Raw genomic sequence first — 144,179 nt, forward strand, 5'->3', positions numbered from 1 at the left:
CCTCTGGATTCTAGAACAATGGTCTATGAATAAAAAACTATTAGTTCTTCTATTCATATGTCATTTTACTTGTAAGGAAAGAAAGAATTAAGTTTTACTAATATTTACTAATATTTCATATATAAATTAACTGCAAGTTTATAATTTATAAATCGATGTATACTATTTATTTTTATTTATAAAACAGAAAAATAAAATTTTACTATGTAATTCATGATTTAAAAACTTTGGAAAATACTGTTATGGAACACAAGACACTTGAAAATATGTTGTATTTATCTTGAAACATGGATGTTTAGTTAAGTGTTTGACATAGTAGGTCTATAATAAATATCTGTTGAATAAATTAAATTTATTGTGATGTTACTTCAAAAATATAAAGATGGCTGTTCTCAAATAAATTACTTGCTTTCCTCTTTTATTTTGATTACTTTTATTATAAAATAAATATAGAAAACATTAAATGAAATTTTAAAACAAGAAATAAAATCATCCAAACAAAGCCAATCCTTTCATTTTTGTTTTTGCTGCAGTCCTAGTGTATGTACTTTAAACACAGTTGTAATCAAATTGTACATATAATTTAGTGTTCTGCTTAATATCCATTTTCTATACCACAGCAGGTCTCTTTTGTTGTTGTTATTTCCCTACAGTTTATATCAATATAATATAATGCCACAATCTCCCCCTGTGAATTTTTCTGTTCACATCACTTATTGTCAAATATGTCTAATTTTCTAAACTGTAAACAGCTTTGCACCAGTGCCATTTATTTCTATCACATAATTAGACCACTGCAGCCACAATGTATACTATTAAACACATAGTTTTAATGTTGAAAGTTGATCAAACTCTAGCTCTTGGACTATAGTTTTGCAACCAAGTGCCTGACTCTTGTATTCATGAAGAACACTATTCATATTCATCAATGCATTTCTGAGAAATCACAAGTCCAAATGTCCCAGGGTCTGGGGAATAAAATAAATTAGTGAAATATTCAAGCTCGACAAAGACCACTATTCACACCCTATTAATAATCAGCATGTTCAAAAAATATGAGTCTGTGAAAACTGTGGCTCAGAGAGGGCCCTAACTAAATGGTGTATCTGCTGTGCAGCTTCAGTGACTCTTTCCCATATGGTCAGGCTGGCCAGTGCGGCCAGATATTCCGCGTTTTTATATATTATTATTTGTTTTGTTATGCAGTACAGAATTCCAAATTCTATGTGAATTCTCCAAATTGTTAAATGTTGGCAAAGACTTATTAAAGCCCTATATCACAGACCAAATAAAGTGTGTTCAGTTTTTGAGAGCTCTGATATAGGCTAATAGTTTGTTGCAAAGGTACACATGTTGTTAAATAAATTCAAAAAATAAAAATAATAAAATTACACATGTTGTTAATAACATACTGGTTTTAATGCTAAACTTAGTAAAACTGAAAATTCTATTATAGGTAATCTGATCAGTCTCTCTTTTTTTTTTTTTATAGACTTTTACTTTAAGTATTTATTTATTTATTTATGGCTGTGTTGGGTCTTCGTTTCTGTGCTAGGGCTTTCTCTCGTTGCGGCAAGCGGGGGCCACTCTTCATCGCGGTGCGCGGGCCTCTCACTATCGCGGCCTCTCTTGTTGCGGAGCACAGGCTCCAGACGCGCAGGCTCAGTAGTTGTGGCTCACGGGCCCAGCTGCTCCGCGGCATGTGGGATCTTCCCAGACCAGGGCTCGAACCCGTGTCTCCTGCATTGGCAGGCAGACTCTCAACCACTGCGCCACCAGGGAAGCTCCTGCTCAGACTCTTTTATTTTACATATATATATGGAAATCCAAAAATTTTAGCTGATTTACCTCAAGGTGACAGGCCTAGGTAACAACAGCTATCATCAGTACCAAGAACACTTTCTCTCTCTCTCTCTTTCTCTAATTTGGTTAAAATGTTGAACAATTTCAAAGGATTAAAAAAATTTCACTTTGTATTATATTAGTAACTATAGTAAAATGAAATTTAGATTCCATGTAACTTTATTCCAAATCACATGAAATTTCAAATTAACCAATTAACAAGAGAAAATGAAATAAATAATACTAGATTTCATAAAACAACTTTATGACTGTATCAGTAGTTTACTGTAGAGTTGACAGAATCCCTTTCAACACTCACAAATATATGCATCTATTAATGCAGCTAAAACGAATATAATCATGAACTGAGAAAGCTCTAAAGAGGCACAGGAAGTTGGATTTAACCTCTGTATTTCCCTGTTTGACCAAGGACAAATCATTTACCTTGGCTAATCTAAAATTTCTTCATGCATAGGAATGTCCTAAAAACCCAATTTATACTCTTTTTAGAGAAATCAGAAATTCATAGGCTCTTAAGAAAATAAATAATCCAAAGCTATTACTGGCTTCTGATAAATCTAGAAACTCAAAAAATGTCATCAAAATTCAACTGTGCTTCCCCATCTCTCTGCTTGGCTTTCTTTGTTGGTTCTGTGGGTAGATCCCATGCTTCATTATGACCACAAGACTGCTTCCAGGTTTACAATACATAAAACCCAAGAGTAAAATTTTTTTCAAAAATTCTAACAAAAGTCCTAGAATAGCTTTGTTCATGGCTTTAGTTTTGTTCCCACTCTACAAGCAATCTCCATGGGAGTGTGATCTCCCCAGCTGGGTACAGCTGGAAGGTATGGCCATCAGTGAAATGGGATAATGTCAGCAACACCTGAACCAGTGAGCAAAGAGTGTGGACAGAGTAGTTCATAATCAAAGCCCAGCAAATTCTTGAAAAGAGGAAATGGATATGAGACAAGAAAACCAACATACAAACTCTTCAACATTAAACATTGTTTTGAAAATATTACGTAAGTAAAGTTATATATAGTATGAAGAAAATAGTCATTCCTCTTTAAATAGTAAGTAATTCTGAATGTGAGATTACTTCTATATTATCAACAGCAAGAACAGATGTACATGTGTGCATCTATACATAAGTGAAGTAAAAAATGATACAAGGATATATATTCAGCATTTGCTTAATAGCAACTGAAAATGAAAATATTTTTGTCATTTTTTTAAACTAAACTTGATGCTTAAATTGATTTTGATGGGCAGAAAGACATTTATGACAAGAAGCAATTCTTTACAACCAAATTGATGTCAGTGGATAAAAAAGAGAAAAGATATAAATATGTAACATTTCTATCACACATAAAAAAGTGGCCTATCAAATAAATATCTACATGATACATTTCCTCTGTAATGTACCTACTCATTTTGGGTTTCAATTTTAATTTAGGCAATTATAATAGGTATTTATGTTTGACTATTTTGTTATGTAGTTGCTTAAACAAAATTTAGAACTTTAATGAAAACGTCAGTCTTTAATTATTACCTAATAAATCCCTACCATTTCTCCAGATGTACTGGTCTTTGATTAGATATTTTACTCCTGACTTGCTTTTAAATAAGTTGATTGTAAATAAAGAGAAAAATATAATCAGTTATCTGCAAATAATGATCAAAATTAAAAGCGTGGTATATTAATGTAGTATTATTTGTTTGTAAGATGTTAAAATTTATACAATGCTCTAAGCTAAATAATTCATCAGTATTTTAAAGAGAATAAATGAAAGTTAAGTAATCAGATTATTTTGTGCAAAGATCACTTTTAATCAGCATCAACTGCATTCTTTAGCAGTTACATTATATGTATATAAAATCATTGCATTATTATAATATATATATAATTATATATTATATGTAATTCAAATAATGCATGTATTTGGGGTCCAAACTCCTACTCAAGTAAAGTCACATTATTACCATTTTTTGAAAATCAAATTATCTACTTATATAGTATGTGATTTTATAATTATCACAAATTATCTAAATGGAAATGTAATTTGAAAGATGCAAAATTACCTGTGAAATATATTACTTCTTTGATAAATTATTGTGATTAACTGTGATTATTTTCTTAACTCTTCAGCTGCTCTATGTTATCCTAATTCATTATACAGAAATTAACTTATATAAATTTCTTGAAAATTTTCAGTAAAAATCAATATTATTATTATCATCTCTGTACATTTTTCTAGTTTCATAGTTTCTTAAACTAATGGTTAGAATTTAATATACTCCATAAGATATTATTCTAAGTTCCTTAATATTTTTCTTTCTCTATTTCATAACTATTTATTGGAAAATTGCTATATACCACATATAATTCTGCTTTAAAAAAACTTCCCTTTGTGAACTAAAATAAGACCTAGATAAGCACATGTCTAATTGCCATATCCCCTACATTTTCATCTCTCTTGTCCTTGAATTTTTAGGCAGTGATAAATTAGGTGTGTGACTCAGATGGAGTCCATCACATTCAGTTAGTAATAATCTATCACAGAGCTCAAGTAACAAGAAACATGTGGAAATAATTCTGATCATTAATGTCAATTTACAGGGCTTTACTTTGTAAACATGGAAAGATAATTTAATTTCTACCTCTCTCAATGTTATCTGAAAGTTATAGTCTAATCAGTTTGTTGGTCTCTAATGATATATAGACATAGATTTTACGTATTGCTACCATATATATATATATATACACACACAATTTCTAATATATTATGTGTCTTTATATCTTTGTGTATGTGTCTGTTTAATAGGTGGATCTGCAAAATAAAAGTAGACTATTTTATCCTAAATCTATAGGAAGAGATGATTTGCTCCGCCACCAATCAATGAAGAAAAAAGTAAAGAAATATCATAGAACATATTGGAAGAAACTTTGCTTTTTGCTTTTCATGTGTACAGCCATTATTGAAAGTTACTATTTAATATTCACCTTTAAAGTGATATTTTTTAATGGTGTTACAAATTTAATTTTAGTGATACTGCAATATGGGCTGATGTGTGTGTCCCCCTACAATTCATATATTGAAGCCTTAACCCCCAGTGTGCCTGTATTTGGAGATGGGACTCTAATGAAGTAATTAAGGTTAAATGAGGTCTTAAGGGTGGGGTCCTCATCTGATGGATTAGTCTCCTTATAAGATGACATGCCAGAGAGCTTGCCCTCCTCCCTCTCATTCTCTCTCTCTCTCTCTGAACACAGGCACTGAGGAAAGTATATGTGAGGACATAGCCAGAAGTACAAGCCAGGAAGAGAGCCCTCACAAAACACTAAATTGGCTGGATTCTATCCTCCAGAACTGTGAGTAAATAGATTTCTGTTGTTTAAGCTATCCAGTTTGTGATATTTTGTTATGGCATGCTGAGCAGACTAATATATAGTTTTAATGCCATTATGTTTTAGCAATATTTTCTGTTAGTGTAATATTAAATCAATGATACATTGAGATTTTATTATATATAATCTAGCCAAGATGTAATGAGAACCTGTGCTAAAACAGTTCAGTGGAAAGCAGACAAAGGGGCAGATATATTAAGAACATAGATATCTACACAATCTGTTACTGGATTTGGAATGGAAGGCAAAAGATTATAAAATGGTAGAAGATTAGGTTTGTTATTAGAATGCACATTGTTATAAAATCATATACTACCCACCCCCAAAACGAAGAAAAGACAGAGAAGGATTATAAGAAAACATATGTTTATTGTGTAAATGTTCAAGTTTTCTGGATTAACCTTTCTGGATCCTCTTTAAGGCTAACCCCTTCACCATGCACAGGTTTCACTGAAAATTATAAACATAAAAAAGAATAATTAGAAAGAGAAAGGAAGCAAGGAATAAACGAAATTCACAGTGAATAATGTGATTCACTGAATAATTTTAAAATTTACTGAAGTTTCTTGAGAGCAGAATTAGGCCTTGAAGAAAACTTCAGGCACAATAGATTATATGTTGAATAACTTTAAACACTAAAGATCAATAAACTTGAAATCAGAGTAAAAGTGACCATCCAAACTGATGTACAGATTGAAAAAACCTGAAACTGAAAAGGAACAGACCTCCTGTGACCTGTAGGACAAAAATGTTTTGCGTATTAAATTTGTAATTGAAGTCTCAGAAAAAGAAGGAAGGGAGAGTAAGAGGAGTATAAAATAATACTTTGGATATTTGTTTAGGAGTTTCTCCTATGCACTAACCTTATGACTCACTATTACCATTTCTGGTTATTAACCCAAGAGAAATGAAAAGAACACCAGTGGGTTCTTAAATAATGTTCATAACAGCTTTATTAATAGCCCTCAACTAGAAATCACCCAAATTTTCAACAACTGGAAATGAATACTAATTATGGTGTATCCATTAAATGTAACAGCTTTCCTTACTTGGTCTACAGTAACAATCTCGTAATCATTTTCCCTGATTCCAATCTTTCCTTATATTTTCCTTAGGCTCCAATCAGAGTAAAGTGTCCACATGTAAATGAAATATGTCAATTCTCCAGTGAAAGCTTTCCATTTTATTTTTGCTTCTCATCACACTGAAAATACCACTGAAAATCTATAGTCATAATGCAGTGGTTGTAATTGATTTGGCCCTGGGATCACCAATCTGAATGTGTCCCCTACTCATCATTTATTGTTGATCAGGCATTGAAATGGAACCGAAGACATCAAATACATTTTCCTTATAGGTGCTAAAACAATAGTGATTAATCCAAGTTATTACCATTTTCGTGTTCACAAGCTATTATTTATTTACCTTATGATTCATTAGTTTTATTCATTTTGGAAATTTTTTAAAATGTAAATTTTAAAGATATTTTCAAATTCAATTTGCTATTTTAATAGAGCATAACTCTGTTGGTTTTCTATATCTGTTAAAACAAATTAACCAGATTTGATGGGTTCAAACAACAGTAATTTATGCTTCAGAGTTCTTGAGGCCAGAAGTCCAAAATTAGTTTCCCTTGGCCAAAATTAAGGTGTAGGCACTCCCTCCAGAGACTTTTGCAGATAATTTGATTTTTTCCTCTTCCGAATTCTGGCTGCTGGTGGAATTCCTTTGCTTGTGGCTGTATCATCCCAATCTTCAAGGCTGGCACCTTCAACTCTCACTCTACTCTGTCTTCACACAGCCTTCTCCTCTGTGTTTTTCAGATCTTCAACTGTCTCTCTTTCATAAAGATATATATCATTGCATTTAGGGCCCACTCAGATAATCTAGAATAATCTTCCCACCTCAAGATCCTTAACTTAATCATATCTGCAAGACCTTTTTTTTTCCAAATAAGGTGACATTCATGGGTTCCACAGATTAGTCTACAAATATCTTTCGGGGGGGATTTTTTTTAGTTTACCACAATAAATAAGAACTAATTTATCAAATATCTTAGTATTGACATCTGTAAATATATGTGGTGTGTACATTAAAATACCCAGAAGATTGTTTTTTACTACCACAATAAACACAAACACTATTCTACAACTTTCAAATCATTGCCAAAAAGGAGAAATATATTTATTTTTATTGACGTTTAGCATGTATTTTTTATTCTGCTGAGTGGTCCATTAAGTTATTTTTATATCTTTGTTATGCACTGTACTTAGTTACTTAGAACCACATTGTGGCAGGAAACAAATGAACAAAAAAGTACTATAAGAATTTAGAAGATCTTGGGACCAAATAAAACAATTACCGTGAAGACGTGTTATACATAAAGTACTATGCAGATGCTATTTATTATTACATTTACCCCATAATAGCCACCTTGGACTTGTGACTAGATCACTCTAAATATGAGTTTTTACATTACTTTGCTACATAACAAAGCTCTGAAATGTAATGACGTATAACAACATTTTTTCTTCTCACAATTTGGGGTTATCAGTTTGGCCTGGGCCTAGTTGGGTGGTTCTTCAGCGGGTCTCCTGTGGTCACTCACGAAACTACAATCACTAGGAGGCTCAACTTGGGCTGGATGGTAATGATGGCCTTATTATAGTACTGGTGATTTTGCTACTGGCCAAATGTTTTCAGGAGACCAACCCAGGCATCTTCATATGGTGGCCAGATTCAAAAAGCAACAGGAAAAAAGGACATGTCCCACTGTGCAGGCACTTTTCAAGCCACAGCTCACATTATATATTTCAACTCCCAAATGGTGAAATCATATCACATGGTTTCGACCATAGTCAATGTCCGGGCATTGTATCTAGGGATGCAGACATCCTTGGGTATCATTACTGATACAGTTCTCCCAATTCATCCATTACAAAATTTTATGCAGAGTGAGTATAAGTACTTTTTTATTATATATCAGTGATCAAGGAGAATCATTTCTTGTTATTAAGGAAAAGATTTTAAGTCTTTCAAAATACCCAGCATACTAGTGTCTACAACTCCATAACTAAAACTTTATTACTTTGTCTTAAGCTAAACAGGTGCGTTATCGACCTCTTTAAAATTCAAACTGTCACTGAACAAAATAATGTTTTCAATAAAAAATATTTCCACTATGAAAGAGTTTCTCAGACAATCTTCTTGACACACAAGTAAAGAAACACACAACATAGGTGTATAAGACTAAAGAGTTGCAATGCTATCAGCTATCATGCTCTCTTCATAGACTAACCAAACAATTTCTTGTCTGAATATTCTTGTCGAAATGCACTGCTTTGTTTACTTTTCTTCCAACTTATTGAAACTTTGATTTAAGGACAAAGACAAAGGTCAGACAGTTGGCTATTTTATTTATTCTTCTAAAATTTGATTTATTTTTTTATTAGTAGATATAACGCTGAGATTGTAACAGAAAGAACAAACCTGACTCCATATTGGATCTATTCCTTTAGCTCCAACCTTTGTGCTCTGTTGCCTGTGCTTAGTCAAGCTGCCTCTGCACCTTTGTCTCGTCAATCAGTAAATAGCCTGAAATATACAAGATAGCCCTTTCTCAATGTTCTGCCTCTCGGGCTTGACATTTAAAGTATAATACTTTTCCTTAATATAGAGATAGAAAGTTGCAGCACAGAAAATAACTTTTGTCTTGTTGAAGGTTTACAGGAACATTGTGACCAGACATATGTGGACAATTGCAAGAACAAAGGATTATCACATCCTCTCCAGGATCTGGCTGGCATGGAAATGATTGAGACAACCAGTCACACACACACACACACCCCACTAGTATAAAAGAAGCCTGAATTTTAACTCTGGTAGGATGGTTCTTTGGAACATCGGTCCACCATCTTCTCAGTCTGCTGGCTTTCCAAATAAAGTCACCATTCCGTGTCCCAACACCTCCTCTCTCAACTTATTGACCTGTCCTGAGGTGAGCAGTACCAGCTTGGACTCAGTAACAAGACGCTACTATTCATATCATATTCTGAATGGAAGGCTCACAGAAACTATATGTAATAAGGTAAAAAAAAAAAAGGTGCAGAGCTAAAACTTAACTGAAAGTAGAAGCCCATTAATTGTACAACTATATAATTTATAAATAATAATTTTGTTGCATGAGGCTTACAATTTACTTTCTACAGAGTCTAAGGAGATGTACTATGCACAGGGGAAGACATACAATTGATCAATTCATCCTAAGATAAAGCATTGATAGGCATTCTCCCTCTCTGAAGTCTCCAAACTTAGGGAGTACCGGTTTTATATATTTATTTGACATGTATATATATTTGATTATATATTTATAAATTTGATTTAATTTTCCAGAAATCAGGGAATGTGAATGTTTTGATAACCTTTATTTCTCCAGTGTGTAGCATGATGTCTAGCCAGAGTACATAATCCATAAATATTTGCTCTATGAATAAATGAATTCTGAATAATAAGAAAAATAAAGATGTCACCTAATTTGATAAAATGTTGAAAAACTGTAAAAATTGAAAAAAATTATTAAATTGAAACATTATTGCACTGCTATAGATTATTTTTAAATGATTGCTATAGATTACTTTAAATTATAGATTATTTTAAATTACAGATTATTTTAAAATGAACTTGGCATCTGGTTAGATAAGCAAGCTCCTCGTTTTATACAACTACTATGAAAAGCCAATTTGCTGATGCAGACTGTAACAATTTACTATGAATCCCAGAATAAAGTTGTTTTTAAATGTTCTGGTGACATGTATTAAGTAATCAAAAGACCAAACGCTGATATTGGGGAAAAGGAAGAGGATTATATTAAAACATGCTTTAATGCCACATTTTCCCCTTTGTGGTAAGTTAAAGGAAAAGCACTTGGACCTATATTAATTATGATGTTTTTGGGGGAGGTGTGAGTACTTCTAAAACTATAGGCAATATTTTTTCAAAATTCCTTATAATCTATCTGTTCTGTTCATATAAACCCATATGAAAACAAATATAAGCATAAATTTCTCCCACACAGGTTTTTTACTGAATGGTGCAAATTAGATACCCAATTAATAATATTTCTTGAAAGGATAAATGAATGACAGCTAAAGCACCCTATAGAATATAATCAAGTATTATTATTGCTCAGAGTTACTAGAAAATCTTGGCAACTTGATAATAAGCAAAAGAAAACAAAAGATAAATAAATCAGTTTGTATGAAGTAAAAGTATTATAAAAAGTATAGTAACCTGGCACTGTACAATTGACACTACTGAAAATTGCGTAAATACTTCCTAAAAGATAAGAGACAAGGGAAGAAAAGTGGGTGAGAGTCTGTAAAACAAAGATCATTAATAGTAACTTTATAAATAAATAAGCAACAAAGATATATTGTACAGCACAGGGAAATATAGCCATTATTTTGTAATAACTTTAAATGGACTATAATCTGTAAAAATATTGAATCACTATGTTGTAAACCTGAAACCAATGTAATATTGTAAATCAAGTATACTTCAATAAAACAAAATAGTTACACTATAAAATTGGAAACTTGATTTTCTTCTGAGATATGTAGGGGAAAGTGTGGTGTGTGGCAGTGATTGGAAACGAACCTGGCAGATAACTTTAAAACAACTTCCATACGGAATGGAAAACGAAATAGTCTAGAGATAAGCCAAAGATTATTGAGTTTAGGTATGTCAAGGGGAGACAGAGAAATGATATGGAAAGAGCTTAACCATTGAAGTCAGTCTAACAAAATGTCCATATCAGGGTTCTGAAATTATTAGCTTTGAGACAATGGGAAATTATATAACTTCTCAGTGCCTCAGTTTTCACATTTGAAAAAAATTAAAGGTTCAAGTGTTATTACTAGGAAATTGATGAAAATGCATTTTCCTTTTGAGTGAGCTTCAAGGTGAAACATGATGTGTGTGTTGCAATAAGAAAAAGGTTTACTTTTCCAATATTCTGATCTTCTTTAAAATCTTTTACTTTTCTAATATTCTGATTTTCTTTAATATTAGAATTCTTTTGAGAGAATGGTCCATTCAGAAGTCGGCATCTTTGATATTGAAATGAACAGATATAAGAGCATATACATTTCTTTACACTTTTGTAGAAATACTTCTTTGCAAAGTATAAAATTGGATGGTTTTGTAATTATCATTGTTTTTTGTTGCTGCTATTTTTACTTGTTTTTACTTCTCTTCTCAGAACTGTCACTTAAGAGCAAAGTGACTGTAGGTGTGTTATTTAATCAGGTTGAGAATTTGTATTTGCATTGTGAAATGAGGGGTAATAATTTCACAGGGATTCTGCAGATGAAATGAAAGATAGGAAAGCATATAGCTGTGACTGAAACACATTATATTATCACTAAATGTTTATTCAAAGCTTCTTCTAGTATTAAAAATTATAAGCCTATATATCTGAAAAAAAGAATAGGACTAATCTCTAAATATATTTTCTTAATTTAAAAGCTGTACTATTGTTTCTATATAAGGTTTCCCTAACCTTGGTAAATTACTCATATTATTTGAATGTATGCAAGCTATCATTTCTAAGAGAGAAAATGCTCTGCACCAAGATGTAACATCCTTATAATAACAAAAGATTTAAGTATATCTGTAATATGCTTTCTGAACATAATTTTATTTTACCTAGCTAGTTTACAGATGCCACAATAAACCTAGATTTTAAGGGTAATTATTGCACATTTCCCTCCGTTTCTGTGTCTACAGTGGGAACATTCATATGCTCAGCACCTGAAGTATTTTTATCATCTTATTTTGCATATGACCTTTTCACTGTTTCAAGAATTTAAGTGAAGTTATAATAAATGCTTATTATAAACTATAATGAGGAAAGGCTGGAATTTTGCTCTGCTCATTCCTTGTGTCCATCAGTTTAATGACTTGGAAAAAAATGAGTTTTCTCACATGACCTTCCTAAATAGGAACTTGGCACGCCATATTGTAGTTGTAGTTGAATAAATGTGTATATAGCAGTTATAAAACATCAAATTCTACCTTCATTTAATAATGTTGTTGGACCTAAGAAATGATAGATCCAGCATATATAATGTTTTGAGCGATATACATGTATGTAAGTATGCATACATACACGCAAGCAATCATGTTTAAAAATTAATGTGGAAATAACACTCGAATGGAATGTTTAGCGTATTTCTTTTTTTTTTTTAGAGACTCTTCAATTAAATTTTATTCTAGTTTATTTCTATTCAGTGAAAATTTGGCTCCCTATATTAACTACATTTTTATATGAAGAAAATTATGGCATTAATATATAAGTGCATATATTAGCATGGGATGAGGATTTTCTCATGCAGCACATTTTTTAAAACTTTAAAAAATAGATTGGAAAACACTGAAGAGAGTAGAGATAAGGTGATTTTTTTTTTTTAAACACTGTAACTCTGGACAAATACTTCTGAAAGTCACAGACTTGAGACACAGTCTTACTAAAACATTGAGATTTAATCAGAAGATTATAGAGCTTTCCCCCTTTTCAAACCTTCCCACTACACAGAAGGACTCCAGTATAATGTTCTAAAAACACCAATTAAAAGTCAGAAATTATCAGAGAAGATTAAGAACACACACAATGATATTTTGTATATACATGGAAAGAACTTTAAATCATAAAGATGCCGTAAGTCAAAAAGTAAAGGGATAGATAAAAGTATCCATGCTAATAATAATCAAAAGAAAGCAAGAGTACCTATACTAATTTCAGACAAAGCAGACTTCAGAACAGAGCAGAAGCAAGATTATTAGAGATAAAAAAGGGAATTTACCAGGCATAAAGAAGAAATCAACTCTCCAAGAAGACCTATAATCTTAAATAGGTATATAAGGCAAAAACTGATAGAAATTAAAGGAGAGATAGAAAAAGCCATTCTTTTTATAGGATACTTCAACATCTCTTGTCAGTAGCTGGTAGATAAAGGAGGAGAAATATCCGTAAAATATACATCCTCTGAATGGCGTTATCAATCAACATTATCTAATTAACATTTATAGAATACTCCATCAAAAGACAGTAGAATAAACATTCTTGAACAATTACCAAGATGGACCTTATTCTGTGCTATAAAACGCACCTTAATAAAGTTTTAAAAATCACACAGACTGTTCTCAACTCACAATAGAATTAGAGTAGGAATCAGAAAGAGAAATATAACCAAAAAAATCCTTAAATGTTTAGAAGTTAAGCAACACTTTTCTAAATAACACATGGATTTAAGGAGTTTCCAAATAAATTAAAAATATATTTTGGACTAAATGGAAATGAAAATACAGCTCTTTAAATTTTGAGAGATGAAGGGAAACTAGTGTGTACAGGGAAATATAATATATGGCCTTAAGTGGATATATAATATTAGAAAAAACAAAGATCTAAAATAAATAACCTAAGGCTCTATCTTGGAGAACTATGGAAAGAAGAAAAATTTAAGGTTAAAATAATTAAAATAAAATAATTAAAATTAGAACAGAAATCAATAAAATTTGAAATGAGAATTAGAAAAGTCAATAAAAACAAAGCCCGGTTCTTTGAAAAAAAATCAGTGAAATTGACAAAATTCCAACCAGCCTAACCAGGAAAAAAACAGGTGAGAAGACACAAGTGAATAATATAAGAAATGAAAGAAGGGGGGCCATCACTATAGATCTACAGATCTCAAAATGATAATAATATTAACACTGTGAACAAATCTATGCCCACGAAGTTGATAACTTAGTTATAATGGATCAACTCCTTGAAGAAACAAACTCCCAAAACTCACACAAGGAGAAATAAATAACTTGGATAACCCTGTATCCATTAAATAAATTCATAATTAATAAGCTTTCAATAAGAAATGTACCAGGCCCAAATTATATCACTGGGTGATTCTACCAAACAGTTAAGGAAGAAATAATACCAATTGCACATAATATTTTCCAGAATATACAATGAGAAGTAATAATACCACATTCATTTTATGAGGTCAACATTACCTCAATATCAAAACCAGAAATCACTTTAAAATAAGGGAAAATAAAGACTACTATATTTTAAATGTAATTGCATTTGGTATGCTACCATTTATAGAGGATTTTTATGTTTTTCATTTCTTTCAATGACATTTCTGGTTTTGATATTAAGGTGATGTATGTATACCACAAACAAGTATGATTCATTCAAAGTTAAGGCCATTTTACCATTCAAAAATTAATCACTGTAATCCACCATTTCAATAGGCTAACAAAGAAAAATCATTTGATTGTAATATTTAACACAGAAAATAATTGACAAAATTTAACAGCCATTCATAATTTTTAAAATCTCAGCAAATTAGAAATAAGAAGCATTCACACTTGATTTTTAAATATCTAAATATATATATATATATATTTTTTGGCTGTGCCATGTGGCTTGTGGGATCTTAGCTCCCTGACCAAGGATTAAACTCATGCCCATGGCACTGAAAGCACAGAGTCCTAGTCACTGGACCGCCAGGGAATTTCCTAAAACTGTATATATCATATACTGATTAGGAACTCTATAACACCTCTAAATTTGGAAGCATGGCAAGGATGTCTGCTATAACCATTGCTGTTTGACATTATAGTGAAATTCTTAGCTGGTACAATAAGAAAAGAAAAAGAAATAAAAGGAATATATTGACTGGAATGGAAAAAAATTTTTTTAATTCTTTATTTGAATATGATATGAATGTTTATGTATAAAAGTCATATCATCTCCAAAAAAATATCCTGAAATAGTAAGCAAATATAGCAAGATGGCAGAATACAAATTCAATTTAAACAAAAGTCAGTGCTTTCCTATATATCAGCAATAATGATGAGAATTTAAAATTTTAAAAATACCATTTATAATACACACCAAAAAATATCTAGGTATAAATCTAATAAACCAAATGTAAGAGCCATATGCAGAAAACTGCAAAATATTAAGCAAGAAATCAAAGAACATATAAATTAGAGATAGTCTGTATTTATGGATTAGAAGACTCAATATTGTTAGGATATTAATGCTTCCAATTTTATCTATAGATTCTATGCAATTACTATAAAAATTCCAACAAGCTACCTTATAGGTATAAACAAATGGGTTCTAAATTTCATATAGAAAAACAAAAACCTAGAATAGTCAACAAAACATTGAAGAACAAAGATGGAGTACTCACATTCCCAGATTTCAAGACTTACATAAAGTAACAGTAATCAAAACAGCTTGATTTTGAAAAAAGAATAGTCACAAAGATCAATGGAACTGAATAGCAAGTCCATAATAAACCCCAAAAAATATGTTCATCTAATTTATGACAAAGGTCCAAAGACAATTCAACAGAGAATGGATAGTTCTTTTAACAAAGTATGCTGGAAAAACTGAATGTCCATATGCAAAAATAAAATATGCTCAACACACACAATATAGTTTTCATAAAGTAACTCAAAATGGATTATGGATCTAAAATTAAAATGCCGAATTATTAAATTTCTTTGGAAGAAATTGGAGACAATCTAACTGACTTTGGGTTTGGTGATGACTTTGAGATACAATCAAAAAAACATGATCAATGAAATAAATAATATATTAAGTAGACTTTATTAAAATTAAAAATGTCTGCTCTGTAAAAGATACTTAAGAGAATTAAAAGACAAGCTGCAGACTTGGATAAAATATTAGCAAAGCGTATATCTCATAAAAAATTAGCTCCAAAATATAAAAAATCTCTTAAAACCAAACAATAGGAAGATAAAAACAATGAAAAATATAGACATAGAGCTGAACGACACCTTAACAAAGAAGATATACAGATGGCATGACACATAAAGATATAAAAAGATGCTAAACATAATTTGTCACTAGGAAATGTAAATTAAAAAAAAAATCGGTGAGATACCACTTCACACCTATCAAAATAGCTAAAATCTATACTAACAATACCAGAATTGGTGAGAATGAATAACAGTGAAGCTCTCATTCATTGCTGGTGGAAATGCCAAATAGCACAGCCACTTTGGAAGACACTGGTAGTTTCATTCAAAAGAAAACATAGTCTTACCATACAATCCAATAACTGGGCTCTTAGGTATTTACCCAAATGATTTGAAAACTTCTGTTTATATAAAAACCTGTACACAAATATTTATAGCAGCTTTACTCATAATTGCAAAAAAAACTCGAAGCAACTAAAATGTCCCTCAGTATGTGAATAGATAAACAAACTGTGGTACATCCATACAATGGAATGATAGGGATAAAAAGAAATGGGCTATTCCACCACAGAAAGACAGATGTGTCTTAAATTTGTACTGCTAGTGTGAAAAGACTATGTGCTGGATGATTTCATTTCTATGATAATCTGGAAAAGACACAACTATAAATAGAGTACACATATGAGTGGTTACCAGGAATCAGGGAGTATTTGAAACACAAAGAATTTTTTTTAAAGCAGTGAAACTATTTTATACGGGACTGTAATGGTGGATACACAACACCATGAATTTGTTAAAATCTATAGTAATTTACAGCACATATAAAAATTATAAACATATATTTTAAAGAGGTTAGAGGGTCCAAGAATTCAATGAAGAATGTGACAAAATAATCTGATTGTTAAACAAATGAATGAAGCAATTTCACTGAGGTAAAAAGGTTGTGACCTAAGTCTTTGGAAGTGAGTGGGGTCCGTACGACTAAAGGTGATACAACTCAAAGTTGTTTTGAGTGAGAGTATGGATTAACAATTCTGATATACTATGCATATGTCCCAGAATTGAACAATTAAGTAAATAAATAGCAAATGTTGAGACGTAGGATTTTCAGTGTTGTACTGTGAGGTTGCATATAAGTGAGACAGAAGGCGATATATTATGATCCATGTGGTAATGGATTAGAGTCTGAGATATCAGTATGAACTCACTTTTAGTTTAATAAAGATACAGATGGCTACATATAGAGGCATATATATGTACTTATATATATGAGTGTGTGTATGCATGTACTCTAGTTGTTATACACATACATATTCTCTCGTTCTGTCATTTGAGAGGACCCAGAAATACAAACACCTCAGTAGCAAGGAGCACACTTGATATCCAGATCTTTGTAATATTATTTTGCCAATAAAAGAAAGCAAGGCTTTTTGGAGGAATGCCTGATTCGAGAGAACCAGGGCAGGAAATATACAAGAGGAGCATGGAGCTTATAGTGGCATAATGTAAGAAAGTGCTCAAGACATACAAACCAACCAACCAACAAACCAAAACACAAACTAGGCAGTAATGAGGATTTGTTAAGTAGCACAGGCACCAACTGAAATAGCTTTATAAATGTAGTAGTGTTAGATTATGAACCAAAGTATTAAATCTCTATGCATCCCTACTCAAATAAATAAATGATTGAATAAGTAAATGGAGAACAGACAAACTCCTAATATTTTATGAGAACTCCAAATATTTTATGTTGATACTTTGCCCTCAAGAGGTGAGGTATAATGCTGCACTCCTTAATTGTATGCTATACATAGTGACATTCTTCCAAGGAGTACAGTTTGGAATTAGGGAAAAATAAATAATTTACAGTGAAGAAACTGCACAAATGACAGCCAGATGATTGACAGTAATAAGTTATTTCCTTAGGATGTTCCTTTGATATAATATGATGAGCTTGACACTTTACCTCTGTGACCTTCCCCCCAAAACCCAATGTAACCAGTCTAATCATGAGACCAAAAAATCAGACAAATATCAGTTAAGGAATATTCTACAAATTACTTGACAAGTAATTCTCAAGATTGTAAAAGTTTTTTAAAACAAGGAAAGTCTGAGAAACTATCGTAACCATGAAAAACCTAAGAAGACTTGATGACTAAATGTAATGTTCTATCAAGTATGGAATCCTGGAACAGAAAAAGTACATTAGGGAAAAATAAAGAAATCTGAACAAAATGTGGACTTCAGTTAATAAAAAGATGTAAATATTGGTTCATTAATTGTAACAAATGCACCAAACTAATATGATTTTGTATGGTTGGGTGTGGAAAATACAAAAATTTTCTGTAGTGCCTTAGTCACTTTAAAAAATTAGGTTTATTTCAATAGTAAAATAGCAATGTATTTTGAAAGAGTATATGTATATATATATAGAGAGAGAGAGAGAGACAGACAGACAGACAGACAGAAGAATAGAAGGAAAGTTCAGAGCCCAAGTAACAACACAAATACTGAACTCTGAAAGAGAAAGGTATAGACTTGGATCTAATGAATTTGAAGCTAATAGATTGGCCAGGTATATGTGTTCAGAAAGTATAAATATACGCAAGTAAAACTTCCTCAGCTTGCTTAGAGAGAAAATGTATAAATAGCGATTTAACGATTCATTGAATATTATGAAAAATCACGATTATAGCAAGAGATCTCCAAATCTCAATGGTATAAAAAAGAAATGAAAACAGATGGGAAGACTCCGTGGGATTATTTATGTAGACTGTCTGAGGGGTATACGAAGCATTAACAGAAGAAAGAAAAAATCAATGAACCAAGAGGTGGAAGTAGAAATTGAAGGTGAGATATGAAGGTATGCTTAACTCTATAGAAATTGCAGAAAGGTAAAAGGAAGAATCATTGGGGCTTTTCAACTATAAAGTTACTAGTGAACTTCAAAGGAACACAGTAGGAACAGAGACCAGAATTCAGGTTTTTAAATGGTTGGTTATAAGTGAGAGAGGTGAAAGTGCAGTATACTGTATCTCATGGGGTAAGGGCTGGATCGGGCATATGATAATTGTGTTAGGGCCCTGGTTTTGTCACTTGCTAAATATGTCTAAGTAAACAGGTTACTTCAAATGTCTAAGCCTAGTTTACTCATGTATGAAATACAGATAATAATAATAATGTAACTCATCAAATTATTGTTGGCATTAAATGTTTGCAGCATATTTTTTGCAAAGTATATGCTCAGTGATGAGTAGCTTTTTTTTTACTGTTGTCACATTTTAAAAAATGTTGACAGAGCAGAAGAGGAGAACGGGAGAATTGTTTGTCTCAGGTAATTTTTGGTGGCAACATATTGGAAATTTCAATCATGGCAAATACCATATTCAGTGGATGATGGATTGAGAGAGACATAAGATAAGTAAATTGAACTTAGAAATTGGAGATTTAAGTGATAATAAGGGCTAAAGTATATTTGTACCCATGGGAAGTTAAAAAGAAGGGGAAATAGACATAATTGGATTGAAAATTCAGGAGAGTTAAGGTCAGGATAATATATATACATCATTAATGTGAATGTTTAAAAGAAAGTGCAACTGATATAGTTTCAAATTCATTGATTCTTGGTAATATGGAGATCAGTATTTTAAGTTGTATAATCAAGTTTTTATTTGTCTTGTAGGCAACTGCTGTGTCTTAAAATCTTGCTTACTGGGTAAGATACTGATATCAGAATCAATGATGTTTAGATTATTTTCTCTTTTAAGGAAGTACCATATTATGTTGTAGTATGACCCGGAATTCCCAGGAGTTTGCATTAATTACACTCGTTGTTGCAATGTAATATATAACAGTGTAGAAGTTGGAAAAATTATGGGAAGAACCCAGAAAGGAAGTTGAAAAATAAATGTACTCAAACTCTTCACAATTGAAGGGCTTTGCCATCTATTAGTTTATTATTTATTGGTTCTGCACAAGTTGTTTGGACACTCTACCTTCTATTTATTCATCTTAAAGTGGGGGCAATTAAAAAAAATTCCTAATAAAGTTTAACTCCTTTTTGAAAAATTTAGTGACTGACTGATAGTTATGAAAATCCATTACACTAAGAAATATAAGGGACTTGAATAAAAGAATTAAGTGACAATCCAAAACTTGCTGCAAATTGGAATTATCAAACATTTAATTGCATATGTATGTGTGTATATGTGTGTATACTGTTTTGTAACAATGGATGTAAGAGAAGAAATGATCAGATTCTTGGAAAAATAATTCCAAGTGGTAATTGTGTACTTAGCTAAACTATACATCAGATGAGGAGGCAAGAGAAATTTTCAAACATGGAGACATTTACAAAATTATCTCCCTCCCACTCTTCTCTTAGGAAGTAAACTGATGTTTTTGCTGACATTTTATTAATTCTTTTCAGACCTCGCCATATTTTGGGACTCACTTCAAATATAGTAACTGCATATTTACATCTGCTTTTAGGAATTCCTGTTTTAATACAACAGTTACTGAAACTTTTCCAAGGACTTCTAAAATGTCCTCCTCCTAAAGATAAGGAATAACACATCCCTTCTAACGTTTTCTTCATATCACTTGCTTTTCCTCTTTGGCTCAAGATTAGGGCTCTATTTTTAACATTTCTTTCTTTCTCTTCCTATGCACTTCTCTACCATTCCATCTTGATGAAGAATTTTGACAGTTTTTACTTAAGAAGTATTTGTCTGGCTCTCCTGATGTGGAACGTGGTGTGTCAATGTGTAATCAATCACATCCATACTTCAAAGAATTTTGTGATTTATATTTTGTTTTAAAGATCTCTATGATTGTCATAATTTTATGTAATCAATATGTAAATGAAATAATGGACTTCATGTGAATGTAACTAGAACTTAAGAGTCAATAAATTTCAGAGGAAACTTAGATAACAACAAGAGCAACAGATTCATTTTACCAAAGAGAATAGATGACAGGAAGCATATTGACGTTTCCAGTTAGTGATAGAATTTGGTATAAAAGCAATTTTAGATTATTTCTAGTGTATCACACCACTAGTTCACTCTTTTGTGTTGATCTAATACTTCTTTGAACACAAAAGTTACATTTTTAAAAAACATATAACATACATATGTTACATAGAATATGTCCACATATATTTCTGTAAAGGTAAACATGCAATGTAATTAAAAAGTTATGCATGATTATTATTAATAGTCAAAATCCCCCATGTAAATTCTAAGGAATTTTTATATTGCTTAACTCTTGAATGAAGGCCAGTTACTGTGATGTTATAAATAAAAAAGAATCTCAAGTTATTTATAAGTATTGAAATATTAGGCCTACTGCTTTCAGTAGTGTGAAAGATATCCCATAATATTTCCAATATGTGAGCACCAAAAGACCTCTTTTCACCTTGTCACTTTTGTGGTTTCCCGTTGTACATGAAATTATTTCCATTCATGGTTTTTGTTTTGCTTTGTTTTGTTTTTTTCACATTGTTTGTTTGTTTGATGTAAATCAAACACTTTTTTGGTTTTTTTTTTTTTCTGTTAACATCTGTGTGGTTGTTATGGGCTGAATTGTGTCCCCTAAAATTCATATTTTGAAGTCTTGACCATCAGTACCTCAGAATATGACTCTATTTGGAGATAAGGCCTTTAAATAGTTAATTAAGATAAAAAGAGGTCATATGAGTGGACTCAGTATGATTGGTGTCCTTAGAAGAAGAGGAATTAGCCCAGGGGAAAGACCACGTGAAGACATGGAGAAATGAGAGCCATGGACAAGCCAAGGACAGAGGCCCTTGGAAGAAACCAACTCTGCAGACTCTTATCTTAGACTTCTAGATTCCAGAACTGCAAGGAAATAAATTTCTGTTTTTTTAAGCCACCCACTCTGGTGGTGCTTTGTTATGGCAGCCATAACAAACTAATGCAGTGGTGTAACAAACATAAAAGATAGAGGTACTAAAAAAAGATGATTAGTGTGGAGAAAGTAAGATCCACCAATTTCATGTACTTGCTTAGTATCTCAGCTGTGTGGTTTGAAATGACCTGCCCCTCCCAAGTTTTCTTTGTGCCGTCATTGCTTCTGATATGTGAATGCATGCAGAGGCACTCAGATTCTCTAGCAAGGTGCAACATGCAGTAATTCCTGACAAGAATCATTTGGTCAGCTGGAAGTGATTTGCATATTAACCTTCTTCAAAGGGCCTCACATCATGGCATACCCAGTCATATTGCTGGGGAAAACCTAGATGTTGACTTAATTTTTGCTCCAGAGTGGTTATGACATCGCCAGCTTTTTAAAAATTACATAAATATTTCCCAAAGCAAATTATACTGCAAATTATCACACTACATCAAGATTCTATTGAAGTTCCCAGGGATGAGACAAAGGTGAAGTCGAAGTCCTGAGAGGAGGAAAAGGAATTCAACAGTTGTTCTTGGTAAGGATGACAAGGAGAATCTGCAATTATGAGACATAAAAAGAGCGATGGGAAATGCAGATTCAAATGGCCTAATTGCCACAACATAATTATCAGTTATATATTTTGAAGTAAGCATTTAATAATAAATAGGACTGAATATAATTTGCCTATATTATTTATATTTCTGTTTTCCCCATGTGTGAATTTTTGCTTTCACACTTTGCAATACAAATGTAATTATAAATATTTCATAAACACAGGTGGATATTGATGATGCCTGCAGAATGGATCTATAAATAACTTTTATTTTTCCTATATATTGTTTTAATATTTCAGTAGTCACTTGTATATTTATAATATTAAGAAAATATATTATTACCTTATAGTTAGTTACCTGTTTTGTTAAGTGTATTTCTGGATAGTGTAAAGTTCATTTAAAAGTAATGTAATGAGTGCAGCTTACCTGTCTGCTTATAAAATCTAGTATTTCTAGTATTAGAAATCTCATCAAATTAAAAAGTAAAAGTTTTTACAGAGGAGGCTTATGGTATTGTTTATATTAGAATTATTGTAGATGATGCGCAAAGAAGCCACTCTGAGCTCCAATATAATAACGATATTCACAAAGTTGAAATCCATGTTAATAAAATAAATCAACTACCAGATTTTGCATTTGTGTTCACTTTAAGAGTTAGTATTTGGTTTGAATTTTCTGAAGTCCCTGATCTTTCATTTGTTTGGTACTGCTTAATAAATATTTTTAGACATGCTATAAATCCATTCTGTATTATTTGATAAATATTTTATTTTCTTTGTTCATGAAAGAATCACTAGACTGTAAGAAACTCTGAGAAGCTGTATATCAATTTCTCTTCCCCTGTTTAAATCAATGACATTTTTTTTCCCAAAAAAATGTTTCATGAAAACACAACTTAAATTTTATCTATGACTGAAGACTGCAATGATCTGGTGATTTGCTAAAACCAACCTTCCACCCTTCCACACCCTGGCACAATATTAAAACAAAACTAATATTTATTTTAATTTGGAGCTTCAGCCCTGAGGCCTCTCTTTATAAAGAGGATTTTTTAAAATTTTCTTTTTAAAAATTTTATTTCTTTGGAAAACAATGAATATTTTCATGAACACCTTTAATAGGAACCAATATTAAGATCAAACATTGCTTTTAAAATTTGGGACTTACATATTGAATTTGATATTATCGCATTTATTTCACTTTTCTCAGAGGGTAGGAAAAACAAATGTGTTTTGGCATACAGTTTAAAAAAGAAAAAAAAGAGCATTTTAATTATAAGAAGATGGAGTTCAGAAAGTATTCTTCTTTTTTCCTTAAAAGGAATGAGAAGTCTGCGTGTTGCTATTGCTCCTTGACATAAAGACGGTGTCTTTGTTTTATGTCCTCTGTGTCTGAATCCCACAAAGCCATCACAGCAGAGTGTACTCTACACGACATTAAATGATAAGAGTTTCAATAGGCACTTTAGTGGAATTAAGAAAAATCTAACACTCTTCCACCGTGATGCCACATAGCTATCTTCGTTCTAGGTTGTCACGTCAGTAAATTGTATTTAATAGGCCTGAGCTTGTCTCAGTGTGTTTCCAAAATAACAGAACAAAACCAAGCAAGTACACATTTTAGGAATTACCTTGTGTTGGCAGAATAAACCAAAACTGACAATATGATAAATATAGCAACTTGCTAGAAACCAAATAATCAAAGGAATCTTGTCCTAGAAAGCCCGGTATGTGTGTTTGTGTGTGTGGTGTGTGTGTGGTGTGTGTGTAGAAGTGTGATTTCTATTTATGTTCCTTTCTCTTAAATTTCTTTTGTTGGTTGTGTTTTAGCCTTTGCTTCTCCCCTAAGTGACTTTATCAGTGTTATAACTCTCTTCTTCACCAAACATGTCTGCCAAGACTTTAAAGTGCGGTCCCCAGTCTGTTAGATAGGTGTAGTCCTGGTCCGCTTCCATGGTCAGAGACTCTATGGAACTAAGGGAGTCGGCTACTGATCCATCGCCTTCATAGGCATATGTCGCCAATGAATCGTATGGTGGGGCGGTGGGGTCCGCATCATTTTCCTGTAGCCTTTGATTAATGAAATCCCTTATGTCTGCGTTATCTTCCACTGGTGGTCGCTGACGAGGCAAACAGAGAGAGTCTGGTTTTATATCCCTGCGAATTTTGTTATCTTCAATCACTTTTGGGTTTCTCAGAGCACCAATGTCGAAAGCCTGGGTGTCCTCCTCCCCACCTCCTTCATCATCATAATGGATAACATTGTCTCTGATGTCTTCTTTAGAGGTCATCAGGGTGTCTTTCTTCTTCTGCCTTCGCAGAGCTACATACAGCACAACTATGGCTAGAACAAGACAAAAATTGCGATATGAGAATATGTCAGCCCATCTCTCCATAAAAAAGAAAATTGATCAGGGCTGGCTGAGTGTTTTTAATGGTACCCTATTATTTTCAAAGTAAACATACTGTAATCTATAAGAATCATATCTATGTTGACTTTTTTTCATTGTTTAAATTCAACTTCATTTTGAAATTGTAGCTAATATGAAACCATAGCAAAATTATTCACAAAAATCAAACAATTGTAGCCTTATATTTAACATGCATTGTATTTAAATATCTCAGTGTCATGTAAAAAGTGTGCATTACAAAATTTAAAAAGAAAGAAAAGAATGGTTGTTCCAATCATACAGAGAACTGTATAGTATTGAAGTAATAAAACTTGAATATTGTTTGCCCATAGCTAACACTTAGATATTATTCATACCTATATTTCTCAGTTGTTAACATTACTGTATTTATAATGAAATAAACACAAATTACGTGACACTTTTAAATGCAATAAACAAGAAAGAGAGAGAGAGAATATAGAATATAAGGGCCTTAGCTTTTCAAATTATATCAGCTAAGACCACAAATTATTTAAATTTCTGTGTCCTACCATATTGAGATATTTTCCAAACCAAAAGTCTAGTATTCAGGTTACCTTCTTGAAGCAAGATAATATTTTGAAATAGTTAATTTATAGACCCTCATTATTGAATATCTCTTTGTTCCCCATTAACTCACAGCCATCATTACATCAACAGTGTTTATTTTTTTCTGGGAGTAAATAAGCACAGATTCACACCATGAAGTCAGTGCTCAACTTTGCCCGGCATAATACTCCCCCCCTCTCCTCCATAGTGGTGGCAATAGATTGAAAGCCAAAGTGTTTGATTTACCATAACAGAGTCTGGAAGAAAGACTCTTGTCATAGGATTAGAAAGTAGGAGACTGCATGATGATAAAAGCCCATTTATTCCCTCTTCTTCCAAAATTAAGGAGGGAGACAGAGGAGATATAGGTAGAGCTTCTGTACAATGGGCCTTGCAGAGATGTTTAGCACTCTGCACTCCTTCCAGGCTTTAGGCAAATCTCAGAACTAAAAGCACTATTGTTTGTTCACCCAAAGAGTGTGTGAGAGACTGTAAACCTCACAGAGAAACACTGCATATGTATAAAATGGCTTTAGAGTATCTATGGCTGAGAAAGAGACTAGTTAGATGTGCTTTGAGGGTCAAATAGAAGTTCCCAAGCACCACAAGATTCTCATGCTACCTCTCACCCTAAAAAAGACATTAAAATGGCTAAGAATCTACTGGAATATCTAAAGGGGTATGAGATTGGCTAAGGAGATCAAAGAATAGATGGATTTGTAAGCAGACCCCATGGCAAGACTAAGAGTGTCAACATTCGCAGCTGTGTACTAGCAATCCACAACCAGGAGCAGGGTGGACACTTGGTAAATGTTTGGATGAATGAGTGGCAGATGACAGTATGTGATAATGCTAACCTAAGCAACATGAATTGTTACACTGTAAGAGGGCCAAAGAGGACAAAGACCAGCATCCAGAATATGCCAAATCATGCTAGGTGGATACGGAAATACTCTGGGACTCAGACAGCCCCCAAGAGTATGAAAAAGAAACGCTAGTTTCGAAGTTAAACACCTAATTGATCTTGCTCAACTTCAGGTGTGAGAACACTATTTTGCATCTTCCCTTTTAAAGGGGTTTATATCATCAGCACAAACAGATGTCAGATATAATTTATAATTCTAAATTTTAAGGACATAAAGAATACTTTGTTCTACACATCAAGGTTATTTGCGTGGAATTAATATCTGCATCATGCAAATTGGACCAGAACTCTACCCTCCAAACCAAAATGAGCTTCTGACTCAGAGAATGTTCTTCACAAATTAGTATATAATGCCTTGTACCATGCTTTACACCCTAGTAAATTTTTAAAATTCTATTTTCTATCCTAGAGATAAAGGTAGGTATGTGCATTTGTCAGAATATTTTGGTTAAATAATAAACATGAATATATAAGCTGATCCCACAGTGCCCAACTGTACTTCTGTTGCAATTTTAATTTAAAGGAATGCTTAGAAAAATAGAAAATCTGTCTTTGCTTTTGTGAATCTGGCAGCGAATGAATAAATGAAATACAGTCAGCTGAACAGAGCTGATGGAAGAGGGAAGCCCCTAAAGTAGGTTTTCATTCTCACAGAGATGTTACAGAATACATTTACTTCAATCCTTTCCCTTTGCTGCACTTCTTGATATTTCACTGTGTTCTGTTCTGTTCTAGTGGGAATGGTTAGAGTTTCTGATGTGAGGAGATCTGAGAAAAGTGGAATAAGAATTGTGTCTGGCCAGCACTTTAGACAGGAAAAAAAATTTGGAGGTGCTTTTACCTTCTACTTCTTTCCTGTTCTTTCTCTTTTCTTTATTTCTTTATCAAACTGGTACTTGACAGCTACTGTTCATCTAGTATAATTTTAAAGGTTATACAACACTTTATTAGGGAGCAATAATTACTAGGATGTAAAAAATGAATTTAAAACCGTTGCTGCAAATGAGATATTTGTCATAAAAAAGTTCATCGCAGCAAGTGCCACAAACTGTTATTACTTGAAAATTCCCTAGGGCTTGAACATACTTTTATATTTTTGATGATGTTATTGATTTATTTCTATTGGTATATTTCCATGTGGAATAAAATAGAAAATTAACACTTATAATATAATTAACTTTAATAATAATTATATAATCCAGTATAGATAGATAGTCTTCCTTCTATCCAAATGTAGCATCTCAATGAAGAAAAACTGATTTACATGCTAAAATGAGGAGTGAGATACACAAAGAAGGGAGGGGGAGAGAGAGAGGGAGAATATGTGATTAATATTGAAACCAACCTAAGAGTATAACAATGCACAGTAGGATTGCAATCAAAGCCCCGGTGCTAAGTCCTACAGGAAGAAAAATTGCTTCCACGTTACAAGACAGGATGGTACCATCAGAGTCACATCTACAAACTCGAATAGTCATTGTGTTTGTGCTGCTCTGGACAGGATAACTGCTGTCTTCTATTACAACAGGGAGGAAATACAACTCTTGCTGCCTGCGGCTGTATCCATTTCTTCGGGTTTCAATGCCAGCTGTGTTGTCTACAAAACATGACATTTATGATAAGATGGTTACCATGAGCATCACTTCAGATCTTCAAGTTGGTATCTGTTAAACAGTAGGAAGCTCTTCTTGAGTCAGCAAAACACATCCATATTTTAATTCTTTCTTTTATCATTATGAAAGCTGCCCAAATGTAATCAAATGTATTCAAAACAATCCTTAGGAAAAGAAGAAACATTAATCTTGTCTGGTGTACGAATTAAATTTTCTATTCAGAAAGAATAGAAAATTGTTTACAGGACAAGAGTATGTTGTGTTGACAGACTATTTTTTATGACATCAAAATCTCACAGAGAAAAAATACTTCAGCGGATGTTTTCTTACATGATTAGAACAGCCAAGATTACAAAGGATGAGTCAGTATAACATCTTACCTAAGAACCTGTTCTTTAAAATTGACAAATATCAATATAATATTTCAGATAAAGCTTGATTTTTGATTTTTCCCTAATCCATATCTATAATACATATATATGTATATGTGTGAATATATATATATGTTTTTTTCACTTTTGCAAAACATCATAAGAAACATGGAAAGGAAAATAAAATGTGTGAAAAACATTGATTCATTAAAATATTTAAATATCATGAATTATAATAATCATCACTTTAATATAATCACAAAAGTACTTCATTTTAATTTTGATACAATGAATGATACAACATTTACTTGGAATAATCCAAGGCAATAAGAATTTAAGATTTTATATTAGTACAACTAATATTTCTATTGAAAGTGTTATTTTGCATGCACTTGTTCTTTACTTCTTTTATTTCTGTACAGAAAAGTGGAATTTTTGTTTTATTCATAACACTATTTCATTTTTTGAGTCTATTGAAGTCACTCCCAGAAACATTTTGCTGTTTTTTAGAAATGTACTAATATTTAGTCCACTGTAGCCATACATGATACCCACTTTGGAATCAGGTAAAATAATTTTAGAAAGATATAGTACTCATTAAAATACAAGTATGTCAGAAAAATGTTACTATATCAGTAATATTCCATTCATTCTATTTGTAGATTCTAATTTCAACAATGAAAAATTAAGCACCTTCTCTATACCCATTTCAGTAGGAAGCACAAAACTGAGAAAAGTTTATGTGATAAGATAGAATTTGGCAAGGGAATATCAATTTGTCATTACACAGAGGCTATTTTTAAATTGAGAAACAAAATATAAACCTGCCAAATGTCTATTATAATATTCCCACTAAGAGTCAGTGGTGTTAGGCACTTGTGTTGACGGTAGGAATAGAAAAATGGGGACTAGTTGAATCAATATTGAAATCTTCAGCCATTGATGGTTGTATACTTGAGTCTGGGGAAAGGAACAGTCAAGGATTAAAGCCTGAAACCTGGGTGAAAGTGATTAATAGAAATAGGAAGTCAGAGACTCCAGTGTATTTGCACTTAGGGAGCTAAGGGTTTGATATTCTTGAACATGTTATGTCAAAAGGCAGTCTCCCCTTTTTTAAAAGATTTATTTTCAACCCAGTATTATTATTGATATGTGACCATATAGAATTCATTATGCTGTCCATGGTGGGAAGAAAAAAGACATATTAAACTTCATTATCACCCGTAAAATGGTTTCCATCGATTGACAGATAAAGAAAATGCGATATATATTGTATATACACACAGTGGAATATTATTCAGCCATAAGAAAGAAGGAAACCCTGCCATTTGTGACTACATGGATGAAGCTGGAGGGTATTATGCTAGTGAAATAGACCAGACAAAGACAAATACTGCATGGTAACACTTATATGCGGAATGTAAGAAAAAAAAAAAAAGCAGAACTCATAGAAATAGAAAGTAGAAAAATGGTTGCCAGGGCCTGGGGGTGGGAGAAATAGGGAGAGGTTGATAAAAGGGTACAAACTATCAGCTATAAGATGAATAAAGTCTGAGGATCTGACATATAGCATGGTGACTGTAATTGATAACACTGCACAGTATAATTGAAATTTGCTAAAAGAATAGAACTTAAATGTTCTCACAAGAAAAAAAAAAGGTGAAAAAATGTGTCTATCCATTTAAACAAAAAAACTTAAAATTACACTTAAAATATATCAAGATAAAACAGGGGCTATGGTAAATGGCATGAGTGGCAAATACATGTTCAGATCATGACAAAATACTATACTTTGAGGCAAGATGATCTGATTCATATTATTATGATTAATCATATATAGATTCTCCAGCAAAGATAAAATGGTGGAAAATAGTCAATACTTTCGTTCCTGAATGATGTGACCATCTACTTAGTTACCCAAGCCAATGATCTAGAAGTCTTATTAGTCTTCTTCTTCATCATATTTACATACGGAATCTAGGAGATCTAGAATGAAGTTCTATGTATTCTATCTCCAACCACTCACCTCTATCCTCACAGCCATTACCTTAATCCATTGGATTATCCTAATCCAAGATTCTCTCATCCATTTTCTACAATAGTATCAGAAGTAGTCTTGTATCCTTCTACTGTCTTTTCCAAACTGCATCCAGACTGATTTGCTAAAGTGCCAATCTGAATATGTTAAACTCTTGTGTAAACCTTTCAAAGACTTCTCAGGTCATTGGATTTAAGTTATACACTCTTTAAATGACTTGTAGACAGGTTGACCGTATGGTCCAGTTTGACTTGGACAGCCCTATTCTAGGTGTGCTGCTCTAATTAAAATTACAAACACTGTCCACTGCTATTCTCAAACATACTCCAGTTTTCATGATAAAACATGTGGTATCCCTACCTATTAGGCCTTTCATAATTGGGACCTTGTTTCATTCCCAGCCATTCCTCACATTACGTTATTAGATGGCGTAAATCTTATTGAATTTCCTTCTGTGACTCTAATTTCCTTCCCCCAAGTATTTGAAGAAAACTAACTTTAACTTTCTCAAAGCATCCTTTGATTCCTATCAATCATCACCATCATTATATCATCCATCTTATCACTTGTTCATTTGTTCCATAAGCATAGAATCTAGCAAGAATTAGCTTTTTTCTACCCAATATTATGAACTCAGGAGTTTTTATTCCCTATATTATGTCTACAGAAACTTAGAAGAGATAAAATATCCAAAGTCACAGAACAAATAAAGTCAGAGCAACTGATCAGTACTTAGCCTTATTATATCTAATCCAGTGTCCTTTATATTTTTGTAGATTGTAGTAGCAGCAGATGTGATAATATTAGTATTAGTGATAGTAATGGTAGTAGCAGTGGTGGTAGAAATGTAAGTGTAGTTATGATGGCAGAGGTGGTAGCTAAAATTACCTTAAAGGTAATAGGTTTTAGGCATTGTGTTAAAGGATTTGCATACACTATTTTATTTAATAAATAAACCATGAGGTTAATTTATTTTAACTATGAGGTTGAAATTCTTTAGTATAATTTAATATATCGATAATCTGCCATTAGGTAGTAATGCAGTGGGAGTGAAAACCTATATCATTCTCATTACAAAGCCTGTATTCTTGACCTGTGCCATACCATGTGTTATTCAAATAAAACAGTTACTTGTAGGTACAAGCAGTGCATGTGGAACAAATGATATATTTAAAACATGAAAAGTATTCAATTTCCCAGATAGCCTATTGTTTGTTTGACTCATTAAGGGAATGTCCACATTATAAATGGAAGTAATTTGCCTCATTAGATATAGTCTATATAGGTTAACATTTAGCTTACTGCTAGCCATAAAATTTTCTATTTCTTGTATATGGATTTCTATATTTTTATGAGCTTGAGTGCTTTTAGGAAGAGCATGGATTTCTACATTTGTGTCCTTTTACAAAGTTGCATGATAAAAGGTAAATTTTTATGTGGTTAAACTTACTTCTGAAGTCCCGAACTGTAAAATTTGGTTTGATGGTAGCTTCAGGTGATAATTTAAAGGAGAATTGCTGCCCAGCAGGTGAAAGATCTCGGTCTGCAGCGCTGACTATCTGAATTATCTGAAACAAAGTTGAGATGAGACTTGAAATCAGTCATCAGTTTCAAAGGGAACTCTACACACCAGGCTAATAAGTTTTTTTAATGAAACATGCAAGTAAACAGAAATGACATTTTTCGAATTCATATCAGTAGGCCAATTATTTACAAATATTTTTATAAACAAATAGCTAAATATTTACAGTTAATAATGGCAGGTACAAGTATAGGGTATGGGCTACTTCCAAATCGATATCTACATAACTAAAAAGGTTAATGACATTGAAAATTCTCACTAATAAGCAAAATAAAATTAAAATGTACTTGCTTGCATTTTAAATTACATGAAATAAATGCTTTCTAACCTGATTATTTAAAAGTCCTTGCAAAGCAAAATTTTAGTATCTTTATGTTTGTGAGAATGAGTTTTATTTTCATAACTAAGTAAAATGATGAGAAAGAGATACACAGGATGTAGATCTGTTTTTGTTGTTATGTTTCTTTTCCCCCAGTGGATAAGATACAAATTGTGTTTTCATAGAATATTTTTTCTTAAGAAGTAAGTATGACCAATCTTGTTTCAAAATTTTTCCTAAATTTTTCCCATAAGTGTGTAATCTAAGTAGTTAAAATTCTGATACTTCAATGAGATGCCCTGAAGAATTTGGAGGTTAACTTCCAAGAGCCAAACTATGAAACTGATAATTCACTATATACGTAAGCAAATCAGAATGGCTTTGAGGTATTTATTAACATATCCAATGGTTTTGCATCAGGAAGAATTTCAGGAAGTGTGTGCCAAAGAGGATAAAAGCAGTGTGCTGCTCAGGTGACCACACTCTTAGACTAAGTTTGAATGTGCCAGAGGAAGACCTTAGATTTCAAGTATGACATCCTGCTCCCAGTGGGCAAAGCCTGCATCCTGTGCTCTTAGATTGATGCCATTAAACATGTCAGTTATGTATCCCTTTTTGTTTTTATTCCATGGTTGAAACCCAGTCTTATGACTATGATCTACCTTCCCATATAGCTGTGTGTGCTCATAGGCACACACAGAAACACACAGGAACTCACAAACGTATACACTGGGGCTTCTAGTGTCTAGTGCGGTACTAGTACTTTGTATTTTGACAATGGGTCCTCTAATGAGAAATTCAGTTCCCTATTTTAGTGTAAATCAGTCACACAGGATCTATTTAGCCTTTAGAATTGTCATGGATTCAACACCGAAGGCTAAATATGGCAATTTAGTCAAATAATTACCATACAGACCCTGTAAAACTTCAACTTTCCTTCACATGTGCTCAGATTACTATATCTCACCCATAAAATTTCTTTAAATTATGTGGGGATTAATTTGTGAAGTTCTGTTTTGTTTTGCCTTTGCTATCAACTAGCACAATTATTTACTAAATTAACATCAAAACTTATCAAGAACATAACTTTACAATGGAGAAACATCCTTTAAAACAGCATACGGAGATGAAATTTTTGGTATAAACTGGTACTTATCTGTAATTGACACTTGAGAGTTATTGCCCTAAGTAAAACAACTCCCTTACTTCATTGGTTCATCATGTAAATCACTATTGATTTATATAGCATCATCTTTCTTTTCTCTTACTTCTTTTGAATATAGATAGACACATAGATACATAGCTAATAAGGCATACGTACATATATACATGCATGCATATTCAATTATAGTCCAGAAGAGATAGATAGTTCCTATGCATAGTTTCTAGACAAGGGTCAGGATGGCTGGGGTCAAAAGCAGGAAATGCTCATATACTACATTTCAGACATTTCAGGGTTATGTTTTGTATGGAAATGTGGCCCAATAGGACACAGAATACCCCACAGGTATTTATTAGAAAAAAAGAGCTTCCAATGTCCACACAGATTCCTTACCACTTTGTCTAAATATAAGAAAATCAAGTTATCTCTAATAACTTCTACTATTCCCAACTTTTTAAACTCTTTAATTTACTGGAAAAACATAGAAGCATTAAATAGAGTTCTATTTCCAAAAGGCTTTCACTTAGTGCATTACAAAATTCTGATTGCTGTGAAATAATTAATGTTCCTAAATTACCTAAAAATAAAGGATTGGATTTTTGGGGTGGCAGTAGAAGGCTCTGAAAAGTGGAGAATAGCTAAGTTGTAGAATTTTGGTAAACCTCTTATAACTCTGCAAACAACCAATTCAGGTTATTTATTTATGTAGACATTTATGCAGCATCTACTATTTCAGACAATAAATCAGGCACTAGGTTCACCCCATGTAAATTTTGGATGCATTTAAAGTGATAAAGTATTAAAACTTTAAAAAAATTTATTTCTGTGTCTATTCAAAATTAACGATCCAAATTTATCACTTGGGAAAATATGACTAAGTCATACTGTAATAAAGTTAATACTTTCCCCAAATTATCAAAAGCAGTAATAAAGCAGCACGGTCCACTAGAAATTCCTGTACTGATGGAAATACTGTAGATCTAAACTAATAAAAATGGTAGCCACTCGTCTCATACAGCTACTGAGCACTTGAAATGGGGCATGTGTGAATGAGAACATTTACTTTAACTTGTATTTAATATTAATTTAATACCTATAAGGCTAGTGAACATCACAGGATTAGAACTATGGGACAAATATTCTATGAAGCAGTAGAAAACATTCAAATTGAAACAAATACTAGATATTAAAAAAGGACCTTTTTCAATAAAGATACCGTTTTAAATATTGAGATATTTCTTCAAGTAAGAATTAAAACTTCAAATTTACTTAAATGAGTAGTTATGCTATTTAAAGGTAATTGAAATAGACAGCAAAGCAAAGCATACTGATGTATTTTTCTTTTGGAACCTAGGTATACAATTTTGGATTAATTATATTCTTGTTTCATATCACACTCTTACCATTTGCTCATGACTGGTTCCTATTATATTATATTATGTTATATTACATTATATTATATCATATCATATTATATATTCACTCATTCATTTATAATAGTGTAGAAAAAAGCTAGCTACCCACCATGGTCCACATAAACTCTAGGATTTTGACGACAACTTTCATCAACTATATGGTCCTTCCTCATATCCTCTCCCCACCAGAACCTCCCTCCAGAGCAATACGTAATAAGAAAATGTAATTCAGATATCTTGAATAACCCAGATGCTCTACTCAAGGCCACCAGAGAAAGCTTTCCATTTTTCAAGGGCTTAAGAATTGTTATGCACCCTTTCATAAAAGCATGTGAGCAAAGCAAGAAATACTATAGAAGAATGTAGTCTAAAGTTGCTTGCTTCCTGGATTTAGAGTCACAAGTTCTTTAGAAATTCCACAGTATACAAATGGAAAACAGCAGAATCTGCAATCCTAGAACTTTTAGTTATACAAAGAATATTCACTAGGCCATCATCACTTTATCCCCTGTGGTATTAACTCCACATCCAAAACATACCATTAATTCAAAAGAATTTACTATCTTTTATGGTTTCTTTTATGAAGACATAAGATCCATGTGTGTATATTCATGCAAGGTCATATAACCTAAAACACATGCATATAGTGGGTGTTTATACACTCTTAATTAACAATATTGATAAGATACCTGTCCTGGTTTGGCATTTTCACACACAGCTGTCTCATATGGCACAGATATTTCGGGAGGAAATTCATTGACATCTAGGACATTAATTAATATGTTGACTCTGCTGGTTAATAATGGGTTACCTGTTAAAAACATAAAAGGAGAAAAGATGATTACAAAATCTGATCAGTTATTGCTCTTATAGTAAATAGCATTAACATTTTAAAAAATCAGCATTCATATGGAATCCAAAGGACCTTTCCTTTATGGAAAGCTGAGGCATTGTGCCAAATATAAATGATAAAAAGATGGATTTACATGCAGACACTGCTATATTTAAAACAGATAACCAACAAGGACCTACTGTATAGCACAGAGACCTCTGCTCAATATTCTGTAATAATCTAAATGGGAAAAAAATTTGAAAAAGAATAGGTACATGTATATGTATAACTGAATCACTTTGCTGTACACCTGAAACTAACACAACATTGTTAATCAAATATACTCCAGTAAAAAATAATTTTTTTTAATTATAAAAAAAAAGATGAATATTGGCGCTATCAATGTCACGCTGTCAGAGCACCAACAGTGCACTATACCAGTATTTATCCCTGAAAATCAACACCAAAGTTAAGGTCAAACATTTAGCTGGTATTTCATCACAAGTGTAGCCATCATACCAGGGTTAGTTCACAGGATCAATCTTCACTAATAGTGATATTTTTCACTGGATAAAACATATGATTTTCTATGTTTTGTCTATAACTTTATTGGGTAGTATCATCTACATATTTAAATAACTCTCTCAAAATGATTCCTCCAAAAAAGGATGATAAACTCCAAGAATGAAGGAGAGATTGCTTTGCATAGACGAAAATTAAAATAAATTTAAGGAAGTAGAAGTAAGAGATAGACTGTGGAAAACTACGATGCACCCTGAAATTACTTGCTGGTGATAAGAAAGGAAAGAATAAACAGGGTTTAGTTTGAAAAATTATCTCTGCCAAAATTCCATCACAATTTTTAGCCCCAGCCTGTGATAGATTACCGGCCTCTCTGTCATTTGCTGAAGAAAACCAGAAATAATTAGACTAATAAGGCATAACATAATGCACATCTTTCAACTTATTTATTTTACCTAATGAAGTTTTACAGATGGATAAAGTGCCCCAAATTGTCGAAGGATCTTGCCCAAAGTCATACATCTAGAGGGACGGGGAGTTAATATTCAAATCCAGGACTATGGAAATCCAAATATTATATTCATTCCACCAGACCTTTTTAAATGATTGGTTATTGTGTTAGATTCTTCATCTGCAGTGCCTCTGAAGATTCATAATGTTAGTATTCTCATAGATCTCTATCTGGATGCTTGTAAAGAATACATACAAATCGCACCACATGACTGATTCTGACAAGCCAACAATATTCTGCTGTGCTAAAATTTATCTAAAAAAATAAAAAGCACCGTCAGCCGTAGCTTAAGAAATGTTCACATATTCATATATGACACAGTGAAATCCAACATTGTGTACCAGTACAGGCACAGATAACATAAAGGGAAGAGAAATGGTATATTTTGTAATATGGGTTGTGTTTATAGAAGGTGTATTGGTCATCTTGGAGAAGGATGCAAAAAATATCTATTTTTTCAAAAATTAATATTAGTTACATGGCATTATCTTATCTGGTAGAAAAGGTTTGGTTCAGTTTTCACAAGTTATTTAATCTTTCTTCAACTCGTGGTATTAATAGGTGCTAATTCATAAGTTTTTAAGTTTGTTGTATTAAATGAGTGTTCTACAGAATGTTAGATTCGTTTTGGTAAATTATCATTATTCTTATCACCAACTGTAATTTATGGAGATGATCTAGCTCATCTTCTGTTATTGATATTAAGTATTCATATATCATGAAATACAGATAAAATCAACAGTTTGGTTAAATTAGGTTCACTCTCCTAAACGAACTGTAAATTATCAAAAACTACAGCAAAATCAATGCCTAATACTTCATAATACTTATAATGTACCCATATTCTAAGACACATTTCACAAGTAAGCTCATTTAGGTTTCACAGGCAACTCTAATTTAGAGACCATTATTATCGCTTATTGTATATGGAACTCTGAAGAACAGAGGGGGAATGTAACTCTTCCAAAAATTCCAAGTTAAAAGTGGTAAGATGGGTTTTGAAGCCAAGTGTTCTAGTTTCAAGTCCATGCTCTTAAACTCTATTATATATTAACCTATTCAACTTCTGTACAATGTACAAATCAGCCACTACTTCTTATTTTACTTGGTACATAATTTACAAGTCCCAAGGACATATGAAGAAGAAAGTGGTTTTTTTTCCCTCAGGATTATAGTTTTATTTTAAGTTATGTTTATAGTACAGATTTAATTTTATAATGTATAAATAAGTTATTAATTCAAGCTTATTTTTACCCATGAAAAATTCCCTTTTGGTAGTTTTAAATATAAATCTGCAATATAGATTTGAACATCTGTCCCAATGAGTACTATCAAAATATGATCAGTATTGTAACATCTTATTATTAAAAGTGTTTCTCAAAGGTGTGCTTTTGGTATTTTAGCTAAGACAAATATTTTGTTGTGTGAGATTTTCCTGTGCACTGTAGGATTTGTAGAAATACTGAATTTTAAATGTCACTAGTCATCACTGTGGAAATTACAAAATAAATGCCCAAACAAGAATAGAGGAAAAACTATAATAACAACAAAGACAAGCTATTCATACTGTCAAAAATGAGTGATGGGTTTATGGGTTTCATTATGTAATTCTCTCTTCTACTGCATATTTGTAAAACTTTTTATAGTTAAATGTTTAAAAATGTCACCTTATATTTGTAAATCTGTCTGGGTACATAGTAACATTTCTGTTTGAGAACTACTATACTCAAGTAAGAATTGATCTTTTCCCAAAGTAATATATTTATTAAAGTTATATATATATATATATATATGTTTTCATTTATAATTCATTAAATGATGTGAAAAAGGAATGACTTATTTCCTTTCTGACTCATCTAATCTTTGAAACAGCAATGATGAAATTTGTTTAAACTTGATTTGGCATGAGCATTATTATCCGAATCTTTGCCAAATTAGAAACTAGTTATCATTGAATACTTAGAAAGTAAATTCAATTATGAACTTTGTAAATATTAAATAACTAAAATCTTACACAATTAATTGCTGTGTTCTTAGTAGTCAAGCCATTTAAACTCCAATTATCACTGACCCATGTTGCTTATATTGCATAACTAGCTTATTAATAGTTTTGGGCTCAGATAAAATTATCGATAACTAATTCTATTTTTGTCCCTCATGGCTTCAAGAATGTTTTGTTAGATCTTCTTTCTTTATCCTTGGTGATATCTCAATCAAATCCCATAACTTTTTGAGTCAATTTGAGTTAGAACTGCCTTATTAGTAGTATTTTAAAGTATGGCTTAAACTAAGAAAATAAAAAAGATTAAAGCAAAATTATGAAAATCAATAACAAAGGAGCAGTGAAATACCATAAGTGAAATACATATTATAAAATAATATTATAAATTTATGTCAAAATTTTAGTTAACATAGATGAACTGGACAGATTCCTCGGAAGACATAAATTGTCATAACTGACTGCAAAATTAAAGAGAAAATCTTAACAGACCTAAAACAAGTGGAAAAAATTAAGCTGTTATTAAAAATCTCCCCACCAAGAAAAAGTCATGCCCTCATGGCTTCACTGAGAAAGTCTATCAACTACTTATAGACCACATAGTATCAATTCTTTGCAAACCCTTTCAGAAAATAGAGGAGAAAACACCAGCTGATTTGTTGTTTCTTAATACCAAAAGTCAATTTAAAACATCAGAAAAAAACCAAAGCATGGACTAATACCACTCATGAAAATAGGTACAAAAATTCCTTAACAAAATATTAGCAAGTTGATGCCAGAAGCTTATTAGAAAACTACTGTATAATGACCAAATAGCATTTATCCTATGGATGAAAGGTTAGTTTAACATCTAATAATAGTCAATGTGATATATCATATTAACAAAGAAAGAACAAAAAAATCACATAGCCATCTCAATAGACTCAGCATTAGCATTTGACAAAATTTATCCACTCATGATTTTATTAAAAATTCTCAACAAATAATGAATAGAAGGCAACATCTTCAACCTGACATAGTCCATCTATAAGAAAACCATAGCCAGTATCATACTCAATGGTGAAAGACTAAATATTTTCTCTTTAATATTGAGCACATGGCAAGAATGTCTACTCTGACCACATATTGACCATTGCACTTAAGGGTTTATCCAGTGCAAACAAATAAAAATAAAAATTTAAAAAGTATTAAGATGGAAAAGAAAACATATTTTCATCAAAAAATGACAAGACCCTGTAGGTAGGAAACCTTAAAGAATTCATAAAACACTTATAGATCAAATCAAGTATGTTAAGGCTGTGGGATAAGAGAGCAATATAAAAAATGGCCATTTTATACCTAATATACTAGCAAAGAAGAAACTGACATAGAACTGGGAAAAATTCAATTCACAATAGAATCAAAGATAATAAAATATTTAGGAATAAATTTAGCAAAATAAAGGTAGGACTTATACACTGAAATTCACAAATCATAGCTGAGAGAAATAAAATGGATTGCTGATGGAAAGGATCACTGTCAGAAATACAAAGTTGCATAGTCATTTTGGAAAATACATTGGAATTTTCTTTAAACCTTAAACGTGAACTTATAAGCCAACAACTCCACTCCTAGGTCTCTCCCCAAGAGAATGAAGTGAATGTCCACAACAAGCCTGTCTGCATATGTGCATGGAAATATTATGCGTATAGTCCCAAACTGGGAACAATTCAAATGTCTATCTTTTGGTGAATAGATAAACCGTGGCATATCCATACAATAAAATTCTTCAACAATGAAAAGGAACAAAACAGTGATACGTGCTACAACAACATGACTGAACCTCAATTATATTATGCTTCATTGATAAGAAAAGAAGACTGGCATCACTCCTTACTTGGAGTTTAATTAGCTGCAGAAAGCAAAAAGTTTCAGTGCCTTTGGGTTTCTGAAGTACAAGAGCTTTCCGAAGATTCCAGCCCCCAGCTGTCAAGTCTTCCAGACTTCCTGGGGCAGATATTAAGATGAATCCTTTTAGGATTCCTGACCCAGGGCTTCCCTGGTGGCGCAGTAGTTAAGAATCCGCCTGCCAACGCAGGGGACATGGGTTCCAGACTGGGTCCGGGAAGATCTCACATGCTGCGGAGCAACTAAGCCCGTGAGCCGCAACTACTGAGCCTGTGCTCTATAGCCCGCAAGCCACAACTACTGAGCCTGTGTGCCACAACTACTGAAGCCCGCGTGCCCTAGAGCCCGTGCTCCGCAACAAGAGAAGCCACTACAATGAGAAGCCTGTGCACCGCAACGAAGGGTAGCCCCCACTCGCCACAACTAGAGAAAGCCCGCACGCAGCAACAAAGACGCAACGCAGCCAGAAATAAATAAAAATAAAATAAATAAATTTATTAAAAAAGAAAAAAAAGAATTCCTGACCCAAAGAAACTCCATTGTAATTTGTTATGCAGCAATAGATAACTAATCCCTGGTGATAAGAAATATTAAAATATATACTAAAAGGAAAGAAGGATTCCAACCATGGGGCTGCAGCTGCGATGGGCTCCGCGGGGCACATCGCCGTTGTGCCGGGAACAGCATTCATTGCCAGGGGCCACGCAGGAACTTTGCCCCAGGGGCCTGTTGCTGGGGGTGCAGCTCCCACTTGCTTCCAGGTCTGCACTTCCAGCAAGGCTTCTACTTCCAAGAAGACTGATGCAGCTATCAGCTCCCACAGTCCCCAGGCCTCCTGGAATGGCGTCACCGCCCTTTGGAACCACTTGTCACCCTGTCCTGACTCACAGGGCCTCTGAGCCCGCCTACCTGCCCTCTGTGGCTGTGGGTTGGGACTGGGTTGGGGTCTTCTGGGACAGGGAGCCTGGCCTGGGGGGACTGACTAGCAAGTCCAAGGAGGTTGCTGGCAGTTTGTGGAAGTCCCTTTCCCCATCATCGGCAGATGGAGATCACAGCTACTCCCAGGAGTCTCAGCCCAAGTCAGCCCCTGCCTGGGAGCTCCTGACCCCACTTCAAAGCCTGGACCTTGAGAGGGAGCAGGACAGCCGGGGCGTTGCCGGTGGCATCTGCATGGACAAGGTGCGGTCAAGACAGAGGCCGCGTGGGTCTTCGACATCCTGCTCCCCTGCACACAGGCCCACTGCCTGGGGTGCTGGTGCCTTAGCAGAAGGGCTGACAGGTCTTCCCTCTGGACTTCATTAAGCCTGTTCCAGCGTCCAGTCCATTCCAGCTATATCATACACCACGTATACCGGGTGAGCACAGAGGCTGAGAAGAAGCAACTTACCAGGAACTCCAAGGCCCAAATCAGCAGGATGGGATGCTTATCAAGCTACTCACAATTTATTCATTAACTATGTACATATCTATGTGTTCCAGAGAGTATAATAAACCATAGGCATCAAAGAGGTATAAGATAAAGTCCCTGATACTAAGAAGTTCACACCTGAGAGGATCCCTATACAAATAGATGAAATACAATACAGTCCATGATGTCAGTAAAATAACATTTTCAATGTAAAAATATTTCTTCTTTTTGAATTCCAATTTTGATATGTGATACTAAAATTTTCTGTACATATCTAAAATATAATTTTTATCCAAATTTCAACCATTAGGTGAGAAGCTCATCAAGTGGTTTTAATTTCTGGAGAAAAATCAGATATTAATTAAGGAAAAAAAAAAAAAGCCTGACATTGTTTTGTATCTGATTTTGATAGAGCAATTTTACTGGTTTAAACTACTCCTAAATAGTTTGATTATGGTAGTGTTCCCACAAGCAGTTGAAAGTTTAAAATAAAATATAAACTATAACAACAAACTTGGATTCTATTATAGTTACACATCATGTAATAGTGAGAAAAATGGTATCATTTCTAAATTAAGTCCATGACTATAGTGGTGTTAACGATTATTATTTCCATGTATATAACACACTGAAGGCTTTATGAAATGGTTGAATATTTATAAGTGATTCTTTCTTCAAAGTATGTATTACTTTTCTGTATTACAAGTACTAGTAAAATGTTGCCAATACTAGTATAAATCAAAGTTACCTTTCTTTGAGAATACAAAATATTGATAGTTTCATATAGTTACTCAGGGAAAAAAAAGGGACATATTAAATGGTAGATAAACTACCTAGTCTCATACATGCAACGTAATGTATTCATGAAGTGTAAGAGAAAGGCAATTATTTGAGAAAAAATAGGAAAAAATAATGGCTTCAATCCAGAATTGAAACCAATGGTTTTATTTAGTCCTCAGAAGTCAACTACACTCTCTGAGTATGTACATGTCTTCATAGCAACATTAAGCTGTTTTATTTCCACAAATCCATGCTAATATTTAGAGAATTTAGCACACTGGTTCCAACATCAGTATCCATTAGATGACCTAGGTATCTTGTTTAAAATGGAGATTTCTTGGCAATAACCCCAGAAATTCTGATTCAGTTATGTCTTGAATGGGGTCCAGGAATACTGTCCCAGGTGATTCTGATTCAGGTAACAATTAAGAAGTTGAAGAACAGTAGTAAAAAAGAAAGGGTCAACCGGCATGCCTATTCTCAATAAATGTGCATATGACTTACAGTGCCCTTTTGAAAAAAGACTGGCCAAATTAGAAAGAAATGTCTACGGCTCAAACACTGCAGAAAATCCAGACTCACCCTTGTCTCTTGATCCTGATGAGGTTAACCTCGGTCACCCAGATGGATACAATGTAACCCAGCCAGTGCAGGTTTACAGGAATGCAGGTCCCTTGCATAACTACCTTGCAGACTCACCAGATGGGGAAAGTTGGAGAAGTGATATATGTCTCTTTGGACATATGTTGAGCTAGGGACATATAGTAGAAACAGCAGAAATGAGGATGGGCTCAAAAACCCACTTAAAAAACTTTGTAATTTCTCCATGTGGTATTTAAGGTTCTGTTTGATAAGGCCTCAGGCTTCCTTTCTTTTCTTTCTTTCTTAAAAATGGAGATATAATTGACATACAACATTATATTAATTTAGGTGTACAACACAATGATCTGATATTTGTGTCGATCTTGAAATGGTTGCCTGAAGCAGGGGTGCGAGGTGTGCAAAAAGTAAATGTGATCAAAGTGTACAGACTTCCAATTATAAAATAAATAAGTCCTAGGGATGTACTGTACAGTATGGTGACTGTACCTAACAATACTGTATTCTAGATGAGAATAGAGAGGAGATCTCATGCTCCCTTTCTGAATGCATTTTCTTTACCCTTCCCTACACATTCTGGGCACCAATTGTACCACCTTACTTGTAATTTCTCATCTGGACATGAGCTTTAATACCTCTCTGCCTTTGCTTAAGATGTTTCCTCAACCTAGAATACCCTCCTTTCCTCCTTTTCAATATCTTCTTCATCTTTTAAAGACTCAGCTCAAATGATAATTCCTGTGTGACATACTATGCTTATGCCTTCAAAAATAATTATTTTAATTATTTTCTCTCTTACAGCACTTTGTATTTTGGTTGCATACTTATGAATTCAACCAGATTGTTGTCTTTCTCACAAAATTTTCAGGCCTAGTGGTTAAGTAATATGGTCTCTAAACTTTCTTCACTTTTAGAGAGACTCGTCTAGTTGCCAAGAAACACATCAGGTAGGCAACTTTCTGAAATGGCTCCCAAGAACCCCCACTCCCTGATACCCACATGAGTTACCTCCATGTAATTCTTTGCCCTTAAGTGTGGTCTGGGTCTAGTGACTTGCTTCTACTAAACAGAATGGGGGATCGGTGACACCACTGATGTCAGAAATGACATCTTATCACTTTTGCAGGGGAGCAGAACTCTTCTTCAACAAGATAAACCCAGGGAGTCATCTGACTCCTCCAACGCCTTCTTCTTCCTGTCTTTTTTCTCTGCTGATGCCACGGCTGAAGCAGCAGCAGGAGCTGCAGACCTGCCCTCCGGAGGTGGGCGCGCTGGCCAGATCGCTGATACCATGAGCAGTGACTGAGGTCTTCAGGGTTTTTTCCTTTCAGCTCACTGGTGACCTTGCTGAGCCAGGTTGTCACCCACCTCCTTGATGCCCACACGGTCCAGGATCTTCTTTATGTCCTTGGCACTGGCAAAGGCATTGCCACTAAGGGCAGCCAGCAGGGAGGAGGCCATGCAGTGTAGGTAGGCAAGAATCTTTCCATATACAGGGAAGTTATCAAAAAGGATCCTTCACAATAAAATCATTAGGAACTCTTGTAGCTTGAGTCTTATCTAGTAATTAACACTTATTGGATAGAGATAGCAATCTACCTACCTACAACCCTGGCACACACATAATATTGCACACATATTTCCTTATTCTCATACTTTGAGTCTGTATTTTATTTCTAAAATGCAAATCCACTATAGATTTCTAATAGCTAAGCAGTCCAACGAGCTTAAATGTAGGTGGATAGATAGATAGATAGGTAGATAGATGATAGATAGATGCCAAGGCTAACAATAATTTCAGCTTAATTATATGTACAATGCAAATGTACATAAAATTTTTTAATAGTTTAACTATTTATGTATGTAAAAATCACCTTGACTAATTTTACTATTAACTTATTTAAAAATGAAGCATAAGGAGGTGAATATGTGTCCCTGTGAAATTGTGTTTTGGAGTGTGAGTCCTGGGCTCCTGTCTTAGCTTGGTCATCATTTGCTGTGTGACAAATGGAAATAAATCTTAGCCTCTATTTCTTCACTTACAATGTGGACAGTAATAAATTGAGTGAATGTATATAAAGCTACTATAATAGTTTGGTTTACTAATTTATAATATTATCACTTACAATTATTATAGAAACATTAGGTACTTTCTTCTCATTTGGTCTGAGAACACCATTTCATGGCTAACTATTTGGCACACAGGCGGAAGAAACCCTTTAAAAACTTCTACCAAAAAACCTATTTATTTTTGTTTAAATCCTTCATTACTTAATGACCACAGTTTGGTTAGTATAAACCTTTGGCAACTTTCCCTTGGAGGCTATATGAGAGCGCACTTAAGTCTGAAGTCCCTGGAATTCAGCATAATTTGCATAGTTATAACTAACTAAAATAATTTTGGGGGTCAGTTTCTATTCCTAAACTGTCCTTAAGAACAGACTTCAGTCTTAGTTTTAACCCACAACCATTAATACTTTGCATGTATATAATGTTCTATACAATTTATAAAAAATTAGATGAAGTTATGTTGAGCCTAAATTATAGACAATAATCTCAGTTTGATTTTCTGTATATATGAAGATGATACTACTTACATTATGTTGAAGCAAAAAAAGTTAAAGCAAAGTAGCTCTAATGCTAAATAACCTTAAAAATTACTCAACAATTTAATCCCAACTCATAATGGTATACTTAAACATAACATTTTCCCCAAATATAGCACGCAGTAAGTCTATCACTGATTTTTGAACTCTTCCACAATAGAAACAATCTATTGCCATCTGGATAATTAACATGACCAAGAAAAGAAGAATTGTCTTTGGTATTATCCATTTATTTTATAATTATATAAAAGTTCTAAGGCTTTAATGTAGTTATCTTTGCCTAATGATATGTGTTATAATAACACCAAAACAAAAAACAAAAAAAAATTAGAAACATTTGCCCATTGGAAGTTTCTGATAATTTGAATGAAGTGATTTTTGGAAGCTTGCGTTTTTTTAATTCTCAAGATTAGTATAAAAACATCAAAGCAATAATGCATAAAATAATTATTAGTAGTCTAATAAAACTATTTGGACCTTGGACTATAGCAACTTTGATTAATGACTGCTTTTTAATTAATTGGAAGTTGTTCAATCATTGTACCATTTCATTGCATCTGAGAGTTTTTATAGAAGGGTCAGGGCCAAAACATATGCTAGTTCAATCTGCAGTAAGGTACACTTACACAATTTTGTTCCACTTGGCAGGGCAAGTGTGGGCTATTTATTTCTCAGTCATTCACCATAATGAGAGTTTCCTGCTGAGGCTGGCTAATTTGATCATTGAAAGCAGCCTTATGTATTAAAATATAAATAAAGTTTACTTTCAAACTCTGTGAACTCAAACAAAATAAGGCCCACAACAATCTATTCTTATTGCAGAATCTTTAATGACCATGTGATATATACTTAGCCTCTTTCTTTTTCATGCAGGTGTATAGTGTTCATCTCACCAGACTTCCTTGAGGGTTCTAAATTACACACAGTAGTCTTTGAATAGACAGTGGAATGGACGAGAGGTAGATATTTTAGAAATATTAGCTTGGCAGCCCTTTCACATTGTGTGTATGTATGGATTATGAGTCTAAGTCTCAGTTCTGCATATGTCCAAGTGAGAGCCAACATAACTTATGAGAATCCACACAGTGGGGTTTCCTAATTTGGATTTAGGTAAAAACTACATCCAGCAGGTCAGAGAGGAGCCAGCATGTGCCCTAATTCTATTAATAATTAACAAAATACAGTTTTCTAAGTTTGAAAAATCTAAGCTTTTAAGGAACAATGGCACTTGCTTGCACAGTATGGATGTATACTCCTCTTCCATTTTCCAAATGGTTGGAGCTCAGGCTCTGACTGCAGGTACCAGACCTGCTATGATGGGTGCCCTCACACCATGATGATGGTTTTGGTAGCTATAGTAGCCGCTGGGGAGAAAGAGACCTTTTAGAGTTACAGTACAGGTGAGTGAAGAACTAGCTGCAGACTTTCATCTTGAGTTAAGGTACTGGACCTAATACTCCTCCTTCTAAAAATATGCACATGTTTTTCATGTGCATTAATAGAAAGGGTAGGTCGCACAAGATAGTTTTCTAATGAAAAATATTCTACTGTGGAAAATATATTTTTGATAAATTGAAGTTTTTTGAATAGGCTACCTCTGGTCAGTTATCATTTACTATATCCAAGCCATTGAGAGTGACTATAATATAGTCGATAGAGGTCTTATAACCCATAACTTAGACATCTCATTTGTACTCTATTTGTCAAAGATCTTAGAATACTAAAGTTTATTTTCTAACTATATTATAGTTAAGCTTTCCTCAGTGTTATGGATGAAGGAAATCATTCAAAGTTGAAATAACTGAAAGCATGAAAAGAATGATGAATAACGTATGTAACTGTAAGAGGATGTGATATGGGAGAGAAGAAAGATGCCTGGCATGAAAGGAAACTTCAGGAAAACAAGTTAAAGAGAACTGGGAGACTGGCATTTGGTTCTGTTCTCCTGACAGAATGTCTTCTCAGGCAGCTGACTGGATGATCAGCTCTCAGAGCCTAACAGAGCAAGGAGGGCAGATTTGAAAGGAGACAGCATGACAGAGAAAGCATATGGTAGAGGGGCAGGCTGTAATGTACCTGTTCAGCATGACCAGGATGTGTGAATTTCCTCAGGGTCAAGTGGACAAAACGGAAAGCTGGAGTTGAGAAATCATGCTATTAATTCACCCAAGAAAGCCGTCTGTTACACAAGGGGACCTGGAATTAAGAAGCTGTAAGGTCTACAAGAAAGCCGTCTGCTACACAAGGGGACCTGGAATTAAGAAGCTGTAAGGTCTACCACTGGGTGCCCATATCAAGTTCATGGGCAAATGGGATGCTCAGAGACCCCAATACCAAATAACTCAAAAATCACATGAAGAGAGTATTTGGGCAGTCCATTTAGCCAGTCAATTTTAATCCTAGAAGCAGTGGCAACCAGGGGAGCACTCTCTGGGGGGCAGATAAGAGAGATTTATGTGAAATAATGCCATTTGCAGCAACATGGATGGATCTAGAGATTATCAAATCAAGTAAACTAAGTCAGAGAGAGAAAGACAAATATGAGATATCACTTATATGTGGGATCTAAAAAAATTATACAAATGAACTTATTTATAAGACAGAAATAGACTCACAGACATAGAAAACAAACTTATGGTTACCAAAGGGGAAAGAGGGTGAAGGGATAAATTAGGAGTTTAGGATTAAAATATACATGCTACTATATATAAAACAGATAACCAACAAGGACCTACTGTATAGCACAGGGAATTATACTCAACATCTTGTAATAACCTACAATGGAAGAGAATGTAAAAAAAAGAATATATATTTATACATATACATGTAAAATTGAATCATTTTGCTGTACATCTTAAATGATCACAACATTGCAAATCAACTATATTTCCAAAAAAAAAATCTTTAAAAGAGAGATTTATGCATTTTTACTTCTCTCTCTCTCCTTTCTACTCCAGCTGGAGAATCTTTACCCCCACTACCAAGGAATCAAAGTTCCAACTTATGGTGTCATTGAGTTCTTCAGTTATCTATTGTTGTACAACAACAAATGACCACAAAAATATAGTTGCTTGAAATAATTACAATTTTAGTATTTCTCCCAATTTTGTGCATCAGAATCTGGGCAAGATTTGGCTGAGTATATATTCCATTTCACATGGTAATGACGGAGGTTACATTGTGGTATTCAGCTAGCAAGCAGCCTGGCTAGAGGTTGCAAGATGGTTTTACTTACATATCCAGCGCTCTGACAGGTATGGTTAGAAGGCTGAGCTGAGCTGGGATTGTCCACCTGACCACCAACACGTGACCTCTCTAGTATGGCAGCCTCAGAGCAGTCGTCTTCTAACATGACAGAGAAGTAGTCCAACAAACAAGACAGAAGCTGCATGTTCTTTTATGCTAAATTTACCTTTAATAATCAGAATAATGTAAAAGTAACGAAATCAGCTAAAGGCATCATTAAGGCCCGGGAATAGGTGTCTGATTATGCATGTTTGGAAGCAGTTGTTGAAGATTAACAAAACTGTTTCTCATTTACACCCACTGAGTTGAGACTGACCCAAAACCCCTCAACAGAAATGTTCACGGTTAGCTTCTCCCTGCACTGAAAGGTGACATTAGCTGTCAGAGTACTTGTACCAGATGCACGAAAGAAAATAGGAGGAAAACAGAATGAAAGATACTCAGAAGGGATTTCCTCAAATCTTTCAAGAGAACCCAAGCAGAAGGACCGGTACGATGCACTTCTGTTACAGACAAGTATGTTGCTAGCCAAGGTCTCCACTCCCACCCTCATCTGTTACCTTTGGAAGTTGTGATAATATCCTGAATTGTCCAGCCAAACACATAAGATCTATAATCACTCTCAGTCTAAAGGATTCTCTTCTGGACCAAGCAGAAACCAACACAAGGAGTAATTGCTAACGATCCTATAGATTCTGAGTGAAGAATTGCACTTGAAGAATTGCACTTAAAACTCCTGTATATTTCACAATGATGTTCATAACAAAATACATTTTAATGAAAGGAGAGAGAAAGAAGAGGGGTGAATTTAAAAATGCTCTCTTCAATTTCAGAAAATATTTCAGAAAAGATGATTTCATGTGATGGTTATTTCCTCCTGCAGGGTGGAAAAGGATGAGATCTCACCATGAAATGCACTGCTAGATATTCATGCAGTCCTGCAAACAGGGCTCATTGGCAGCTGTCACAATTTTTCTGGACTTAATGCTATGAGCAAAAGGAGCAGGTTTCTGAGTTTCCCCAAGAGACCACTTGGCTGTCAGTCCAAAAATGAAAACACCTCAGCAGGGACTCATTTAAGAGTGTGAAATCCAAAGAATTGCAGTATAACATTGATTCCGTCCATGCCATACTTACTAACTTTACTCGCAATTATGGAGAAATTATACTGCGCGGTGCTTTCTCTGTCTAGTAATTCACTAGTAGCGATGGTTCCTTCAGTTGCATCTATTGTAAAGTAGCTGTCTCCATCACTCTTCCAATCTATGAAGTACCTGTATATAAAAAAGAGTAGATGCAAATGTGCAATGATTACACATTAATCATGATGGCAGTCAGGCTAACTTGACACAGCTCCTTATTTTTCTTCCTGTAGCTATTATCTACCTTGCAATAAAGAAGAGTATAAATGACAGCTTCTTTATTGCAAAGTCAGTATGCTCAAGGGAAAACTGGAAATAATGAAAGATTTAGTACTCCTGCTGTTCGTATTATTTTAGGGCCTTGACACCTTGAAAGCTCAGCAGAGACTAAAATTCTAAAGCTGACCATGGATTTCCTTAACCTGCTGAATATTAAAACTTTTTCAAGCAGTAAAAGATTCCTTAATGGTGACTGTGGGAAGAGCTGGGGGTGGGAGAGGCATCTGGAAATAGCTACAAAGAACTGAGGTCAGAACACAGGTAGAGTCTTCGTTTCCATGGACAGAAAAAAAAAAAAAAAACAAAAAACATGTTAGGGAAACTAAGGGGAAAATTTTTAACTGACAATGGGATAATTGTAGAAATATTTCCCTCAAACACATATAAAAGGGCCATGGTTGTTTTATTACTCTAAATATCAGGACAACTTTCTTAAAAAATAAACCAAAAAACAGTGATCTTGGCTAATAATGTCTCTTTATCTTCTGTATTAGCCAACCTTCTTGATAGTAACAGACGTTGCCTTCTTTATGTGAAGCAGCTGGACTATGAAATGCAAGAAAATGAATAAAAGACATATTGCATTTGTATAAACCTTTATGTAACAGTGGACATATAGAGTGATATATGTAAAATTATTTTCAAACATATTTTCAATCATCATATTAATGGACATTTTGAAATCTTTCCACATGCCAGGTATTGTTCTAAATATTTATATATGTTAACAAATTCCCAGAACAACCTTAAAAAATGAGTATTATTAATCTCCCCATTTTACATATGAGTAACAAAACATATGCTGAAGTTCACAAAGTTAGAAAGTTTTAGAGCTGATATTTGAACTAGGTCATCAATGTTTTCCATAAAATTATCATAAGATAGTCTTACCAATTTTAAATGGATCATTTTTAAGTGGAAAAGGGCTCTGCTAATCAAAAGACTGAATGCACAATATGTTTATCACCATTTTTCTGGCCAGGGAATCAAGGTGAAGTCCTTACAAACAGTGGCTGAAACAGATGACATCATAGTAGTCAGCACATCTAAATCCCCAGGCCGTCATGAAAAGTTAGTTAAGACATGTGTTTCAAAATTGCAAGCTATAATTTTGACAAACTGGTTACCTAAAACTGGAGCAGTTTGCATATCATTTTGGCGCTAGATCAAAGCTAGTTTGCCTTTATAGGTGAGATTTATAACTTGTCAATATTTGTTAGTAACTGATAAGATCAGAGTATGAGCCAAGGTTTTTATCTGCCTCTGATATTTCTGTTGTTGATTTATGATAATGCATGCCTTATGAGTTCGATGTAACATGCTATCTCATAGAAATGCTCTCAAAAATTATAAATGAACTTAAGGCACATTTAAAACCCAAGGAGTACAAGATATAATGAGCTTAATTCGCTCTATTGCCTGATGTCCTTTTCTGAACAAAAAAGCATCTTCTCACAATACCCCTTTTCAGCACCTTTATTCAACTTGAGCACATGCCTAATTTAAGAAGCAAATTGTTACTGAACCTTCTTCGTGACTATAGCATTTCTAAAGAATTGTTGGTGTAGACTAACAATGGTTGGTGTTTAATTGTAGCATTCACTAAATATTTGCGGAGTGTCCACTATGCACTAGACATTGTATTAGGGTTGAAACACATAAAAAGTAGTAAAGTAAGATGCCCACTGATAAAGAGTCTAGTTGGGGGAACGCAGATAAACAGATGATTTTTATGCCTGGTAGAAAGACAGAAAAGACACTACAGGAGTGCAAAGAAAAGATGCCTATGCCTGGTTCAACACCTATTGATTCAGGCAAACCTTCCTGCACACGGTGTTTGGCTGACATTAGAAGGCTATAAAGGAATTATTCACGAGAAGAGAGAGGCAGACAAAGTGAGGAGAGGAGGAAAGGTATTTCAGGAAGCTGCAACAGCAGTAGCAAAACCGTAGAGTTTGTGTGGGAAACTATAAGCTGTTGGGAAATATGGGAAAATATCTGAAAGGCACAATAACATGAAAAAAGATAAGTGATCTAGGTCAAGGAGGGTCTCATAAATTCTATTAAGGAGGTAGGACATGATCTTGTGGGTAATGAACACTTCGAAAGGTGTAATTAGGGTATGGGTTAAGAGTTCATCACTTTTAAGGCACAGGGTAGATGTATTTGAAGGGAACAAGGCTGTAAGCATTTCCTGTAGACCAGAATCTTGCCAAGAGACAAAGATAAGAAGCTGGAAAGATATTTGATTCAATGAGTTGTGAGTAGTTGAAATAATTAAGGCTATGCAGGCTGAAGGAAAGAAGACATAAAACGTGCTAGCCACCTTTAATTTGATCAGGACACTCATGTGAAGCAGGTGTTAGATTTACTTGTTATGTTTCAGTGGGATACAGATAGGACAGGAAAATGGAATCCATAGAAATTAAGATTTTGGATAAGTATATCAAAGACTTTTTGATGTCAGAGCTGCACAGGGTCATAATGGGTTTCCTCAGAAAACCGTTAAGCACCAGGAGTAGTCAAATATTGACGTCGAAATATTTGGTGCAGATGTAGTAGAACAAATTTAAGCGTGATTGGAGAGTCTGAATGTACCTTACAATGCTGAGATTCTATTACTATTTTCCATATAGAATGAAATCTATTTCTCTTACTTTGCATGGAACATAATACTTTTTTTTTTTTAATCAGTCATCAATTTTATACTCATCACTGTATACATGTCAATCCCAATCGCCCAATTCAGCACACCACCATCCCTACCCCACCGCAGTTTTCCCCCATTGGTGTCCATACGTTTCTTCTCTACATCTGTGTCTCAACTTCTGCCCTGCAACCCGGTTCATCTGTACCATTTTTCTAGGTTCCACATACATGCGTTAATATACGATATTTGTATAATACAAATATGTATAATACATAATTCTTTCTAATTTTTGTTTCGTATTAGCACTCTGTTCTAACCTTAACATATCCTACTCTGAGCTCTGCAATAAAGCCTCACTTTTCAAACATACGCTTACTTTTTTCCTAAGCCTTATTTTTAATAATAGCTTAATTCACATACTATACAATTTCCCAATTTAAAATGAACAATTCAATCATTTTCATATATTCAAGTTGTGCAGTAGGTGGTAGGTTTTAAAACATTTTAAACTTATTAGTTCAAAACTTTTTCATTTAATTCATTAATTGGGATAAGCTCCAATTATCTGGAAATTTCACTTCTATAGGATAAAAATTGTGATGGTGCAAGGTTTCTGGATTTCTCCTCTGCTACTTTCTTTCTCATGAAGTGTATATTTTCTAGTGGAATGTTAATTCTTTTAATAATGTTATACCACATTTTTGAGTTATTTTCTTATTATCTGCTCTAGATGTTACCATATGCAGCTTAACTTAGATTCAAATTTATATTAACTTAATTCTAATAAAATATAGAAATGTTACTCCTAGGTAGCCATGTGCTATTATATATCTATACATATATGTAATACATATATTGTTATCTATAGTACACTGATACAGTAAAAAATACAATAAAACATTGTTAATTAGTACTTTTATTATTTTATGTCTCTTAAAACTGAAAAAAATAAAGGAACATATTTTGGGAAGAGCTAAAGTTCTCCAATCCTACGGGCTCTCTTACCCTGGGAAATTCTCTGCGTCCCTGCTGCCGGCGGCGTGATGGTCTTCTCATTTTGACTCTCTGGGAGTGGAACAAGCAACATGAGACAAGTGATTGGGCCCCATATTATCAGCCTGCCTGCGGTAGGGCCTCTGCCCTGTGAGAGGAGTGGAGCGAGTGGAGGAAACAAACTGCCAATCTCAACCACACTCACCAGGCCGCTTCTGAAAACTCAAGAGTTGGAGAAGATGAGAAACGCTGGCATCCTGCCCCTCCTGGTAAGATACTATATCCCATGATTGAGAGCTGAGGAGAGAGGAGCCCTGTTTTCTCAGCCATTCCATGCAGAGTCCAGAGAGAATTCTCTATCAGGCTGAGCTGGGAGATGGGAGTGGAAGGGAAGAAACAGGTCTGGGGTCAAGTGCCACAGTCTCTGGATGTTCTTATCGTGTTTTAATAGATCTTCTTGAATAAATGTTTCTTCATTTGCTATATGCTCTTAGGAAATTTTCCAGAGACCGTATATGATTGTAATTTTTTAAAAATAATTTTCACCATTTATGCTGTTTCACTGGGAGCATGTCTGCAGAGCTTCTCACGCTGCCATTCCTTAAGTAGAACCTCCATCATTTTTTGGAATTCCTTTCTTCTTTTCTCATTTACTCCAATTAAACTGCATGATATTATTTAAAGCTCTTCTGCACGTATTTGCATTGTTGCAAATCTCTGCAATGAATAGGTCCTTTTCTGATGCTCCTAGCACTCAATAGTTTTGCAGATTTTGGCAAACATAAGACAGATTATATACATTTTGTGCCTGTGATTGTCTTCCTTACTCAAGGCCCTTTAAATTATTTGAGGTCACTTTATTCATCTCTGTGTTGCCAGGGACCTGGGATGTTATTTGCACATAGCATCTGCAACTTAAACACTATATTGAATCAATGCACAGATCCTATTCTTACTACCTATATAATAGTTAAATATTTCTACTTCAAACCCTATTTAGGGTTTTAGGAATGTCTTATTTAGGACAACACAATCTTTCTGGTTTGCTGAGGACTTTCTCAGTACTAGTGCTGAATATCCTGGGATCCTAAAAACTCCTTGGTCCCAGAAAAAACTGGGACAATTGATCACTTTACTTCTAGTTAATTCTTACAGCATATTTTACAGTTTAGAAAGCTGAGTCAAACAGAATCTATGTACAATGAACCATTACACACCCACAGTTCATTTTAAATTTAGGTCTATCTGGTAATGTGTTTAAAAATTCAAGAACTTACTTATTGCATACATAAAATAATGTGCCTATCTCTGTTTTATCTTTCTATCTATCTATCAACCAAAATCCAATATCTTAGAAGGTGAGTAAGCAAATTTCATTTATTTAGTCATTTCAGTCTAACACTGACATATAAAGTTTGCATTCCATAAATCAACCACCACTGAGAGGCAAAGAAATAGGTATAGAATTAAGAACATGAACTTTTTGGAGAAACAACTAGGGTGATATACCGGTTCCTTCACTTACCTTGTGCAGTTAGGTTAGGAATCTTTCTCCCTAATGCCTGTTCTCCTTGTCTTCTGTAAAATTTGGGAAAATAATACCTACCTAGCAATATAAAAGTAAATGTGGTATAGACAAAATGAGATAAGATATATGTACCTAGGTATGGAATCATTCATGTGGGGTGTGTACATGTATGTACGTGTGTGTACATATCCTTACCTCCCTCTCTCTTTCCACATTATTATTTTTTGTTATTTTTCAATTTAAAAAAAACCTCTTCCTATCACACAAATGTATGCTTTGTTCTAGAACAAAGTTGTCACATATGTAGCCTTCAAATTTAAAACACCTGAACTACGAAGCCCCCCAACCCCAAACACCTGAAGTACAAACCATGGGCACAATAGCCAGGCCTTATTTCTTACAATGGTGCTTTGGTTCTCATTCACTATTTTCTGGCATCTAGTTTTTATCTCCATCACCTTGTGATATTTGATACCCCTTCCTCTGGATGTTATTCTCTTAGAAAGCTTACTGCCTTCTTAGCTGAACATTTTCTACTCAGTAAAACATCTTCAGCATCTTCCCATAGCCGGTTAGACTCTTAACACTAGGTCCTGGCATTTTCCTACGGTCCTACCTTTGTGTTACTGCCTGATCCCTGTGCCTGACTGAATGATAAACATTGGACAATAGCCATTTTCTACTGTGGTATTTTGCCCGCTATAGCAATTAGGAGACACAGATAAGATGTGGCCATCACTGAACTGGCAATGAAAACACTCCTACATTTCCTGGATATTTTCAGAGAAGACATGACCCGGTTATAAAGTGTCTAGATCAGTTTCAGGAGAATCACCGTCCCAGAGTTAGCCATGACTGGTTTACTTTGGGTTTACTACAGTCCACATTCAATCTAAGGGTAGACTGATATCTTAATTGCAACTAATCACATAACGAAGCACGACCCTATGAGGATTTCCCAAGATAGACTCCCACCCATGTCCTCCAGCTGCCTTTTGTCTGTAGAAACACTTTACTCAAAGAATAAATTTAATTAGAGAAGTGAGAAAATACAGAAAGAAAGGAAAACAGTCAAGCCAGACAAAGTAATAATAATACTTTGGTCATTAAACAAAGTCAAGGATCTTCTGAGCCATGTCCTTTAAGCTGTTTTGCGGAGACTGAAACCCCCAGCAGGTGGAAGAAATTAACTGCATGCTGCCCACAAGCACGTAGACCCCAGACTGGTTGGAACCAGAGGGTTGATGATGCTGACTCCCGATTACGTCACCACCAACCAATCAGAAAAACGTCCAAGAGCTAATCACACACCCCGCAACCCCATTCCCTCACCCTGTCTATAAAAACCCTTCCCCTGAAAGCCTTCCGGGAGTTTGGGTCTTTTAAGCACTGGTTGCCCTGTACTCCTTGCTTGGCTCCCTGCAGTAAAGCTATTCTTTTCTACTTCACCCAAAAATCTGTCTTGGAGATTCAATTTGGTGCTGGTGTACAGAGGCCGGGTTTCAGCAAAAATCACAATATAATATAAACTGTCTAATTTGGCCCAACTCACCAGTTTAAATGAGTAAAACTTTTAGGTACATATTGTGTTTGAGTCATGTTATACTTACTTGGTGAGTAGATGAAATTCAAATTTAAAAAAGATGCTTAGGATAGATATATGATACAAATCTATAGTTTATAGAAGTATGCACAGGGACTGCTGATAAGAAACCTGTTTTAACAATTCAATGGAAATCAAAAATTAATGCATTAACTTAATCTGTGCAGACCACTCGACAGAGAACAATTTTATTATTTTTCTGAAAATGAGTTTTCAGAAATGCCTTAAAGTTTTGTTCTCTTCATTAGGTAAACACTCCCCTTAAAATTGTTTCTTTTAATTTGCCTAATAGCTTTCTCACAGTTAATGGAAAAACTAACTTTGACCCTGAACCAATTCTCAAACACATTTTGTAAAAAAAGTACTTGATGATACAGAGTACTTTAAAAGTATTACATCTCAGGCTTCCCTGGTGGCGCAGTGGTTGAGAATCTGCCTGGGGATGCGGGTTCGAGCCCTGGTCTGGGCGGATCCCACATGCCGCGGAGCAACTGGGCCCGTGAGCCACAGCTGCTGAGCCTGCGCGTCTGGAGCCTGTGCTCCGCAACAAGAGGGGCCGCGATAGTGAGAGGCCCACGCACCGCGATGAAGAGTGGCCCCCGCTTGCCGCAACTAGAGAAAGCCCTCGCACAGAAACGAAGACCCAACACAGCCAAAAATAAATAAATAAATAAAATTTAAAAAGTATTACATCTCACTTTTTAAGCAATAAAGATGTTAAGAGTAATGACTCAGGTCAAGGTAGGAAATATTTTGTCCAGGTACTAATAATAGATCAAAATCTCTTTACTCTTCACTCTTTGCTAACGTTTGTTTTTAAAATTTTTTTTTGGTCTGGTGGCAGATAGCTAAATGAAAATAAATTCAGTTCAATTTATTTCTATAAACACTTTACTAAGAATTTAAGCCACATACAACACTTAGATTGTAATTGCTTCATCAACATTGCAATTAAATTGTTTTCTGAGGAATCCCAATATGTTTCTCTCAAACTTCCTTAAATAGTAGTTGCTAATTTCCTACTAGTTCCTTTTAGGTTTTTGGGGGTTTTTTTCCTAATCCTCCTCCTCATTCTTATTTTCCTGATTGCAGATTACATCTTAGTTTAGATAGCTCCCCTTGTTTGGTTTAAATGTTTGATGAGAAGTTAAACACTAGATCAAATTATTAAATTAATAAAGGCAGAACTGTCATAATAGGCATAATAAAGGCATATTCTGTCCTTAAATTCTATTTGGAAGCACGTGATACGAATAAAATAGCTCTCTAAAGAAAAAGAAATACACTATAATCTACATAGTATTAAAATCATAGCTGTTATACTTTTCCTCAATGTTGCTTACGCTTTCCTCATTCTGGGAGTCTTTTTTTAGTTATTTTTTAATAGTCATATGTGGTCTGCTGACTGTGTACGATCCTCGTCTGCCCCCAAAGCTTTACACCTGGCCTTTGGTTTATTTTTCAGAGACCTCAAAGCAGCTTCCTCTAATGGAAAGAAAATAAAGTTTAGGCAAATATTGATTAAATATGGGCTCTGCACAGGGAGATCAGCTCGGTGCTTTGTGACCACCTAGAGGGGTGGGGTAGGGAGGGTGGGAGGGAGGGAGATGCAAGAGGGAAGAGATATGGGGACATATGTATATGTATAACTGATTCACTTTGTTATAAAGCAGAAAATGACACACCATTGTAAAGCAATTATACTCTAATAACAATGTTAAAAATATATATACATATATTTTAAAAAATGGGCTCTGCACTTAAGAGCTTAGATAGCAAGCATGTCATGGCAGTTTTCTCATTATTAAAAATATGGACAATAATACCTGGGTAAATAAGTAAAGAATGTGATTATGCCTTTGCTCAAGGTCTTCCCATGAAGCCTTGCCAAATTCTTCTAGGAAGCATTTATTTCTTCCTTATTACAAAATTCTATATTCTTACTTCTTTCATCTTATTTACCTATTTTGATTTGTATTAACAGTCTTTCTCAAATGAGAAGAGCAAAATAATTGTATTTTGTTTTCATGATTATACAGAAAGTTTCTTTAGAGTAGGATTAAATTTATTGTTCTATCCATTTCTTGTACTTGCATGTATGCATTTAATTATTTTATAAGGACATCTGACTTTTCCTCTTAATAATGACCTGATCACATTCACACATGGAAATATTTGTTTTATATATTTTGAGTATTTAGACATATTTATTCTGAAGTCTTTTTATATAGCTTTATCACAACTGTTCCCTTGAACTGAATCAAATGCCTGTCGTTCCTAATCAAGTTGGATTTATTTACTGTCACTGGATGCCATGGCCAAATGTCTCTGAAGAAAGATGCCATCTTAACCAGAGTCATTTACCATTTGATACCCAAATATGGACACCATATTTGAAAGAAAGCTTTTATTTACTGTTTTGTTTTGGTTTTTTTTTTTCTGGTAACTGATCTTTCATTTCCTCCTGTGATTATCTACTCTTTAGCTCATTTCTCTCTGAAAATTACTCACATTCTCTTATTAAATAATCTGGGGCAGCTTATAAACTGGATCCTGATTATTACAATATTTTCCATGGAGAAGGATTTATATCTATTTATGATATATTTAAAGTAACTAATCTTTAAAAAATCAAAATAATTAAAACATTTCAAACAACTGTGAGAAAAGGGCTATTCTCTAAGAGCATGTATATAAATTATAGAGAGAAGGGAAAGAGCTATGAAATTTGCACTTACATAGAGCACTCAGCACTTTGAGAGAAAGCAAAGAAACTGAACCTCTAGCAGGTAAAATGTAAACCCAAAACATTTAAGTCAGTAATAAAGATCACAGACTTGGACATTCCTTCATTCTTAGGAGTTATGTGAAGCATAACAAGATAGCCTCAAAAACAGTTCACCATCCTAATATCTGGACATGCAGCCACTGTATCATTAGAATACTATAAAATGTCTTAAAACAAAAGCAAATTCGTCATTGGCTACCAAGATCCAATCCTCATAAAAATTAGAGCTGTAGATCTGTATCACAAATCCACTGAATTTTGTCAATAAATTCTTAGTTATGTCTAAATCTTATAATGACTTTGTAGTTGTCTAGAAAAATAAAAAGTAATAAGTAATAAGATTTTTTTTCATATGTACAAAAAATGCCAACAAAAGAACTGTACATTTTGTTTCTACATTTCCAGCCTGAACAAGGTCAATTTTCTCATAGTTGAATTAAACATTTTTCAGATTTAGTTAAAGTTATTGTAAGGTTTAAACCAGGGAAACCTATGTAAGTGTATAGAATTCTTGCAGGTATATAATAAGGCTCATAGTTATCACATCTTAAAGAATCAAATATTGTACATTTTTTACTGACTTGTTTTGAATTTCTGTCTATTTTGTATAAGAAGCTACTAAAAACTATGAAATTTATTTGTATTTTCAACAATCCTAGAATTACAAAGCAACTCAAAAACCTAGATAAATATTTAGATCAACCTTTAGCAGTAGAGCAATTAGTAGTTTGACCTTTAGAATCTGGCTGCTTATGTTCAAATTATTTTCCCATCTTTACTGAAGACATGATTGGGTCTTCCTGGGCCTCAGTTTATACTGCTGTAAAATAATAGCTGTGATGTTTAAAGAACTGTGACCAAAGGGCTCAGCCCAAAGACACATACAAATAAGTTATTACAATGTCACTATATGTTGTTAGTTAATTGCCACTGAAGCAAACAAGAGTAAACTTGTTCATCTTGGTACATGTTCTTTGCAACAGCTCCTCTTATGTTGATCATCAATGAATACATCATTTGAAGGGTAAAACAAGTTTATTCACAAAGGAATTTCTCATTCTCCACAATTAAGTTAAATTCTCCATCAACAACTTCTCAAATGAGTTACTCTTAAACATTCAGTTGGTATAAATGTACAGAGAATGCTCTTTTCTCCAGTGCAAACAAAATAAGCAGAGTATACTAGTAAAGGTACTTCCTTTCTTTAATATTGTCAACTGCAAATACAATCCCATCGTAAGAAGGAGATTCTGATGGATGAATAATTTGATAAGCACCTGTAGGAAGCTTACATATAGTCAATTGTTTCACTGGAGGTGGCTTCTGCTGAGTTTCTGGGCAATGGTTAAGCAGGAAGATTAAGGAGAGATTACAGATATGCAAATCAAGTCACTGATAAATTAAACAACTCAGAACTAGCATTAAAAAAAATCTGAAAATGAGGTTTACCAAATCTCAACTTTTTCTTTACCTTTGTGCAACAATTCTATTCCCTCCAATTAAAATAGTTTCTCACCCTCTATTTCATCTCCTTCATCTTAGAGTTTTAAGAATGTATATTTTGGAGAAAAGTCCTTTACCAGATGTGTCTCTTGCAAATATGTTAATATTCACAATGTGAATGTTAACTGAAAGAGATAAGGTAAGCAGTACTCAAAAAGGATTAACAATTTTATCTTAATACTTATATAACCTTATGGGTAAAATGTTTTTTCCCAATTGCTATCAGAACTTTCAGTATGTTTTAAGAGAACAGGCCATAAAAATAAATTATTTTGCTCTCTGTTAAATAATAGAAACTAGAATATGAAAGAATAATTAGAGTTATACCAAACAAGTAACTGGACTCTACATAAGAAAGCATTTTTAAAGCTCACCTTACAAAAAGCGTGTTAGTCTCTTTATCAGAAACTTTCATGAATTACTTAATTAATTCTAAGTGAGGATAACAACTGGCATTTAACAACAGCTAGGACTAAATACCACTGAAAGAAATATTGTAAATTTTTAGATCATTTGAAAGTGTATAGAGAACGTAAGTGGATAAAAAATGCAAAAATGTAAAATAAAAAGAATAGAGATATTGTGTACAAATGGTAGACATGGAAAGAAAAAGCAGATAGAAACTTATATTATAAAATATTTCAAAGAAACTACAGGAAAAAAATAAAAAGGAGTGTGGAATTTAGACATTGCAGTAGTAGCTAAACATGTTAACATGTGGGGAGTTTGCCCTATTTGACTTTTTCACAACTGTGCTACACTTAGTGTTTAGGACTCGAGAGAGAGAGAGAATTATTTTTTGAAGTTGAATTTTGTATAATGTCTACTTGCAAATGCACTGATAGCATTTAGCTTCCATTAATTCTATTTATAGAAGCTAAGGAAACAAAAAGCCATTTTACCAAAAAAAAAGAAAAAAGAAAAAGTATATTCTTGACTACATTGTGATAAAATAGCAGAAATTAAGACCTATAAAGATTATATCCAAACACCCTGGTCTACAGACCCTTACAAAATAAAAAGACCTATTATATTTATATATCTAGGTCTAGATCTAGATCTGCTTATAATCAATTAAAAATTATAAATGCACACATATACATACATAAACATTCTACATTTCATTAACTGGTTGCTTTATATATTAGGATAAATACATCAAGAAAATTTTAAAATTAAATTAATTTTGCATATAGTATTTGAAAGAACAAGGAAATATTCTTAACTCTCCAGCGCCCTTTCATTTTCTGCGTTTTGAAGATGGTGGTTAAAAAAGTAAATATATATTTATGCAATAAGCTAAAAATGACAAATACCATGGTAGAGTTATATAGTGTCTTTAGTGAATATGAAAGATGTGTAAAAGACAACAATGATAAGAAGAAAGAGAAGTGAGTTAGAATAGCAGTGAGGATGCACATGGTTTTGCCACCTAAAATGGCAGAAGTCTAGGATGAAGGCCATGAAATAGAGGGCAAGATACTGTTTTAATTGGACGGAATTTAGTTGTGTGAACAAAGGTAAAGAGAAAAGTGGAGTTTTGATGACCCTCATTTTCAGATTTCTTAATTCTTGTCCTGAGTTTTATAATATTTCAGGTTTGCATATCTGTAATCTCTCCTTGTCATCCACAGGTAGCCATTGCCCAGAAACTCAGCGCAAGTTAGACTCAGTGAGACAACTGAGTATGTATAAGCTTCATACATGCTCTTAACAAGTAATGCATCCATCATAATCTCTCTTTTACAATGAGATTGTATCTGTGGTTGAGAATATTAAAGAAAGGCAAACCTTTTGTTGCTTATTTTTGTATGCACTGGAAAAAAATAACATTCTTAAAACTGAGCAATATGAAAACAAACAACCCAATTAAAAATGTGTCGAAGACCTTAACAAACATCTTACCAAAGAAGAGATATTGATCCAAATGGCAAATAAGCACATGAAAAGATGCTCCACATCATATGTTACCCGGGAAATGCAAATTGAAACAACGATAAGGTACCACTACACACTTAATAGAAAGGCCAAAATCCAGAACACCAGCAACACCAAATGCTGGCAAGGATGTGGAGCAACAGGCCCTCTCATTCATTGATGGTGGGAGTGCAAAATGACACAGCCACCTTGGAAGACAGTTTGGTGGTCTCTTACAAATCTCAACATACTCTTGCCATCTGATCCAGTAATTGCACTCCTTGGTATTGACACACAGGAGCTGACAATTTATGTCCATGTTAAAAACCTGTAGATGGATATTTATACAGCTTTATTAGTAATTCCTAGGACTTAAAGGACACTCAAGATGTTCAGTAGGTGAGTGGATAAATAAACTGTGGTACATGCTGACAACAGAATACTTTTTAGCACTAAAAAGAAATGAGCTATCAAACTATGACAAGATATGGAGAAAGCTTTATGTAAATAGTAAGAGAAAGATGCCAATCTGAAAAGGCTACATACTGTATGACTCCAACTATATGACATTCTGGAAAGGCTAAACTATGGAGACAGTGAAAAGGTCAGGGATTGGTGTGGGGATGGATAAACAGAGCTCAGAGGATTTTTAGGGAAGTGAAAATACTCTATGATATTACAATGATGGGTACATGTCATAATAAATATATTCAAACACACAGACTGTACAACACCACGAGTGAATCCTAAAGTTAACTATAGACTTTGAATGATTATGATGTCAATGTAGGTTCATCACTGCAATAAATGTATCCCTCCAGTGGGGGATGCTGATAAAGGGGGAGGCTATGTATGTGTGGTGGCAACGGGCATATGAGAAATCTCTGTATCTTCTCTCAATTTTGCTGTGAACCTAATCTTATCTTAAAAATATACAATCTATAAAAAATTTTAAAAATAAAACATTATATACCGATACCTCATTTAATTCTTAAAAAAATCTTGTTAAATAGGAGAAAAATAGAGAGCGAGCAAGTTTTCAAGTTTTTAATTTTTACCATTTCATTAATTAATATTTAAAGTAAATGATGTATGTTGCTCTAGGATTTCACTTGATAAGTGGGGCCTCTGTTTCTTCTCATTCTCTAAGCTTGTTTTGTATTTGAGCTTAGGTTTTTGCCCACAACACAAGATTTCTGGTGTATTGGAAAGGGCCCTCAAATGAAAATCGCCTACTCTGATAGCCTCCTAATCCACGATGAAAAAATCAATTTCAAGTGATACAAAAATGTTTCCAAAAGTGCATTGAACAGACCAGATACGGAATATAAGATAATTTTAAGTGGAACTCATTTAGACATTTATGTTTTAACAACCAGTTATTAATTATTTTATGTATTACTTTTTACTTATGATACTTGATAATGATTTTCTATTTATTAAACAATTTCACTACTTGATTTTACGTGATGGGTTTTTGTTGGACATATCATCAAGCAAAAGGAGGTAACTTGAAAAATAAACCATTCAATTGTTCTACTAAATACTATAATAATTTACACATGGACGTTTATATACATAAAATAGATTTTAGTTTACATTATCAGTATCTTATCCAACCCATCTTACAAGGAGTGGGTTTAGAATGGAATTGTCCATTTTCTCATTTTATACAGAAAAATACTTTGATTAAATTTTATTTTGAAATTCATTCATAGGATAACTAAGATTTTTAAATGTTTGGAACAAAAGAAAAATAACACATACTGAGCAGAATCATCCACTGAAATCTCTCTGTAACTTAAATCACTTATATCCAAAACAAATATTAATTTCCGATGTAACTGCATAGTCACCTGTTTTAAATTTCATTTCTTAAGAGACTGTCCCCACCTCACTAATAGTAGGTACACTCATTACACTCCTATTGGACTCACTAGAAATCATTCCCATGAACTATATAATAAGAGTGTCAAAGGATATAGAATATTAGAGACAGGAAATCAGTTCATCTAAAGGCAAAGGCTAGAAGAGCAAAGGAAACAATAACTAGAAATTAAGCTCAGGACAAGAGGGGACAGGATATGGTATATTTGGGGGCATTACACCTAACTGAACCTTTCTTCTAAGGTTTTGCAATCCCTGGTTAATGTCATTGCTTTGTGACTCTTTGCTGTGCTCAGTGATGATGAAGTAATAATATTTATAAAATACCCAGTGGTGTGGAATAACCTAATCTTAAATTAATACCTTCCACAATAACCCTATGAAAAGGGTAATGCAAAGCAGTAAATGCAGTAAAGCAAAGGAAAACAAACAGAGCATACCTACACATGCCAAGTAATTTGTCATTTTGATGCTTATTTTTTATAACATATTTTTACTATCATTCTTAAGTGAGCAAACATGTTTTCAGACCAAGAAGAGGTGATCCATACCCCACATTCCTCACCTGACATGATTCAAGTTTATTGTTTACTCCAAGAACATGAAAGTCAGACAACTTTCATGTTGATTCAAAAGCTCCTCTGTCTTTTGACAACCCCTCACGGGGATCAATTAAATCCATCTCTGTCTACAGCTTCAGTGAGTCAGGCTGCTGCCCATTAGAAAAAAGACTGGGGATACTATTTCATGTCACATAAAGTAGCACCTGTCAGACACTAGTTTCTGTGACATCAAAAACAAACAAACAAACAGATAAAGAAAATAGGCTTGTAGCTGGAGAATTTCTCTAAAATGTAGGCTTCCTTTATTCTTCACACCAGGGTCTTGATCTAGTCATTTTCTTATATTTAGAAGTTTGTAATTCTCACCTTACCTTTACCAGGTGGTATTTTTTTACTTGTCAACTCTCCAATTTTTTGGTTTTAAAGTATTTCATTAAAATAATATTTTTTTCATATCTCGACCTCATCATGTTATTATCAGTATTCAAAATAGAACATATGGACTTCCCTGGTGGTTAAGAATCTGCCTGAGTTCAGGGGACACAGGTTTGAGCCCTGGTCCAAGAAAATCCCACACGCAGCTGAGCAACTAAGCCCGTCTGCCACAACTACTGAGCCTGCACTCTAGAACCCATGAGTCACAACTACTGAGCCCTCATGCCACAACTACTGAGCTTGCGCCCTAGAGCCCACAAGCCACAATTACTGCAGCCCGCATGCCTAGAGCCCGGGCTTTGCAACAAGAGAAGCCACTGCAATGAGAAGCCCGCGCACTGCAATGAAGAGTAGCCCCTGCTCGCCACAACTAGGGAAAGCCCACGCGCAGCAACGAAGACCCAATGCAGTCAAAAAAATAAAATGAAATAAAAATAAAGTAAAATAAAAAAATAGTACATATAGTAAATTAAACAACTTAGCATGTTCCCTAAGATATTGTGTCCCACTAGGTCCCACAATTCTCATCTATTGAACAGTAGAGAATTTCAATCCATGTTTATTTACCTTTTTATTACTTTTTTACAACCTTCAATATTTCTTCCATTCTGTTTACATTCTTGAAATTACCTGTGAATCCACTCAGCAGGCATTTTCCACTTTCACAATGACCAGCAGCACACTCAGGGTGTTCAGGAACAAGATTGATGGATGATGACAGATTAATGTATAACAACTACTAACGTAGCAGATTCTTGAGCATGCCCCTGTGAACACTGGTAATAAATAGACTTCTCTGGAGTTTAACTGACAGTGAATCATGCCGTAATATGAGCATGTAGAACAACTTGAACCCAATGAGGAAATGAGCCAGCATTCAACCTGACGTGTAGGGGCACTCAATAATTGCTCTTTTTCTTCCCTTTCCCAAGACAAATGTGCTTTTTTAGTTCTCTCTTGATCACAGACATGCTTCAAGAAGGAAAGTGTTCAGGCGACTTTGGGGGGTGGATGCAGACAAATACAAAGAGCAGAGCTTTCATGCTCGCAGCCATATCCTGAAATTTTTCTCTATGCTATGAATGTGTTGAGGCTACCGCTGAAAGGATGATGCTTTTTTTTTTTTTTTATCATTAATTACCGCATGGCTTAAAATCTTGTGCGATATATGTCTATGTATTTTTCCTATGTCGACAGAGTGGTGTTTTGCTTTAAAAGCCTACTTAATGTGTTCTTTGGTGTGGATTTTGCATACTATAAGCTTCAACCCTTTGGAGTTAGAAGATTCGGAACAGATCACACGTTTCTCTCTCTCTCCTTTTAGTTTGCACCTGCTAATCCCAGATCCCAGTCCTCCCCTCCCCCACCCCTCCCCATCAGCAATCGCAACGTCTGTCTGTTCCTGTTTCGTACATATGTTCATTTCTTCCTTTTTTTTCTTTCCCCCCCCCCCCCCCCCCCCAGTTCTTGTAGGCACGTGGGCACCTGGCAGGGATTAAGCACACAGAGGAAGCAAAGTTGAATCAGAACAAGTCTCAAAATACGTTGTAGGATCGATTTATAAGGGAGGAAAAGGGAATCCCACCACGTTTCAGCAATGCAAGTGGCATTTATGGGGGGGGGGTGTATTTTCTTACTCTTTCTTGTTCCATCGATTGCTTTGTTGACTCACTACCAAGCAGCCTTATGCCAGTAAGGAACTCCTTGCCAAGTCTGGGCTTTGAGCAACTCCACAATGCCTCTTACCTTAAGACTGACTCTAATTGTGCTTCCATCAGCATATACAACTGCCACAGTGAAAAAATGAGCTGCAAATTTAAAATGGTAAAACAATCTTTTTCAAGCAGTAACTTTGGGTAAGAGACAGAGATTTTAGAATAATTGAAAAATGTATTATATATCTATGATATTTCAGGCACCGTGAAAGTATCTTAATATCGTTATTCATGAGAATCATCCTCTTAGGCTTACTATTAAATCCCTTTCGTGGATAAAAAAATTGAGGTTGACCAGCATGAGGGACAAGCCCAACATCAGGCCACTACTAAACCCTGTTACAGGGATTGATATCAGATGTTTTTGTTCAAATGCTATGTTTTTTCTTCTGTTCTTATACTTACTATGTACAGTGATTCCATTTTCAAGCACTGTATTCTCTAAATAATTCATGCAAGCCTGGTCAGAGTCAGAGTGTTGTTTTATTTTCTTTCTCTTTCTGACACAGAAAAGAAAACGTTTCTTTTTCTTACCTTACGGCACTGCTGCCGACATCGAGGTCTTGGGCAGTGACGGCGCCAATGATGGTCCCAACTGGAGTGTCTTCGTAAACCTCCATGGTGTAGAGGGGCTTGCTGAAAACCGGCGGCTCGTCCACATCCAGCACGCTGATCTTCACTGTGGCAGTGTCCTTAAAAGGGCCCGCAGAGTGAAACCGGTGGTCAAGGTGCAGGTTGGAGGCCTCTACTTTAAAAGTATAAGCCTTCTTTGTCTCAAAATCCAATGGCTGTAGCGAGGACAAATCAAAAGTGAGGAGATACATTCATACAGCATGTGGCAACCATGGTGGACAGAGTAATTTGCAAGTTAATATCAAATGGTCATTTTCCTTTAATAATTAGTCGGTAAGGGAAGTACGAGTTAAACATTTTAAGAAAAGAGTCGACCAGTTGTAGAAGTGTCTGGGTAACTTGTAAATGTCATCAGCTGCATACATTAAAATGACATATGCACACATATGTGCTAGATAGGGCTTATTCCTTTCACGTGAGTGGTTACAACTGCAGGAGATCAAGTACCTATTAAGGATGCTCTTATCCAGTACTGACATCTAATGGAATCAAGCAGTAATTAAAAATACAACAAAATTGAAATGATACTTTTAGATTCCAGCTAAAAATTTGGTGTAGCAAACTATGTTTTTTTCTTGGACAATTTTTATTATTTTGACAATAGTATCCTTTTCTATTGAATACTTTTGAATGTCTAGGTATTTTTGCTGCCAAGGACTATATCCAGAGTTTTGGTCCTTTGTGTTGTCAGCATTACACATAGAATTAGTAGGCACGGTGATGCATGATCAGGATATATGACCAAGAATTAAGGCTTTGAACATATAGGATTAAAGAACAACATGAGACAAAATATTTGGATGTAATTTGTCAATGGAGTCACTGATCCTTGATTTTTCACTTTACACTGCTTATATTTACCTTTTTCTGAATATTAGTTTTATGTTCCCAATAACTGGAAATATTATATTATAGAAATATGATGTTGCTGTAGTGCTTTATTAAAACGAAAACTTTAAGGTCACTGGCTGTGACTTCTAATCACCTATGACAAACTAAGACATAAAATTAACATTAACATAGTTAATTAACATAGTGATTTTCTGGGACCTTTAGAAGTTTCTGTTTTCTAAATTAATCCCCTCTGGTATGACTCCCATGATGTGCTAATTGCTGTGTCAACACATCTCTTTTTTGCCTCAGTACACCTGGGGGAAATAAAGTGGGTATATTTCTCTCTTTTAAGGACAAGATTGCTGTTTTATGCTTTTCCTGTGAAGAAGGGAAAAGAAAAGAAAGAAAATCACCGTGAAATCCTTAAAAACTCACAAATATATAAGTTTATTATAGCAAACAGTAACACTTCTTGGACTTGACATTAAGTCTCTTTCACAGTAATTTTCACTCAGGGGGATCTATGTTTATCTTCCCTGTAATCATTCCCCTTATTTTGTTTAATTCGTCCAAGTTTTATTCATGTATTTCTTTGCCTTGGACTCAATGCTTTCTTTTAGTTTTTATATTTTTATTTATTCAGCTCATACCTGTTTACATATAATACTGATTTTCTTCAATTTTTGTCTTCTTGCTAAGACTTTTCATTTGTCTTAAAGCAATATAAGTTATTGGCTAATATGCCAGGGTTGATATTGGGGCTGTTGATTACACAGATAGAAACATAATATCTGGAAAAAGAGATTATGATGCTACGGTTTTGATCAGCCCACAGTTTGACTACAGGGTTTTGTTAAAGGATCAGGCTCAAGAAAAGACAACCAATTGCCAGAATAGGGTAACAAAATATTATTCAAACCCAACATACAAAACTGTTACAATTACTAGGAATGTTTATCCTGGAATGAAGAAGACAAGAGACAAAAAAGGATACACCTTTTCAAATATTGAATATCAGTTAGGGTTATTCTATAAGTCTCTCAATAGGGAATTAACAATAATTTAAATTATTAAACATGGCAACTTTAAGCTAAAAAAAGAAGAAATCTCTAACAAACAAAACCATTCAAAACTAAACTAATTTTAAAAAGTGTTGATTGCCTACATGGTGGTAAGACCTGGGATACATTCCAGGAGGACAGAAAGAGGCAAAGATAAATAAGGTTTGCCATCTTGTTTAATGACTGAGTTGTTTGAAGAAGTAGTAAGTCTCCCATCATTTGATGTATTCAAGAGAAATCGTATGCCATAAGAGATACCTGAGTGATGTATAATTTATAAGCTGTACAAGCTAGTTTAAGTTAAAGAACATATAGAAATATACTTCGTGTTTTGTAAACTCTAAGTGCTCGATGAATGTTAAACAATATAATTTTTTATCAGAGTTACCCCTAACTTCTAGTGTAAGACGATTTTGACTTTATCACCTCGGGTCCTTTTGCCTAGAAGGCTATTTGAGCTGCTCTGGCTAATACTTACTCCCTTCTTTGGCCCAGAATTAACTTCTCTTAAAATGTAGAAATTAGTACCAATTGTTCTTCCTTTCCCTCTCTACTTCTCCTAGACATCGGAATGCTTCTGATTGTCTGTAGGATTAGGCAAATTCTTTCTAGACAAGATCTCAATTTTATTTACCTAGTTAATTAACATGTCACTGCTATCTGATCGACTTGACTCTCCACTTTGGAGTCCATTTCAAACCCAGGAATGAAGGGAGAATCCGAAACCTTTTCTACATTTTGTTTTAGGAGATTAGACATAATCTATGCCTTTTAAGAACTCCTGACCTGTCACAGCAGACAAATATTTAGTGGGCAGGGTGATAAAGAGTGAGATGAAAGAAACTTTCTGTACATACAGATATTCTTTTATGACTGAAAACTTATCTCCTGCAGTGATCAAACAACTGAAGACAATTGTAGGAGAAATGCCACAATAATAACCTAGAGGGCCTTACCTCTTCGTGACCCTGGCCCTTAGGCAATGCCATTGTATACAACTGGATAGCTCAGAAAGAGCAAAAAAAAAACTCAATACCAATCTCTCTCTAGTTGACTTTATCCAACTCATCTGACAGACTACCCTCCACCCCTTGTGGAGGGGGTGGGGTGAGATGGTGCTGAGGAATGAAATTAATCTAACTTTGCAATCAACAAAAATCCTATTATTTGAAACAAGTATAGAAAAAACAGGATTTTTTATTATTGTTAGGAAATGAATCATATTCCATAACAGAAATCCATTATTATGAAGTGGAACTAATTTAGCTCTCGCACAATAAATAGAAAACTTTGTGGTACTGCTTGGGGCGCATTCAATTTTATGAACCTTTCTAGAAAAGTAAGAAAATGATTGATTAAATAGAATTTAGTTGAGTAGTTCCTTTCTCCTCAGGATGTTTCAATAAAGGAAGGTTAGTGAAACCAGAATTTTCAGGAAACAATTCATATCGTAGGGAGTTGTACGGTAAGAAACCTAAACTGTGAAGAAATGGAGGGACTTCCCTGGTGGCGCAGTGATTAAGACTCCGTGCTCCCAGTGCAGGGGGTCCAGGTTCAATCCCTGGTCAGGGAACTAGACCACATGCATACTGCCACTAAGAGTTCACATGCTGCCACTAAGAGTTCGCATGCTGCAACTAAGGAGCCCACCTGCTGCAACTAAGGAGCTGGTGAGCCTCAACTAAGACCTGGCGCAACCAAATAAATAAAAATAAATGAATAAATTAAAAAAAGAAATGGAGTAGGATATATTTAATTGTTCATTAGAATATAAAAGAAAAAATTGGGCAAGATATAATCTTTTTGATTCTTTGTTTTTAGCCACTTTCTCTGCTTTTACTTTGCTGAGGTCCAGGTCATGAAAAACTACATAAAATATTAAAGTACCAAAAGATTTTCTCATTTCAAAGAGGGATGAGCAATTTTTGGCATAAAATACAAAAGAATAATTCCCTGGGCTCTTCCAGGCCTCATCACGTTTCCAGATAATGTTGAGTGAAAATGGATAGCTAGAGTTATATTTTGAGGAATTTGAAAAGCAGCTTTGATAGACAGAATTCCCAAGGTGTCCCCAAGATTCTTACCCCCAAGGACAAGATAATATCTTCTATAATCTCTTGTAAAATTTGCTGCCCTTGAGTGTGTGACGGGCCTCTGAACTGAATGGGGTATCATCCCATGAATTTGTTAAGTTTTATGGAAAAATAAATTATTGAAATATAATCAAGGTCTTTAATCACTTATCATTCAGTTAATTACAAGGGAGATTTTGCTTGAAGGGTCTGATGTAATCACGTGAGTGTTAGTAGAAGGAGGTGCTACAGATGATCTCCTCCTGGCCTTGAAGAAGTAAATTTGTGATGTAGAAGCCCACCTGACAAGTGCCTGGGGTGCCTCTGGGAACTGAGACTGGATCTTGACCAACAGCCAGCAAAAAAGTAGGGTCTGCAGTCATAAAGCCATAAAGAAATGAGTTCTGCCAAAAGAAGTAATCTTGGAAAAAAACTCTATGCCTCAGATCAGTCGCAGCAGTGGCCTACACCTTGATTTCAGCCTGGAAGACCCTGAGCAGAAAACTCACTTATACTATACTCTGACCCACAATTGCTTGTGCTTTCATCGCTCTTTACTTTCTGCTCTCTCTACTGGTTCATTTTTTATGATGAACATGTACCATTTTCACCATCACAGTAGAGTCCTCACTCTTAACAAAATGTATCCTTTAGAAATGACTCTACTCTCTCAGTCATATCATAGGTCTTAACAGTCAATGGAAAGGAAAATTGTCAATGAACCCAAATAACTGAAGGCTGTAAATGTATCTGAAAGAGAAGATGCTTTTCAAGACAAGCAACAAGAAAGCAGATTTATACCAGGCTGAACAAAGATAAAAAGACACTAGGAACAAGCTCTTGTAAGGGAGGTTTATGATACGAGGCTGAACTATAAAGATAAGACTTTCAGATCAAGCATCATTTTAAAGGAAAATCAAGTTCCTCAAACTTAATTTTTTTAACAATACAGGAGTCAATTCATTTATTCCTTGTTAGACTTTCCTATTAGCTAATAAATTAGTCTAAAACTCTACCACTACTCAAGTCTCATATTAAATCATCCATAGATGATGTCTGTACCTACTTCTTTAATTGATTTATTCAAGTTAATTTAAATCTGCATAAATTGAATCAAATATTTGATTAGATTTTATTTTGTCACAGTAGGAATTGAGGATATCTTGGTTCATGAGTTAAATTAAGTCCATTTTTTGTAATAGAGAGGGAGAGCCAGAACGAATAATAAGTAAATAATACTTTTCAGTTAGTGGTAAGATTTATGATGAAAATAGTGTAATGGGACAGAAAAACAGTGGTGGAGACATTCCATAGAGCAGATAAGATGTGCTTCTCTGAGGATGTAATACTGGAAATGAGATGCAAAGAAACAGGCGTGGGGAAATCAGAGGGAAATAAGCCTGAGGGAAGAAAGTAAGCACAAAATTCCTGAGGCATTTTATTCCTATTTTTAACAAATATTTCTTAAATATCCTACTGTGTGCTAGACATCATTATAGATGTCAGAACTGGACAAAGCAGACAAAAATCCCCCATGGAGCTTGCTCTCTTCTAGGGTTTGATGGACAACAATAAGATAAATAAGCAAATGGTAGCATCCCAAGTGGTAATAAGCGCTATGGAAAAATCCAAAACTTGGAAGACAGATGTATTGTGTGTGTCAGGGGGTAGATGGGGAAGAATGCGTGCGTGTTTATGTGAGAGGGAGCTATGGGAGGGTCTGGTATATCCCGTCATCACTGAGGAAGAAATTCAACTCAGTTTCACACATACAAAAAATGTCAAGCAGTTATTTGATGGATAAAAGTTGTCACATTATCAGATGAGAATGCCCCTATCATAAAGGGGAAACAGTGAAATGTGGCCATTTTTAAAACGTAGATTTTAGTTTTGACAAATTTTAACAGTATTTCAGTTCTAAAATTTTTAAAAGCTTAAAAGAACAATAGAATTACCAGACAAAAAGTGTCTGTCAAGTAAAAATATTAAAATGAAGAAACATATAATTAATATACCTTATCTCAAAATATTTTTACAGAACTATTTACTAGAAATGAATTTAATTTTTCTGTGGGCAAGTTATCAACTCTAGGTTTTTGTGCAGAACTGCAAATTTTTGATAATTTTAATGAATTAACTTAAGAATCATGGCATCGTTTCTAAGCCATATTTCAGTGACAATTTTTGGAACAAATTCAGTAACTAAGATAAAACAAAATAAAAAAGAATTGGAAGAACATCTAGTGCTTTTATTTGAGGGCTTGTGGTGATATTTTCCCTAAGAAAGAAATGATTTCATCAACTGTTACAAATGCCTAAGCAAGATATCTGTTTTATAGGCACATGCAGTATAAGTCATGACCATCGGGGGAGGGGGAATTCTTTTTAACTTGTTGAATGTCCACTCTCACATTTTACCTTTAATATATACAGTTCTTCACAATAGTTGAAAGTATATGCTTTTCAAATATGTTCTATAATTTACTGCAAGTTGTGTAGTCCTGAAAATTTTACTTTCGTCCAATGAGCTTCATATTTCTCATTTATGTAATCAGTAAAGCAATATTTTTCTAAATACTTTAAAAAACATGTTGAACTCTGCATGGTTTGTGAATACTAAGAAAAGTATTGCATCTGAAATTAAAACAATAAACCAACATGAGATTTTTTTTTAAAAGAAATTTAAACACCCTGTATATTTTAAGCATTTCCTTTATCATGGCGACAGAGATATAGATATGACAAAGTGTCTTTAGGGGCTTAAACTATAGTAGAAAAATCAGATGCATTTAGAATTTGAGCACCTTTAAGTCTCATAGGTGCTTGGACAGAAATGGTAACATTTGGTGAAGAAAGTAAGGAGGGATCAACTTTGCCTGAGGGACTCAAGGAATTCTTTGGTGAGGGACATGAGTGACAGCCATATTAAAGAACAGGAAAAAATTAACAGAAATGCTCATGTAGGGCAGTACCTTCTATGCAGAAGGAAGAATAACACAGCATCTTCAGTAGAAATTGCAATGAGTTTGGTGTGGTTGGAATGTAGCAGGTGAATGTGTGTGTGCGTATGGGTGTGTGTGTGTGTGTGTGTGTGTGTGTGTGTATGAAGGAGATGATAATAGAAGATATACCATTTGCTCTTTATCTTACTAGTGATAGGAGTCAGAAACAGATTAGGAGTGAGAGTAAAATAAACAGATTTAGGTTTCAACCAGTCACTCATAAAGTAAATGGATGAACATAAGGTGTGTGGCTCAGAAAAATAGCCATTGCAGTGGTGGAAAAGAGTAACAAGGATGGTTGTAAGTCAACCCATGAAGAGGAGAAAGAGGGAAATTTTAATCCAAGTTCAGAAGGAATCAGTGATCAAGCTTCCCGTCCTATTCAGAAAGGGGAGTTCATAGTAATGGAAGCAGCATAAGAATAAGCCTAGATTTCTGCTTTAAGGAACTGGAGAGGAAGTAGGGCCTTATCCAGGAAGGAGAAAATGTGAGCAGGCACGCTTTGGTTGGGAGAAGACAAGGAATTCAGCTTTGGACGTTTTGAGTGTGAAAAGACTAACACACACAAGTTAGAAATGTCTACAAGGCAGTAAACAATGTTCATTGGTTATGTCAACTTGGGGGCTAGTTGAGAGTTGATGAGACTAGGGAAGTGAGATGTTTAAAAAGAAGATGAAGATAAATATTTACAAAAACAGGAGCATGATATTTACAGAAACAAACACCACTTATTTTTCTTTGAAATTTTCATGTTTGTATGGCAAAAACAGGAATATTTTAAACAATAAATTGAGGTGTATGCTTGGTTATATAAAACAAGGTATTGCTAATTTTATTTTTATTTTTTCTAAGAGTTATTCAAAAATTAACCACATGATGGTGTTATGCTATCAAATCATTTGATGTGAATTCACTCCCCTGCCATTTGAGATGTCAAAAAGAAAGTGAGTTTTAGTGACTAATGGGGCATAAATAAAATTGTCCAATGAGACCAGTTGAGAGTTTAGCCTATTTATTTAAAATTCTGGTGAAGAATAATATATTTTATCTCTTCTGTTTTTAAGGAAAAAGAAAATAATTCACCTTGGATTCACTGTGATCACAGGTATGGTTATTTGAAATGAAATAATATTGCCAAGTAACAGCAAAATAGTAAGGATTTTTTTAATTCCAAAAAAGTTTTACTTATTTTAAAATAAATAGGAAATCACTTTACCATTCTTTATTTTAAATAGATGTTATCATTACTTGTTAGTTCCAGATAGATATTTTGTAGAAAGAGTACAGAACTGGCTTAGAAATTATTCAAGACATTAAAATTGTTCTTTTGTACAATTTAAGTATTCATCCCACTATTTAATTGCCTAAATTTCTTAATCAGTAACAAGAAAACCACAGCGTGCCTGTAAATAAACATGTATTTTCCGTTCTTGAATGTTTTTAACTCATGTAACTTTATATTTATATCCAATAAGTATATATTTATTCTCATCTATCCAGTAGGAAATAAAAACTACTGATAAAATGTATTTCATTTAGCTTGTCACGTAAGAATGAAATTGCTGAATTTAAAATATCTTATTCTCTTATTTTAAATGTAACCTATCGCCTAATTTTTAGATGTGACAAAAATTGTTTTTAAGTTATAATACCCTGATTTTGTTATTGTTTCTATTGCTATAATACTTAACAACATATAGGGCACTTTTTATTTGTTCATTCTTTCCTCAGTGCAATAGGACGTAAGTATAAAGTAAGAATAGTTTCTTTTTTTAAAAAAAAACAATATCTTGTGCCTTGTAGAGATATATAAAGTTGCATAATGTTATTCTGAATTCAAAGTGACACAGTGAAATGGCATTCTGTCACAGTGCTCGTAAACTGAATCCAAGTTGAGGTTTAAAAGAAATAAAATAAAAATGCCTTTTTTTCATTCTTCTCAGCTCGTACAAACATGACCATCATTTTTATCCATGTACACCCTCCCTCCATGGAGAAAGAAGGGGGGGGGGGGGAAATGGTAAAGGGAAAGTAAATAAAAATTTTGGAAATAAAACTATAATGAGAATATGTGCTTCAGAGAATATTAAGCATTTTCATTTATTTTTTAAGTGAGCTTAAAAAAGAAAAACGCTCCGAAAACAAAGAATATCATTATATTCAAAAACAGACACATATTCAAATGTAGAGTATATATTTTTAGACTTTCTAGATGCATGTAATATACTTAAAAACATAATTTCTTTATTAATTTGATTTTACATCAAAATTCTTCATTGCAATTCTATGCTGAGATATTGCAGGGAGAAGTTTCCAAAGAGTAATTTTAAGATCATTATGGAACCGAAATACTGCTGTTGATATTTACATACATATTTATGATTTTACATCTACTTCTTCTGGGACTCTGAATAAGTTCAAGATAAAGTCTTCTGAGAACTCTCTGAACATACGCATAAATAGCCCTATAATACAGTGTTTGTTCAAAAAAAATCTAAAGAACTGTAGGCCATCAGGTACATGAAAGATGCTCAACATCACTAATCATCAGAGAAATGTTAATTAAAACTACAATGAGACATCACCTCATATATGCTACATTGGCTATTATCAAAAAGACAAAAAATGAGTGTTGGAGAGGATGTGAGGAAAAAGGAATCTTTGTGCACTGTTGGCGGAAGTTTAAATTGGTGTAGCTATTATGAAAAACAGTATGGAGTTTCCTCAGAAAGTTAAAAATATAACTGCTGTATGATCCAGCAATTTCATTTCTGGATATTTATCCAAAGAAAACAAAAAAACACTAACTTAAAAAGACATATGCAACCCCATGTTCGTTGCAGCATTATTTACAATAGCCAAGATATGGAAGCAGGGCTTCCCTGGTGGCGCAGTGGTTGAGAATCTGCCTGCCAATGCAGGGGACACGGGTTCGAGCCCTGGTCTGGGAAGATCCCACATGCCACGGAGCAACTGGGCCCGTGAGCCACAACTACTGAGCCTGCGCGTCTGGAGCCTGTGCTCCGCAACAAGAGAGGCCGCGGCAGTGAAAGGCCCACGCACCGCGATGAAGAGTGACCCCGCTTGCCGCAACTAGAGAAAGCCCTCGCATAGAAACGAAGACCCAACACAGCCAAAAATAAATAAATTAATTTAAAAAATTAAAAAAAAAAAAGATATGGAAGCAACCCAAATGTCCGTTGAGAGATGAATGGATAAAGAAAATGTGGTATATACAGTCATCCTTTGGTATCTAGGGGAGATTGGTTCCAGGACCCCTGCAGATACCAAAATCCAAGCATGCTCAAATTCCTTATATAAAATGAAGTGGTATTTGCATATAACCTATGCACAGCCTTCTATATATTTTAAATATTCTCTAGATTACTTGTAATACCTAATACAAGTAAATGCTATGTAAATAGTTGCCAGTGTGCAGCAACTTCAAGTTTTGCCTTTTGGAACTTTCTGAAAATTTTTTTCCCCTATATTTTCCATCCACTGTTGATTGAATCCTTGGATGTGGAACCTGGAGATATAGAGATACAGAATAAAATCTTGCCACTTATGACAACATGGATTGACCTTGAAGGCATTATGCTAAGTGAAATAAGTCAGACAGGGAAAGACAAATATCATATGATTTCATTTATACACGAAATCTAAAACAAAAGACAAAAAAATAAAAAAAGAAATAACAAGAAAAAAACAGGCTCATAGATTACAGAGAATAGATTGGTGGTTGCCAGAAGTGGGGGTTGGGTGGTGGGTGAAATGAGTGAAGAGAGTCAACAGGTACAAACTTACAGTTATAAAGTAAATAAGTCACGGGGATGTAAGATACTATATGGGGACTACAAGTTAATAATACTGTATTGCATATCTGAATGTTGCAAAAAGAGTAAATCTTAGAAATTCTCATCACAAGAAAAAATTTGTAACTATGTGTGGTGATGGATGTTAACTAGACCTATTGTGGTGATCTTTTGCAATATATAAAATTTTGAATTATTATGTTGCACCTGAAACTAATATAATTTTGTGTGTCAATTATACCTCAATAAAAAATACAGAATTTACATTATTTAAATTAATTTTGAGTTTTTCATGGGCTTTATTGAACAGAATATTTCCTCATTGTTTTATTTTTAGAAAAACATACTGTCATATTTATTCAAGTCATATATCTATATATGTATGTGAGCACGTGCACACACACACACACACACACACACACACACATTTACTCAAAATAATATATACACCAGATATGTAGATAGGTAGGTAGGTAGATAGATAAATAGATAATTTCAAAATTTTGTTACAAAAATGTTCCCCTGAGTTACTTTTTAAAGATTTATAAATGTAGTCTGTAGGTTGCAATTTTCTTTTCCAGCAGAATAAGAGGTCAGCTGGTATGGATTTCCTCTGGTGTCTCCTTATTTAGAGAGTAAAACAAATTAGAATGCTAAAAACAAATCTATTCAAATGTTTGATGTAACTTACCCGATGTTAAGAATATTTGTAAAAATATGCTTGGGCCGTTCCTTTAAAATCTAGCCAGAATCTCACCATTTCTCACAATTTTCATTGCTATAAAGATCAGGGACCATATCTCCATCATTGGCTTCCTGGATTAATTCTATAGTCTCTTAACTGGTCTATTTCTGTCCTTACTCCCTAGTCATTATTTGCCTCAGAAAAGTCAGCGTATCCTGGCTTTACCAAGGGTAATGGTAATTTAGGTAGAAATTTACCACGGTCTTCTCGTAACATGATTTAATTCAAGTCCTTTGCCTGATCTGCAAGGATCTCCATGATGGGACATTCGTCGGCATATTTGACCTCATCTCCAGCTATGGGCCCCTCCATTCACTGTACTCAGTCCCACTGGCCTCCTTGCCCGGTACACTCCCATTTCAGGGATTTTGCAATTGCTGCTCAATCTTTCTGGAACACACATCACTCAGATACCATATGGCTCATCTTTTGCGTCCTTCAGGTCTCTGCTGAAATTTCATCCTAACAGAGAAGTTTTTTCTGACTGCCTCACTGTAGGATAGCCACCACACTCTAAATTGCTTATTTTTACCCTGCTTTGTGTTTTTCAAACTTAAATTTAACACTGACAGTGCTTTTAAATTTACTTATTGCCTAACTTCCCCAGTTGAACAGTAGCTGCTTGAGCAGAGTGAATGTGTCTGTTTCCTTCACTGTCCCCCAGAGTCCAGAATGGGTTAGGATTTAGTGGTTGTCACATCAATGTTTGGTGAATGAAGGAGTGAATTTTAGTTATGGACCCTGAGCTTTATTTAGATAACAAATTTTATGCCAGCAAAATGGGCAACGGTTATTTATCCACTGCAGGAGGAAAAATATATGTATTTATAAACATACATACATATATATATATATATATATATTTACTTCCAGATATACTTTCCAGACTAGTTTATACATTATGTAAATCCATTTTAATAAAGGTATGCTATAATTTCACAAATCTCACTTTTAATCTAGTTAAAAACTAGAAAATTTTCAAAAAATAAACAAAATGAATACAAAATAAATAAGACTCTTTCACTCTTTATGACATCTCCATACACTAAAAAGGCAGAAGATATATTCTTCTTGCTTTAATGATTATGCATAATAAGTATTTACAAAAAGTTGATTTATATAACTAAGTCATTACTTTCAATGATTAATCCACTTTGACATAGTAATATAAAGGTCTATAGTTAGCACACAACTCCCTTTTCAATTGTGGTAAAAAGTAAAAAAGAATGTCATACATTTTCCCAGATTGACACTTAAACATTGATTATTTATTGGCATAGATGGTAAATAAGTGTAAATAAATACAAAATATAAAATCCTATGTGTAGGACTTCCCTGGTGGCACAGTGGTTAAGAATCCGCCTGCCAATGCAGGGGACACGGGTTCGAGCCCTAGTCCAGGAAGATCCCACATGCCGCGGAGCAATTAAGCCCGTGTGCCACAACTACTGAGCCTGCGCTCTAGAGCCCGCAAGCCACAACTACTGAAGCCTGGGCACCTAGAGCTCGTGCTCCGCAACAAGAGAAGCCACTGCAATGAAAAGCCCGCACACTACAACGAAGAGTAGCCCCACTCGCCACAACTAGAGAAAGCCTGCGTGCAGCAATGAAGACCCAACACAGCCAAAAAATATATATATAATTAATTAATTAAAAAAAAATCCTATGTGTAAATATAAATTAATATAAATATATATATTATACACAATGTAGCTCTTTTGTGCCTCAATTTCACTTTGTAAATATATTTAATTTCAAACTTGTTTTATGAATCATTGATATAAAATATTTTCTATTATTTCTCATATTACTAAGAGAATTTATATTTAATATGAATTAATATCTTTACACCTTTTAAGCATTGATATATACTGAGATCATTTAAAAAATAATTGTGACAAGATTTTAAGGGATTTGTTACTGAATAGAAAATAGAAAAACAAGCAAAACCACAACAAAATAATAATGGAATAAAAATTTGACACAAATTTTTTTTCTAGCTATACTCTGAAAATTTAGCATAAATGAAAAATTTTGCTGAATGGGACCATGTGATTAAATTAATTTCTAGACAAAGCACAATTTTCTTGCAATAGTAGGAATTAAAAGACGATAAATCATCTATGTGAAAACTGTTTCTTTTCAGGATTATTTTTATTACCACATATGTTGTTTCTTTGATAAAATTCAGAGTTCCTGAACAAATATGGAAACAGCAGCATGATTAATGGGACTGAATGTAAAAATACTTCTTGCAGGTTAAAATAATCACAAGTATCAAAATTAAATGTGTATGGTATACCGCCTTTTGGGATAAATAGAGTGCACTTTGCTATAATAGGGAGAGGGGGAAACTGTACTCAATTAAATGAAGTTCACTTTTTTGCCTGTGCTGTATTATTGGAAATTCCTATAATTTACCTAATTGTTATAGAAATAATCTACACACCCCAAATACAGTCATGATTTTTCTCTTTCTCACATTTACATTCTCCTTCTTCATGCCCCTACCTGACAAAAAACAAACTACATACACTGAGATAGGGATTCATTTCCAATATTTTGAATTTTGCTCTTCATCCTCTTTTATATAAAACAATTTAACATTACTCAAGGGCTTCCCACCGCATTCCACCTTTTTGTCCTCTCCCTCCTTCTCGTTAAATTTTCTGTTCACTTCCCTTGTCATAGCCCCTCAGATCCAGCGCTACCCATTCTCATTTCGTCCGCTTGCCAGTAGCAGCTCTCGCCCATATCAGAATTCCTCCAGTCTGAGGTCCAGGCTCACAAACAATGTGTGAATTAGATATTTATATTCTCAGAAAAGTAATAAAAGGGGCAAGAACAAGCCTGGTGTGCATAGAGTTTACTTCTAGATCTCATTTTTAAATTAACCTTTTCGTCTGAGTTGATAACATTAAAAAATTAAATTAAAATTTGACTCTGGTAAGAATTTTTTAAGGATTTAAGCAAATTAATAGGCCTAATTGTTTCAACATAAAATATATACCTGGTGAATCACAGAATAAAAGTGTCTCTGGGAGTGAATACTTCATAGTCACCTGGTCTTTTTTTAATTTAAAATATTGCTCATTGAAGGAAAATTAAAATTTCTGTCATTTTCAAGTTTTAATCTTTCTGTTCATTAATTTTTATTGGGTAATCTACTTCGAAAAACGTGTCTATGGGGCTTCCCTGGTGGCGCAGTGGTTGAGAGTCTGCCTGCCGATGCAGGGCACGCGGGTTCGAGCCCTGGTCTGGGAGGATCCCACGTGCCGCGGAGCAGCTGGGCCCATGAGCCACAATTACTGAACCTGCGGGTCTGGAGCCTGTGCTCCGCAACAAGAGAGGCCGCGATGGTAAGAGGCCCGCGCACCGCAATGAAGAGTGGCCCCCGCTTGCCGCAACTAGAGAAAGCCCTCGCACAGAAACGAAGACACAACACAGCCATAAATAAATAAATTAATTAAAAAAAAAAAACAAAAACGTGTCTATGTACCTTTTTCAATTTGAGGACTCCTTCTTGTGTATTCTCATCTGTGACGATGTCAAACAAATTTCCGCCATCTCCTGGAACAACACTGTATTCAATTTCCGCATTTTGTCCAAAATCAGGGTCCACAGCTCTTATTCTTCCAATAGCTGAGCCAATAGGGGAAGACTCAGGAACTTTCAGGTGGAAAATGCCTGATAAGATATATATAATTTTTGTATACAGTTGAGTTAGTAAAGTACATAATAAGATTACCAGCCTTGAAAATATAGTCTACAGAAAATAAATCAACTCTAAAACATAATAGTGCAAAATTGAAAGGCAATTTGCTGTCCAGTTAAAGATTATAATTAGGAGTAATAATTTCACTTTTCACTTCAATAGATTCTGTTGTAGAATTTCAAGTGGTCATTATAAATAGTAGAAAGGGTTAAATTAAAATTACTGTGAAGAAATAGTTTACATACTAGCACCATCTAAGTGTAACCAGTATCAAATGTGAAGGTGGGAATACTCATGAAATAAACGGATAGTAATGCAAAAGAATCCAGGATACAAGACATAGATTAAAAAGATACATAGATAGATGATAGATAGATAGATAGAAGACAGATATTTAGATATTTATAGAAAAATAAGGCTATGTGTCCTAACATACATAAATATAAAACATATATGTAAATGAATATAATAATAGATGAACTATTTCCTCAATAAGTATAAATCATTAAACTAAAAATTACTTGTAAAATAATAAGTGTATATATATATTTATATCTATGTATTAAATATATGTACATATATTTAATCTATAATTGATTTAAGTATAGTATACTACAGACTAATATTCAACTTATACTTAGTAAATTTTTAGTAGATTCCCTTCCAGGTACTTTTACACACTTTTAAGTCAGGACATAAAATTCTATCTCCCAATTTTTTAACGTTAAGGAAAAGAGAAAAGTAAAATGCTTATTGTTTACCACCAGGTGGAGCACCAACATTACTATAAATTTGACAGAGTCAGAAAAGCCTATAAAAATCTCTATCTATATAAAATATAATAGAATCAAGAAAAATTATGGTATCCCACAAAAATGAAAATATATACATTGTTTAAAAGAGTTTACAAAATCTTGTAAGGTATAACGTGAAGAAAAAAATATGGGCTATTTTACTGATATCTCACCAATATAAATATTAATAGGTTAAACAACAATCTGTTTAAATCAAAAAAAAGGAAAGAAAGAAAATAGGAGGAAATGAAAATGCTAAAGCAAAACTAAACACAAAAATATAAAGTTTAAATTAATATTGACACCAGTTTAAGCTTCTGTTAGTAGATTTTGGATTCTACTTTCCCATGAGTAAAGCAACCAGGGTAATTAATTTGATTTGAAATTCTACTTACATTTATAGCAATTAAATTAGGAAGGTTTTAATATGTTTTTTGGATGTTGAAGTTCATTCAACAAGCTACATTACAGTATTACAATTGTTTCCTTTGAGATATGAGAAAAAATAATCATTCACATTTTATGGAGTTTCTGCCAAATAGCCTATTCTTTATTCCCAGTTATTTTTAGAGGTCTATTGTTGTTTCACAACCGGTTACAAAATTTTCCAATTTCATTAGCCCAGGAAGCACTTAAATCTTGCCATCTGCTTTTCTAACCCCCGCCCCCAAAAAGGATATCTACTTTTTGCTCCTATAATGTTAAAATCAGCCTTATTTATGTCCATCCAATGGACATTACCTCAACGGGACATATAATATATTTAGTCTTGAGAGAGCTAAGTATTTACCTAAAATTGTTTGTTTCCATGTAATAGACAGAAAGGACATTTTACAGTGGTATAAAATACTTGCTTAATTAGTTAACTTAATAGTTAATTAACATTATAGCTGCCTTCAAACAAGATATGAGAAATCTCTCTAAAAGAGAAAATGTAAATGTTAAATAAATAAATAGATACCAAATAAAAATACTTCAAGTGGCAACAACGGAGTGTTATGTAGACATTATAGAATAATTTTGGTTGAAGAATTCATATTTATCTATCAAACTAGCAACTTTTCGTAGACTGTAATTATGCTTCATTAGGCTTTATTCCCTAAACACTTAAGAGAGTGGCTATCCTATAGAGTTGTCCAAGGTTTGTGAACTTAAAGCAGGGTTTGAATTTGAGACAACACGAGCAAAGAAAAAGAATAAAATTATGGGTTACATTGTATACTCATTGCCTCCAAAAAGGGTAAAGACAGATATCCAAGGGGAATTTGTCTGAGTTCAAATAGCCATGATTAGTAAGCAGGACATAATGTGGCTTTTGCAACCTAGTTTCTATAGAGCATGTGTTTCACAATAGCCATATTAAACCCTGATCCTATTGAAGCACTCCTGAGATATTAGCAAACAGAAGGATGCCTGAATTCCTGTTTAGTGTGGCAAGAAAGCATGTGACACAGTTATATAAAGTTGTACTAAATTTCTCAGTAACAAATTCCAAAGAAAAAGGACAAGGCATAGAACATGTGAAGTAGTTTTTATTTCCTTTTTTCTTCCTTTCTTAGCACCTATGTTTTACCGGAAATGTGTCTACAACCTTTGTGTCTCATTGTGTGATTGTGATATTGAAATGAAGAAGCACCAAAAGCCTTGAATCTATAGTGTGATCTGTCATGGTCTAATCTAACAGTACATCAGTAAGTGTTAGGAAAGTTCTTGAATTTTTCCAAATAGAGCATTGGAGGTCTATGTTGGAAAATAAATGCTCCTCTAACAGGATACTTAGTTAGGAAACATGACTAAAAATTACTGAAGACATAGCTGGCAGAGATTTGAGAGAGATAGGGAGCTGTCAAGTGTAGTGGATTTCAAGTTAAAAACATGGCCAAGCAGTGCATGATGGTGATGGTGTTGCATCACTGGGGAAAGGGGAGGGTTGAATGGAATCTTTAGGAAAATATGGGCATCTAACTTAAAAGCTTGGAAAATTTCTGCTTACTTTATCCAAGCTATTCAGGGGGAGCAACTTTAGGTTACATGTTAGGTTTATGAGTTTGCTTTTCATTTGAACATTTAAAAGTAAAAATAATAGAATCAAAAAATCAAGGGAAATAATCTAGTCTGGTGACATCACTTAGGCTTATGGTTAGTGAAGGTGAAGAGTTTAGCCAGAATTGAGACCTTTCAATGTCAGAAAAACATTTAAACTCTGAGAGGCTAGCTAAAGGACATCAGATAATACAGAGTATAGATGAAAGACTATATGCCTTTTCAAGACTATAGGCTGAGATATGACTTTTATGTTTTATAAAAGAACACTTTATGAGGCTAATAACAATAAATGTGAAGACAGCCATACTTTGCAATCCTCTATCAATATAAGTTAAATAGCAGTTTTAGAAAAAGTTGTCAGCATATAGTTTGCCTGCAAAATTCATAACTATCTAACAGCATTGGAAAACTTGTCATTAAATTGAAATATTAGTCTTGTCCTAAAAAGATGGACTTAATAGCATTCCACTAACATGCCCTACTAAAATTAAGATATAATAGAAGTAAAACAGTGTTTTCCACTTACATCTGTTTTCTACATTGAAGTTTTAGTGTACATAAAACAAACACATACAGAGCACTGAATTTTCTGTTCTTTGCATAACAGATATACATTGTAGTAAGGTGGAAGATGCATTCATTAAGACAAGCATTTCTCAGTAGAATATTGTAGTTGGTAATAAAGTCTACAGAACATGGAACAAGTCAGAGAAACTATGCATTAGTCTTGTCAGATTGTTTAGGTTCTGTCATTTTATTTCCAATGGCTTGACATTTTATCATTTCTAGAAACTCAACAGCAATAAAGCTAGGGTCATTAAGATTAATTCAAAACTGAAGTAAATCTTCACCTGTGCCAAAGTTGGATCGCTTATGATGTACTATGTAATTACACTGCCATCATTTTCTGGGCATCCTACTTTTGACACATATGAAACATCTTAATGGCACTACCTCTACAACACACATTAAGATAGAAGACAGGTGACAAGAAATTATTCACAGAGTCAATAAGAATATATACTTACATAGTTATCAAATATGCATGCTAGGCTTAACAAAAAATAACCATGTTCCCATAGAAAAGGAGAAAGCTGCATGTAGTGAACTAAGGTAGAATTATAGTGATCAAATTCTCTAGCTTCTTACAGATAATGTGCCCCGTTAATTCCAAAGGTAAAAGTATCTGTTACTTAATTATAGGCTAAGTGGGCATCCTCTAAGTGACTAATGCTACTCAAAAAATTATACTTTGATTATTAGAACTTGCACTGCGTGTGTGTGTGTGCATGTGTGCACATTCATTAATACCTAGGGACAAAGGATATATATTTCCCTTCCTTTTTCTTTGAGAAAATTTCCAAGTATTGATGAAAACACCAAAAGATATATATTTACTTAACAAAATACAAATTAATATGTTACAGTTTAATCAGAAATAAAGATTATAGGACCTGAATAAATACATTAAATGAATGAATGAATTATACAGTACTGTGACAACATACAGCCATAAGAATAGAAAATAAAAAGAAGGTGGAATAATCCATTACAAATTCTCTTTTGAAATACATTTTATTTTATGCTTATAGTAATAACTTATCTAAAGTTACTAAAAAACAATACATAAGAAATCAATGTTCAGCTGCACATAAAACGTATCTATATGTAATAAATAACTAAGTTGGAGGTAATTAGGCCTAAGTAGAAATTATTTCAAATTGATAAGAATGTTAAACATTTTTAAGAACTTGAAAGCATATACTTGAGACCACTTAAGGAGATGATTACTTGAAATATTACATTTACATTTCAACTTTAGAAAATAGAGAGGAGAATCAAGATGGCAGAGTAGAAAGGACTTAAACTCATCTCATCGTTTGGGCACACCAAAAATACAACTACTTACAGAGCAACTATCTATGAGAACAACCTAAAGTCTTACAGAAAAGATTTTCTGCAACTAAAGATATAAAGAAGGGACCACGACAAGATGGGTAGAAGGGGAGGAGATGGGTTATACTCAAGACCTACACCCCCAGGATGATAACTGGCAAACAGGAGGGAAATTACAACCACAGAGTTTGAAAATGGAAACACAGCATTCCAAAACCTATGTGAAACAGCAGAAGCAGTTCTAAGTGGGAAGATTATAATGATATAGGCCTACCTCAGAAAACAAGAAAAATCTCAAATAACCAATGTAACTTTACACCTAAAGGAATGAGAAAAAGAAGAATAAGCAAAACTTAAAGTTACTAGAAGGAAGAAAATATCACAGAGCCAAGAAGAAATAAAGGAAATAGAGGCTAAAAAAAAAAAAAAAATAGAAAAGATCAATGAAACTAAGATTTAGTTCTTTGAAAAGATAAATAAAATTGATAAACCTCTAGCCAGACACATCAAGAAAAAAAGAAATTAAAATGAATAAAAACAAAAATGAAACAGGAGAAATTACAACTGACACCACAGAAATACAAAGGATCATAAGAGATAATGACAAAAAATTATATGCCAAAAAATTGGACAACCTAGAAGAAATGAATACATTCCTAGAAGCACTGCATTCTTCCGAGACTGAATCAGAAAAAAATAGAAAATCTGAACAGACCAATTACTAGTAATGAAGTTTAATCAGTAAACAAAAAACTCCCAATAAACAGAAGTCCAGGACCAGGCAGCTTCACAAGTGGATTTTAGCAAACATTTAAAGAAGTTAACACCTATTTGTCTCAAACTATTCCAAAAAATTGAAGAGGAAGGGGCGCTTCCAAACTCATTCTGTGAGGCCAGCATCAATTTACAGGACTGTATCCCTGATTAACATAGATGCAAAAGTCCTCAACAAAACATTAGCAAGCCAAATTAAACAATACATTAAAAGGTTCATACACCATGACCAAGTGGAATTTATACCAGGAATGCAAGTATGGTTCTAAATCCACAAATCAATCAATGTGATGCATCACATTATCCAATGTGATGCATCACATTATCATAGGATAAAAATCATATGGTCATCTCAATACATGCAGAAAAAGCTTTTGACAAAATTCAACATTCACTTATGATAAAAACTATTAACAAAGTGGGTGTAAAGGAAGCATATCTCAACATAACAAAAGCTATATATGGCAAACCCACAGCCAACATCATAGTCAATGGTAAAAAGGTGAAAGCATTTCCTCTAACATCAGATACAAGACCAGGATGCCCACTCTCACCACTTTTATTCAACATAGTATTGGAAGTCCTAGCCACAGCAATCTGACAAGAAAAATAAGTAAAAGAAACCCAAATTAGAAAGGAAGACATAAAACTGTTATTCTTTTCAGACGACATAATCTTATACATAGAAAATCCTGAAGACTCCACCAGAAAAAAAAATAAACTGTTAGAACTAATAAATTAATCCAGTAAAGATGTAGGATCCCAAATTAATTTACATAAACTTGTTGCATTTCTACATACTAATAATAACTGTTGGAAGAAAAATTAAGAAAACAATCCTCTGTACAATTCAATCAAAAAGAATAAAATACCTAGAAATAAGTATAACCAAGGAGGTGAAAACCTGTACTCTGAAAACTAAAAGACATTGATAAAAGAAATTGAAAACTTATAAACAAATGGAAAGATATACCATGCTCATGGATTAGAGGAATTAATATTGTTAAATATTCTACCCAAGGCAATCTACAGATTTAATGTAATGTTATTAAAATACAAATAGCATTTTTCACAGAACTGGAACAAATAATCCTAAAATTTGTATGGAACCACAAAAGACCACTAATAGCAAAATAAATCTTGAGAAAGAAGAACAAAGCTGGAAGTATCATGCTCATGGATTTCAAACTTTACTACAAAGCTACAGTAATGAAAACAGTATGGTACTGTTAGGTCAATGGTATTGTTAGATCAGTAGATCAATGGAACAGAATAGAGACTCCCCAGAAATAAACCCATGCACTTATGGTAAATTAATCTACAACAAAGGAGACAAGAATATCCAGTGGGGGGAAGATCACCTCTTCAATAAATGGTGCTGGGAAAACTAGACAGGTACATGAAAAATAATGAAACTGGACCACTTTCTCACATGATATACAAAAATAGATTCAAAATGGATTAAAGACTTAAATTTAAGACCTGAAACCACAAAATTACTAGAGGAAAACATAGGTGGTGTGCTCTTTGAAATCTATCTTAGCAATATTTCTTTGGATTTGTCTCCTCCAGCAAGGGAAACAAAAACAAAAATAAGCAGATGGGACTATTAAAAAATTTAAAAAAAAACACTTCTGAATTGAAGATATTTCCAAATGATATATCCAGTAAAGGGTTAATACCCAAAATACCTGAAGAACTCATAAACTCAAAAAAAAAAAATTTAATAATAGGCATAGGACCTGAAAAGACATTTTTCCAAAGAAGTACAGATAACCAACAGGCACGTGAAAAGATGCTCAACAACTCTAATCATTAGGGAAATAAATATCAAAACCATGAGATATTGTCCCACACCTGTCTGAATGGTTATCATCAAAAAGCCAAAAAATAAGTGTTGATGATCCAGCAATTTCAATTCTGGATATATACCCAAAGAAAACAAAAACACTAATTCAAAAAGATATATGCACCCATATGTTAATTGCAACATTAGTTACAATAGCCAAGAAATTAAAGCAACCTAAATGAACATCAAGAGATGAATGGATAAAGAAGATGTGGTACATATATACAATGAAATATCACTCAGCCATAAAAAGAATGAAATCCTGCCATTTGCTACAACATGGATGGATCTAGAGGGTATTATACTAAGTAAAATTAGCCAGACAGAAAAAGACAAATATCATATGATCCCGCTTATATTTGGTATTTAAAAAACAAAATAGAAAAAACAAAACAAAAACAGACTCATAGATACAGAGAACAAACAATGGGTGGTTTCCAGAGGGGAAGAAGGTGGCGGGGATGGGCAAAATAGGTGAAGGGAATTCAGAGGTGTATACTTCCAGTTATAAAATAAATAATCACAGTGTCATATTGCACAGAGTAGGGAATATCATCAATGGTAGTGTCATGGCTTTGTATGAGGATAGATGGTCAATAGATTTACTGTAGTGATCTTTTAGTGATGAATTTAAATGTCAAATCACTATGCTGTAGACCTGAAACTAACATAATATTGTATGTCAAATATATGTCAATTTATAAAAGTGAACTATTTTTTGATACATGCTACAAAATGGATTAACCTTTAAAGATACTGTGCTAAGTTAAACAAGCTAGTTATAAAAGATTACATATTGTATTACTCCATTTTATGGAGTGTACAGATAGGCAAATCTACAGAGACAGAAAGTAGATAAAATTATGCATGGGAGTGGAGGATGCAATTGAGAGGAACTGGGGAATAACTGCTCATGGGTATGTGGTTTCCTTTTGGAGTGATAAAAATATTCTAGAATTAGATAGTAGAGATGGTTGCACAACTTTTTGTCTATAGTAAAAAACACCGAATTGTACACTTTTAAAAAACAAAAAAAAGTAAAAAAAACTTCATAAACAAAAACAAATAAATAAATAAAATTTAGAAAATAAATGCATATTACTATAAAACTGTTGATTCAGTGATTGAAGTCAGACATTAAATTGTTCAAATAGTGATCTTGTGTATATGTGTGTGTGTGTGTGATTTACCATCTAATTACAGAGAAGTAAAATGTTGCTTTATAAATATTTTAGTGTTTTAATTACTTAAGCAAGTATAATAGCACACAAAATGATCTTGCCTTATCTATAGGAGATAAAAAGGTAATAAAAGCAAAAACCATATCTCATATGACCTTGTCTCATACTTCACAGAAAAAAATAATATCATCGAGGGGATAACTCAGCTTCCTGAACTTTTAGACTCTACCACATCATGTTACCATTAGTCTAAAAATGTACAACATGCAAGATGTAATAAAACCCTTTTTTTCCCCTTTGTCTCCCACTGTTCCTTTAGACTTTCTTCATTGCCAGTATGCTTTGCCTTCTCTGCTCATCTTCAAATAGTAGTCTTATGTTGACTTTAATTACCAAAATCTAGATCTGGAAATCAGAAATTTCCAGTATATCATATTAATTAGTGTTTTGATCCATATGCAAAATTAAGACTTCTCCTGTCTGTCAGTCCACCCCCAAGCCAAACTGGGCCAGTGCAGATGCGGCTTCAGTTTGGAAATGGACAGCTTGACAGGCTTTCCCTGTCTCGTCATTCACTTGCCAGTATTGAAAATTCCAACCAAACCAATTCCAAACGAACTATGAAACAAAAACCCATTTATATTACTTAATGATTGTCAGAATAAAAAGTGTTCCTGATTCTCAAAAATATGTATTTTTAATATATGTGATTTATATAACCACTACTTCCATTACATAGTAAACATGATGTAGATCTTGGCAAGAGTGCACAACGTTTCAAGTGCATCAATAACCTTCCGTTGTACATTCATTTTATGGAGTACATTGAATATTCCCTTAAAACCTCCATTAATCATGTAAACCTTTCTTTTGTCCTTGTCTATGTAATTTCTGACCCACGTAACAAAATATAGTAGATGGATAATTCTCATTGATATTGCCCAATAATTTCACAAAAATGGGCCACATCTGAGGTTTTATTATAAATTATAAATATATTCAACATCTTACAAACTAGGCCTGAAAAATGTTTGAAATTCAAATTCACCTGGGAATACTTATTTAACCAAAAGTTTGATTTTTCACAGATTTTTTTGAAACATTGTGAGACTAGTCTAGAAAATAAACTTAACCAAAATTAATTTTTTCAATAGCACCAAGTTCATTGATCTACAAATTTTATTTCTAAATATTCATATGTTAATGCATTAAAACAATGGTTTAAATTTTCATTAATTGACTATTTTATAGTTGAATACTACATATCTCTTCCCTATCTTGTTGCTTATGCCTAAAATGTTTCATTTTCCCACTGCTCCTCATCCCCCTTTACATAAATTCTATTCTTCATTCTTTCAAGGACAACTTCAAGTCATTTTTTGATGAAATTTTTTCTTGTTTTTGCACTTCCATTTTTTCATGATTCGTTAAATAATACATTATGTTTTTTCAATGGTCTAAAATATTTTGGTACACATTTGCTGTTCCACTGGCTAACTCTTCTTAGAGGTTTCAGAAATCAATATTGATATTAATTCCTTCTACATCCTCTCAGATCTGCTCTGTAATGATTTGGTGCCCATCTTACACATTTGTATATCATTGTGTGCATAAGTCTATCATTCATTTTACTTCAAATAGTATAATTGTCCATTATACACAGAGCTGCTTGAGGGAAGAGTTTAATTTTTTTATCCCCTTTATACATACAAAAAATGATATAGCCATTTTTGCATTTACTTTTCTATAAAACTAGCAATCCATGAAACATAATTCATTAAAGGATATAATTTATTGTGTCCCATATTTGTTAATAAGATAGACATGTGCAAAATATTTTGTTTCCATGGTTTTAGTATTATTTATATCATGTTTAACTCTCATAAATACTGTATAAGTCTAATTTCTTTGCCTATATAAATGCTAAGACCAATAATAAGGCAAATATGAAATAGATTTAAACCATGTGACATAAATGAGAATTTAGGATACCTTCACAACTGTGGTTAAAAATATACACCATTGTCAGAAATATATGTATTAAAGGTTTGAGGTGGTGATTTTTAAGGTTCTCCTTATACCTTTGTTCATTCACCCTCCTGGATTTTCTTACATTCAAAATTAAAGAATTATGCCCTCTTTAATCTGATTAATTCCATCCATGCCTCAAGTTTCATTTGTCACTTCTATCATTAAATGTCTCTTGGAAATGTTTTTTTGACTCTGACTTCTCTTTGAGGCTCCCTATATTTTCAGCCATCATTTGTTCATTTCCACTCAAATTTCAGCATATCAACAGAAAAACCATCTCCTACTTAAATAATTTCTTCACATGCTCTTTATCTTACTTATCTCTGAATCCAATAGGTCACAAAGTCCTTTGCATTCTGCTGCTGTGTATTTCTCAATTCTGGCTCTGTTTGTTTATTCCAAACAACTGCCCTGGGTTTGTGCCACATCTTCTCTCTACTTCAGTGTTTACCAACTTAACAAAGTTATTTTTTAAACATATCGATTTATGATATTGCCTCTCTACAAAAAAGCACACACATACATACATAAATACATGTGTATAATTCAGGATTACGGCACTCTGCAACCAACCTTCTCTCTTTCAGTCTGTTAAATTCTTACTATACGTTTCTTCTTAAATGCTATAGCCTTCATATTTCCTAATAATCCCAGCTAGATCTAATAACTGTATCCTATTTATGCCAATAATTATTCTGATCATATTCCTATTATGGAATTTTACTGTGGTTGTAATATATTTATACATACAGATATTTGTCTTATAGAGTGCACTGTTGACTGAGAAAAGTAAAGATAGTATTATTCAATTCATATCTCTTAAGAATCAAGAACAAGTATGAATAAATACATATATTTGATTGTGTAAATGTGGCAGGAATTTTTTTTTAACATCTTTATTGGAGTATAATTGCTTTACAATGGTGTGTTAGTTTCTGCTTTATAACAAAGTGAATCAGTTATACATATACATATATCCCCATATCTCTTTCATCTTGCGTCTCCCTCCCTCCCACCCTCCCTATCCTACCCCTCTAGGTGGTCAAAAAGTACCAAACTGATCTCCCTGTGCTATGCGGCTGCTTCCCACTAGCTAGCTATTTTACACATGGTAGAGTATATATGTCCATGCCACTCTCTCACTTTTTCCCAGCTTACCCTTCCCCCTCCCCATATCCTCAAGTCCATTCTCTAGTAGGTCTGTGTCTTTATTCCCATCTTGCCCCTAGGCTCTTCACGACCTTTTTTTTTTTTTTTTTCTTAGATTCCATATATATGTGTTAGCATACAGTATTTGTTTTTCTCTTCCTGACTTACTTCACTCTGTATGACAGTCTCTAGATCCATCCACCTCACTACAAATAACTCAATTTCGTTTCTTTTTATGGCTGAGTAATATTCCATTGTATATATGTGCCACATCTTCTTTATCCATTCATCCGATGATGGACACTTAGGTTGCTTCCATGTCTTGGCTATTGTAAATAGAGCTGCAATGAACATTGTGGTTCATGACTCTTTTTGAATTATGGTTTTCTCAGGGTATATGCCCAGTAGTGGGATTGCTGGGTCGTATGGTAGTTCTATTTTTAGTTTTTTAAGGAACCTCCATACTGTTCTCCATAGTGGCTGTATCAATTTACATTCCCACCAACAGTGCAAGAGGGTTCCCTTTTCTCCACACCCTCTCCAGCATTTATCGTTTGTAGATTTTTTGATGATGGCCATTCTGACCGGTGTGAGATGATAGCTCATTGTAGTTTTGATTTGCATTTCTCTAATGATTAATGATGTTGAGCATTCTTTCATGTGTTTGTTGGCAATCTGTATATCTTCTTTGGAGAAATATCTATTTAGGTCTTCTGCGCATTTTTGGATTGGGTTGTTTGTTTTTTTGATATTGAGCTGTATGAGCTTCTTGTATATTTTGGAGATTAATCCTTTGTCAGTTGCTTCATTTGCCAATATTTTCTCCCATTCTGAGGGTCGTCTTTTCGTCTTGTTTATGGTTTCCTTTGCTGTGCAAAAGCTTTTAAGTTTCATTAGGTCCCATTTGTGTGGCAGGAATTTTTAAGTGACTATAATGTGATTTTCAAAGACTGAAATAATAATGAAATAAACTTAAGCATTTTAAGAAAACTGGGGAAATGATATTAACAATCATAGCATATATCCTTTACTCTGGGTAAAATTGTTTAAAATAGTATTATGATTATAATTGCCACCTCAAGAAGGTCGCTAGCCATCCAACTCATAAGCATAATTCTTCTGAGAGTCTGCTAATGGGGCAATGGGGCAACCAGGCTATAATCTTTTATACTTTCCCACATGGGAAACAGAACTAAATAAGTAATCAAAAAGTGTCAGCACTATTTTAAAAGGACTCATATACTCATTAGCAAAGCACAATATGATGTGAATAATGATAATTATAGCAATGAAAAATTATTTAAACATTCTGTTTCTGTTATTTTTTATTTGCTTACATCTGCCCACATAGAGTCTAGTGAAACTCACTAATCCCTTCTCATTGGAGAACTGGGAGTGCAAAGTTTTTCCCTGAGCTTGCCTTCAAATTGTATTCACTTTGATCCAGTTTGAGTTCAGCCTTAAAGCATCAGTATCTGACATCCGTAAACTCTTTGGAAAACTTCTAAACAAGACGTACAACTGTATATGAGTGCTTAATATGTTAAAAAAAATAAACTTTCAAAATACTTAGTTTAAAATGACTACATTTTAATACTCAGTCTCCACCCAAATAGGTGGAATTTTGCATGAATCAAAAAATTCTCATGAGGTACGAAATAATTAACTCATTACCTCTAGTTAATGAATAATGAAAAAGCCTTCTCACAGAATCAACACTTGCCCCTTCATCACAGATTTTCAAATTGTGCCCTGCAGAGTATCTATATCACAATCTACTGAACACTTATCTACAATTCAGATTTCTGGGTCTAAGCTACATCAATTGATGCAGAACTTCCATCACTGGGACATAAGATCCCAAGGAATTCCTAAGGCAAATACAATTTGAGAACCACTGGGAGAGCCACTGTGAATAAGTCCCAGATTATCATTGCATGCCTTATCTTCAGGAAATAGTTATTTCTTATTTATTTTTATTGAAGTAGACAAAGGCCCATTTGGGAATTAAACTTGAAGTGTTTATTCCACTTAGTAAAAAGCTAGTTTTATAATGTGTCTTGGCTTATTTTTCAAGAATAGAAATAAGAGTCATCAAATATGACTCATGCCCACATTCTATGTGAGAACTGGAAGATACCTGAATATAAACACTTTGTATAATTTTTTAACCCCTAAAATTTATGATTTTTAATGCTTTTTAAACATTTCCTCCCAAATGAGGAGCATATCTAATTGTCATATATCATACATACATAAATATCAAAGATCAACTTATCTAATTTTTTGTCATATTCATATCTTTGGGACGTACTGACCTAAAAGCCACAGAATTTGTCAGAGAATGCTAGAAAAGTGTTATGTGTTTGAAATTACTTAAATACAATTTAATTATGGGAATTAAACTGTGTATTAAAGTTGATGCAAATTGGCACCAGTACTAAGTTTGAGAAACATAAACAAATATGAATTTATATCATTAACACCCTCATATATTAATTTTTTGTTACTATTTAAAACCGACACCCAGTTCCAATTAAGGAAAGCCTTAACTTACATTTGATCTATACACTTAACTTTGCAGACCAGTTGGTCCACGCCACCCTTCCAACCTCAAATATTTGAGTGAAGCTGAAGTACTCATTCTCATTTAAATAGAAGTGGAGCTCACATAAGACCCATTATTTTAGTCATGCCTCTTTTGGTATTCTTTCAGAGTAATTGCCATCATCTTCTCTTTCTCATTCTTTCACCTAAAATAGCATATTGGAGGCAGTGATAAGAACAGAAATTCCACCTTTGCCTCAGAGACATCGTTTAGAAACATGCTGAGGGTGTCAACAGTTATTTGTACTTGATCTGCAGGTAGGAAGCAGGCCCTTGGCCAGAGTCTCCAGATAAGTTGGGAGGAGACATCTGTACATAATTCACTTCCTAACAGTCACAGAAAGAGATTGTGAAAAGAACCGAAGTGATTCTCAGCATACACACATTTACATACTCAGGCATATCTTGGGCACTCAAAATCCAGGAAAAATTTTCTCCTATGATATTATTTAAATAAATAGATAAATCTATATAAAGTTTTGAATTCTCAAATTATATATATATATAAATAAATATTAAAATATAAATATGTACAAATAGTATATCTAAAAATAAACTTAACACATGAACTTGTATCTTTAGTAGTCAATCTCAGTCATCCCCATGACAATCAAACTTCGGACACCTGGCAGAACGTGATGGTACATTTTCTAAGGCTGGATCTGAGTAGCTGTCAAAATTCAATTACTCTTTAATTCTGTATTCGGAATGACTTATTACATGGTTTTACCAAGTAAATTTCAGTATCAAAGCTTATCGTTTTCCAGGTATAAAGACGGTAAATGGTAAACAAAGAGAAATAGACTTTGTGGGCCCATCTGGGTATAATTGGGTTCATGGTTCTAGGTATAATATTGGATACAATTATATGTTTTAGAAAATAACTATTGTACAAATAATATTTTAGTGACTTATAACTGAATCAATTGTCCTATAACTAGAAACAGTCAATATAAACATGTTTGGTAGGCATTTGATGAAAACAGACTTACTTTATTTTGTTTATTTATTTATTAATTTATTTATTTAGGCCTCGCTCCACAGTTGGTTTGCTGGATCTTCTTAGTTCCCCAACCAAGGATTGAACCTGGACCACAGCAGTGAAAGCTTGAAGTCCTAACCACTGGAGCGCCAAGGAATTCCCAAAAAACAGACTTACTTTAAAATACTGTTTTATTTATGACTAAGAAATTGTCTTAAAATAAATATTAATGTCTTATTTTCTGCATTCGAATCCATTTACCATACAAACAGTTCTCTTAAATGCTTATTATATTGAAAAAGAAAGGAAAAAGAAGCAAACACTTCTCTATGTTTCCTACAAATTATCCCTTTTTATGTAAACTATGAAGGGCTTTATTTCACCTACGTTGTTTTCTTATTCATTACAAAACTATTACACAGAAGAGACAAGTGAGAGAAGTATTTTGCCTAATGTGAATTAACCACATCACTTAATTGATTTGATCTCATAATGTATAATTTAGATCAGCTTGTTAGATGGTTTTGTCATTTAAAATTCAAGTAATGGAAACCATCAGCATTTTGCTGTAGCTTATTTTGACAGATGGAGATCCTCTACGGATGTCCTTGATTATCGTAGATGGAAGCTATATGACTATATGTAAAAGATTTTACAAAGAAAATATTTTGTTTTTATATGACTGCAGGTAGAACTCTTTTAACAGGCCTGGCATTATTTCTATTTCTGAAACAGTATTCCCTCCTTTGTTTGTGAATAGTTCTCTCTGTAGGACTTTTGGGGCAAAACACAGGCATTAAAGGCAAATTGCATTTTAAGACGGAAAGTGATAAAAAGTTCTGAAGTCCCTTCATAAGATTAGGTCTTGTGTTCTCCTACCTAGGAGCTGTGTGATCTTGGACAAGCTACTTAACTTTTATTAATAATATACTCTTGTTCTTTTATTTCTAAAATTGAGACAATACTATACAGTCATTGTAAAGCTAAATGGGAATATATATGCAAATCAGTTTGCATAATGCATGACACATGGTAACTTATTAGTAAATATCACTGTCACCATCATCAAATGAAATTGGCAGGAAATTCTGATGCCTCAGGGACCATCTATTTTGCAACAGTAAAACAGCAAACTATTTACACTTGCATCCTACAAATGGCCATGACATTTAATTTTATTTTCATTTCTAACAGATTTATAGAAGGAAATGGATGGAAACGGGTGCTTAACAATGTCACACATGCATATGTACACACACAAAGCCAAAACGAATTATGATTAGTAAATTTTAAGAAATTATCTTGTGCATATTTAAGCAATGAAAAAAATGTAGCTCCATGAAGTTCATCTGAAGGAAGATTTTTTTTCAGCATAATTGCTTAACAGACATGAACAAATATAGCTAGCTGTGGGAAATTCTCTTGTTAAGTTATATTATGTATGAAATATATGTTTTCTTGACTTTTACATTCAAAAGTTATTATTTCAGTTTGTCATTTCATGTCATATTTTCAGTTTAATTGATCCATGTGAGAAATATTCCTGCAGAAAGAGCACTGGCTTCTAAAGAGGTGGCTTTTCTGTTTATAAATGTATTCTGTCTTTTTCCTCTGAAGGATATAATTCAAAATGACAGTACAGTAAAAAGGGCTTGACACAAAGGCATGTAAGATTTCAAGGGGATTAATTTTTTATTCATGAAAATGTGAAAACCCTCTTCTTTCTCATGATTCAAAAATATCTCTCACCTATTATACTTTCAGGCTATAGTTCGAATATGCATGTAACACAAGAAGAAAATAATTACATCACAGTGATCTATTTGGTATATTCCCTCTACCCTCTCATTTCTGTTTATGATGACAATTCAGCATATGTCATGTGACTCTTTTGCAGACGTGTCTAAAAAATATGGTTTCAGAGTGGCAGGTAAAAGAAAAGAATATCTTTTCATTTTCATATGTTAAACTAGAAGAAATTTGAACTTTAGAATTAAAAAAAAAAGCCTTTGCCAGTTTTGTTGATCTTGGGCAGGTTAATCTAAGTCTCAGTTTTCTTAACAGTAAGATGTGGAAAATAAAGATCTCAGAGTGTTTCTGAGGAAAGGAAATATGAAAATGATAAAGTTCCTGACACAGCATGAAAATGCTCTAAAAGTTCAAATGCCCTTAACCCCATAATCTTTCCTAGTGGGTCTCATCTAATTACTCTTAGATCTACAGATTCAACTTCGAATAAATTCCAAACAAGCCTGCTGCTTTGTACAGATTCTTTTCACTAGATAAGATCTGGAATTGATCTTCCTGTCTCCCTGGGACCTGAGCATGCCATCTTGGTTCCCTAACCATACTGTAGTTTCTCTCCCATTAAGGTATTTTCATTTCCTTGTTGCACTCCAGCCTATTTGTCTGGATGGCTGTTCAAACTTTTGCAAATTACCCTTCATCCATACCCAGAAGTTGTTTCCTTCCACCGGTTGAGTTTTATACTCTTCATCTGAAAAACCTCACTATCATCCTTGTGAATAAGAATACTGACACTGGGCTTCCCTGGTGGTGCAGTGGTTAAGAATCTGCCTGCCAATGCAGGGGACACGGGTTCGAGCCCTGGTCTGGGAAGATCCCACATGCCGCGGGGCAACTAAGCCCGTGAGCCACAACTACTGAGCCTGCGCTCCGCAACAAGAGAGGCCCGCGCACCGCGATGAAGAGTGGCCCCCACTCGCTGCAACTAGAGAAAGCCCTCGCACAGAAACGAAGACCCAACATAGCCAAAAATAAATTAAAAAAAAAAAAGAATACTGACACTACCTAGGAAGATCTCTGCTATTTCTTATACTCTAAACTGAACATATTTTTTATGCACAAATCCAAAACAGAATTCAAATGTACAATGTCACCTTTTATGTAAAAGTAGAACAATCTTTCAAACTAGTCTCCTCAATTAGCTATTACAGATTGCCACAAATAAGCAGTAAAATTGTTAAAAATCAGTATTTTTGAGGTGGGAACATGTTCTTTATTAATGCCACATTCTAGAGAATCAAATGCATTATTTCTTTCTCCTTTGAAATATTTATTTATATTTTTTCAGTTTCCCTGAATAGAAAGCAAGGAAAGTGTTGCTCTAGGACTCTGTGTTATTAGTCATAACCTATTATTTACTAGCCATTTGCCATATACATCCCAGTTGCTAAAGTATGATGATTTCTAATTGCCACTTTTATAACATTTGTTCAGTACACTGACCTTCTGATCACTAAGGGTATTTCCATAAGAAAATATAGGTTGATAATTTTAAGAAAAAAAATGACAAAGTAGTAAATTATGTAAAACCACACAGCTAAAGGAATAAAATATCCATTTAGTTAAATATTCTCATTGTTATATACTTTAGTAGATAAACTCTCCTGGATTTAGAAGAGGAAAATGATTTGCTTTGTTTTGTTTTTTAAAACTGTTCATGCAAATGAGTGTCTAGTGACTTCATCAAATTACTTATATAAGCAATGGAAGAAACAATTTCTGTATTCTAAGTCCTAGGAACACTGAACTATAATCTTTGAAAATGTACCAGAAATCGAACAGGTACTTATTGGTGTTAAATGTAATACTGCAAAAGAAAACTGGATGTAACACAAGTGAGAAGTATTCATTTTCAATAAGAAATACAGAGTTACAGAGAAGATATAGGTGTGAATTATTCTATTATCATAGAAAGTGTAGCAATTTTCACCTACTGCAAAACTAAAATAAAATACAACTAAAGTAGAGAAATAGCATCACTGCAATGTCATCTGATATCTCCAGGGAAGTATACAGAAATGATTCAACACATATAATTGATAAAGTGAAGGCAGAAAATTTTATGCTAATTATATGATATAACAAATAGTACAGTGGCATATATGTCATAAATCTTAAATTACATTGTACTTTTCATATTTATATTACTTTTTCAACTAGTAAGAAATTAGACAAGATCGCAACCTATTGTGAATATTTTACTTTTATAAGAATTGATAACATGATTCGTACAATTGTTGACTCATTTATATTTTTTTCTATTAAAATCACACTATGCATGATTCTAACAGAAAAATGTAATTCTGAGGACATTTAATTTTTAGCTTCTGCTTCCTAAAGACAAGAAGTGTCTGGAAAATTACTGCAATTCCTGTAACATTCAATGAAATGTAAGACATTTTTAAAAAAGCTGCACTGATTTCGACTGAACAGGAAAGAACATACTTTTTGGGAATCGAGGTGGATTGTCATTGACATCTGTTAGGGTGATGTTGACTATTGTTGTTCCAGCTAACCCTCCCAGTTGTCCGCCCATATCCTTGGCTTGGATGAGGACTTGGTATTGTTCTTTGACTTCCCTGTCCATGTTTGGCAAAGCTGTTCTAATAACACCTTAAGGGGGGAAAAAAATAAAAGATAAATATCACAAACGGTGAGTTTTCCAAAATAAAATAGTCCACAACAAGAAAATGATTCTATCTAGATTCATTAGCAAAAAAACATGCTAACAAAAATTCTGTGTATTAAAAAGTGAAACACCCAAAACATCCAATGGTTAGGATATAATTAAATATATTGTGGTAATAGCCATATAGTGAAATGCTGTGCAGCATTGTGGAATATGGTTAAGGAACAATGTATTGGCTCTAAAAGATGGTCATCATTCACTGAGTCAACCAAGTTAGACATAATTTATACAGAACGATCCTACCTTTAAAAAATAATTAAATTGTTAGACAATATATATTTTAGATATATAGTAAAAAAATTAAGTGGTTACACTGGAGGTGAGATTTCTAAAGAATGACATCTTCATTCTTATCTATTTTTGGGGATACATATATATTACTTTGCTTCTTTGAACACTTGAATATCTCCTTTGTGTATTTTATTTTGTCTTTCAGGATTCCTCTTACTTATATTAGCCACAGATTTTTTTACTTAGATCTTATTAAGCTTTGCCATTGCAGGGATTTTGTCTCTCTTGTCACCAAGTTACTATACTACAATCTCTAATGGAGTGCTTGTCATTTAGAAAAAACTCAATAAGAATGTGTTGACCGTCTGGCTAGTGGAATGACTGGCTAAATGAAGGAAGGAATCTATAAATTATTTATTTATTTATTTATTCATTTATTTTTGATGTGGGCCATTTTTAAAGTCTTTATTGAATTTGTTACAATATTGCTTCTGTTTTATGTTTTGGTGTTTTGGCCACGAGGCATGTGGTATCTTAGCTCCCCAACCAGGGATTTAACCCGCACCCCCTGCATTGGAAGGCAAAGTCTTAACCACTGGACCACCAGGGAAGTCCCTATAAATAATTTATAATCATGAATCATGATATATATGCATATTTACATAGCTTACTCATTTTCTGTTCTTGTGTTTGAGTGTAGAACTAATTTATATTTATATTTATGTCTGTATTTATATTTATATTTATTCATAGTGTAACAACTAAAACCTTCTGGATTTATTGCAGGTAAATTGTGAATACATTTTATAACAAATTCCAATTTATACCTAATGATTTTAGGGAGAGATTGCAGAAAATTTGTCTTAAACCCATGTGTCTTTGATATTATTTCTTAAATAATAAGGCATATATGAATAACAAATTTAATATCAATTGTCAACACAAAATATAGAATCCTAAGCACAAACTGAATATACATCCTTATTTTATCTGTACTTACCTAATGCTGTTCTTTTGCTAATTCAGACTTAACTACAATCTGAAATTTCTTTTGGCCCTTGGCAGAAAATTGTTGCAAAAAAGGCAAGTTCCATTTTTTCTCCTGCTGTTTTATTCATGCACTGCTACTGACACCCTTTTACTTCAATCTGTTTGTCTTTTCTTCAGCTTGGATTTCTGATGTTTCATTTCCAAGTGTCTTAACTAAGATTCTTCATCTCTGTATCTCAGTGGCCTGGTCCTACATGCCTTAAGCTACATGACTTCTGCCTGCCTTATAATATTTATATTTTCTAGATAAATGCCTGGGTTTAATTCATACTCATACTGTATTTTCCTGTTGTTGACCAGATTTATCTTTACTCAGTTCATTTCCAGTAAGTATATATGTATATTTCACTTAATTTCTGGTATGAAAATTTTCAATATAATTTACAAATATAAGTTTGATATATAAATTTTATGATATATGTATACATATGTAAAACATTGATTCTATGAAAAAGAGAGCAAATAAGCATTATCAGACTTATTTAAGACTAGAGTTTTTTTTCTGATGATTTGATATAATTGTCATCAATACCCCTAACTGCCCTGCACTGCTCCTCCATTTTGTGTCTGATAGGTGATCTAGCCGCCGCTTCCAGCCATCCTTTTAGCGTAATGCTGCCTTTGGGAGACTGTGTGTTAGAATTTAGAGAGGAAAGGTTTGTGTATGTAGTTTCAAAGGAAATCTCCTCTGATGACCATGATGTGCTTCCCCTTCCCACCACCATTTTCATTAGGAACCACTGTCCCAGAGAAATAAAATATGGCATTTCTAGAATTTTTTTAGAGCTGAATCTGGGGAATCAGGCAGACAACAAAATTCACTGTGAGTAGAGAATCCTTAAATACTGTGGTCTATTGAAAAAACCTGGGGCGGGGGGGGCAGCGGGGAATCTCCTATTCAAAAAGTTACTCTTCTTATGGCCACTGGTTGTTTCTAAACTTCCTAACATTTAAAACCAAACAAATGAAAATGGATTGCCTGCTCTTGAGCAAGGAGGAAACTTGAAAAGGACTGGACTAAAGTGCTTCCATAGCAAAATGTAACCAGCCGAAGGAATTGCTACATTCTGTCATTTCAGATCTTAGATTTAGGTTCAAGTATCCATCTCTATTTTTCAGCATTTGTATATAAAGATACAGCAACAAACTTGTATGATAATAGTTTAAGATTAAAAAGAAAAAACATGCATTTTATAAAACAGTATAAATACTCCACAGATACTCCACAGTAGTGATACCACAAACTTTAATTAATTTGAAATAATTATGAAATAAATCCTATTTTTTGGAAAGAAGAGAGTAGATAAGCAAGTTTACATTGAATACTCGTATGGTCTTGTACCTGATGAACTTTCCAACATATGCAAGATAATTAGAGCAAAATTAAGAATGAGAAAAATAGATTTTATTTCTGCCAATATGAATGGAAATATATGGTTGAGAGAGTTATAACCTTAAATTAAGGTTATAAAACCTTATAGTACCAAAGTATACTAATCTGTCAGGGAATATATTCTCCCTTTTCAATCACCTTGGTGTTATAGGCAAGTCCCTTAGTTTTGGTGGATCTCAGCTTATTTCGTAAAAATGGGTTAGATATGCTGATGAAAACTTTTTGAGATGAAAATAATGCAATACTATACATGAAAAATCATGAAATATTACATGTGATAATCGAGGATTTGGTTTTATCTGAGTTTTTTCTTGAATTGAGTGCTTAACTGCAGGATTGAAACATGGGACAATAGATTCAGTCAACACTTGTACTAAAATATGTTTCATTCAGGCACTGTTCTTAGGTTTAAGGGTATAATGGCGAAGACGCTTCCATCTGCCCCTCCAATTCCACTATATATACTTTTCTATACTTCTCTCTGCTCTCTGGTTTCTGGTTGCCCTGGGCCAATTGACAGGAGATTAGATGGTAGAAGGAGAATGAGGTTGGGTTTTTCTTTCCATGGATCCCCCATATTCCACACTTTCTCCTGCCATGGTCTCTGCCTGCGTCTCTAGAACACCCTCATTCCTTCATCCCCACTGTGGTAACTGCATCCACTTCTTATTTCTTCTCCAGATTCGGCCTTATCCCTTATGGTTTCCCTACAATCTGCTTGCACTTTAATAAAGAGTCCTTTTATTAAACTAATCTCAAATTGCCCAACTGGATATCATCTGTCTTCATCTGGGAAAATAATTGATAGAGTCTCTGTATAAGGTTCCTTCATGGAATGTACATTTAACGGGTATGTGTTCCTGTAAAGTGGTGAGGAGGTCATAAAGAAGCTCTTAAATGATTAAGCTAATTTCAGATGGTGATTGGTGTTATGAGGAAAATGAAAGAAAGTCCTCTTGAAGGTAGTATCAGAAATGTCCTCTCTGAGGAAAGACTGCAATCCCAGAGAAGTGGAAGAGGCCGACTTAGAAAGAACCCAGGGAGGAGTATCCCAGGGATGAAAAGGAGGAGAGCACTACTTCAAAGCATACAAGAATAGAACTTGGAGGTCAATGTGGCTGCAGCATACCACTGTTGGGAGGGATGGTATAAAATAAGACCACAGAGTGGGAGAGAAGTGAGCTGGTGGTTTTCAAAGATAAATAAACTCTCTGGGAAGGCATCTTGAAAATCAACAAGTAAGACTACATCAAACTAAAAAGCTTCTGCATAGCAAAAGGAATAATAGATAAAAATGAAAAGGCAACCTATGGAGTGGGATAAACTATTTGCAGATCAGATATCTGATAAGGAGTTAATATCCATAACATAAAAGAACTCATGCAACTCAATAACAAACAAAAAAAATCTTACTTAAAAATGGGCAGAGAAACTGAATAGAAATTTTTCCAGAGAAGTCATACAAATGGCCAATAGTTACATGAAAAGGTGCTTGACATCAATAATTGTCAGGGAAATGTACATACATCAAAATTACAATGAGATACATATCACCTTATGATTTTTAGTATGGCTGTTATCAATAAGTCAAGAGCAAGAGATAAAAAGTATTGGCAAGGATGTGGAGCAAAGAGAACCCTTGTGCACTGTTGGTAGGGATGTAAATTGGTATAGCCACTATGGAAAATAGTATGGAGGTTCCTTAAAAAAAAGTAAAAAATAGAGCTACCATATGATCCAGCAATTCCACTTCTGAGCATGTATCAAGAGAAAGTGAAAACAAGATCTTGAAGAGATACCTGTGCTCCATGTTCATTGCAGCATTATTCACAGTAGCCAAGATATGAACACAACAGAAGTGTCCATCAACAGATGATTGGATAAAGAAGGTGTGATATAATGGAATATAATTCAATAATTCAGACATGAGAATGAAAAAAAAAAATCCTGCCATTTGCAACAACATAGATGAAACTTGAGGACATTCTGTTAAATGAAATAAGTCAGACAGAGAAAGACAAAAAGTCTATGATATAATTTATATGTAGACTCTAAAACAGCTGAACTTATAGAAACAGAGAGTAGGTTGGTGGCTACCAGGGGCTGTGGGGTGGGGGAAATGGGGAGATTCTGGTCAAAAGGCACAACTTACAATTATAAGGTGGATAGGTTATAAGGATAGAATGTATATCATGGTGATTACAGTTAATATTACTATATTATATACTGGAAAGTTGCTAAGAGAGTAGTTCTTAAAAGTTCTTATCATGTAAAGGAAATGGTAAGTATGTGACCTCATGGAGGTGTGGCTAGCACTATGGTGGTGATCATTTTGCAATGTATAAGTGTATCAAATCAACACGTTGTATACCACTTACTTACACAGTGCTATATGCCAATTATATCTCAATAAACCTGGAAAAATGCTAATTATTAATTTGAGACTATTCATATAGATTAGGTGGATGGATGGATGGATAGATAGATATAGATAGGTAGAGATAGATACAGGAAGGTAGAATGAACAATGGATGAATGGCTGCATTCTCCATTCACTGAGGATTAGAGTCCAGAGGAGACCTAGACCACTAGTCTGTTCTCAAAAGAGCAGTCACAGTGGTTAGGTCTGAGCATGAAGCAGTCACAGAGCCCCTCCAATCAGAAATCCTCAGAGATTATCCAGGTCACTCAGATTAAAGACCTCACATAATCTCCATCTTCCCACTCCCTGATCTTAACTCTCTGATCTTATCTTCCACAACTCCCTCCTTTGTTCACTAGAGCTTTGTACCCTCTCTTCCCTCTGCTGGAAATGTTCTTTCCAAAATGTAACCATAAACAGCTGCTCTACTTCCTTCATATCTGTCATCAAAGTCATCTTCATAGGACTGTATTGGTCATTCTAACTGAAATTCTATACTGAATTAGTTTCCTATTGCTTCTGTAATAGATTTTTTTAAAAGCTAGTACATTCCTAAGCTTTATTAAAAATACGGTGTTCATGACTACACAGATAAAGTGTATACTTTTTTAAAAACTGTTGCCAATAATGTATTTTGATGACAGGAAGAGTTACCAGGTTATCTTGGGTAAAAGGAAAATTTAAAGATAGTATGGCCCGACTTTGCACCTATAACATGCCTTAACTATTCTTTAAGATTTCGAAGTCACTTCCCCAAAAGTTCTTTTCTCGGGAGTTTCCCCACTCTCATGAGTCTTTATCTAGTGCCTAGTAGTCACACTATGTATCATAGAGCGGTATCCTAGAAAACCCAAATGTAACCTTCTGAGGACCTGATTTCCTCCCCCAAGTAGGTGGGGATCTATTTGAGGATCGGCTTGATGCATCTCAGCATCCTGGTAGCACAGGACCTGCCAGGTCATTGGTTATAAGTAAATGTGCATCAATTTACCCAAATCCAGGAAATCCATACCCAAATCCAGCACCACTGGCTTATCACTCATTACTTGCTTTAACTCTTCCAGTAATATGAAGCTCACAATCTCATGAGGTGCCTGCCCCTCTTATTTATGGACAATTATTAACATCTTTTTTCCTTAATGAAATCAAAATTCTTTCTTCCTGTAATTCATGCCATTGATAGCCCTCTGGAGCAGCAGAGAATACAACTAGCTCCTCTTCTACATGACAGCTCTACAACTTCCGAAAGGCATGTACCACATCCCCCTGGAGTATTTTCCTTTCAAGACCAAATAGTCTTAGTTCTATCTGCAGATGTGTGCGTTCCATGGTTTCTAAAATAAGGCAAGTGGAGTTCACACAGAGTTCTCGTGAAGTGTGACAAGGCAGAATACAAGGAAACCATTGTCTGCAGTACATTTTTAGTCATGTAATTTTACTGCATATATGTAAAATATTACAAAAGTGGTAACGGCACGTGTTGTTTAATCTTAATAATTGTCTATTTCCTATTTCACTCTTGAAGAAAAAAAGAGCTTCTGTCTTTATCTCACCAGCACTGACTGAAGTGTCTAAATCCTGTAAGACTTTTCTCTGAATTAAAGTCAAAGGCATGCTCAGGCCATAAAACATTGTAAATATGCACGTAGTAGTTTATATAAAGAATTAGCTCAAAATATAAAGTCTGACCCATGCTTTAGTTTTACTATGGGGCTTTAAAACACTAACACATTTTTTTTTTTTAAAAACTGAAAAGAATAAATATCAGTCAGGGTGGATGAGGTTTTATTTGGGAAGTAAGCTTGAAGATAATAATCTCTAATCAAAAGGTGATAATTGAACTAAAAATCTTGAGAAAGTGTCAGTTCTCTCAGCACTTCATCAGATTTCCCAGACAGAAGCTAGGACAGAATCATAGAGCATGAAATATCAGGATAGTGGATAAAAGAAAAAAAGAAAGTAACTCAGGCATGCAATCCCATTCTCATTCAATTGTTTTCATATGAATCCTAAAAATGCACATGTGAATACATAACATAAAGACATAAATATGCACTTCTGACAGTGCACATAAACAAAAAGGCATTGATGAAAAAGTTCTGGAGATGGATGGTAGTGATGGCTACACAATGTGAACGTACATAATGTCCCTGAATAGTACACTTAAAATGGTTAAAATAGCAAAATTTCTGTTATATATATATTTTACCATGACAGAACAATTTAAAGTTTATAGATTTTTTAAAATGTTGAGATAAAATAGTATTATCAATATAATGCTTCTCAGGTAGAGCTCAGATTATTTAGAAAAATCAACATATCATCACCACATGATACACCAAATAGCAATATCTAGTTATCCAACTCAGACTAGATTTTGAAACCGTTTAGGGAAAAATTCAAATACTTTAAAAGAATTTTAAATGTAAATTAAGTCATGAGATCAATCGTTTATAATAATGTTTGTTTTCCTAAATGAAATAATTCTATTATCAATGCTCTGGAAATATTTAGCCTCTCAATTTCATGCATCAAATAAAATATTGCAATGCCTCTTGTTTAACATTTTATAGATTATAAGTGTTTTTCTAATGTATCATAAATATTAAGTGTAAAATATATATAATAACATAATATGTCAATATGACAAATATTTTAGTGTTTTATAAACATTAAGTATAATAAGGATCAATGTTATTTAATGTTTTATAAATGTATCTACATTTCTGTTTTTTTAAAATATTTAATAATCATTTGAGGCATATACATGAATGCATGCAAATTTTAAGTTACAGTAGACATTCTCTTAGGTAAGCCAAATAATTGCCAAATTAGCCAATTTTAAAGTCAATTAGGGGCTTATTTCAAAGAATGCATCAATTTATATTATTTATAAATAAACCTGCCATATTTATACCTTGGATAGAGATGCTAGGAATGTTTGTCAAACAGCAGTGTCAACGAAAACCTTTAAAAATATGTTCTCATTCCAAGTGAATACTAAATAGTTATATTTATCTCTTCATAAATACTTAGGCACCAGAAGTTTTGATGAGACTCTTCCTTTAGAAATTATTTTAAACTGGTTTCTACACTCAAATGTGGAAAATTTTAGATAATATTAGTTTTTCATGCATTTTATTTAATAACAGCAAAAGGAATCATAAAAGGAAACTATATGGCTGGAACAAATGGGGGCTATTTCTGAGAAATGGCAATTATCCTTGAGTTTTGATTTATTCTTATCTACCACAAGGTGATAAATTTGACAAAATGTCTTCCTAATGGTTTCTGTGCATGAAGAACTAGTTATCATTCTATTAATGAAGTGCCTCACCATCCACTCTTTTCCTGTCTAGTGGTCTGGGGCATTGTTAGTATCAAGACTTCTGTCTCCAGTAAAAATCAATGCTTCAAAAAATCTATTCCATAGTTCATGCCAGAATTGTTTCACCTTCAGTTCTAAATAATAAGCATGATATAAAAATATAAATACACAATTAGAAAAGACATATTATGAATATACATACTCTTCTGTAAAATGATACTTTCTGAAGGCATTAGAATTTATCTAAGTTGATATTGAACAAGTAAAATCAAGGGGAGGGCAAGTAAACCCTTCATATAATTGTTGTCTGTCCAGTATTAATTTGACCAAAGCAATTATATTCTGCACCCACGCTTTATGCTTCGATTCACCTTTGTATGATTTTTATCTTGCTTTTTTAGCTAGGTACAGTCTCCGTCTATAGTTATTTTTCCAATATTAAATCTTTGATCCTTCTTCTGCCACATTTATTCTGAGTATATAAACTCATCTACTCTATGGAATTAATCACTGCAACTCAGTAAGCAAAGCCTAATACTAAAAACCTCCCTCCTCACCAATCTCTAGACACCTTCCTTTCTTTTTCTCCCATCCTTTCTGTCTGTGAGAAGTGCTTCTCGGAGGCTGAAGTGATCTAGGAGACAGATATTGTCCTTACTTCTATTTCTGTCAGATTACCAGTTATGGTAAATTTGGAAAATGTAACTGTATAAGAAAAAATAACCCATAATGTTCCCATTTGATAAAAGGATGTATAGTATCTTAGATAATCTCATTATTTGTCTATACATTTGGCCTATTGCACAAACCTTCTTAATTCCTCTGGAGCTTTGTACAATCATAAACTTCATTGAAAACTTCCCCAAACTTTTTTTATCAACAATTTTCCCTTTTTTCCACAAATATATGATTTTCCCAAAGGTAAACAACAATAGCCACCACAAAACTTCCTCAATACCTATATTGCCAAACATTTTCTTCTCCTGTCTTCACTGCCTACTTTTGGAAAATAACTTACATTTTAGGTGTAATCTCCCCATTACACACTCACTCTTAACATCTGACCCCCTGGCTTTTGATCTCTGATCCTACTTCCAAACCAAAAGAGCTTCTTTGTCCTGAACCTTTCTGTATTTTCTTCATCACTGATGTTCCCTTCATAAAGGACCAATGTCGTCCTTACTACAATCTATTCCTCTTTAAGTTTACAAAAGGGAGCAGCTCCCAGCCTTATTCCCTTCATTTTTGACGGCTTCTGGCCCCCTGTTGGCTTGATGAAAAGGGTGAGAAGTGAGGACAGACAGAATGGCAGGTTTAGTTGACAGAAAATTTGCTGGTTCTTTATTTTCACTTAATTGACCTTGTGTTTCCAAGCAACATCCATCCATGGTTAATTATTAATTAACCTATATCTAATTGGTATTCCAGTTTCCGCACACTTCTGAGGAAGTATAAATTTTGAAATGTTTAACCCATTTGCATGTATAGTGTCGGAAACGAATACCTTTCAAATCAATGTAGGTCTTTAAAGATCTGTTTACAAATTTTAAAAGTAACTTATTAGTCCAGTATGTTAACAGTTTATTCCATTACTTTAAACTGATGTGATAAACAGTACTGAATTTAATATGCAACATGTTATAATGTATTATATAAGAGGTGATAAAACAACTGTCATTATGGAGTTTCTGCTTTAACTGTGACACTGAACACCTGCTTTGATCACTGGTCAGCTTGACTGGAGCTCCTTAAAAACTATCTTCACTCAAAAACAGATTCTCTAGAAACAGGGGGGACTCGTTTCATTTTAAGGGGAATACAAAATCATCCTGCATGTTTTCCTGCCCTTTCTGTACTTTCCATAGATTCTTATATTGGGCTTTGAAAACTGGAATTTCAATGGTTTGACTTAAAAACGAGAGTGGCTTCAAAAACATAGACCAGAAGAATTAGTGATCTTGGGGTTTCAAGTTTGCCAGTCCTCTTCTTTCCCCTACTAGAAGCATACGTCTATATTTTTCCAAAGTCACCATCCATAACCCTTGATAGAGATAGCAATAGAAACTCCATAATCTTGGGTTGATTAGGCCCCAAACTGAATATAATTGAACCCAACCAAGAAAAACTGAAATAAAAGGCTATTTTAGCTAGAAGAAACAAAAAAAAATTCCTCGACTTTGGAAAATTTAAAGTAAATCATACAAAGAATTCCTAACTAACAAATCTGGACTTGGCATATATGTGTAAAAAGGTTTATGTTTATACCAAGTTCAATCTGAAAGAAATAGTTCTGCAGCAGCAAGGTAAGATCCTATCTTCCTTTGCTAGATGGGGAGCGCATTGAATCTTTATTGCAGTGTTAGAATGGGAAAGGGAGGTGATAATGTTGTCTCTAATAAAAACTTTACCTGTCTTGGGATCAATAGAGAAATAAGGCTGTCCCTGAAGAATGCTGTAAACGACTCTGGCACTGTTTCCATAGGTTGGGTCATCTGCATCCGTGGCCTTGACCTGGAGCACATAAGCACCTGGAAAATAAGACCATATGATTCTAGCATCTTTGTTTTATAGAGCTCAAGGTCATGTCTTTTATCTTCTGGACTCCATTTTCCTTTGGAATATGGCATTCCTTAATTCCGTGAGTATATGAAGTCACTGAGAATAACTTAACTATTATAACCAAAATGTTGAGCAACAATATTAGCTGTTAGTGCAAATGACACCTATGTTAAATATCTATTTTTAAAGCTGTGTCCATTTCCAGTAGCTAGGTCATTGACCTGAAAGTCATCACAATAGCTTTATTGATTTGTACACCGAAGAAAACATGACACCGCTTGCGTTAGCTCATCTGCTTACTGTAGATGATTTAATTGCATGATTAGGATATCAATAGAAGAGCTAAAAGGTTTAAAGGCTTACTGAACTTTAGAGGGTATAAGTAATTTGCAACTGCAGTTTAAAAATCAACAATTACATACTCGTTTAGGAAGCCTTTAATTAGGACAGAATATTTGAGAAAATGAGGAACAGAAAATAATTGCAATTCTAGCTAGAGAAGCACCTTTATGCCTCAAGACTGAATTATTCTAAGTGTTCACTGACATAGGAAAACTTTAAAGACAATCCAAATTATCTGTAGCTTTTCTCATCTCTTGACACTTGGCCATATTATTTATGTACTAAGAGAAGCTGACAGGAGATTTTTTCAGCAGTTTTGTCTTACATATTCATAGTCATAGTTAAGTCTTCCTCTAAGAACTTTTTAAGTGAGTATCTCTTCTTAATGTCCATTCAGTGTTACTATTCTGAATTGAGAAAAAAGTAGAATCAAAATTATCAAACTCAGTATAAATAAAATAATATGCTGCTGATGAAGGAAGGAAATGCCTACTGAGCATAAAGGGAGTGAAATGTGCATCCAAAGTTACACAGTGGACAGAATACTCTTCACCTCTTGGAGGCATTCAATGTAACTGTCAGTTTGGGGAATGCAAGATTGCTCCATTTACTCACTCAGGCTTTTTTCTTAAGACAGTGCCAACCAGGAACAAACTCAATCTTAAAGGTTTGCTCTAAAAGCTAAGAGAATGAACCATCTCTTCACCTCTACTTTTTTGTTACATGATGTGTTAGAATGCTGAAAAAGTAAGAAATCATAACTTCCAGTAGACATTCAATGCCAAATGCTTTACCTTAGAGGTTTTGGTGAATCCGAGTTATATCGACAGATAAAGCATATGTTTTATTACAACAGAATTTCCCAGAAGAAGACACTACTAGAAGGAAAGTAGGGAAACTTTTTTTTTCTTTTTTGGCCTCATGGCTTGCGGGATCTTAGTTTCCGGACCAAGGATTGAACCTGTGTCCCCTGCAGTGGAAACTCAGAGCCCTAACCACTGGACTGCCAGGGAATTCCCAAAAGTAGGCAAACATTTCTAAGCTGTCAAGAATGATAACTGATATTATTCAACATCATCCATCATCATCATTTTCATCATCATCAGTAACAATATTTGCAGCATCTTTAATAATTATTGGACAAATAAGCATTGGTAGGCATTGGGGACCTATATTAAGGATTCATCAAAAGTATGTCCTCCTTAATGATGTAAGAATGAACAGTTGCAAGAGTCAATTCCCCTCTTCCCTCCCCTCTTCTAGGTAATGATTTTTTCCCCAGAAAAATCACTTACCTAGATCTTCATTATCACTTCATCACACATGTGTTATACAGGTAAAGTCTACAAATATTGAATAATGCCCAATTCTAGGTATAAATATTGCAGTTGAAAAGCAGTGGGTTGTTTTACTCTGAGGATATATTTGAAGAAAAAAGTATTATATCTTCTAGAAAGTACGTAGTAACAGATTTAATAAACTTTTATCTAATGGTCACCATATGCTCAATGCAGAATACATTTTTGCTAAGTACACAGAAAAATATTTTCCAAATATATATTAAATTCTTTATGTTAATAATTTTTAAGCTCAAATATTAAAGGAGTGAATTAAGAAGTAGTCCCATAAGTTATAGAAAGAGCAAACATGCATCATTCAATTCCACTTTTGTCCAACTCAAAAGGATCACAGGATAGCAAGAATAATGACACTTGTTTCATCCATAGTAACATCCATGATATTAAAAAAATACTTACACTCAGTTACAGTAGCGATTAACTCTGGTTTAGTGAAAAAGCAGTTTCTGATGTAAGTTATTTAAGAGTTTTTGAGCTACCCCTATATGAGTTTATAAGAACACAATTAAACAGCGTTATATCAAGCTTGTTTTGTTGACTGGTCCACTGCTTTCACCAAACTAATGCAATAGAGAGACTTCATACTCCCTTCATTAAGAAGATGCAACTAATTGTCTGGAGCACATACATCTCCAAAGACTACCTTGGTCAGTGCTTGTATAGCACACCAGTTCCTGGCACTATTAAACACTAAATACCCAAGAGGTAGGAGTGGGAGGTTGTGGCTGGGGCATGTTTGATGTGAAACAAGGAAATAATACAGTCAGTGACATCCACAGAAACTGGAGTAGTCTTCTTGTCAGTAGCCATCATCCTGGAGTTTATCCTATCACTCAAACCCAGGATGAGAATGTAACCACTCTAAATGTTGAAGTTCAGAGAGTTTTAATTATCTCTCCTCCCTAAGTTCTATTCCATGCGCATGATGTGGGTTCTGGAGCCTAGAGAAAGTAAGCCAGCTTTCTTTCTTAATGCAACCACACATGGCCTACTTCTGTTTGCTCATGCAAAATGTGATATACTTTATTTGATTTCATTAAGATTAATATTCTCAATGGGGATGACTTTTAGAAATAATGACACAATGTCTGCATTTCACAATGAAAGAATTGAAGCCCAATGATGTTAAAATCATTCTTATGGATACTGAAAGTCATTCTCATACAAAACGGTAGACAGGTGGTAGTAGAACTGAGCCCGACTATCTCATGATTTCAGCTGAAGTAGGCATTGATCTGTTGATTCATTCATTTCTTCTTTCAGTCAAGAAATGTTCAGTGGTCCACACCATGCACCACGTACTATTCTCAACATACAATAAAAAATAATATGCTGCATAATTCTTTTCTGTCAAACACCACTTCCAGCATGACAGGTTTATATTCTATGTTTTTTTTTGCATTTAGGGTATTAAATAAACAAATTTACTAGAAATACATTGAAAACATAATTGGATTCTGTTGAATTTATGACCTCTTTATTTTTTAAAATTTCTCAGATGTATAAGGACATTCTGTAAATTGAATATGTTCTTTGCTTTTTGTCTTTGCCCTGCCACTGTCTCAACTGGTTTGAATCTTCACTGTCACAATTGCAAGGCTCCAGAGCATTCTAATTGCTTCCTCTTCCAGCTCCTTTTACACAGGAACATCAGAGTCATTTTCCTATAACATGAGATTGATTAAGTTACTCTCATTCATTTAAAAAAAAGTTAGAATTAAAAAAGAAAAAAAAAACTTTAAATGGATTTTTATTCCTAATGAAAAAATTTTATCTAAACTCACTGACATGCTATGACTAGCATGACGTGAATGGGTTTCGATATCCCTCCCAGATTAATCTCCAACTGTGCTACCAGGGACCCCGTGAAGTCACCGTACATACTTATTTACTGTTTATTTGAGGCTCTTTCACGCCTCTGTGCTCTTGCCCAGGTGATCCTGCTGCCTGAAGGACGTTGGCTTCCACCATCTGGAGAAATCTACTCACTCTTGATGTCCCAGCTCTACTGTCACCTCTGTGGGTCCTTGTTTTTCTGCTCCCAAGCAGAGATAATTTGTCCACTCCTGTGTACTCCCAATAGCCTTAGTACATTTTGATTTTTTAAAACTCTACGCATCATTTGTTGTTCTCATGGAATACAGAGGCTTTTACGTCAGAAGCCCTTCCATATTCATTCTTTGTACATCTAATGTCATGAATTACATCCCAAATAAATGTTTATTGGTGAATCCTTGTAATACTCCTAAATACACACAAAAGACACAAACGCAATACACAATACTTGAAATGGGCAACCTGGAAGCTAGTTATGGCCTTTAGAGTTTTTTTAACACTAAACTGAGAGCTTAACTTGTCTTGAATTTCAAATGCACATCACTGTTCTCATTTAAGAAAGCAGAACCCAAAATGAGTGACATTACATTTAAAAATTCACATAAACAAGATTTAGCCACAAGCTGGAACACAAATCTGATGGAAGTCAATATACATTTATTTGCTGAATAATGTTAACCCTTCTCAGGACTGATGCATAAACAGGAAAAGAAATAAAAGTATAATGCAACATATCATTTTCTCTTTGCTTTTGCCTTATGTATACACTGCATTATAATCAAGAAATAATACAGAGTTAAAAAGGTATAGAATGATAAATATAATACACTTTCTTTCCAAATAAGATTGGAAAATAAGTGTACATTTTATCCCGTAAAGAAGACATTAAGCAGCAGAGAAGTGTAAAGCAGAGAGGGTTTCAGAAATGAGTCAGATAGAGGGAAGCAAATGAGGGCCTGTGCACACATATGACATACTTTACAGGCCTAGGATACTATAAGACATTGAAACTATAATTATAGCAGACTTTAACTATACAGTAAAGTTAAACATACATGCACAGCAGGTGAGCTTACTCTTTAAGGGAAGTGGGTCTTTATCAGTTTTACATTAGATTTCACTGCACTGCTTATGAACACTCGTCTCTTAGCTTCCTTCTGTTGATTCTCTTTCTATATTTGTAAAGTTGTAAATGGCTCCTCTGTCCTCTTTATCTTCAACCAGGGCTGCATATAAGACATTTACAAGGATTATTAAGAATACGAATTCCTGGGCCCTCATCAGAAAGTCTAATTTAATTATTCTTGGGTGGGCCAGGTACCAGAAACACTTAAAAATCTCTGCAGATAAGTCTGATGAGTAGCCATCATTGAGAAGTCCACTCCTACACACTTTCCCTAGGACATTTCTTCAATTAGGAGAGGCTGCATTGCTTGCCATTGTGCTTACCATCTTTGCCTCTGGAACCTTAATACCTAGGTTTGAATCCTAGATCAACCACTAGCAAACTGTGTGACCTCAAGCAAATTACTTAACCTCTCTGTTTTAGTTTCCTCATACCAAAAAAAAAGAAAAAAGAAAAAAAGAGTACTCATTTTATAGAAGTATTAAATCAGCTAATATTTATAAAGAAACTATAATAGTTTCCCACACAATATGTGCTATTTGAGTATATGTAAAATAAAATAAATACATATATACTCACTTTTTGTTCTCCTGCATCACACAGAGGGTGACAACTCTCAAACATATACACTAGTATGATTCCTGTCTTCAAGTCCCATACCTTAATATTTGAATATTATTTGAATATTGAATACTAATCTGGATTTTATCTCCTGTTTGTTAGAAAAATGTGATTTTGAGATGTATGTTTAAAATATACTAAAATGTAAACAAGGGAACTATGACGATATTGGGCTACTTTATTAGAGACACAAGAATGAAGAGTTTGCATACTTATTAAACCTGCCTGAAGTAATCAGAACTTTTAAGGGTCAGAAAAGACATATGCCAAAAAAATCCTCCAGAACAGAAGTTATGCTCCCTTGAACTGTACTTCTAGGATCAGAGCAGGCAATTTGTTTTTCTCTGCCACCAGCTCTGACTCTGCTCAGCCTGGCCTCAGAGTATCCCCTGGCACATGTAATGCTGTGACATCAACTTGTGATTTGTTATTCAGTCCAATGATCCAGAAGCACTCTAAGGTTATAAAACTTTCTTCCCAAAAATGTCCTAAATATTTTAGACTATACATATTTACACCTTGTGATTCAAATGTACTTTGATGGATAAGTGAATCCATCTTAATGAGCGCTTTATCTCTCTGTTGTGTGCCAAGAATTCTATGCCATGAACAGCAATACAAATCCTAATGTCTGCTCCCAGCAACACATAACTGAACTCTGACTTCTAGTGATGGTACAATGTTGTCTCCTTTGTACTTAATGTAATTTAGAAATTATTTTCAGAGAAGTTGTCATTGGGAAATTCCATAGAAATCATGATAAAATATATGAGCTTGGAATTCATTCACTCAGTGGCTCTCAGCTATAATTCAGTAAGGTTTGTATTTTTGCTGTGTAGCTTTATATTCTTAAAGGATAAAGAAATTACTTCTGATTCAAATGCATTTAGCCAAGGTACTAAGGACCAGTTAGAGTTTATTTAAAACACACCCAACACACCTGAAATTATTTGTTTTTATTTGATTGGATGATTCTGCCATGTTAAGGGTAAGAGAGATCTATGCATATATGCATATATGTATGTATGTATGTATCTACTCTATTATCTATATCTATCTTCCTAACCATTTATCACTTTATCTAGTTTTAGTAAAAGGAAAAATGCAACCTGTGTATGTATGTGTGTATATGTATATATGTCAGAAGTCAGAAGTATTGAAACCTAGAACCAGTTCTGCAATTAGATAAATGATCTTTTGCAAATTATTTCACTTCTGTAAGGATAATACTGTAATTGTAGTGGATAATGTAGTAATCCCCCCCAAAAAATTAATCCCACCTAATTGTAGGAACTGTTCATATACATATTTATATATCACTGTCTCCCTCACACTTCAGTATACGTTACAAGGAACTTCACTCCCATGGATGCATTTGGCTCAAGTCTAAACTAACAAACATGAACCTTTTTTTCTGGCTAATAATGATTGGTTCAGGAATGTAAATATAACCCATTTCAAGCCAATAAAACCAGAGGAGACATTTGATGGGACCTTCTAGGAAATGCTTTCTTTTTCTTTTTCTCTGCGCTCTGGTGCACAAACGTCTGGCTGTAGTTATTTCAACATCTTGGGGGAAACATGACTGAAGACAGACACACACAAGAGGCCACACACACTTGGAAATTCCAGGAAAGGTGATGGGGAGTCTTGATCCAACCTGCCTGAAGCTCAGCCTATAAGCATTTTGATGATTTGAGATCATACATCCCTTTTTGTATGAGATTGTATACTTGGCGATGGATTGGGGTTTTCTATTACTTCCAAATTAACAAAGTTTTGGCAAGTCACTTAAACACTCTAAGCCTCTGTTGTTTCAAATAAAAAATGGGAGTACAAGTAGTAGGGTCCTCGTGGAACTTGTTCATGAGTTAATGCATGTAAATTGCTTTGCATAATATATGACACATAGGGCGCCCACATCAAAATGGTTGTTAAAATTCTTCAACTTTATGATGATGGGCTAAGATTTCCTTGTTTCCTTCTAATTCCAGTAACTCGTTCTGCAAATTGAAACAGAATCCAATCTTACCTCTTTTTTAAAATAACTTTTCCATTACTGAAGATTAGTCTTTTGGTTACAGGGTTTTGAACGTATCACGGCTCTGTCCAAATCCTTCGGTGGTATGTTATGAATCACTACACCCAGTCTGCACTCTTTCAAAACCGTTCATAGCCTGATATCCATCTGCTTTTTTCATTCTAAACCTCAACTCCTCAGTTTCTCCAAGTCTCCCCTCCAGGAAATATGTTTTATCCACTGTTCAACAAAAATTAGAGCTCTGTCAATTCATTTTTGGGTAAGAACTCTGAGCCTCTCAACCAAGAATTGGAAACATATTTGAATTCCATAAAGAGTTTGCAACGTATACATTAAACAATATATGTAAATCACCCCCTTCTGGTTTCTTCCACTATTGCCTGCTTCCCAGCCACTTCTCATAATCCAGTCTACCACTGGGTGTACTACAGACAAACTCATTCATTGTTTCACTTCCACAGAATACTTCCATTGGCTCCTTCCCTTAGTTGAAATCTTGCTTTCTTCTGAGCCTAGTACTGCCTATTAGCACATTTTAAGCCCACAACTGCCTTCCTTCAGCTTTTCAGTACTGCTTCTGATTAACTGACCTTTTCTACCACCAGTGAAAGAGTCTCCTCATGTTTACTTGTCTTCTTTGGGGGCATTTAAATTGGTTGATGCAAATCTCTTTCTTCAGGTTGCTTCCAACTGTGGTTGGCTTCCTCAGCATCATTTATTCTTGGCTCTCTCTTTCCTTCCTTGATCACCATTTCTTAATCTTCTTTACACACCCTTTTCCTCTCCCTGCCCTTTAAAGGTTCATGCACCCCAAGTTTTGTCTCTCATCCTATATGCCTAACTCTACAGTATCACTCACATTTGCCTCTAGGTGCTAGTGACTGCACCATCATTTATATTTTCCAGTTGCTTAAATAACAAAACTACCAGTTAACTTGACCAAGATACATCCAATTTCTTGGTTACATTCTAAACTTCTTTTTAAATCACTTACTGTTTACATCCATTCCAGTCCCCTTTATTGACTAAACATTGCTAAAATATGTTTGTACTCTTCATTCTGCCACTACTTTTCATCAAAATTTTACTGCTTCTTACCTGGATTATGACTTTAAGATATTAATGATCTCCCCGTTACCTCTCATAACCACCTACCGTTCACCCTGTGTAATTAAAGCCACATTCATCTTTCAGAAATGCAAATTTGATTTTGACCTCAGCACTGTCTCTAATGCTCTTTGTGAATCTGCCTCTACCTACATTTCCAGGTTTATCTCTTATGAAACCTTCTGTCTACTTTATGCCGCCTCAGTACAATATTATTTCCCTAAGACATAGTGCTACTTCATATCCTGCTCTTTAGAGATTAGGTTGTGGATATCAGAAAGGTCTCATTTCACCCAGGAGAACTTCAGCCCAAATTAAAAATTGGCCTCAATAACTCTTCTTCCACAAACTCATTTCCATATGCTCACAGAGCGTCATGCTACGTCTCTCATGCTTCCACTAGGCAGCAAGCACGCCATACAGAGTGAAGACTGCGTACAATTCTTTTTTAATTCCAGTACCTACTATGGAGCTTGGTGTCTAATAGGTACTTAATAAATTTCTCTTGAATGAGCTAATAAAAAATAAATGAGTTTGGCTTAGAACATATTTTTGATCAGCCCATGTTAGAAGTTTCCGTGAAGCCTTTATTACATCTCTTGACTTGGGTCAAAAATTCAATGTCCCCTCGTCTCAACCTTTATGGCAGTGATGCTGTTTTGCTGTCTGTTACAGAAATCAGAGGAGCAGCTTCAAATCAAAAGTGACTTTAGAACACAATGAAAGTGGCAACAAAAATACAAGAAATCAATTACTAGCATGTCAGTGATCTCGACATATCAAGCCCTGCTAAATCTATCGATGAGTGTATGATTCTACTCCCAGTTTTAAGGAAGAGAATAAACTTTTGTAAAAGCAAGGACTGTACTGAGTTCATATCTATGGAAAATTCATTACAATAAAGTCCAGAACTAGTTCTATCAGTTCCCATTACCTGGAATCCAGTGATCTTGATTATTGATTATTTCACAAACTCAAAAGATAGGACGATGCCACATGACTGCAATATTTAAAAGTGCTCACAGATAAACATGTATACTGATAGGAAGCATGTTCAGCTATAAAGTAGCAGTAATTTTAGCCATTATTGATTAAATAATCTTAGCTAATGGAGAAAGATGTGTTATTTGTGTATAAGTACTGTGATTTAATATTTAGATTTTGTTCCTTTTGTGTTGCTGTGGTTAAATGTTGCAGTGATTTAGGCTGAGGTTTAGTTTTAGCAATTTTTAAAGAAATAAAAGACTTAAACACTTACAATACAGTACAGTTGACCCTTGAACAACACAACTTTGAACTGCTTGGGTCTACTTACATGCAAATTTTTTCAATGGTGAATATTACGCTACTATATGATCCATGGTTGGTTGAAACCAGGGAGGTAGAACTGTGGATAAGGAGGAACCATGGATACGAAGAGCCAACTATAAATTAGACCCGGATTTTCAACTGCATGTAGGGTAGAAGCCCTTAGCCCCTGTGTTGTTCAATTGTCATCTGTACTTGTTCATTGTAATCCAACTCATCAGGGTAGAAATGTACTGCAGCTAAAAAAATTCAAACTTTACTAGATTTCATATGACTTCTAATCCAAATTCTCTCAATTGATGAGCAAATGACAATGGAAAAGACAAATAATCTGGTCTCAGTTTATTCATCTATAAAATGGGAGATTTGGAATAGATGTCTTTAGATTCCAGGATATAAACACATGTTGTAATTCTAGACAAAAGACCCTGATTAAATTGATAGTTAATAAGATTAAACTTTGATGGATTTATCAACTTTATTTCACTTCACCTAAGTTTTCATTAAATTGTCACTTCATATAAGTTCCTCTCCTGAGAATGGAACCTATGATTTGAATTTGAAAAAGTTATAGTTATCTTTCTCATGGTAATGTATGTTTTCATTTAGAAAAAACTTTAAAAGTTGGATGTGAATTTTAAAACTCATCAAAAAAGAAAAATAACATATGTATTATCACTATTTTTTGGACAGTGATCTGTTTATTAACCCCTTTGAACTTTTCAGAGTAACACATAAAAAGAAAGGTAAAAAACATTATATCACTAAACTATAATTTTAGTGCATACTGTATGGAACATTGAACTTATTACCTGCACAATATATGCTAACTTGGAGGCATTCCTGTTACTTAAATTGGTAAAATTTGATGCTACTTTAAAATACATGATTGATGACAAAAATATGTCATAAATTAACTATGCCATTATTTCCAAATAAAAGCTATATCTCAATTCATTTATAATTCTATTATTTACCATGAGGTTTTTTCCATCATGCTAAAATTATTCCTTTCCAATATTTTGGTGAATATATTACTATATGGAGTTTTCATATACAGTATTTTTTAAAAAGCTTTCAAGTTGTAAGCCAGCCATAAAATATAGTGCAGATTACAAAACAAAAAGGGATTAAAAGCCTAAGAGAAAGTGAGTTATAGCTAGATGGGATTACTCATGAATTTATTTTATGACCCAGTTGAGGAGACAGAAAAGAGACCAGATGAAAAGTGGGCAGACAACGGGAGATGATGCTCCAGGAGCACAAGAATATTCAGAATATTACAGTCATGAATTCCACTCATTTGATTTAAAAGGTAGATTGAAAACTTGGTGAAGGGCAATTTTGCTGGGTACAATTACGAATTATGGGTTTGTGGTATTAAAAAAGAAGCTGTGAGAAGATAAATTTCAGGAAAGGGTTTGATGTCCTTGCTTGTAAACATTTAGCAGCTGGACGGAAGTCCACCTGCAAACCAGAGTCCTTAGTGCATGCTGGGGCTGAGATTCAGTTCCAAGTTCTCCTTTTCTTTAGAGAACTGAACCTAGGGCCACATTCAGCAGAAGGTTTCATGTCTTTGAAGTTCTGGATAGCAGTTAGGTCCATTCTCTAAATCTACCCTACTGAGGAGTTACGAGTCAAAGAAAATTATATGTTCTGCTGCTGTGGTCTCCCTTGTTGTCTTGCCTGTAGATTCTCCCAGTTTCCTTCCACTGGAAAGGCCCAGGAGCGTGGCTTTCTTTTAGTCTGTGACTTTAGGGCACAAAGCTAGGGCTTGTCTCTTGATTAGGATCATTCTCCAGTTGGGTTGCTCTACATATATTGCTTTTTGTCTTATTTTTTCTCTTTTGTCCTGATATTTTCTGATCCACAGGCATCCACTTCCTGTGAGTCCAAGTATTAGAATTCAGGGTGCTACTAGACCCCATTTTTTAGGATTTTCCATCTGAAAGAGAAAGCTTCAGCATCTCATGGCTTCCATCTCTTAGTTCTGAAGGGTGAGATGTTGCAGTGAGGTGAAGCCTTGAGTCTTCCATAATGTCCAGAGTACAGGAACCCAAGAACCCCAACCCAATAATATAGTGATTAAGGCTAAATACCAGGGCATCTCTTCAGATATGCTCTGGGGAGAAATTTCATTAGCTTTTCATTTATAGGGCCATCAATTAAGTGATCATTGTTGTGGCAGCTAATACTACACTAGACACTGAGAATATAAGAATAAAAAAAAAGCAAAACCAAAAGAAAACTCTGATCTTAAAAGATAGTATTCAAAGAACTTAAGTTTATTTTATGAGTTCTTTTGTGGGACTCAGAAAATTATACTCATCTGTAGCTCCCTATTCTTTCCTAAAAAAAGTTAGAGTACAACAACTAATATATATTGAACTACCACAATGTATCAAATATTGACCAAAATATTTTATATGCATTATTCCATTTAATGCTTGAAACGATCCTATCTCCTATAATCAGCTCCATTTTTACAAATGCTGAATTACTCTTGGTAAACTGTGAGTCTGGGAAAACTCTGGCAGTTGACAACAAAGACTTTGCCTTTAGCCACTCCCCTGAATCACTTCCAGGGAACACAGGAGCTCTTTGTAAAGTGACTGAGCTGTTCCATTTTGTTTGGCTATACTTGGTAGAACTTTTTTCTTTTTTAATTTGGAATTGAGCTTTTAGCAGTACACTACTTGTTTTAATGTTTATACTTTTCTAAGATATTTTGAAATCAGGAAGTGTGATGACTCCAGCTTTGCTCTTCTTTCTCAAGAATATTTTGACTATTCTGATTTTTTTGTAGATCTATATGAATTTTAGAATTGTTTTTTCTATTTCTGTGAAAAAATGCTATTGGGATTTTGATAAAGATTACAATGAATCTGTAGACACTTTGGGTAGTGTGGCCATTTGAACAATAGTAAGTCTTACAATCCATGAACATGAGATGTCTTTCCAATTATTGGTGTCTTCTTTAATTTCTTTCATCAATGTTTTATAGTTTTCAAGATACAAGTCTTTCACCTCCCTTGTTAAGTTTATTACTAAGTATTTTACTCTTGTTGATGATATTGTAAATGAGGTTATTTTCTTAATTTCTTTTTTGGATAGTTTGTTGTTAGTGATAGAAATGAAACTCATCTTATATTTTTGTATTCTGCAATTTTACTGAATTCATTCATAATTGTAATAGTTTTGGGGAGCATCTTTAGGGTTTTCTACGTATAAAATTATGCCATATGCAAACAGAAATAATTTTTACTTTTTCCTTTCAGTGTTAGATGCCCTTCCTTTCCTCCTTTCTTTCTTTCTTTCTTTCTTCCTTCCTTCCTTCCTTCCTTCTTTCTTTCTTTCTTTCTCTCTTTCTTTCTTTCTCTCTTTCTTTCTTTCTTTCTCTCTCTCTCTCTTTCCTTCCTTCTTTCTTTCTTTCTTTCTTTCTTTCTTTCTTTCTTTCTTTCTTTCTTTCTTTCTTTCTTTCTTTCTTTCTTTCTCTCTCTTTCTTTCTTCTCTCTCTCTCTTTTTTGACTATTTGCTCAGCCTAGGACTTCCAGTACTATGTTGAATAGAAGTTCTCAAAAGCAGGCATCCTTGGCTTCTTCCTGATCTTAAAAAGCTTTCAGTTTTTCACCATTGAGTAGGATGTTAGTTATGACCTTTTCAAATATGGTCTTTTTTATATTAAGGTAAATTTCTTCTATATAGTTTGTTGAGTTTTCATCATTAAAGGGTGTTGAATTTTGTCCAATTTTTTTTTCCATCTATTGAGATGATTATACAATTTTTATCCTTCATTCTGTTAATGTGGTGTATCACATTAATTAATTTATGTATGTTAAACCATTCTTTCATCCCAAGGTAAAAATATAGGCCACGGAAAATGTATAGAAAGCTCAGAAATAAATCCATGCTTATAAGGTCAGCTGGTCTTTGACAAGGGATCAAAGAATACACAATGGGAAAGGATAATCTCTTCAACAAATGGTATTGGGAAAACCAGATATCCACATGGCAAAAAGTAAAATCAGACCCTTGTCTTATTCCATACACAAAAATCAACTCAAAATGGATTAAACACTTAAGTGTAAGAACCGAAACTGTAGTGAAAACATAAGGGAAAATCTTCATGACATTGGTTTAGGCAGAGGTTTTTTGGTTATGACCCCACAAGCACAAGCAATGAAAGGAAAAGTAGACAAATAAGACTATATCAAACAAAAAAGCTTCTGTACAGCAAACAGTCAACAGAGTAAAAAGGCAACCTATAGAATAGGAAAAAAGTTGCAAATCATATATCTGGTAAGAGGTTAATCTCCAAGATATATAAGGAATCCCTACAAATTGATAGGAAGAAAACCCACAGGCAATTTGATTTTAAAATGGGCAAAGGACTTATAGACATTTCTCCAAAGAATACATACAAATGTCCAACAGTTATATGAAAAGATGTTCAATACCATTTATCAACTTGGAAATGAAAATCAGAACTACAATGAGATATCACCTCACACCTATCATGATGGCTATTATTTTTTTTTAAAGTGCATGTAGGTTAGGATGTGGAGAAATTGGAATTCCTGTCCCTTGTTCATTGTTGATGGGGATGTACAATGATGGGAATGTAAAATGATGCTCTGGAAAACAGTACGGAAATTTCTCAAAAAATTAAAAATAGAACTACCATATGATAGAGCAATGCCACTTCTGGGTATACATCCAAAAGAATTGAAATCAGGTTCTCAAAGTGATATCTACACTTCCATGTTCACTGTAGCATTATTCACAGTAGATAAGATATAGAAACAACCTAAATGTCCATTGACAGATTAATGGATGAAAAACATGTGGTATATAGGTACAATGGAATATTATTCAGACTTAAAAAAGAAGAAAACCTTTCCATATGCAGCATTACAGATGAACCTGGAGGACATTATGCTAAGTGAAATAAGCCAGTCGTAGGACAAATACTGCATGATTCCACTTACACAAAGTATTAAAATAGTTAAACTATAAAAACAGAGAGTAGAATGTTGGTTGCCAGGGGCTGGGGGAGCGGAGAAAGGGGTACTGCTGTTCAATGATTACAAAGTTTCAGTTCTACAAGATGAACAAGTTCTAGAGATCTGTTATACAGCATTCTGCCTGTAGTTAATAATACTATGTTGTCCACTTAAAATTTTCTGAAGAGGACAGATTTCATGTATGTGGTATTCTCACCACAATAAAAGAAAAAGGGTTATATTACACTGTTTTGTTAATTCAAGTGGTCAATATTCTGTTTTGTTAAACTTAGTATTACTTTTAAGTTTTTGTCTGATATTACATGATTACTAATAGACCTGAAAATATATATAAAATAAAACTTTCAAACGAACCGAATACTTAGAAAGTATACAGGAGATTGTCAAAGTAGCTATACACATCTAAGAATAAATAGGAGAAATGTACATTGAGGCCTGGATCTTTTTCTTTAATCTTACTATTTATAAGTCTAGCACCATTGAAGCCCATATGTTCACTTTCAGAAAAAGTGGAAATTAATCTTGTATATAAGCCCTGATTTTACAGGCATTTTGACACTTCATGATTTTTTGATTTGAAAATTGAAGATAAATAATAGGTGTCTTAAGCCGGAAATAGATTACAAAGGAACTTTCTAAAGATTAGAGCAAACAATATTGCCAATATTTAATTAAGAAGCAATGCCTAGGTTTCAGCATTACATTTTTAGCACCAGACAGTTATTTTCAATGGATTTTTTTGTTTGTGATAAATTAATAAATTAGACATCGATGCCTCATGCTGATTCTCCCATTATGGGAAATCATACTTTGTCTGAATTTACTCTTATGTCAAGATGTTTGTGATATCTATTTAATTTGCTTTATTGCTGCACATTCACACAGATACATACAAAGATCATGTGGAACAATTGTGGAAATTATCAAAAAGATGTATTATCATTATTATTTTATCAGTGTTTTCAATTAAATTTTTAATCAGGAAAACCCAAGTCATTTGAACCAGAAACAGACTGGCTGTACTGCTTTCGCATTCTGGCAGGTATCTATATCTTTTCATTTATGTTGCAACTACTATACTGAATTGCTAAACTTTTTATAGTGCTATATTAGGCAATATTCTGTTTTCATTATTTAAATATAGTATTCACCTAATTTTTGCAACTACCCTATCAGGCAATAACTTATTATAATAGGCTCTGTTCTAAGCACTTCCTTTATATAAGTGCATTTAATCCTCACAACAATACTGTGAGAAAGAAACTATCATCTACTTTTTACAGGTGATGAAACTAAGGCAACAAAGCTTACATCATTTGCCCGAGTTTGAACAACTTCAGAACTAGCTTATGATTCAGTTGGTCTGATTCCTCAGCCACTGCTCTGAATCACCGGTTAGGTCACAGCAAAATGGTTATGTGCAGGTTGAATTGGGTTGGGTAGCTAGAAGCATAAATTTTAGCTTCAAAATGGTTCACTCTTTTTTTTTTTTTTTTAAAGGTTTGCATTTTTTTTTAAATTTATTTTTTATTTATGGCTGTGTTGGGTCTTCGTTTCTGCGCGAGGGCTTTCTCTAGTTGCGGCAAGCGGGGGCCACTCTTCATCGCGGTGCGTGGGCCTCTCACTACCGTGGCCTCTCTTGTTGCGGAGCACAAGTTCCAGACGCGCAAGCTCAGTAGTTGTGGCTCACGGGCCCAGTTGCTCCGCGGCATGTGGGATCCTCCCAGACCAGGGCTCGAACCCGTGTCCCCTGCATTGGCAGGCAGACCCCCAACCACTGCGCCACCAGGGAAGCCCCTGGTTCACTCTTTTAAGAAAAGATTCGTGCAAGCTCCCCAATATATGTTCAAACACAATTGTTAATAGCAAACTTGAACGCATGGCCTGGATATATCCATAGATTATATGCCTCTTATACTATTTCTTTCATAATTGTCTAAGCTTCTCTCAGTCTTCTCTTTCTAGAGCTATTATTCTTAGATGCTCTTGGCTGATGATTTTCCTTATTCCTTTCTCACATTTAAAAATATTAGACACTGTTCTATTTCCTTGGAAAATGTCTCATTTTTTTCTTAAATGTGTCTCCAAATAATTCATATAGGCAAGATCTTTTTTTCTCTTTTAAATGATTCATGTTGTAGTTTTCCTAAAATGTATGATGATCTTTGATTTTGGCTCATCTTTCAAGATGGAACAATAAAATCCTTTTGACAGCTCTGTGTGTATGGTCAGAATATGTTTCTCTAGGGCAGAGCCAAATCAATGTACCATGGCCTAATGGTGTGCTGAGAAGGTGTTATAAGTTTGACACAGACTTGCCTCTGCCCATGAAGTAGCGAGCCAGTACTTTTGGTCACCACTGTTATGGAGCCAATAGTTTCCTCCAGTGTTCAATGGAAATGTTCTTATTATCTACATGTGTTTTGATATGACAATAGCAGTATTTTATTAATATCACTATTTATGTAATCAAATGTGATAAGGAAAGGGATAGAAAGTTCTTATTAGGATTTTCAGACTTGTGCATTTATTTGAATTGATTACATTTATTCTTTTCTTTTTCTAAATTTGACAATATCTGAGAAGACTTTTGATTATGTTTCCATTGTTCTTTACCTCCCTACTTTAGAATTATTCCCTGATGATGATTCTTTGAATCTCCTTCACTTACTCATTTGTTGACCCCTTACTTGAGTGCTATTTTTAGACTCTATATGGTATGGTGGATAAAATATTTAAATAAGATGTTTATGATTATTTGGTAGAGATGGAAGAAATAAATAACCATAATGTAAAAATATAGTAAATTTAGTATTATGAAAATGTAGCTGAAGGAGAAAGGAATTCCATTATGATAGACCAGATAAGGTTTCTCCACTCTAAACTGTGTCTCTTATTTAGAGCTTAAGCAATGAATATTAATACTACTGAAATAACATTTAGGTTTGCATAATTAATGGTGTAAAGTAATTGATGAAATCAAGAATGTTTCATGTCCGTATATGTATATTGTTCACATGCATAGGTTTTTAAAGAAATCTATTTATCTATCTATAATTTAGCAAATGTCTTAGCATCTCTAAGCTCTGTTTTCTTGTCTGCAAAATATTAATAATTAAAAATACATATCTCAAGAAGTTATCTTCAAATGGAAATCTAAGGAAGAGAGAGGCTAAGATACTTTTCAGTGCTCATATATCAAATAACTGGTAAGCTGTGACAAGTTTGCAGATCTGGTTGACTTTGAAGCCCACACTCAAGTTATAGACATGGCTTACCATTTCTAAGCACCATGTAGCCCAACAGCCCCCATCTATATATAAGAAGATTGTAGAATCTTCTCCCACCTATGTGTAGAAGGATCTTAGGCCCTTCTCCTTATCAAATGCCTCTTACCCCCATAACTATTCCTATAGCCCTGGTTCCTTTAAGTAAAGCAACCGCAACTACAAATCTGAACAGTCTACACAAAGGGTAATGACTTTAGATCAGTGTTTTAAACTTACTTTACCAGATAAGATATGCATTTTATGTTACAATTTAGAATGTACTTAAACAGGTTCAGTAAGATACAAATCCCTCCAAGCAGACATTTTGTCTGTTTTGTTCACAGTGGTATGTATCTCTTGTACCTAGAACAGTGCCTGGAATACAGTGATCAATGAGTTTTTGTTGAAAATTATATACATATATATGCATATATATATGTGTGTGTGTATATATATGTGTGTGCATATATATATTCCTTAAGTTATAAAATAAGAAATCAATTACAGGATGCCATTCCAAGTACTCTAAAACCAATGATATGAAGGTGCTTGGTTAGATCTATTTTCAACAAGCACTCATTATGATTCTCATCTTGAAGACATTTTGAGAAACGTCATAAAGTTTCACTCCTCAGTGAGGTAGGATGTTGCTGGGCCCCTTCCAGAGGTGTGCAATGCTGCTAAGGGCTAACTCTCCAGCCCTCTTTTACACTTTTTCTTCCGAGACTTTGGAGATACTTCTCTAATGCCCAGATTCCCACACAGCCTTGTTTGAATATTGCATTTTTTTTGTCTTCTAGTCCCATCACCAGGAGGGTCAAAACTTCTCACCACCAATCAAGTTTTCTTTGCATTCCCTACTCTCACCAAAAGTCCCTATTTTATCCATGTGGCTAACCTCAGTGGTTCATGCATGTGTGTGGAGGTGGATGCTTACGTACATATGGCTGTGTGAATGTGGGGATGGGGTGACTGTGGAGGGCATGAAAAGAGAAAGTGATGCCATCTTATCTGAATTATTTCCCAAATTTGACAGATCATTACTATCACCTGAGTAGTTTGTTTACTTATGTTTTAAATACAGATTTTGTTTTACTCCATCACTGGAAATTCTAAGAATCCATATTTTTATATCTCCCTATTAAATTTTTGATGATTTAGGAACTTGTACCAAAAAAATAAGCAAAATGTGTACCCCATTTTATCCATGCTATATTCTCTGACTTTAAGAAGTTTGCAATCGAATTGTAAGATACACAAAACAATTAGAACAATGGACCAGACAGAACATAAGTTTATGACAATCAAATGAAAAATGGTTTGATGAGATTGATCTACATGTTTAGAGTAGTTGGGAAAGGTTTGTGGTGCACAGGCGACTGAACTTTGAATTTGAATAATGGGTTTGGAGGAAAGGAGTGTTGCAAGAAAACTGTCCAAGTGATGAAAGTAATATAAGTGAATACCAGAAAGTAGAAATGAACATGTTCCTCCAAACACACAAGGGAATTGCTCAGGAATGATCAATGATTAATGAAGAAAAAATGAAAATAAAAATGAATGGGTTGGGCTTCCCTGGTGGCGCAGTGGTTGAGAATCTGCCTGCCAATGCAGGGGACACGGGTTCGAGCCCTGGTCTGGGAAGATCCCACATGCCACGGAGCAACTAAGCCCGTGAGCCACAACTACTGAGCCTGCGCGTCTGGAGACTGTGCTCCGCAACAGGAGAGGCCGCAATGGTGAGAGGCCCGCGCACCGCGATGAAGAGTGGCCCCCGCTTGCCGCAACTAGAGAAAGCCCTCGCACAGAAACGAAGACCCAACACAGCCATAAATAAATAAATAAATAAAAATTAGAAAAAAAATGTTCATAATAATGTTCATTTGCTGGTACAAAAAAAAAAAAAAAAGAATGGGTTCAGAATCTGGGTTATTATCTCCCCAAGGTCCTTAATCTACACAGTTAACAAAAGTTTCTTGAGAGTATACCATGACCCTCAATCAAACTGTTCATGTTATTTTGATCAACAGACAAAATAGCTTTCACTATTTGGAGAAGACAATGTTAAAAGAGTTTCTTCTATCACAATACAAAATATTTAGCTATCAACAATGAAATCGTTTATCTAGAATATTATTACCACAAAATTAACTATTCTTTTATCTCTCTAATTTTTTAATCTCCAATTCACTGGCTCCACCTCACCAGCACTTAAGACAGTAAATGGCAGATTAATAAAAAGATGGCAGGCAGACAGTGTGCTGATATTAATAGATGGCTGACAAACCATTACTCTTTCTCTGCATGATCATCAGTGATAACAGGAGACACTTCTGATGGTTAGAAAGGTCTTCCTCACACATTAAAAAACTGGCCTCCTGTGATTTTTACCACGTTGTCCCCATTTTGCTCTCTGGAGACACTGAGCATCTATAGCTCACATGATGACCTTCAAATATTGGAAGTCAGCTGTCATGTTCCTCTTTCTTCTTTCCTTCCAGCTGAACACTCCATACTCTTCAACTATTTCTTGTATAACATGGCTTTTCACCATGGCCTTCTTGTTCTGCTTCCCCTGGTCCCTCCGGTACTGCTAAATGTCACTCCTGGCTTCAGAAATGAATTCTTGTGCTGTAGAAAAATCAGTACCAGGTTGTGTGAGACTGCCCTTTATATTAATTCGATCAGAACCGGCATTAACTCCATTAGGTAATGGAATAAAGCTACCCTTGGCCCCGTGCTGGGAGTCGATGGCATAAGCGGGAACTGCCACAAATCCAGTCTTTCTTCTCTCAGCCCCAGGTTATCTTTCCGTTTTTTTCCATAAGCACTAATTAATGAGACAATTAATTGAGCGCTCAGTCTACACAAAAAGCCTGAGGGTGTAAGATAAACAGATACATTCAGGAGAGTCTTCGAAGAGAGCTAATTAGCCAGTTTGGGGCTGTAATACACAGGCAAAGACTTGGTTACAATCTATGCAAAGGTTAACTTCTAAATTGATGTTAACTCTAGTTGTGCAGAGGACCTGAGAAAGAGAGGACATATGCTTTCCTTTCTTTTTTCTCCCAGAATTTTGTTTAATATAAATTCGGATTATTAAATGTTTTTTTCTTTAAAGGAAACATGGAGATTTCTTAGTTTTCAAGTTTTAAGGAGATAATTATTAGTTAATTGCAAACACCTCACGTGTTAGCTCATCGATAACATACTTCACTAACACCAGAAGATAGAGAGCACTTCAGTCTAGAAAATAATGTACAATGTTTTACCTAAATACAGAAGCAATACATCTTTATAGAAATTAAATTCAGTCATAATCCCAATATCTAGGACTGTTTCTGATAATACTTCTAAGTTTTACTGTCATTTGTCCACAGATTTAAGTAAATTGATACATACTACTCATAATACATTAAAACCTACTTTTTAAAATTTAATAATAGTGAGAACCATTCAGTTTTTAAATATTATTGATGACATGCTTTTAATAAATACACAGTATTTCATCAAATGAGTTATCTCACTATTTTAAAAAACTAATCCATCATTAATGTCATCTAGTTTATTTCTTGCTTTCACCATTATAGATAATGGCACAATGCATATCCTTGCATATACAAATGGGCACATATTAGAGAATTTATTTATTCTTAAATAGGTACTAAGTATTTAAAATAGAAAAGAATATCTGATTATATCTATATCTATGTATCTCATCTATATCTGGTCTGATGGGAAAAGGAGTATATTTAAAATGCTACTCATATTTTTAACTAGGAAAATAGAAGATCAACATGCCTCATTGTACATAACATTTTTTATATTTTATCTCAGTTTTCAATAAAACAAAGAAAAATGACACCAGTTTAAAAAAAATAGTATTAGATAATAAAAGTACTTAATTTTAAAAAGGTCTTAATTTCTGAGCCCCAAAATGTGTAAGGGATATTTTTTTTAATAGTAATGTAATTGAGCATAACAGAGTGGGTGAGGGATGTCTGGTTTCCCACTCTTTGCAATTCAGATCTGGAGGCCCCCCAGGCTCCAAGCACATTCCCTCCCTGTCAGAGGTGGTTTTAGCAAAGCTGTAATTGCTGTGCCTGTAACCACACAGGCCAACATCGCCTTTCTGGGGTTTATCTTTAGAAAGAAACATATTACCAGTAATATACTGTGAAGCTAGACTCTTGAAGCTGCTCTTACAGAAGTCACGTGAAACAAAGAATTTTACCCAAAGAAGCCTTTTTCTCGTCCAGGTATTCACATGTGTGCAGCCTTGATAACACATGTCATCACTGTCTTGAATGTTGAACGAAATGAGGAAGGCATATTTTTCCGCTCTTTGGCATTCTAGACATCACTAAATATACATGTTTTTTTTTCCTGTTTTCTTTTTCTCTCTGCTGTAAGAAGTTACCATATCCATAAAAGTAATACTACTATTTCTCTATATAGATGATGAAGAACAACTGCCTTTACCTAAAACCATTTTTGTGCTTGCAGCAGAGGCTGGAGCTGCTTTTCTCAGCATATCAGTTACCAACTGGCAAGGTTTGACTTTTACTGCTTATGGAATGCGGTGAAGTATCAGGTATAGTCTAAGGCACTTCCTCTTATGATACAAGCCATATCTGATCAACAAAATATAAATCTCAAAGCTTCGTTCTATGTTTCAGGAAATATAGGAAGGGCTAATAAATGATTGATGCTTAAATTAATCAATTCCAGACATAACGTCCTACTTATAGCTTTGCCAAATTATAGCAAGCACTCACACTTTGTGTGTGTTTGGGGTGCAGGGGAGGTGTCTTATGTGTATTTCTTTTTATTTAGAAGATAAGCAACTACTGCACTTTAACGGTTGAGATTTACTTCCCTCACTAATCTCCCCATTTCAGGCACATGACCCAGCACAGCATCCACGACGAATGTTGGGTTGGCCAAGAAGTTCTTTCGGGTTTGTCTGTAATACGGAAAAAACCCGAACGAACTTTTTGGCCAACCAATATTTAATTAATGGCTACTTAAATGAGAATAACTTTTCATGAATGAAACTTGAATAAATGTGTAAAGTCAATACAATTATTTCAATGATTCGGTATAATAGTTAATGGCAAATAAGAAGAGTAAAAATACCTGCGTTCTTACTTTCAGATAATTATTTGGTTAAGAAAGGATTTCAACTGGTGTATTTCTCATGTGCTCTCACTCTTCTAATGTACACTGTACTTCAAACTCAGTGGAGAATGATAAAAGATTGTTATGAGTTTTATGTTTATTTATTTGAATTTGCATGTTTCCACCCCCATTAAAGCACAATTACAGAGACAGAGTTACTCAAGATATGTAGATTTTGCACTAGTGATGTACATAAAGTACAAGACTCTTTGTGATCTCCTGTGTATTTGAAAAGTAGAGTAGCTGAATCAAGCTTATTTTAGAAGACTGTATCAAAAATACAAGGACATTGTCAGGTATAGCTTATAAAGTAAAAGTAAATAGCATTATTTAGGAAAAAGAAAAAGGAAAAATAGAAAATTTAAAGTAAAAAAAATAATATAGTTTTATATTAAAGAAACATACCAAAATAAAAAAAAAGTTGAAAGAGAGAAAAAAATCTAACTTTTACAATTGTCATATCTGTTGTCAGTGTTACCCAAATTAGACAAATATTATGTCTTCATAGAATGTAGACTAGAATTCCAATCAGTGATGACATTTAGTCCAAAAGTTAATATGTCAATGTACCCAAAAAACACCTTCCCAAAAGAATGACCCACCATATGGTATATGTAAGTAACTTACATATATCATAATTGAAATGCATATTTCTAAATATCATAATCGCATGCATATATCATAATTGCAATGTATAGTTCTATATTAAGAATAGGATCTCATAGATTTTAGTGGGTTAGTATAACATTTGAGATACAGAATTAGGAAAAGACTAAGTGTTCCAAAAAATACATCCTCAGGTGTTTGACACTATGTTCCAATCCCTTTTACGTCTGAAACAAAATCAATTTACAAATATGGAGTTTTCAGGCCCAACTCTACTTTTGGAAAATTCAACAAGAAGTATTAACATTGCATCCATCACAGACTCAGAATTCTTGAGCTAAGTCATCTATGTTTGGATGAGGCCAAAGTAGCTGAGTGTATCTCTGTGTGGGACTGTAAAAGTTTTCTTCGAGTAAATCAATAGGATCTGGTGCAGTTTCTAGTTGTACTGAATTCTTCTTGCTAAGTGTACCTTATTAATTATTTCAAAACAAGGCAAGAGTGTGTGGCTGGATCAAATCAAAACTTCAAAGGAAGGGAGGAAGGAAGGACTGAAGAGAAAAAGAGAAAACTAGGAAAAACTCTAAATTTATTCTTAATTGATGGCTATTAATTTGAGTTCTTTTGGACTTGTTCCCACTCTGTGCTGGGAAATTTAGCTGCCCCTGACTATGATGACAAGCTGAAGTCAAATTGCTTTGACTTCAGACTAATAAAATCATATTTAAATTCTTACCATTATATCAAAAAGTAAGAAGGATTATAGAACTGAACTCTAGTTTGAGAATAAAAAATGCATAACGTTTTGAAATGACTCCTGTGGTAATTTTAGTAATTCTGTTTGTTTTTATTTAATAATAAAAAAAACTAATGATTGATAAATAGCTTCTGGGTTTAGTCATACAGATATTTGGCAAGGCTCAGGGTGATTATCAGTCATGGTGATGAGCTCTCTTGTTGGTTTAACATGATTTTTCCTGGAATGCAACAAAATCCCCTTAGAGAATCCTACAGCTGTAGAGTGGATGGTGATTTTAGGATGGCAGTAGAATAAGTGGCGTATTTCATTGTTGTCGCTTTTCTCAGGTTTCCCAATCATATGCAGACAGTTACTTAGATCCAGAGATTAATTTGGATTGAGAAAGAAAGAAACTTTCCTCTTCTAGTCTAATTTTATTCATCAGAGTATTGAAAGCCATACATTCTTCCTGTGGCAGAAACTCATGTCATATATTAGAAATGTTTATTCTGATGTAAATACAGGAACATAAATAAATATGTTTATAAAAATGTTTGTACCAAAGTAAATTTGTCTACGGTGGGAAATCTTTTGGAAACTCTAGTAGGAAATGGTCCTCAGGGATCTGATCTATGGGTCTTCCGATCCTCAAAGAAACCGTGATGCTGCCTGAAGTGGTATTAGGAAAAGCAAAAGCATATTCTTTTCTGTTTTCTTCCTTACAAAAGCTGATGAATCCAATAAATGTACTTAAATAACAACATAGTTAATAAAATAATTATATCCCCCAATTTATTAATATGATGTAGAGTAATGCTCAGAAAGCATAACCAAACAATCAGCAATGCTTCACATAGAATTGATCTTGCTCTGGATGCAAGGATTGAGTAGATCAAGGTTGCCTTTGATGGCTGTACCCCCACTATCTACCACTTACCAGCCACTTAACAACATTCTCCTGCATCTCCTCTTATCCCTATCTTTTGAACATCCATATCTACTAGCAGGCATCTCATTTGCACTGCACTTTAAATGACTTAGAAGAGTTTTGATCATTACCTTGCAAGTAATTGTGAAATTGCAAGCATGGATGGATGGTCCAAATGGATTTTTGCAGGAACTATTTAGTCTAAGCTGTGGTTGAGGGCAGAAGACAGGATTCAGGAATTACACTAATAGCATCTGAAAAAACAAATGGCCACAATAAAAGGAAAATTCAACAGGGTGGGAGAAGAGAACAAAATTGGGTCCGGAAATGCACAAAGAATTTATATAGAAATGGGCACATAAAAGAAGGGGCAAGTTCAGACACATCTCTTTATGAGCACAGACACAACTAGAGAAATATTGGGCTATTCTTCTTGCTAAATAGTGCTGCTTACATTTTATAGCTGTCTCTAACTGTCAGCAGCTGTATCTAACGATGTCTTTGAATGTGTGCAGTACTACAAAATTAGGTTTTTTTGAGCTATTCAACGTTTCAAAAAATTCCAAATATTTTTGAAATTTTGATCCATATTTACTGTAAAATGTACAAGTGTAGAGTCACACTAAGATTGTTTTTAACAAGTGCTGTATATTTTCACATTTACTACAATATAAAAACAAAAACAAATGTAACATTTAGAATTAATTACATAACCCTTCCCCACTACTGGTGTTGAAACCTAGAAGCATTATAGATAAACTGAAATATTTCCTTAAGCAAATAGTTAACTTACATAAGATTTTTCTCTGTGTCATTAGCCAGAATCGAGGAATAAAGGTTTTACTTCTTAGAAGCAGGATTCAAGAGTTTTGTACTTTAATTAATTATTCACTCAAGAAACCATTTATTTAATACTTGTGAATGGGGCTGTTGTAGGTGCTGGTACATTGAAATAATTAAGGGAAATAGATCTAAAACGAAGTATAATTGGTGTTTAGTAAGTGTAGAAATATACTTAAACACGCACATATAATACACACAACAAAATAAAATGCAATGGGTGTTTAATCAGTAGAAATACAGTAAAACACACACGCACACCCCAAAATAAACATACAATTTGAAAAAAAAGGTAACCTGATTTTTTTTACTCTGGTAAATCTGTTCATAATTTTTATCCAAATCATACAAGAGCATTGCTGCTTTTTTGAATTTAAAATGCATTTGAAACTTCCAAAAGGTTTTTCTGACCAAGCTTTGAAACCGAGATAGAGTTGTTTGATTTATTATCTTTATCTCTGTAGAACATATAAAGAAATCTAATATTATCTGCGTAAGTCTCTCTTTCTGGATGACTTTGACTGTTTCTAATCCCTCCAAAAGCTCCCATACATAAGAACGACTGCATAGAGCATAGGTGGTTGATAATATTTGCTCAAGTTAATTAAAATGTGAGGTAAGTTGAATCTGTATATTAAATAAACTGAAAAAGGACTGGTTTTCAGACAACTACTACTTTTTAACCTGCTATTCTATTACAAGTTAGTTGACTTTTAAAGCCATTTAGCTTTATTTGTTCTAAAAGGGGAGGCTGGAAGACAGTTTAGGCAAGAGATCAGAGCAAACGAGAAGAGATAAATTTGTATGAAGCTTCCAAGGACTTTCTGAGAGACATGGCATATACCTCCCTCCACCATCCACCCTCCATGCCCTGCCCCTCACACATCCCTTCTGCAAGGATACTAATGGGGTTAACGTTTGTGGTCCAAATGAAAAATGTAGCAAGGAGGGGCATTACGGTTCCACGAGGGAAGAAAAAAAGAAGTCAGAAATGAGTAGGCTTGTGCTAGCGCTGAGTAGAGAGCAGAACTTATGGCTCTGAATCCATGTATTTTATTAATGCATGGAGACTTTTTAGCAGAGCGCACACAGAGGGCTTATCCTTCCATTAAAAAACCTACTGTTCCAGAAACAAACTTCAGTCTCATGGGAAACCGCATCACTCTTTTAGCCATGCTGCTGCTCTTTCTTTCTTCAGGGGCCAGCTGAGCTGCTGACAACAGACCGCCTCTTGCCATTTGAAGTGTGTCAGAGCCCAGGGGGGTCTCTGCTCTCCACCTGCAGCCACTGAGGAAAGGGAGCCCAATCCTACCATCCAGAAAGGCTCAAGTCCTGCCAAGTGGGCAGGTACTACAAGTACCCATCATTTCCTTCAACAGATTGTGCATGATGGTAAAGATATTAAGACCACCCCATGCACCGGAGCAAACAGAGCGTAGGTGCGCCCACTACAGCACTGGACAGGGTCCCTCGAACCTCACGTCCTTCAGCAGTGTGTGCCTCTTGGCTGCACCCCAGGTTCCAGGAAAAGAATGAACTAGACTAAACAACCCCCTTCCCTTGGGAGCTACCGGCTACCTTTAGGGAAGTCAGATGGGCTTTCATGGCTCCACTTAGGTTCAGGTTTAAAGATGAACTCTGGTCATAAATGAGGCATGCTCTCTGCCCTGTCAGCTGGAATGATAGACAGCCAATCATATGCACTTAAGTGGATAAAGGTTAGAGAGTCACCAAAGGACTGTAAGAATATATGTGTGTGTGTGTGTGTGTGTGTGTGATCTTGAAAAATTATAATACATGAATCCTTCCTATAAACAACCAATATGTTTAATACCAACTCTTTTCCAAATATAGATTGTTATCTTCACAGCTTGGGCAATTAAAATGTGGCAAGCAACATGTTTTCCCCAGCTCAAATATCTAAGAGATGGCACACTCTTTTCCATACACATAGACAATTTCAGAAGCTGTCGCATGAATATGATGCAATACAGGTTATAACAATTCTCAGCAGACTATGGGAACTCCACCTCTTTTGCTTCCATTCCCCTATAAACCATCAGGTTGCCATAATAACCTTTAAAGACTGAACTCGGTGGAAGCACTGAGTGCAGTTCAAGGTAATCCACAATCTAACTGATGTGTAAACAAACATAATTTAGCTGTCATTTTGAAATCAAGAAAATATAAACTCCCTAAGATTGAGAAATGACTGAAAATGTATGAGACAAAAGTAACTATTACTGAATGACTGACAGATGGCTAAGCTTGTTGACACTCCAGGCTTCCCAGACACTTTAGAAAAGTGATACTGTACCTCCTACACTGTTTATGGGAATATAAATTGATACAGTCACTATGGAGAACAGTATGGAGGTTCCTTAAAAAACTAAAAATATCAATAGAACTACCATATGACCCATCAAGCCCACTCCTGGGCATATACCCAGAGAAAACCATAATCCAAAAGGATACATTCACCCCAATGTTCATTGCAGCCAGGACATGGAAGCCACCTAAATGTCCATCAACAGAGGAATGGATAAAGAAGATGTGGGGGCTTCCCTGGTGGCGCAGTGGTTGAGAATCTGCCTGCCAATGCAGGGGACACGGGTTCAAGCCCTGGTCTGGGAAGATCCCACATGCCGCGGAGCAACTAGGCCCGTGAGCCACAATTACTGAGCCTGCACGTCTGGAGCCTGTGCTCCGCAACAGGAGAGGCCGCGATAGTGAGAGGCCCGCGCAGTGTGATGAGGAGTGGCCCCCACTTGTCACAACTAGAGAAAAGCCCTCACACAGAAACGAAGACCCAGCACAGCCATAAATAAATAAAATAAATAAATAAATTAAAAAAAATTTAAAAAAAAGATGT

At 34.2% G+C, this 144,179-nt stretch overlaps 1 protein-coding gene and 1 pseudogene across 1 annotated transcript; both read right to left on the reverse strand.

Moving 5' to 3' along the window:
• Positions 1 to 23,696: 23,696 nt before the first annotated feature.
• Positions 23,697 to 114,941, reverse strand: LOC118893133 (cadherin-12). Its single transcript, XM_036848359.1, has 9 exons — positions 114,831 to 114,941; positions 103,755 to 103,922; positions 83,979 to 84,166; positions 68,852 to 69,105; positions 50,452 to 50,588; positions 35,613 to 35,734; positions 31,896 to 32,013; positions 27,769 to 28,020; positions 23,697 to 24,864 (listed from the first exon to the last, which is right to left on the reverse strand). The coding sequence occupies exons 2-9, from the start codon at positions 103,894 to 103,896 to the stop codon at positions 24,365 to 24,367; spliced, it is 1,713 nt and encodes a 570-aa protein (XP_036704254.1). The 5' UTR covers positions 103,897 to 103,922; positions 114,831 to 114,941; the 3' UTR covers positions 23,697 to 24,364.
• LOC118891924 lies at positions 44,606 to 49,459 on the reverse strand (annotated as a pseudogene).
• Positions 114,942 to 144,179: the final 29,238 nt, after the last annotated feature.

The sequence above is a fragment of the Balaenoptera musculus genome, chromosome 3 (assembly GCF_009873245.2).
Source record: "Balaenoptera musculus isolate JJ_BM4_2016_0621 chromosome 3, mBalMus1.pri.v3, whole genome shotgun sequence".
NCBI classification, from domain to species: domain Eukaryota; kingdom Metazoa; phylum Chordata; class Mammalia; order Artiodactyla; family Balaenopteridae; genus Balaenoptera; species Balaenoptera musculus.

What these genes read in the sequence shown, in the direction of transcription:
- LOC118893133 (XM_036848359.1), bottom strand. Translation starts at nt 103,896, where the DNA reads ATGGACAGGGAAGTCAAAGAACAATACCAAGTCCTCATCCAAGCCAAG. An exon ending in TCCACCTCGATTCCCAAAAA is followed by an intron (nt 84,167 to 103,754) that starts GTATGTTCTTTC and finishes ATATCTTATCAG; the next exon opens with GCATTTTCCACCTGAAAGTT. An exon ending in AAAATGCCAAACCAGGACAG is followed by an intron (nt 32,014 to 35,612) that starts GTATCTTATCAA and finishes ACTTTGTTTCAG; the next exon opens with ATAATTCAGATAGTCAGCGC.